The 144179-nt window shown below is 26.8% G+C and overlaps 2 protein-coding genes across 4 annotated transcripts; one reads left to right on the top strand and one right to left on the bottom strand.

Annotated features, from left to right (window-relative positions):
* Window positions 1-53336: 53336 nt before the first annotated feature.
* LOC113558497 (ARL-6-interacting protein 1 homolog) lies at window positions 53337-127589 on the top strand. Of its 3 annotated transcripts, none has more exons than XM_026963967.2 (5): window positions 53337-53511; window positions 112155-112288; window positions 115408-115645; window positions 124071-124155; window positions 127081-127589. In XM_026963967.2, the coding sequence occupies exons 1-5, from the start codon at window positions 53362-53364 to the stop codon at window positions 127194-127196; spliced, it is 723 nt and encodes a 240-aa protein (XP_026819768.1). In that variant the 5' UTR covers window positions 53337-53361; the 3' UTR covers window positions 127197-127589. The 3 variants fall into 3 exon arrangements, with proteins under 3 accessions (XP_026819768.1, XP_026819769.1, XP_026819770.1); XM_026963968.2 differs by lacking the exon at window positions 53337-53511 and adding an exon at window positions 100002-100486 and having other exon boundaries at window positions 127081-127586; XM_026963969.2 differs by lacking the exon at window positions 53337-53511 and adding an exon at window positions 103713-103792 and having other exon boundaries at window positions 127081-127587.
* A 1925-nt stretch (window positions 127590-129514) lies between these two features.
* LOC113556752 lies at window positions 129515-139797 on the bottom strand. The gene is made up of 17 exons (XM_026961880.1): window positions 139523-139797; window positions 139201-139304; window positions 138519-138605; window positions 138368-138454; window positions 137519-137641; window positions 137245-137440; window positions 136138-136280; window positions 135602-135711; window positions 135037-135134; window positions 134538-134615; window positions 133051-133130; window positions 132792-132902; window positions 132560-132727; window positions 132425-132487; window positions 130524-130670; window positions 130164-130400; window positions 129515-129670 (listed from the first exon to the last, which is right to left on the bottom strand). Exons 2-17 carry the CDS (start codon window positions 139285-139287, stop codon window positions 129647-129649), a joined length of 1839 nt encoding a protein of 612 aa, XP_026817681.1. The 5' UTR covers window positions 139288-139304; window positions 139523-139797; the 3' UTR covers window positions 129515-129646.
* Window positions 139798-144179: the final 4382 nt, after the last annotated feature.

The following is a 144179-nucleotide window of genomic DNA, read 5'->3' as shown; positions in this document are numbered from 1 at the left end:
GAGTTATACATAGAATGTATGTAAGTTTAGATCATTTTAACGCAAATATATTATTAAAAATCCATGTACATAATGTCATAATCGAGTTTTGGTGAATTGGGTTAAAATCGCTTGCCAATTATAACTATGAATAATTCTATTCAAAATTGTGACTCATATTTTCGTTGGTCATATAAATTACTTTAAAATTTATCTAACAAATTATAATATTATTGTTTCCATTTAAAAATAACAACTATGCAAACAAAAATAGTTATGAGGCTTATAATTAAAAAACAGCACGTTATACAATACATCACATTCAAATATTTTTTATGATCATTGATATTTAAAAAAAAAATACAATTCCTATATAAAACTTGGATATATACTAATTTAAATAATCATAGTACAAATATAATAGACAATAAAATATCCATATAGAAATACTATTACACTATTATAAAAATACCAGACTAGCATATTCGACTTTATTTTATTATTATATATATTATTAATTTATAGAAAAAAAGATTAGATAAGTTTACACCGATATATTATAATATATCACAATATGGCATAATCAAACAAAACAATAAGATACGTTAAAAACGAATAAAATACAAATAAAACATTCTTAACCGATCTGTAGTACTTACAATGATGCAATATATACCACCATTAAAGCAATAAGAAAAATTAAGTTTAGAACAATATAGAATTATGAAATATTCCATAATAATATATAGTAAATTAATAGTTTTTAATTTGTACGTACCAATAAAAATCTGGGGCGCCAATCAGGAAGACATTTTTATTGCGAGATGTAACTATGAGTAGTACTTTTGTGTGCAGACGAGTCTCAAAAATGATTGACGTAAACAAATAGGTAAGTAATCCCGATGGTAATCTTGTAATATTTCAGTAGTGCTAGTGCACGATAAATACCAGTAGAAGTATAATTATTAAAATAGTCTATAGTTAACTACATTTAAAAAATAAATAAATAATATATGCTTTATTTTTTTTTTTTTAAATACGTTAAAAATACAAAACGAGAGATCGCTGCGAATAATATAGCTGATATAATATAATAATATGTCTATTGGCTACTTTACTATACCAAGAAACGTAATAACAAATGACTATTAATTGAGTATACTCAGAACTATTGTGTCATAAAACGATATTATGATACTAAGGCATGAAATAGTATGTATAATTTACTTTATTAAACTCACGGGACAAGACCAAATTATATAATATGTTTCACAATAATGATATGATAATTATAATGGCATCGAACAGAATGATAAATCGTTATTTGCGTATTCGATAAGATATTTTGAGATTTAATATTATTTCTACCTAATTACAATATTGTATTATAATATATAACATAATAGTATTATTTTTATTATTATTATAACAATATTCAGATCGAATTTGATGTGATATTTAATTAAATAATTACTTTAACTAAGTGACGACCAAGTCATCCAACATGTGTGAAAACTGGAAATATGATATTAAATTACAACGAGAAAAAAATTGGGAATTATATGATTTCATAGTCTGTAAGTTTAAACGAGCTGAATAAAAGTTATTATTGTGTCGATATATGCAATAGGGACAAAATAAATTTAATAAATGCCGTACTTAAATTATACCTAGTTGATCGATACTTGGATATATTGACAAAGGATGAATCGAATTTACTTAAATGGTGACAGAAATTTATAATAAAAATATTTTTCATTTACCTGAAATAATCATCAAGTTCTAAAGAAAATATGCAATTTAGTTCACATAGTATGAATACAGAAAAAGTAAACTTTTATCACATTTTTTTACTGATATTAAATTTAAATTTAAAATTGTCGAATAATTTAACGGGTCGCCGAATTCTTATAGTTTTTAACATCATAACCAACCCACGCACGTTTGACAAAACCTTATATATAAGCTAAATAATATCATTCAAATAGGAATATGGTATATTTTGCTCGTGATACAATATTTGATATAAAATTTTTTTATTATATTTTTTTATATTTATTCCTTACTGAAACTGGATTTTTTACGATTTGAGATTAAACATTCGATAAGATAAATCTTTTTTTCTTTTTTTTTTTTTTACAGGAGAATTATAGTTAATCTTCACATATTACTTTCAATAATAATATGGTGTATAAGTTGATAAATATAAATTAAATACAAGTAATGAGGAAATTTAATTTTGAACAACTATATGGCAATGAAAAAAAAAAACGATCACAGACATGAGACACCTTAGTTATGTTTTTTAAGTTGCACAAGGACAGACTGTTTTCCCTTCATATTTCTTGCTCTAGTACTACATCATTTACTGAACAGTGAACATAAATCAAAAACATTTACTTTAGAAATGTTAACACACATCAGTTATTTTATACTAGCTTAGCTAACATTTTTAAAATGGATAAAGGTTGGTACGTGCCCTCGCAGAAATAGTATATATCATTGGCTATCCCGTCTTCCTTTGCCACCAGACTTATTCGTCAGATCCCATTTGCCTCTCTATAAAATACATCAATCTCTCCGCCATCCTTTACTAGTAAAATGCAGGACTGGTAGCAAAAATGTCCGCTCGAGGCTTGCGTGATTTGCAGGTAGGCAAGTGGTAATTTGGAAAGAGTCAGCACGACCTATATCCTATAGCATCCTAAGTTCTGTTCTTTCCACGATACTAAACTGAGTATCTGTATAGAAATCAATGGATATTATAAGTGATTTTGTACATACTCGCACAAACTTATCAAATTACATAAATAGTGATTCATTTCTGCGGTTTATATGTAATTATGTGTATCGAGTTGTTTAGTATTTTCTCGCGAATTTTAATTTTAATTTTTTAATTTAAAATAACAATATAATACACATAAATATATATTATAAGAATGTAAATATATAAACTTATATAATAGGTACGTAATTTTCAAAACGGAGCGTGTACATTTTAAAAATGTTATCTGAAATTTTAGTTGTATCAATCGTTCTGATAGGGTGCGTAATAAAACTAGCTAATGAATAATGATACAGTATAATCTAATTGCGTAAAATGTACTTTGTTTGGAACACATTTGCATATATTTGACGATTAACAAAGGAATCCCATGATGACACATTTGTGTACTAAGCTAGCTCCAACTTTGTCAAATTTATAATTAGACAATTTCTCATTTACCTAAAACAATTAAATTAAATGTTCTTTTATTAGGTCACAAAATCCAACAATATTTTAAGGATAAAAATAAACACATTTTTATTTTACTCCATAATTAATTTCATAGTAATATAAGGTAAAAAATTATTATTAAAAAAAAATATATGTTAGTACGAAGAACAAAGGACCAGTGGGTCGTCACTGTAATTTTCTGGAAATTTTCTGAACCGTTTATTTTTCTATAGATTTATTTTATTTTGTAAACTGCAATTCATAAAATGTGTACAATTTGAGAGCTTTTCACAAAAATAAAATAAATTTAACGTACGAGTAATAGCGTTACGAAAAAGGTACCGTTGTTATAGTTCCTATTATGTTACCTAATGGTTAAACAGTAAACACGGAAACAAGAACATCCTCGGGACACCGAAACACTATTTCCTAATCCGGTAACGCCCTATATGTAAAATATCCCGAACGAATGGTCACCCAAGAGTATCCGAAGCGGAACATTACACGTACTTGGCACACGCACGCCCGCCATAATGTTGTCAATGGCTAAAAAACCAACCAACGATAATGCACTATCTCTATAATTGTATGTTATAGTTATTTTTACCATTCATTTTTAACATACGAATTATAAAATCTACTCATTTACTATGCAATTTACGTGTACGAGCGTATTACGAGAACTACTTATACCAGTGGTCCTTAATCTTTTTAGTCCCGTGACTAAATTTCTCCCGAAAAATCTTTCGCGAACTAAATGGTTTCACTTTTCAAAAAGTAGTTATAAAAAACAATATTTGTATTATATATTCATATTATATGTATAAACTTTTATTATGTATTTAGTATTTTATTGGTTTATAATCAATACATTTTTACAAATGTACTCTTAATAATGAGGTGTATGCGAAATGTGTGCATGTTTTCTGTAATGGTTAATACCACAGCTTTGACATTATAATTCAAAAAAATTGTTCGCGACCCACCAAAAATTGACTGACGACCTTCCACGCGACCCACACTTTGAGAAACGCTGACCTATACCATAAGGTTTTTCTCGAAGCGTCCAAATCTACAATCCATATTATAATCGCGTAATTACAATAAATTCTGATTTCTATACATTTTATTTTGGATATAAATATACCTATATACCTATGTATATATATATATATATATATATATATATTTAATTTTCGTTATTGCTCCAAAAAATTTGTGAATAATTAAGTTAAAACTTTGTGCACCCTTACACAGGTGGTCCACAGCAATCTACGGGAAATAACAGATAGCTCGTGTCATTAGGACTGGCAACGAGCAAGACTAGTTTCGCCACTGTAAAATAATGCATATATTATTACAATACACACCCACGAACAGCGCTACGAAAATTTCCAATTATATACCGAGAATTTTGGCTGCAATTTTATGACGTCGCACAACTACACTATTCATACGTACTGGTTAAAATAATCTGCGATTGTCTACCACAAACTATATATAGTGGACGGTCACCTCTGCCGTGATTCTTACGTGGTGGTCGGATGATCACAAGAGTTAAGAACCTCACCAAATTCAATATGTTCTGGCGGTAGCTATAATAAACTATTAACGATTCGCGTTTAATAGGTACAGTGATTCTATAAACAAGTAGTCTTCCGTGACCCAGCAACCGCGGTAAGTACAAAACTAAGCGATTGCCATCCGTACAACTGCGGGCTATAATATTATACACCCACTAGTCACCGCTTGTATCAACGATTAATTATGTGGGTCATCTATCACTGCTACCAGTCTTACAATCGTTTTAGTTTGTTCAACACCACGGGAATAATGATATTTTTCGATCGAACCGTTTTCAATCTCCATACTCGAGTGTTACACAAAGCAACTCACTAAGCATGCTCAACCCATGTTTTACATTAAAATATATTTATTTAATTTCTGATTTTAAACATACTCAAAGACCAAACTTTCAAACTCGTAATACTTTTTGCACTATTTAAAGAGTATTCTATAAGTAAATGAGAACCCTCCTTTTTTACAGTAAATTATTAGTATTTTTTTTTTAACCTTATTATGTACCTTAGCGGTTCCCAAAATATGCTCCACGGAGCCCTTGGTGCTCCGCAGTGGCTTATAAAGGGCTCCGTTTGTAATACCACAATAAATGTACACAGAACACAGATGAATAAAAATTAACGTTATATATTTCTTGGGGGCTTCACGACAAACTTCTACTTAAAAAAAGGCTCCGAGGCTAAGAAAGTTTGGGAACCGCTGATGTACCTAATTCAATATTTGAACGAGTAGTTACTCAGTTATTAAAAAGCTTATATTAAGGGTATAATGCCCGTTCATAATATTAACAGCACAACATTTACAGATACATACATCCGATTTGTTGGTAACTTATTGGGTATTTTTGGATTACTCCCAAACTTTGTTGAACTATATTTTCAACAAGAAAGTAATTATTAGTTTTTTGCTGCCAATATTACTCCAGTATTACTACTCTTTGTTAAGAAGAATTTTACTGGATTCAAAACATCGAGCTCATTTTGATAGATTCATCGTTGAAGTTCATTCCAAGATTTTAATTTTTATTTTATTTATTTATTTTTATTTTCATTTTTTTTTTTTACATAACGAAAACATCATTCGCTAACATAAAATTGTACTGATAACGGTACAAACTTAAAAATGACACTCTAACAGTGTTTATAATATTCAAAATATCATAAGGTTGTTTAATAGTGTCAAACTCATCATTTTTTAACTCAAGTAAAAGTTGTTTAACAAAAATTGGAGCCATTTATGGTATAAACTTAAAATACCTCTATACCTACCAGTGAAAATACAAAAAAATATTAAAACTACTAATTTTTTGAGGATGAATAACACTCCTTAAAAATGATTTAACAATAAGTTTTCTAGTACTTATTATACTTGGATTGTTTTAAAAAATGATATTCATTGATGAATCAAAATCAATAATTAATCGCCAAAGTCCACATATCTTCCAAATCCATTATGATATAGTATTCTTACTACATAAAGTTAAATAACTAAAATTAACTCATAAAATAATTATTTTGATTTTTGACATGTTAATACTTTCAGAAAAATTATTCTCTAAATAATTTACATTAGAAAAGTTAGGTTCTCATTTAAATACCAAAGTCTGTATCTCAACAATACACTTCTTTAGTCGTACTAAAATTGTCAAAAATTTGAAAACATAGTACTCTTTATTTGTATTTGAGAATTCCAAAAAACAGATTTTGAATAATTGAATTATTGAAGAATATATATTAAGCAAATTTTGTAAATCACCGTGTTTATTATACAATATTGTATACTGTTACGAAACTCTAAGGAAACGATTCTTCAGCGATCATCCTTTACTTCGTGTCACCTCCAACCAGATAAAAAACGATACAGGCCCTCGTACAACTGGGATGAATATCAGTCACCTATAACATTCACAGGTTAGAAATAGGTTACGATATTTATCTATAGAATGTATTGTAACTGCTCTCGTATATAAAATACATATTGAGTACATTGTACAGATTAGGAAAATCCAAGTAAAATATCAGTTAAGGATTATTAAACATTATAATGTAGGTAAACAATAGACCACCACTTGGTATTATTCATATACTTAGTCAGATATATTCAATACGGTAGAATTATACACAATTCAGTGTTATATTATTATTGTTGCCAACAATAGCATAATTGGGTAGAATATTAGTTCAAGGATTCGTAAATGCTTGAATGACTAAAACGTTCTGAACATAATATTATTCAGTCATAATCGGGCAAAGATATAATATAAGTACTTTGGTCTTTGATAGAGTAGAACCAGTACATGCAATGTATTATGCACGTGGCTTTTCTTTGGGAGTATTTATTTTATCTATTGTAAAAAAATTTAACTTTTGTTGTTAACCAAAACTCGTTGTAGGTAAATATTTGTTAATTACCTACAAGAATAAAAATGTATTGACATAGAATTAAATACTATGAATTAATAATTTGGGAGTATAAAAATTATATTTTTCCCGAATGAATTGTTGATCCACACGGCTTATAATTTTTTTGTATAATTTTTTACTAACTAGTCTTAACGTGCTTTGCTCAATAATAAACCATTATAAATAATTATATATGCATATTTTATTATATAGTAGGTGATACACCGAGCATCCATACACCCTCCCCACCCAACAAAGTAGTTATTCATAATCTGATTTTTGAAATTTTAAAATAAACTTAAACACCATATTATTTTCATATTCTTGACATATGCATACAAATATATAATTATTTTATTATAACTTAAACTAATATACATATAATATCAAACATTTTTTTTGGAGTATTACACGCGTCATATTGAACCGGAATTACCACTGTTTTCTATATCAAAATATCAACAAACTACTGTGTTAAATTTATTCGTGCTCTACATATAAATACTAACATACCTTATTATGGGATAAATTTGATATGCCGTACATAAATTAATAAACTAATCATTAACAGAAACCACAGCGTGCTGATGGTGTAGCCACTGCTGCGTTCTCTGAAATTCAAATGTTAAAAAGTAAAATAAAATGGATACCTACAAAAAATATTTGTGTTTCAATTAAAAAAAAAAAACCAATGAAAGATATTATAAATTATAAGGGATGCATTTCACAGGAACGATCACCTTTTGGGCTAGTGTCACTTTTTGACCAAAACGTACAGTTCCCTTTTTGGCCAATACAGTTGTTTTTTAAATTTACCATTATAATAACTGAACTTGAAAATTTTTATATTTAATTAATTAAATATTATTGTACCCATAAATGTGATTTTTAATTATCAAAATTATTACATACAACTGAGTGAAAAATATAATGTATTCATGAACAAAGAGCGTGTCAAAAATATAGAGTATGTTTTATTTTTTATGTGATTTTACGATATTTGTTTCACATATTGTTATGTGTGAAAAAAATAATAAAACAAAATAATTTATAATATACCTAATGTTTTTACATATTACCTTAGTCAAATTTAAAACTAATTTTTGTTTGATATTTTTTTTCTATTTTTATAGCCTTCAATAAAAGATTTAATTTCGTTTATATTTGATTTTTTGAAAATTGAGTTAAAACAAAGTTGTTACCAATTGTATATAGCAGGGTGGTCAAACCACGGCTTGCATCTTATCGTAAAAAAAATTTTTAATACACTATTTTTTTTTTTTTTTTTACATTTTGGCTCTTTTAATAAATATTAATATACCCTGGTATATGGTATTAATTTAGTTGTCAAATTCAAAAGAAAATTGGCCGAAAAGGGAAAATGGCTGCAAAAAATAACTGTAAATTTTTGCCAAAATGGATGACACCCATTTCGCAGTTATTGTCACGCGTATTTAGGTACCTACTTCAAAGAATAACACTTACGCAATTTCAATTAAATGATTGCTACGATATTTTTTGTGCATTACGTTCAGTATCATTAGTATTATTGTTTTCATGGTTGTAGAACCGTTTGTGTATGTGTATTTTATGTGCATTTTATCAATTAACGGCACGGAAACAAAAAATATAATTCACACGCGTTCATAAAATTAAAATAACTTTTACTACTCTAATGCTGCAGTAATAGAAATCCGCAAGAACCACTCGTCACGCGAAAATTAAAATACGACCAAAACTTAAATAAATATTAATCACAATAATAATAATACATGCGCAGCACAAATAATTTGTTTCAGTGATGCATAGTAATGTTCACAAAAAGATGTTTATTTTAATAATTGATTAATTATTCATCAACTGCGCTGAAGTTCATAAGTCACGACAATAGAAATAAAAGTTTTTTAATTTAAAACAACGCATTGTGACAAATTATTGTTGACATTTGACAGTAATTAAAATTTGTACTGTGAAATGTACAACAAATATCATTAAATAACAACTTACCTACATAATTTATAGTCGTATCATTATACGTTTGTTTCTTAGGATACGACATTTTTAGTCGGATATGTGTATTTGCAGATAGCGACTATAATACACAATGCATGTATCGTTTAGGACGTTTAGGTAGTAGTTTAAAAAAATCAATTCAAAGCAAAATAGCAGTATTATTTTTTATGTGAACGAATAGAGTTTTCTACTTAAAAACTCGCATTTAAATATTGCTCTAATGTGTTATATCTTCGAATGTAAATTTATCAAGACATACTCTAAAACCAATGACCACAATATGCTATAGACTCTAAAATATAGTTTTAATTCAGCAGTAGATTATAAAATCAAAAATTCTATAAGCTTTCAGTTCTTATCGTCTATCATTATCGGGGTCTCATCAAGTAGATACGTGTTGAATATAAATTAGAAAATGTACAAGTTATCAAAACATGTTAATTTATAATTTTACCATTTAATTCTAAGATGCAATTTTGATCGTTTGTCCAAAATATTGAAAATACCTTTATGTAAAAATAGAAAAATTTAACTTTAAGTCAATTAGAAATCAAATTAAATTTTAAAATCATAAAACTAAGTAAAATTAGTATAATATTATAGTCTTACTTCTCGAAATAAAAATCAAATCTGTAATAAATGTATGAAATATATTTTATATTTATAATGATGTGCAATGAATAATACTACTCTTAGATCATAATTAAAAAGTTTAAAATAATAACAATGTATATTATAATAGAAGAAAATGAGAGGATAGATTAGGCAGGTAGGCAAATTAAAGTGGTGTGGTTTTACTCAATTTTCAACAGCAAATTCAGAAAAACCAAAAGATCGTTATATAATGTGTTGTTGAGATGACATTTGTACTGTAGACAATTGAAAAACAATATAACACTAAATGACTAAATCATAAATACGTCATGATATACCACTATTACGTATTTAAAAATAACATCACACTGAAATTGAAAAAAATATATATTAGTTATAATTTTATAAATATGATTAAGTAGAAAGAATTCTTATTCTCTCTACTACCTAAAGTGATATTTACAATATGATTTGTATTTTATATTCCCTGTACTATATCGTAATTTATGTTCAGTGACGGTCACAGGATGTTTTTTAAAGACTGCAGTGGCGTAAACTGGGGGTCGCACTTGCAACCCCTGAAAATATCATAGGGTCGCAAGAGTATGTTTTTGCGACTCAAAAAATCACGATTTCAGTTTTCAAAAAATTAAAATGTTAATATAATAATAAATTAACCAATTTATGTTTTGAGAACCAATGTTTAATTTTGTTTTGAAACACTGGAATTATTATTATATTATATCCTTTTCAAATTTATTTATAGTTTCGTTATTAATCATTTTCTATTATTATACCAATATGTATATTTATTGTGATCGGCCGACTCGAGTCTAATATTATATTAATTATTAAGGTAATATTATATTATTGAGCAAATTAAATTTATTTTTATAAATATTTTTTTATTATTTCGGTATTAATTGTTGTACCTGATTATTAGAAAAATATTAATACAGATGTTGAGAAAAATGTTAGCCTTTTTGAAGAAAACCTCCATTCTACAAGAAAAAGATCAATATAGTTAATAATTAATTTCATATCATATCTTTAGTATTCATTTACAATTTATTGAAATTAAATGTATATTAATTTAATATTATTAAATACCTATTTCAGAGGATGTCAGCGCACCGTCTGTTTTCTCTCTCTAGCCCACGCGCAACATAGACAAAACGCATTTACGCAGTCTGAGTAGAACTCGCTCAATTTTGGTTTCTAGAGTAAATATGCCTATAATAAAATTACATTTTTACAATATTTCTGAGTACAAGACGATTAGTTTATAACATTCTATGATAATAGATTTAAAATATTTGGAGACTATGGCAATTTGCAAATTTTAGTAATTTTTGTAGATTTGTAAAAATGTTTTGAGTAGAATAATCACTAGATTAAATACATTGAGTATGATTATTTTATAGTTGTTATATAAAACTTCTGTCTATACTATACATATTATACATATCTTAATATCTATTGAATGCTTAATAAGTTATTTGAAAAACTACTTAGGTAATTTTCAATTTATACGTTGGATAGGTAAATTGACATTAATTAAATCTCCTTGACAATTATTCATAGTACAAGAGTGGTTTTTTTTTTTGGAAAAAAAAATAAATTTATGATTGCTTCACCGCAGTATCCTCCAGTATAAACAATTTAAATTTTAAGTATTTAGAAGTATTTAAATATAGTTTATACGCGTAAACATAAAGTTTCCAAAAATCAGAATTAGGTCATGTTTACTTAGCTTAATTATTGTTTATATACTTAAGCGTTGTTGTTACTTGTTACGTTAAAGAAATTATTATGTAAAAATATTTAAGTGAACATTTTGATATTTTGCATTTTAGTATACATCATATTTTATATTTTACTTTTAAGTGGTATGGTAAATATAATATAGAATTTTTGAAAGCGTCACCACTGATTATGTTATATATTTTCAAGTGTTTAAAAATTTAAATTGAGTATTTTCTTAATAAATTGTTATAATTCCGACTGAAATACGATTAAACGTTGATTGACAACTTATGATATTTCATTATAATACACTATAATAACTACTATACAGTTTAATTTTAATCTATTAAATTGTCCAGACTGTTCATACTTCAGTGCCTACTAAAATGACAATACGTATTAAGCTTTAACGATAAATATTGTTGTCGTTTTAATAATTCTGTACGTGCGTAATGTATGCGATGGGTCCAAAGACTAACCAACCAATTAATTTACTTTTTAATTAAACACGTTTATGTGAACACGTCAACGATTCTAATGTAAATAAATATGATATATAGTAGATACAACGTCATTATCGTCTCGTAGAATTAATCGTATAAAATAGAGAATTATGAGGTATTAACAGATTGCATTACTTTGTAAACACCTCGCGGGTGTACCGGGTCCGCAATTTTTCATCGCGTTTTCGTCTTTTTCAGTATATAATATTATTTTTTCTATTTTGCTGTTTGTGACCTGGAGACCTTAGTGTCCGGCAGGCAGCTCCACGAACCGTTTTCAATCAACGCGAAGCTCTCTTGCGAAGCTCCGACCAAACAAACGAATAGAATATAATATAATATCTGCTATAATAATAGTAGGTAGGTATACCTACATAAATAAAAACGCAAACGACACGTGAGCGTCTTTGTAAAAACCGATATTATGTTTTCCTAGTTCCGCTCTTGGTTCGCTATCGCATATCTGAATACGTCCAAAATCGTTCACCCGTAATAATCTGAGCTGTTTCCTGTATCATAATATATTGTGCCTAGTACATATATGATGGTCTGCATTATAATCCCGTATTGTTTATGTACACACCGAATTTGGATTTGCGAATTAATATCACGATGTCACCGTTATATTTTACGGGTTGGATCCATCGAAATTCTAAATACCACCACCAAATAATCGTTCGAATCAAATATTGTGGTCGTGATGAAAAAAGTGTTTTTTCTAGATAGTTGACAATTATTAATAAGTGTTGACGATAAAATATGTTTGCAAAAAAAAAATAATCTAATTTTATACATTTTTCGTCGTAATAGTTTATTTTAAATGTTTGTATCGATAGGCGATCTATCTATTTATATATTTTTAGCTAAATAATCAAAACCCGTTAACTTTAAAAGAAATGTCAATGAACAATTATTATTATTATCAAAATTTAAATTGTCTTATGTACTGAATAATTTTAATTTTTGTTTAACTATTTAAAATATTTTAGACTAACGGAGTAAGTTACTGTGTAACTCCACTTAAAAACGCTCAATAACAGTTGTATAATGGAAAACAATAAAAACTAGATTGGGTTTTTTTTTTTTTTAAATAGTGTTACAATTATACTATACCGAGGTAGGTCCTTCAAAACAACTAAAAATAGTTTGTTCAAAAATACAAAATTATTTATACTTAAATATGTGTATGTGGCCATTGACCGATGAAATGGTTCGTCCTATAATGTAACCTATAAGGTTAATACGATCTCAGAGTTTGGCGAGGATACGAAAAATAAAAAAATTAAATAACAAAATTAAAGTTATCCCATTATTACGATCTCTGCGGGGTTTTCCGAACCGTACATTTCAAATTTAAATTACAATAATTAATAACACTCAATAGTAGGTATCGCGTATTATGATAATATGATTACAACGATTCGTAGACATGCAGACATGCAGTAAACGTGCCTTTTTAACCACTTAATTTTATCTACTCGCTATTATAGTTATAACAATCGCCAAGAAAATCATTAACCGGTATTTTTCTCACTTTAATATTTTATTTGATAAATATATATGCATATATATGTATTATTACTTATTACATGTATCTGTCGTCTGTCAATCTAACCTTCAAACACAGTACAATATAATATACAATAACTTTATAATAACAGCTAGTACTGCGTCTAACGATCGCAGGCATTGCCAACAAAAATATTATAATAACCATTATATATTTATATTAGTGTTAACTAACGCGCAACGTACAACAATAAATAGGTACGCATTTTTGGAAGTATTAGAGATTAGGGATGTTGATTAATGTCAGAACTCAGCATGATAAATATATTAGTTATATTAAAACTTAATTTAAGTAAAACCCATATAGAGTACAATATTTTCATTTTCTGTATCGTAATTATATACGCATTAAACACCATTATTTTAACTGCAGCATGAACTCATGCAGTCATGCAAAGAACTATATTTTGAAAATAATATACATAAATATATGCATGTTTTTTTTAATAATCAATCCAGGGTTTATAAACAAATTTGTTTTTATGATCGAGAATTTAGACCAAATTGTGACGATTTTGATAATTGAATTTAACCTAACTCAACGACCACTTATTAGTATTATACAATTATCTCTAAAATATTGGTTTAAACAAAATAAAAATTAAATTATAATTGTTTACAATACATGCCTTAATATTTTTACATCATAAATAATTTGGTATAATAAGGGCATATTTACGCAGTTGTTTATAATTTTCAGGTCATGAATATAATTATAATTCGTAATATAATATAGTGTTATGGATAGTAATATATCCTTATAGTGTACAAATACATATCTTCTATAGGTTTAAGCCCGTATATCTTATAAAAATAAAAATAAAACAAATTATGACCTAGGAACGAGAATAATTATTAAAATTAAGATGAATTTTAATAAACAAACTCGCCAATCATGCTCGCCCTCGTTTTTCCCTTGTTAAAGTTATTTAAATTCTGATTCTATTGGAATATTCAATTATGCCTTAAACACTCGAGGACGAGCATCACTATTGGCGAATCGTGTACACGTTACTGCAGCATGTTGTTGTATCACAAATTGTCATGTTGAACATCCTCGCCGATATCATTCACCGACCACTGGAGGTGCTGTGACTGTGGGCCACTAGTTTTTAAATTGTTGTGTAAATATCACAGAAGCCCACATGCACATCACACCGGTAGTCGTGTATATTTGCGGATGATGGTCCTGGTCAAATTCTGTTGGTCGCGGACGTATTGAATACCAGAATCGAAGTTCTGTGGTAGTGGGCCACTCGAATACAAACAGTGGCTCACAAACACATCACATCATCAATGTATTTAAATTCTTGACGACGTTTCGTATTGTTTATTAATGTATAACAATGTTCACTGAGACTACAATTAGAAACGAGGAGAACAGATTATATAATTATATAAAATACATATTATAATATTTATTTACACATAAGCAGAAAAATTTTTCCCAAACAGAGGAGAGGGGGGCGTCTTAAATTCTGTAAAATTTTTATTATAATATTAATTTTTTTTGTTTCTATCTTAAATGATCACAATTTAGATGCATTAATCATTAATTTATATCAATAGATAATGAAAAATTTATTTTTATTAATTCTGTTAGTCCTTATATTGAATGGAAAAACGATTATCTAAAAGTAAAATCATAGCTAAAATACATTTTATTGTACACGTACTACGCATATATAAATATTTATCTACATATGATCGGCGTATAGCAACTGATCGTATGGCTTAAGCTATACATATAGCAGATCTAACAGAATACATAGATAATACGGAAGAAAATTTTTGGAAATGCGTTCAATAAAAACGTAGTTCTAAACAGATTTTTTTCATTATCAATTATTCATACTGTTAAAGAACAAAATAGATCAAAATTAATTATTGATGATAAATGTGATCAATGGAATTTAAAAATAAATATTGAGTCCTTTTCAGAAAAAAAGCAAACCAATTAGTTTAAAGTAATACCTACCAATAATACCTTTTATACATATATATTGAGAGTACGTGAGATTACTCTAAGAATATATTTATCAATATATCAATATGATAAACAATTATTCGCTAAAAATAATCAATTGTTTATTTCGTAAATTGTTTTTAAACACCTACTTGATGTTAAATCATCAAACATTTTGCCCCCTTTTAAATATTATCCTTTTTTTCTCATATGTATTTATATTTACTATACATAATATTATTATACTCGAGTACATAATATAATAAAACATATAGTTGGCGAAAAATAATTGTACATACAATGATGAACATAATAATAATATATACGCAGAACTAATTTCATAACAATTTTACGGAGTTAAGACTTTGAGAGCAAAATAATAAATCTTTTAATTTTTCGACAAAGCAAATGAGAGAATTTATTTGTGATATTCGTACCAATATTTTAGCTTACCATAAAATAAACCACGATCTACTGCTGCTGTTGTGGTTTCCTGAAAAAATAATGAGTATTTCTCAAAGTCGACTTGTATACAAGATAATATATAACTGCTCACAAGATAACCAATCATCGACCGATTGACCGACTTATTGTAATATAATATTACGCTGAAAAGTACACACCTGAACAATGAACAAATTAAAACCACGTATAGACTTTAACGAATAACCGGCAGGATCAATTATCAATACTTCATTAATGACGTTTTCAACGGAATATTTATCACATAAAATCAAATCGTCATTCGTCAAGTTCAAATTTGCATTTTAACTTTGTTTTCCAACACATATTTGATTTATTGACATTTTCAATACGCTACTGGTAAATTAAATTGCAGTACAATACATTATTTTTTTATGCCACGGCTACGATAAAAAATGTTACGTTAATCGTTTGGATTTCAACGAAAAAAATCTCTACAAAATAATTAATTTTAAACTTTGCCGACAACTTAGTTAGTTTGCAAGCAATCGATTATACAATTTAATATTTTGCTTTAATAATTATATGAGTTAAATCATAAAAAAAGTGTTACCTATATAATAATATTATATAAGCCACGTACACTAAGACTTCATATCCACCACAATAATGATAAGTATGCTGAGTATGCATCACATTAACCACCAGGAATTTGTCAATTCGTTTGTCCTGGACTTACCGTAGGCCGCCTATAGTGTGGCTGTGGTCCACCACCATCATCGTATTCATTATTACCGGAAGAAATAATAGTAATGAGGGAATTTTCGTTTAATTCAAATGCACGAACGTTTAGATATTCTTCGATATCGTCGTAATGGACAAAAGTTTACGTTCGGGAAAATTCCTTTAAAACGCCATCGAAACTTTTCTTTACTTAAAATATTATTGAACCGCAATTGTGGACGGTATATACGATGACATTGAATTAATGGTTCTCCGCGTGAGAATAGTATAATCGTTGCTTTGACGTATACGTAATTTTACGTTGTACCTACTTACATTCGGATAGGTCAAAGGACTATAATATATTCTCAGGTGTGGCACATACGCAGTGTTTGGTTAACCAAAATTTGTAAGTTTAGATAATGGTGCGGAGTACAGTAGTACACCGTACCTTGATAGTTATATCGTTATATATTGTACAAACAAGTTATTTTCCATATAATATTGACAATGGAAGAATATGGTAAATATAAATTATTTATTCGATATCTGTGGCTTAATTTTAAGCACTTATCGAACAAATACGGAGATAAAAATTCTGTATACATTGTTTACAATTGTATTATCTGCAAAAATATAATGATTGAAAGGTGAAGTATTTTCTATGGGCAGCCGACAACAATAAATACCTTAACAAACCATAATAATGTTGAGTTTTTACTCATTTCTAATTTTAGCTTCGAAATAATTTATATTATAATTTCATTAATTATTATAAATCGAGTTTGATTAAAATTAACTATACAGTTACAAAATATGTGTTTCAAATCCACAACTTTTTTAAGTACATACGTGTGCTTATCAACAATATACATGTTAATACTATTATAATAAATTTAAATAAATGTTATAGATTATGGTAAAGTAGGAATTCTTTAAGATTTAATTTTAATTAATATGAGTTGTAACAAAATTATTTAAATAAAATGTAATACAAATACAATTCTTAAATTTTATTTAGGAAGTTAATTAACTTATAAGTATAATAGATTTAAAAAAGTCAAGATCTTATGTTTTTATTTTTATAAGATATCTATTTGACATATTTTGTAATGTTAAATTATGATACAATTTATATCTAATACAATGTATATCTCACAAAAAAAGCACATTTGTCAGAAATACTTTTAAGTTTTGACTCAGTAAGCATATTATTTTGGCTACACAACAGGATATGAAAAAATATATATTTTTTTAATATTATAACTTCATTGACATCGTAATTTCTTATCTACCACACAAGCTCATTTTTTTTCAAAGCGATTTATTTAAGTATTTCTACTCACACATCATATTATATATAGTTCGACGTATTATTTTTTTTCACAACGTACATATTTTGTTTAAAAATAATTAAATAATAAATACAACTAATATTTTTATTTATTAATACGCTCGCAGAGCCAACGGATTTCATAACTCGTTTTTAAGTATAAATTGACTCCTAATCGCATATCATCCAATCATTCTATATAATTTTCGAAGTTAGCGTATCTGCTTCAAACAGTTATGTCACCACCGTTTTCACACATTTATCCTATCACGACGACGATCTACAAACTAATTTTCTACAAAACATATACCGATCGATATTTTGATCAAACGTTATATTATCATTTATTATAAGACATAAACGTATTATATATATGAACTGAAAAGCCGAACATTTAGGCGATATGCACGCGTGGGTTCGAACCAAAATAATACTTCAGTGAAATCGATTAGATAAACGCGTATATATATAGTAAGTAGATTGGCAAATAGTTAAAATATTTTAAAAAACCTTAAAAGTTAAATGGAAAATAATATAACATTATTATTCTTTCTGATTACCAAGCTGGTGAAAAAGTTACCTACTCGAAACAAATTATTATATACTCGACAAACGTATTTCATATTGTTATAATCATATACACATTAATATTTAGCAAATGAATATTTAAAAAGGAAAAATGTTTAAGCTTATCGTTGCAATTAAAATATATCACAAGTTAGAAAAAAAAAAAACAATGTCCATGACATTATTTTCTAAGAATTCGTTGATAATATTTATATTTAGAAGTAGCGCGTGAAAATTCTCAATACGGTCCTGCGGCGTATAATATTATATTATGATAAGTATAACAACTACGCACGTAAATAAATGGGTACTTACCGTCTCACCGATGTTCATACGGCTAAACCTGGTCGGGACTCGTGTCACGGGTAAGGCGAGTCATCCGAAAACGAACGCGACGAAAGCGGACCGAAAATTTAATAACATAATATTACGAACGATTGTCCGGAACCGCGAGGCGATAGCTCAGTAATATTATCGAACACCGCGGCGATTCGTCGCCGGTCGACCAAAATCTCGTCGTAAAATATCGGCGGTAAATAAAAAATTAAAAAAGAGCGACTGCGGTCCGAGTATAAAACGATATGCACCTATTACATATTAATGATAATAAATACGTTATTTACAATAATATCATTGCGTTATTCGTCTCGCGGCACCCTCTCCTCGATCTCGCGGGTCGTCGCCGAGTCGTAGGCATACTGCGTCGTCCAAATAACGGTATTGTTATTAATTAACAACATAACATAATATGCAATATAAGTCGACATCGAACGACGACGGCGATGACGATCTGTGTGTATAAAACACAAAAATAACAATAATAACAACAACGATAATCGTTGCGACCCGATCCCGGACGGCGGCGGCGGCAGAGTGGACACCCGTCGTGGATGTCTGATTAATACGATTATTACGAAACGCTCGCGCGCGAGTGCGTGTGTGTGTGTGTGTTGAGAACAAGCGACAATAGTGCTTTTCTGTGTGTGTGTGCGATTTTTTTTTTTTCCGTTAACGGCTACTCGTCGATACGCCGACGGATGCTATACGATATGACAAATGTATAATAATATATTTTATTATAATATGTCTCACAGCACGTTATACGCGCGTATAGAATATGTGGTGCGCGCGTCTGTGCGAGAGGAAGGGGAAATGGAAAAGAGGAAGAAAAAATTGTGTACACGTAAGCGTCTATACGTATTACAATTGTGTTTACTGTGCTTGACGAGTAAAACTTCTCGTGAGTATTTTTTTTTTTTCTTTTTTTTTTATCTCGTTATTTGTATTCTTTCTTCCCCCGCGCCACGGCGGTGGTTATATGACGTATATAATATTCAAACATTTTACTTCATATCTGTGTTGTTATTATTGTTATTATTATTATTATTATTATTATAAATATTTTACTCGCGGCTTTTTCGTGCAGCCGTATCGAACACAAAATATATCTAATACGAGTACATATTGTTATACATAATATATGCTAGCCGTATTACCAGGCGTCGCCCGCGGAGATAAATGTAACCGAGATTATCAACGATAGTAGGTAATACGTCAAGTAACTTTTCTTACGCGTTTGATTGCGAGCAGAAATAAACGGTCGTGTGGTGGTTACGATTTTAGTTTTAGTTTTATTGATAGCGAGTATAAGCCACCTTAAAATAACAACTGCATTTAATCCATATCAATATATCATTTAAACCTGTCCCGTCAAAATCGGTCGATTTATACATGTATATTTTTTTTTTTTTTTTATATATATACTCTTACAGCCGAAATCCCAAATCATATATATGAGTGCAGAATGTGGTGCCAATTGGTCTGCGAAAACTGTGGATTTACATAATGTGCGTCGTTTAGACATTCGTATTTAACCCAAATGATAATATCTGTTATTATAATCAATCATTTCCGTTTTGGTTCAGTCGAAATGTTCTCAATTGTTATTTTTTTATCAGAATCTGTCGAGTATTTTTTTAATATTATACGGCACTTTGACTGGTACCTATATAATATAACATAGCTGTCATAGACGGAACTACGATGTAGGCCAACTGGGCCTGGGTCCGGGCTAATCACGCCCTATATTAATGTACCTATATAGTAAAAATATGTAATGATAATACATAATAAATACATGACATGGCGTATTAATATATATATATTTGATAAAAATGCAGAGAAGTTTGAAATAAATATCATGGTTTATTTTTCGGTAAAACAGTAGTAATCATTATTATTTAGCCGAAATTATTATTAGAATGATTATTATAATATTATTATTATAACATTATTGTATTTATTTTTAGAAAAATAAATGTAATATAACAAAAAATAATATTATAGTGTTTATTATATTTTTTTATCACTTTCGTCCAATTTAAATGGTCTTGAATCAAGACTATTGATTAAAATAGTGTTGGCACTGAGTATCATCTAGTACTTATCTACTTCAGTATTTTAACAAACAATGTATTTTATATTGATTTAGACAATTCATTTTCTGAACGTCTTTGTAAACGAACACTTATGATCTTAAGAGGACGCCATACCCACATGTGTTGTCTCTGTCTTACTAACGTACATCATAACAAATTTTCGTTCAGCAGAAGACATTTTGTGACGTTAGCTTTAATATTAGAGTAAATTTACCTATTATCAAATTTAAAGGTAAGAATATTATCTAGACAATGACATATGCTTTTAATGATATTATTATTTTGAAGTGAGTTACAGCTATGTAATATATAACAACTTTAAAATGTTCATAACTCACTTTAAAATTATAATATCAATAAAATCATATGTCACTGTCTAGATAATATTCTTACCTTTAAATTTGATAATAGGTAAATTTACTCTAATATTAAAGCTAACGTCACAAAATGTATTCTGCTGAACGAAAATTCGTTATGATCTACTTTAGTAAGACAGAGACAACACATGCGGGTATGGCGTCCTCTTAAAAGATAATAATATAGAATGCTATGCAAATATAACAATACGTAAGTTATAATATATTGAATCGAAGAAGTTAAGATTTCAACTTTAAACAGTGAAAATTAATTGAATTGTTGGTACAAATATGTATAAAATTAATAAAAATATACAAAAGTGTATATAAATAGTATAAATACACAAATGATTTTAAAATAGAAACAATATCAAGAATTTTTTACCATTTATGTAAGTACGTGTCTGAATTGATCAAGAAAAGTGGTCCGGTCTAATTAAAATATCTAGTTCCACTTATGATAGCTGTTACTCGATTTTACATTTATTTAGAGTAGCTATTATTATTATATAACTATATCCAATTACAATAACTATTCTATTATAATATGTAGATAATCAATGGTGAAGAGGATACGTTACAATGGCGACTCTAATTGTATTCAAAAAATATTTGATTTTCGAAAAGCTGAAGAATGTGTTAGAATGTTAGCGCCACCCTAACATCCATAGATGTGAATAAGAATTGGTGGTTTCCGGTTCACCCAGAGCCTTACATAATATAAAATATTTTGTTGAACTCGATCTTTATTCTTATTTATAGTTATGATTATTTTATGAATGTATTTTTATTATACTTTTTTTATAGATTTTTATTTATTATTGTATATACAATATTAACATTATAGGTAGATCTAGTAATCTATATAATCGATATGATTGCTTTACAATATCGCAACATTGATAAAATTGAAGAGTGTGAAGACGATCACAAATAGACTTGTGCAAATTTTTTTTGGCAGGTTATGCAAAAAGTGTAAGTAGGTGTATTAAAAATCGGTCCTTCTATAAAATATTAAAATATATTTAGTTCTTTAAGAAAAAAAAATGCTTTTAAAGAGCTATTAATAGGCTCTTATTGTTTAAACTTGTATATACCCCGAGAAAGCATCCCTTTTACATTAGTTACATAACGTAAAATTTTACAATATTGCAGGTAATTCAATTGAATAATTATTGAGTAGTTGTGAGTTCAAATTTTTTGAAATGAACGGAGGTATCTATATGAATTTTTAACTATTTTCAGACCAAATCTTAACAAAAAAAAATATATTTATTTTTAAATTTACTGGCAGGGTTTATCATAGTTAACTATGTAGGTACATTATTACTTTGTATAGTAACATCTTGGCGTAAATCATGATGGATGATTGTAAATATGCTTACATTACTTATTAATTGATCATATATTTATTTATTATTATCGTTTTATCAGTCGACTTGATAACTTCAAATAAATTAAAAATTACATAAAAAAAAAAATTTGAACAGAAATTCTTATTTCAACAAAAAAAAAAAGGCAAAGAGAGAGAAATATGACACCTTTATCCTCCCTCGTGAGCATACCTCTGTCGACAAATAGAAGTAAGCGTGAAGCTGCACTCCAGCATTCGACTGTTATATTGCTTATATAAGGAATGAAACTATCGGTAACACAGATTCGACCCATAGCAATTGTGTAGAATACGATAATTCATAAAATGATTAATTGTCATTTATGTATTGTAAATATTATAAAATACAATCAGACTGTTTATATTTTATATCGATTTCGACATTTTATAACAAGATAGAAGTGTGTGACTTTATTCATTCATGATACATATGCCAGCATCAGCTATCTATATTTTTTATTCCATCATATTTTATACTGTTCAAGTTTGAATTTTATTTACCGCCTCAATTCAATAATTAATAATATACGTCGTTTATTATATTATATTATGTGTTGTGTGTATATAGGTAAGTCGAAATTTTAAGTTTGAAAAAAAAACCATTAAACATTTGTCTGAAGTAAATCAATCAAATAATATATCATTCGTAAATTCGCGTGGTTATAAATTATAATATAATACAATATGACATATTGCAATAATTAACAGAAAACGATTATTTCATAATCCAAACTATTTATTTACAATAGTTACATTTTATAACTATAACATTCATAACATATATAGGTGCGTATACCCCGTTTGGTCGATGGGCTTATTAATATATTATTATAAATATGTATTATATCTATTAAATATATAATGACATTATATTGTAAATATGACATGTATTTTAGACTTAATACTCAAAGATATTTTAAATATGAACCAACACAATACTATATAGTATTAGAAATTAGAATATATATTATTATATTATACTATATAGTTGGGGCAGTAGAAAAACGACTTATCACAAAGTAAACCTGGTATTCGGTTTAACTTGACAATATAGGTGTATTGTTAGTTAGCAAACATATTTAATTAGTTACAAATGGCAACGAGAGAAATTCATTGAAATCACAAACGCGTGTTATCATTCGGTACATTATAATATTTAATATATAGTTTCAAAGTATTATAAGTATTTCAATAAAATAAACGTGCTACGCGTCGTCGATCGAAATGCTGTTTTTTTTTTTTTTTTACTTTAATAATACGCTCGTATAATATTAGTTTTGACAGATTACAGCAAATAGTATATAATATTATCTCCGCGAACTTTATATTGTATGCTCTATGATATTATTATCATTATTTATTATTATTATTGCATCGTAATAATACCGCTTATTCTACAATCCCTAGTCAAACGAATTGACCATCCACGTATAAGTAAAATCAAATTGCTGTGGATTAACCCGTTATTAATATTATGTTTAGAAAGCTTTTGAAGTTTAGTTCGTTCCAGCGTAAACGAGTTTGATATAGATGCCTACGCAGGCTTATTAATAGTTTAATTGTCGGTGTTTTGTAGGCAACGTATTATATTAATGAATTTCGTTCGTCCAAAGCGACGAACGACGTTGGATTTTTATCGTTCTCTGTTATGTTGACGAATCGTGCACTTAACATTATTATAATATATTCCTGTAAAATAAATTAAATTCACATGCGATTGAGCGTGTTAAAAGACGTTGTATTATATTCGTATAACCTTTAATCAAAGTCTAAAATAAGACTTTTGAAAAAATATTATTTTTCAATGGAATATAATTATTTATAACGTACACATGTGTATGTACTCGTTTTTGTTTATGGTATCAAAAATTAAATCGTAAAAAAAATGTTGCGCCACTGTGTTACGCTCACACACAAATATTTTTTTTTTTAGAACACATAATATCCATCCTCCAGACTTAAATGGTAGGACTATGGGATGCTATTAAAGTGTTAATACAATATTATCGATTTTTTATAATTATAAAATATATTAACGTCATATGTTCTGCTGTTCCTGATTTTAATGTTAAGACCAGTATAATTATATTGTCGGAAATAAAATATACGTACCTTCGATTAGTGACATTATTATTATTTTGATAAGTGATGTTTATTTAACTTTAACTATTACAATATACTAAAAGATTATAATATTATAATATTTAAAATTATATTGTGATATGATTACAATTTATTATTTACATATTATAATTATTGTTTGTTGAGAATAATTTAAATAGAAGTAAATCAAATAAATTTAAGAGGAAAAACAGGAAATGACGTAGTTTTCCTTATTTATTTGGATTCCCGATTTCTCAATAATGCACATGTATAATATAATATAGGTAATATCAAATGGCACGCGATTTTGGAATTATTGCACGGGAACGTGATTTTTGCCAGTACTGCACATAAATACCATAAAATCGACGTGAAGAAATCTCAACATTTAATATAACTTATTATTCTTTTATCAACTCCCGTAATCGTATTATGTATGTCGGCCTTGATTAAACAGATAACTATAATATTGTGTACCTATAGCGCCTGCAGCACTCTCTACAACAGTGGCAACACAAATTTTCCATTGTGCGCCAAACGTGATTTATTCTTTTTCCTGATGGTTTATAGACATATTATAGTTCTTGCATAACACCCGAAATCACAGCTTTATAAACGTTGCATATCTTAAGAATAAAAAAAACATAAATGTGCGTTACTGTCTCGATATTATAATATATCCAACCGCATAAAATATGTTATAGGTATAATAATACTATAATATGGTAACATAATAGTTTAATTGACTTAAATTGGCTCAAACCTAAAAAATAAAAATAACATACTAATATTGCTGGATGAGTTTTTGTTAAATATCACTATCCAACAATCTATTTTTTATGAAACATACAAATAAAGATTCATTACTCGTTGTTTTCTAAAGTTTAACAATAATAATATTATTATATTTATTAACGCTGTCCTTATTATTTTTTCATCTTTGTGTTTTTATTATCACCTTATGACTTTATGAGCTATATAACTGTTATGAGTTATCCTACGTTTTATATTGCATATAATGTTCTGAATATTCTCAAGGTAAAAAATAATATAGTAATATGTAGAAAATATTATACCAAATATTGTGCAATAATAATTTTTATAACATTAATATACGCATTTCATATATTTACACTACCTCGTACCTGGCAATTTTTCCGTTCGATTTATACAGATATGCGATTTGCAAACTACTTTCAGTGCGGTGATAACATCACGCGTGGTTTGCCCAAAATACATTTTATTTACCATCTAAGTGTAAACACATTGTGCCTACATAAAATAATGTACACTCAGTGGTTTTCTCATATTTCCAGTATACGTACGCCGAATCATACTCATCACAGTCGTAGTGTTAAAAAGGATAATACATTGATAAACATAATAATATAATGTCATCTCGACGTTGGAAAAAAAAATTAATAATAACATTAATGCAATGTCAATAATCATAATATTGTGACTTAAATAATATAATGTTTCATATGATATACAGAGTGGATTAAGAGGGTTAAAAAAATAATAATTAGAAGTCATTTTAAAAAATTCTATCAATATCGTTTTATTTTTAATTTATTGTACTTAATTAACTATTTTATTATTAATTAACCCTATAAATATTATTAAATATCATCATGAAAAAAAAAAATACTAAAAAAATAAAACGTGAACGATTTAATTATTTCTAAAGACCGGATTATACATACAATGCATGTTCATATTTATATAAGCAATTACATGCAGTAAATGGATTTACATCATTCATACTTAAATAAATAATATTATAAATTTTCATTTTGTATATTTTTGCATATTTTGAGTACAAGTGTATATTTTTCAAAAACATCGCATGTTTTCCATATTAAATATACATTTAAATGTTTTAATTTAGTTTTTTAATTTAATATACAATTATTATCTATAAATTTGGTCCACAACACAAAAATTAAAAATATCTTTAAAAATATGATAGGTATTACGTATCTGTAAATCGTTATAACTATTATTAGTTGGTAAGTAGGTACCTAATTTATTGAATATTGATTTTAATATCGAATATATCTATCTTATCTATTTCGTCTAACATTATCGACATGTTGTCATTTGTCAATACTACAAAACTGGGACTGACGACTGTAGTTCAAAGTGTACCTATTATACATTAGGCTATAGTCAACGTATTATAAAAACGTGTTCATTTTGTATAGCATTGTTTGTGTTAGTTACTTTACAATGCTTATTTCAAAATAACAATCACTTAGAAAATGGATTGACATGTTATTGTTACTTATTGTTTTTCCAATAACGAATAAATTGTCTATTTTTTCACCACAATCATAAAATATATTATATATAATATAATAGTGTAGTTTATTATTTCCATCATTTGAAATAATTTCAGATGTTATATTCAACCATAATTGTTGTTAAAAGACTAACTCTGTTTATAATATCTGTATTAGACAAAAAAAAATTAAATAATTTAATAAATAAATGCCTAGAATTGAAAATCTAAAATGTTTTTTTTTTTTATTAATTTTTAAAAATTACAATATTCTCCCAAACAAATTACGCGAGAGTCTGACGTTTCGATGTTTCAAAATATAGAAAATATATTATGAATTATTCTACATATTATTCAGTGTAACTTTTTTTCGCCATACCAAAATAAAGATGATAATATAAATAAAAACTTGCAAATGAGTGGTCGGAAAATTCCGACTTTATTTTTATGTGTGCGATTTTGATCGCTATCTACTCCAGTCTCAGGAGTTACGAAATCAATTTATTTTATCGATTTAGGGTTTTGAACTAATAGTATCTACATTTATCATATAGACAGTAATGACAGTATGAAAAACGGACGAAATGGTATACTATAAAGAAACGGTCAAAGTCGATTAATTTTTCGTATAAAATATGGTATATTGATGATTTGGTCTGGAAAGATGTGAAATGTTTAAATTGCTAAGAAATGAGTTTTCGTTAAATAAATAATAACGGTAAATGGATCCAAAGTCTATGATAATAATTTGTCATACATATAATGTTGATAGAAGTCGCATTACACTGTGAGAGTTAGGTGAGTGGATATAGACGGTATATAATTTATAAAAGCTGTGGTTATGTTTCCGAAAATAATAATTTAAAAACTTGTTTGTGTGTGTGTGTATTTTTGATGGAAAAAATGTGTACAAGTAGGTATCTTTCAACTGTCGAGTGGGTCACTATTATGAGCATGTTAAATTTGAATTCAATGATATATCATAATTGTACACGAAAAACGACCGTGAGCGGAAACGGTCTGTCAGCCTATATTACCAAATACATTATTATAAAATATCTATCTATATATAAATATATTAAAGTCATTTGTTTTACTTAACTTAGTATAACGTGAGTTGATATATTTTTTTCCGAAAATATTGCATTTATTATATTATTAATATTTAATGATTATAGGTAATAGTATATATTTATACCTTCAACTTATACCTATATAGAGAGTGATTCTTTTATTATTATACACTCATTATTTCGTCAAGTATTGACATTTTTTTTTTTTATATCAAAATATTTGTATTATGCTTTTCTCAATCTTGATGAAATTTTTATTTTTTTCATACCTTTTTTTTTAATAGTGAAACCACTATCAACTTTTGATTTTCAAATGGTAACTCATATTTAAAATGTCATTAAATAGTAGGGCTATTTTTTTTATGAATTTTAACGTTAAAATTATTATTTTTCATTTAACCGTTAATGAATTATAGGTACTCAAAGTTGGATAGTTTGAGGTTTTTATTAGTTGTTCATCCTACAGGTTATTCTACAGGCTGTGAGGCGTTAGTATAATTACAGCCTACAGGTAAAAAGTTCATCACTGCGTCGATAGTCGATAACGAGTTTATTATACATGAAAATATGTACCTTTTATTATTTATTACCCTGCGGCCATGTGGCTACTGGTCTTCTTAAACAAAAAGTATTATAAAAACCAAAAACTACCCAACTTTGAAAAAACTAAATCAAAAAAAGTATTACCTTTGCCCTAGAATAAAATCCATTATAACGATATGATATACCTACCTAAGTAAAATTTATAAATTCTATCGAATGATGTTTTTAAATTATAACAAAGTATTAATTAACATCGTTATCGAGTAATTTTGTCCAAATTTAAATTTAAATGTATAATAAAATAATTGTCATTATCCATTTTTTAGATCTTATAATTTCAGTAAAAACTACTTCTGACGAATCTTATATTTCATTTTTAAAATTTATAAATTATATAAAATGAAAGTTTTTATGAATTTTAATTTTTAACTACAAAATAGTTTTGTTACTTTGTTAGTAACAACTATCAATAGTAACCACAAACGAATTTGGCCCAAATTCTATCTTCAAATGCTTTAAAAAAAATGATTTGGTTTTCAAGTAGGATTTTTTTTTTTTACACTGGTTGAAAAACTTATAGTAGTTATAAAGAACTGTGTATTTATATATTTGGTTTTTAACTAAGAAATTAACAACTTATGAGGAACTTTATATTACATTTTCAAGTATTCTTACCAATAAATAATTTTTAACTTCTATGCCTATAAATAGCTTATAAATAGTCAAAATAATTTGAAAATTTTATTGAAAGTAATTTTTGTATTCGAGTTACACAAAAAAAAACCAAAATCGATTTTGTTGAAAATTGGATTTGCGAAAAAATTTCCGTTTTTCCTTATTTTTTTTTGTTTTTCGGATTATAAAATTTAGTATTAAGAAATTGTTTTCTCTTGACCCACCAAAGTATACTGAATAATTCCAATTTTCTACCAGAAACCGCCCCTTTTTTAACTACCCCAAAAGGTGATGACAGAGAAAAAACTATATTATAATTATTGTAGTACAAATACATTTTAAATCTAAAAATATTTTTCCTATATTAATTATTTCTCTCAGATTTAATACTAGAACGCTGTCCTGTGCTGATATGAGAAAACGAGAATGTATCCCCAAACATCGTCGTTCGTGTCTATATAGTCTCTACATCCCATTTGTTTTTTTTTACTTAAAACTACGCATATTATTATTACTTGAAAATATGTAGTTTAGAACTAAATGGTCTTTAAAAACGTTTACAAATTGTACAAGACACTGAATGCACTGTGAATAAAATTGTATTCGAAAATAATGTTGACGACAAATTGACTATTTATATATTAGGCATGTTTCAAATTATTTTCGAATCGAAGTAAATTTCTCATAATCTACTACGTGTAATAGAAAAAAAAACAAATTTCATGGAAATCTGCAGGCCACCAAGGCACCAACACGATAATAATATACGAAGGTCACTGCTGCGCTTACTGACTACAAGGTTAATATTTACAATATAGATGGTGCATATTCTGAAAAAAGTTTTTTGAGGTATCGCGCGTTAAATTTTTAATCGAAACCAATGATAATTCTAATAAGTGCATAAAATGGCGATCTATCACCACAGGAAACTCCTCAACTATTACAAAAAAAATCTCAAGAATTTTAAAATAGTCTTTAAGTATATTTAAACATTAAAAAAAAAAAAAATCAGAATTTGAATAAATTGATTGATAAGCGGCAATCACTTCTTGCAATATATATATGTATAATTACTAATAACCTACAAGGTGATACTCAAATACCAATTTACAACAACGTTTTGATTACGATTCATTATATAGGTACCTAGTTAAATCCGATATTATTAATGTTAGATGACCTATTTGTTATTTTTTCCACCCGTAGAGGTATTATAAATACGAATTTGTACATGTAATGATAATAATTACGAAAACATCACAAATTGTACAGTCAATATTTAATACACCTACGCCCGGTGGCGTCAGTATTAAAATATATAGTATTATTATTATTTATTAGGTATTATTACACCGCGTGTAATATATTAGCGGACGATTAAAGAAATTGTTTTTGGAATTAAATCGAATTCGATCAGTTATCGTGATTGGGCCCCTACCAACTGCACGCGGACTGTTGTACCGTATACCTGTATAATATGTATTGTACCATTTAAAACTGATGTGTATATATATATATTTTTAATATTATTCATACTCGTCGAACGGTTATAATTTTGTACGATGGACAGGGCGGGGTATATTATTATTTAGCTCGTGTCACTTTGGAGTTTGGATGTGATCATTTATCAGGTGGGGAAACGTCATTATAATAATACAATGGCATGTGCGCATATCAGTCAAGCTTTTAGAATTTAGCAATCACTGTCATTTCGTACCACGGTAATCAATGCATTTTCCCAATACCTATATACATTTATATATATTTTATATAGTATGTATTATCGATTACTGTTTTAGTAGTCGAGTACAATTATTGCGCGAAGCTTCGCAAATCGACTAGTATATAAATTGTTATACTAAATACATTTATATACACAATAATTCAATAACTCTACCCACATTATAGGTACCGACGATAATAACATATAAATATATATGTATATGAACATGTTGTTTCGGTGCGATGGTCGGCGATCGTTTTATTTTCAGAGATGAGCAAAACAGATACCAAAATGGGTTGGAGATAAAAATAAAATTGAAAAAAGATTTCAAGTTACATTAAAAAAAGATCAAGTGGAGTGACTAAACCGACGAAAAAAATACATAAGTATATAAAAAGGTATATTGCGATTCGTGAAGGATAATTAGTATAATAATATTATTCATTTATTTTTGTTGTTGTCGTCGTCGTCGTCGATTTAATTATAATAAAAATATTTATAGTATATACAATTCAAAAAAATTTAAATATAAATTATGTGTATGCTGCATGGAAAATACAATATCTAATAGCAATACACTATAGTACCTCACAGTGGCGGATACGAGGGGGGGGGGGTGATGGGGCAATCGCTCCCCCCCCCCTTGGGCCGTATTATTTACGTTATTTTTATATTATAAAATTAGGCTGAAAACTGATACAGTAAAACTCCGATTATCCGGACTAATTAATGTCAAGGGTGGTCCGGACAGATAAGCAAATATCCGGATGGATGATTGGTATATGATATATAAAAATTATATAATTATATAATTGTATGAATATATTGTATGGATGTATTTATTATAATTAATATGTATGTACTATAATTTAAAATTTGTAACGGTAAACAAATAATTTTACTATAATATTTAATTGAAAAAAAATAAGCTATAAATACAATAACATATTTTAAAAGACATTTTTAAGTCGTTAAATCTTTTTTCTCGTCCGGTTAATTGGACGTTCGGTTGATAGGCGTTCGGATAATCGGAGTTCTACTGCATTTTAATTTTTTGATACTACTAATAATTAGACATAAAACCAAGGTGGATTCACCTCACATAAAGCATTAGTTATGACTTACGATGGGCCTGCGTAAAACTATTTCCCATTTTTTTTTTACATATTCACAGGGATATACAACTAAATATGGAAGACATTATTGATAGATTTTCCAAGGTGAAAAAAAATGTATCGATATGATTTTGTAGAGATTTTGTAATATTATTGTATTGATTGTATAATAAAATCATGATAAGTGATAAAAGTATATTATTTATAGTTTTGTAAAGTAATAAATAGTAAAAATAAATTACTATTATTTATTTATTTATTGTTTATTAAGTTTATTAATTTCATGTTTATTTAGTTTTATAGGTGAAATAATGCAAATAATTGTAGCCTCCAAAAAATTACTGGTTATATAAAAAAGGTCATTTAATTTTTGAAAATTCGCCCCTCCCCCTCCTTGGGTGACCTCTGGATCCACTATTGGTACGTAATAACTATTATTATATAGTCACCAATAGCAGTGTGGATGTCGGAGTACAACATTGAGATAGGACTCCGACCAGAGTAGAAAACAGACAGGAAATACGCGGAACAGATTATTGCTCATAATAATATTGCATTAATTCGTCATAGTTATTTCGTTTGCTATGGTTCGAGTAGTTATTTTGATCCTTTTTTACGTATATTTGACGGCCATAATGCGGATGAAGAATCATTCCGGCGCAGGGAAAAAAAAAACCAATTACGAATCGCAAAAGAGATGATTTGCGTGTGAAACCGCGGGCCGCGGTACGTATTTAAAACCCGTTAATCCCTGTTCATATAACATATTTATATTGACACCGTAACGTCGGCGAGGGGACCGGGAGTTGGTTATAGCGACCCGGAAAAACAAACGAAACAAAATGAAAATAAGGGGGTGATCGATAATAACACACCGCGAAAGTGTTAGACGACGGCGAAAGATGTATGTTATTGTCATAGATGAGGCGCGCGCGCATAATATGACGTAAAGGCGACATGGGACGATGATAATAATAATAATAATAATAATAATGTTGTTCTGTACTTATACGCGTGTTGCGATAAACCGACTGCGTTGTAAAGCGATGAGAACGTATTATGATGCGATATAATATCGTATATTATTACGATACGGAAAACGACGCGTAGACGTCCACTCGCGTTATTACTATGTCGGCGCAGACGATGTTGTTCGCGTACCCTCGAACGAGAAAAAACGCGCACGCACGCACACGAACGCGAATTTATTTTTTTATGGAAAATGTTAATCAAAAACAAAAAAAAAAAGTGTATATTTTTCAAAACATAAAATATTATAACATTATAATATCATAATAATATGTTACTCGGCGCAAACGTCGTCGTCGTCGTCGTCGTCGTCGCCGCCGCCGCGTCAAAGAATTCTGCGGTGTGCCGTATCGGTTCGGCTGCTTACGCGGGTGAAAAAAATCGACCGACAGCCATTCGATGCTATTTTAAAATAATAATAATTATGTGCGCGCGTTTTTATCAAAACCGTATCGCATTTCAACGCGTATACAAAAAACAATATTTTTTAAATACTGTGCGGTTTTATATGTTTTATCGCGGTCGATAACAACGAAATATCATAATATATTTATATATTATTATTATATCGCGCGCGTCTCGAATGTCATATTAATATATTGTTATGCAGCAGGAGTTAGCGGCCCGTTCGTCGCACTGCTTGCGAATGACTATAATATTTCTGCGCGTTTTAAACGGCTTTTTTTTTTTCATGTTTTAACCGACTTTGTGTTTACACATCGTACCGCCAAATGCTCATTTGTCTAAACCGTCAAACAGCGACCCGCTCGGTACACCCACCTACGGAATAACCGTGTCGTTATAATAATAATATCCGTATAGGGTTCTTTATGATACGCAGTGCGTTAACGTTCAGCCCAATAATATACTCAATCGAATAATATAATAAAATATACAACGTGACCGAGTTAGCGTCAGTACGCGAAAACACGTTTACACGTTGCAGTTTTAATAACGATTTGTGCACACGTTTAATTTAAAAATTATATTTACTTTGTTTTTTTTTTATCATTTAACTTTAGTCACTTTATACTGCACGGGGTGATTCGCCTGACACACTCGTCCGCAGTGGCGTAATTGTGGAGGGGGTGGCAAGGGGAAGTGCCCCCTGAACATTTTTTGAGGGATTATGGTATATATTTTAACCGGGAGGGAGATGTGTCAGGGTTTTGATAATAATAAATATATTATATTGCCCACGCCACTGTTTGTCCGATTTTTTTCTCCGATAACGGATTTACTCAAAAACTGATTCTTGGAATCTTTTGATATACGTTTTGAAGATTGCATTTTAAAATTCTTGAGACTTTTTTTACTACTTATGTAGTGTCCCGTCAAGATACAAACTACATTTTTTTTTCAAATGAGAATCCCATTATCTATTTGAAAATAATTTAAAAGTACGATTTTTCTGAAAATATTAACGTATCAAAATTCAAACGAGTAGTTTTTGAGCTATTTAACCTTGCATACAAATAGAATAAAAAGTCCGAGTTAATAGATCACCTATGGTGGTGATTTGTTAATGTTAGTAATTAATATTAATCAATTGACATTTATATCTAATATTAAATTTACTTTATACTTTTGTTAAATCATTTTTAAGGACTATCATACTTTTTATAAACCGAATTGTAATAACTGAAAATCTAGTTCGTGTAATGATTAAGATATGTTGGAATAATATTTAAAAAAAATTATCAGCTAAATAATTTACAGTATAAACGGAGGGGTGTCATTTGAAAAACAAAAGTTTATGTATCCACGGGGCACTCGTTAAGTCCTCGAGCAGTTATCAAACAAAAAAGTCAAGTACCTATGTTTGTACTTGTATTTTAGTAAATTAAGATTTATTAAAAATTCGAAAAAATCACCATTTGAATAAATCATTGTTTAAGGAAAAATTGACACGCCTTGGGAGCGTACTTTCTGTACATGATATAAATGTATAACAACAACCTTATATCGTGTATTTATTATTGAAATTTAAGCGTATATATAGGTACCTACTTGTTTTTCATTAAAAGATTACACGCTTATAATAGTTTGTATTGGATAAAACAAAAATGATATTCTTTTATTAACTTTTATATCAAATGACTTTTGTGTATAAATCATAAATAATATACGCTACACATAATATTTATAATAATATAGTTTCACTACTTTTTTTTTTTGATCTTAATGTTTTTCTACACCAAGATAATGAATGTTTTTCAATAACAATAACAACAACAAAACCATCAAGCTATTATTTGATATATTAATTTATTGTTGTTATTATATATACGACATAATATTACTTAAATTTAAATGATTTTCGCACGAACAATCTATATTGTTATCTACAACTGTACCGAATCTGCAATAAAATATCATGATATTTTAAAACATAATATATTATGTTGGGTTTTGAATTTTAACTTTAAAATTATGGAAACATATTATTTGCTGCGTAAGTGATAAAATATTAAATTTATTATTTTCAATGTAAACTATAATTTTGTGTTACGTACACAGACGCACAGTTTTAAATCATATATTCTGTATAATAATAAAGACACGATTCACAAAAACTTTTCTAGGCGTTTGATTTGACGTAGTGTAATCAGTTGCAGACATCGTCTGCGTGTATGGTGCGTACTACACTTAACTTTTTATGTTTTATACTTTCAAAATCCAAATTTTAAACCCAACTTCATATTTTTTTTTTGCATAGATTAATAAAATTCATTTAATATTATTGCGCTCACAACAATTATACACACTACCCATTTTAGTCGGTTAGATTTTGTATAATATTACGAGATTACGAATTTTGCAAAACAACAGAATATAATACATTCACGACTGCACGCATAAGCGCAATTTGAGAGGGGCTTGGGGCTGAGTTGGGGGAGCTAAGCTCCCTCAAAATCAATTATAGCCTCCCCCAAATGGTTTTCATATATCCCCTTCCACCTTTATATATCTCAGGGAGCATACACAGTACATGCATACAAATTATAATAGCCCCCCCAAAATTTAAAACTCAAATTACACCTATGACTGCACGGAAATCATGATTGGTGTGCTTGTAAATATTTCTATACGTTGGTATAAACAATAAATAGTGTTGTAAAATTGTAATTTTTGTGCGTTATCGCTTGATCGTTTGTATGGGTCAAACTTTACATGTTTTAATTATTTTGAAACGAATAATTTGAATAATTCGGCTACAGAACAAACACATTCGACATAATAATATGGTGTGAAGTGGAAATTAAATGAAAACCTACAAAACGTATTAAACTTTATAGTAGTTGTATTCATATTTTGATAACATAAAGGTACACTTTTATATGCTGCCTAAGATTCGAAATAAGATGCGCCGAACCGCGATTGCGTTAGACGTTATATCTACACCGCATTTAACGTGCGCGTAGGTAAATGTTAAAACGAGAAATCGATAATACTCGTTTTATTCGTCCACTCAACATTATAGTGTTTGTGACTATTCGGTATAAATTCCGAGGTCGTGAAATCGGTTCAACGCAAAACGAATGAATCCACAAAATGGTGCTTACAACAATGTTATATGTGTATGGCAAGGCAGAGTGGTCGATTTTTTTGTAATTTTAATTTTTTTTTTACAAACGTGGTATATTCATGGTTTTCTTCAGTTGCTGCGTCGTCATTTTCGTTGAACTCTGTTGCATGACTTCGTCCATTGACCGATGACCGTTGTTATTATAACTCAATATAATAATATTGAGTATGACAACATACGTACAATTTTTTTTTTTTTTTATTAGCAATTATATATTATAAGGACGAAAAAATTAAACATATGAATTAAAATAAACGTTTTTGTTTTTCGGTCTATCGAACTACGCTTTAAACTTTAAAGCGTCAATGCAAACAAACAACTGATAAAAAAAAAAACTATCAAAAAATAAATTTGAATGTTCTTCATTAGGAAATGCGTATAAAATATATTAAAATAATAATATTTGAAGCCTATGAGATACCATAATATGTATACTTATATTGCACTTGCATAAGTCTAATGCTTTCAGTTATTGCCTAAACTATATAAATTATGCTACACCTAAAGATATTATATATTGACTATATTATATGTATATATAAAGTGTGCAAAAAACAGGATTTATTTTCAATCAATTTTTCCACTCGACATTTACGTTTAGCAGAACCATGTTATCTTGTTAACCTTAATAATATTAGAGTGAAATTTAGTTATAATAAAACTTAAAGTTAAGAACATTATTCGTGTTTTTACTTTAGATTTTTTACGATATTTCAATTTTTCTCTGATGTACAATTATTTTAAATTTTAATATCCACTATTATACATCAGTACCTTCTAATAAATTGCAGCAATATAATTAAAGTACTGTACAAATTATAAATAATATTCTTTCTTTAAAATGTGTTAATAGATCAATATTATCTTTAAGAATAAAGCTTGCAACACTGCAATAGATTGGTTAATCTGTAAATTCATTACAATATGCGTGGGCCAGAGGAAAATAGTAAAGTGTGCTGAAATATACTATTGATTTTGATTATTATGTTATATATTTTAATTAAGTATTTATATAAATATTCATTGACGTGTTTAGGAGGACAGAGAGGGATGGGCGTGTGCCCGAGTGGCGTTTTCTTTTTCCTTTTTGGTGCTATATTTTAAGTTTATGTTATTGTATAATCGAGTTTGTACCGTAAAGCTGTGATGTTCAATATGGGCGACAGCAAACGCATGCGCCTTCGTGCATTATATAATTGATAATAATAGTAAGTTGATAATTTGTATTAAATACATTTAGAACAATTAAAATAAAATCCTTAGAATAACGAAAATGTGCTGTGCAAAAATAATAATTTAGTACTGTGAAGCAATATCATGCATGTTCGATTTACAGGCCTATAGGTATGAATTATAAGTATTTAAGTTTAGGCGAGCGGAATAGTAGACCAACATTTTTCGGAATATACCTGTCCCGCTTACCTATACTTTAAAAACTAGTCGTCCTAGTTTCGATTTGTTTATACATCGAAATTCGAAATATTCTGAAAAATATTTTGCTTCAGAATATGAAATTAAAAACGAATATTATAATTCAAAAAAAAAAAAATATAAAAAATATAATTGTTTAAAAAAAAAAAAATGTTTTATTTCAACTTGAATTTATGTTTTTAAAAACGTTAATAGATTTTTAAATAATAGGTAAATGCTGTTTGAGTATCCGATAAAATAATCATCCTGTATATTATATATAATTATATAAACCATCTATATTTTACAGCTAGAATGTTATGTATGTATTATGTTTTTATGTTTTATATGATGACATAATATCATCGCGTAGTATACTAATTTACTTATTCTGCGAAATCACATCATCAAGTGTTTAGGCGTAACCAACGTCAGCTGTAGCTAGACAATAAAGCAATTTTTAATTTATTTTTTTTCTATGGATTTTGATAAAAATAATTTAATACTCAGTCAAAAACCACGAACATTAAAATTTAAAATAATATTCCTCATAAATTTTACTTAAAATAATTGAAAGAAATCGAAAATACATAGATTTAATTTATTTTTTCCACAAAACGTTGTCCAACCTACCGCATTATAAAAAATAGAAAAACAAATTACTAATATAAATAAATACGTATAAATATAATTAATTTACTCGTTCTAACATATTCTTAGAAATATAAGTAGGTATATCGTTTTTCGTTTGCAATGATTTATCATTCGATTTCATTTTAACATATCTATTACAGTGACCTCAATGAAGATGTAGATCGTAAGTACATTCGACGCTCTTATAACTATAATACAACAGAATAACTTCCTCGATTTCTTCAAAATGTCGATATTAAAAGTCCTCAAAGTCACAATTTACCATCCCCTCGGTCGTATACTTATCAAACAACCCTCCAAAAAAAAATAAAATTTACTGTCACCGCTGCTAAGAATTTTTAATTATGATTCAGATCTTATAAGAGATATTTTTAGATGTAAATATTTTTTTAAATAGATTGGTTTCATTTATATCGTAACTCTCAGATTCGAAAATTTATGAGGAAAATTTTATCTAAACGCACGTTTCCATTTTATTCCATTGTTGACGTCGTCGTCGCTGTCGCCGTTCAATACAGTCAACACAATATGATCTTTAGCTATGAACGTTATGCTTTGCTGTATATTATATATATGTAATAACTCTAACAATAACATTTTCCAGGATTGTAGAGTAAGAAAAAGTCTAAAACATAATGTACGAACATTATAAAATCTGATCTGTTAGTCCGGACGATTTCCTTTCTCAGAAATCACACTCACATTTTCGTAGTTAAGATAAATAATACGAACGAATTTAATGTTATTTCGTGATCGTTTAAGAGAGACGAGAATACGTCTATTACATACAAATGAGTAAAATATAGAGAATAAGATATTTTTTTTTTCAAATAATTTTCTGATATTTTTATATAATCGTACTATACAACCGTGGAATGACTGGAATGTATTTGCTTGTGTTTTGCTCATCCATTTGTATACACACGTATCCAAAAAGAAATGGTTGTAGGTATGCTTCGTAGGATGATGGGCAAACTTTTTCGTAAATCGTATTACATCTATATGCCAAATAATAATACATCTCGTCGGGCCTGCAGTAGTGGAGTATTTCAACTATTTGTGTATTTATGCATCACCTATTGAATATGTTATCGGGTATACGATACATAATATACGTCCAGTGCACGGCTACTCGGTTGCGCATTTTTTTTTTCATATATCGTCGAAAAAATACCTATCATTCCAGTTGTATAATACAATAAGCAGGTTGTGTTAAGCTTGAACTTAAAAATGATATATATTATTAATTATTATATATATACATTAGACACTACGCAAATTCATTTCGCCCATGGTATATAAGCTAACTAGAGTGGAGCTATTATTCATAAACAAAGATGATACATTACAAACATTACGATGATGTTTTTTGACTATGATACGTCGACATTTTTAGAAAAAAATATCTTCTAAATAATTTACAATAAAAAGAAGAGGTTTTCGTTTGGAAAACCTAAATTGGTTTTTCCCTAGATTTTTTTAAGTAGTACAAAAAATATCGAGAATTTTAAAATATTATGGTTTTCGAATACATTTAAAAATTCCAAAAGTCAAATTTTGAATAATTGTGTTATTTTAAAGAAGAAAACGCGGTGAACATTATTGGTAAATAATTTCCCTGTATATATTTTTTTAAATAAATGAGTAATGTGAATAGTCAATTTTATTATTCGTTTAATCATTTGACGGCTAATCAAGTATTCGTTTATTTATACTCGTCAAATACATGATTCGTGGGAATCCGACTTTAAAAAGGTCAATTTTCCATGTGTTTATTTATTTATTGTTACACACTATAAATTTATAATATGTTTATTTTGTAACTATTAATTTGTATTGCTTTATATAAATTTCTGTTTTTATTGTTTATACATTAATTATTTCCTAATTTATGCCTAACTAGTAGGTAACCAGTATCTATACTCAATATATTTTACAAAATCGTGGTTTCGTAAGTATTGATTTTAACGTAGGAAAATTATTATTACTATTATAAAATATTACGATAATGTGTAATCTCATCAAATCTCGGGGTGTTTGACATTCTTGAGAGATCTAAATCCTCATATTATAATATATTGTAATTATTTATGGGATTGGTGTGCTAAAGCACGTTCGGAACGGAAAATGTTGATTGATTGTATTATACTACACTGTATGTATATATTAGTGGCAGTTAGTGTTCGGAAAAATTATGTATATAAATAGCTAGGTAGTAGAATTAAAAATAAAAGAACATTTTTAATTGCTACTTGAAATGACCCGCGTGGGAAGAATTTCAACGTGCCGTCATTATATAATATTATACTCGTAATGCCTTTATATCTTTCTAGAACACGGAGATGCGAATTTTCATTTAAATTTTAATTCGAATGAACTTAATTGAGTTTAACGATAAATCGTCATACTGTGCATTGATTTAATGCTGTATAAACAGATACTAACCTACAAATCGTGAAAAAAAAATAATACGTAATCTCTTAATCACTAAAGAATATGTGTTTAATAAAGAATTATTCAAATATCATAATTTAAAATACGAAATAATTGTGATTTCAAAATATTTAAAATAAATAATTCCTAATAATTTTTTTTTTTTTTAGAAACAAATAATATGCAAATCTGTAGCACTTACATACTGCTTAATTGTTATTAAATATTGATTTGGTGTAATCAATTAATATTTATAAAAATACACGAATAAATAGTGAATCATACTCTATACAATGTATATTAACTTCTAATGAAATTAAAAGAAATATTTTTGTTTATTTAAATATTGATAATCATAATAATATTTATTTATATAACACCTCGTAACGTTTTAGTAATTAAATAAATTTTTAATTCATTTTTAATACGATTGTGGCACCTAACCTTTTAAATACCATTTTTTTTTTTTTTTATTAGCACCTATAGTAAAGTTATAACTAAATATACTGTTTATTTACTATCATCAAAAAATTGACTAAAAAGGTTACCTATTTCATTCTTATCGATGTACATTTCAAACGTATTATTTTAAATAGAATATTAATATTATATAGATAAACATAATAATATATAGTGTGATTCACTAGACTCATTACTTAACTCTTTTATCCAAATTCTGATTTTTAGAATATATATCTTATTTTAAGAATACTTAAATTCTTAAAGATCACACTTTTAAATATCTTCATGTTTTCTACAATTAAAAAAAAAAAAAAACACTTATTCTTTTAGAAAAAATTGATGTAAATACCTAAATAAATTTAATTCATATAATTTACTTCAGATTTATTAAATTATATGTGCCCACCAAGAATAACAAAAACGAAAAAAACGAGGCTATGATAATTTGCGAGAATTATTATATTAATATAGTATAAATAAGTATCTTATTATATGTAAAAACTATTTAACTATATACGTTCATATATTAGGTGTAATAGACTAAAAACTATATCATAGATCATCTATTTTAAAAATATCATTGCATATAGTAAAATCTTTGATATACGTAAAAGTGTATGTAAGATGCTCACAGGAAATGTACTTGAATTATAATAAATTCTATGGTTAAATCTATGGTTATTTTTATTTTGAATAACATAAAAAAATGCATGGACATTTTGTCGAATACTGGTTTCACAAAAAAACTTCAATTTTTCCTTTGTTAGTTTTTTGTATTTCCCGATTATTTTGAAAAGTACTGAAAATAGTTTACTTTTTACCTCTCAAAGTACCAATTAAATTAGATTTGCTACCAAAATCCACCCTAAAGCTGAAAATTGCAGCATATTTACTGTCCCAAAAAGTGATGACGGACACAAAAACAAAAAATTAAAATACACGCCATTTTACAATCAATATATATATATATATATATATATGTAATATAACTTCGCAGTTCGCTCATAGCCTAAGTATGTATCTGAAAATATAATCTTTAACATATTATAGTTATAATGAAAAATTATTCCAAAAATCAGAATTTGAGAAACTGCATTATTGAAGGATAAAAACGCGTGACTATGATGACACCATTTTTGTTAAATATCCTTTATACAACATAAATTATGGTCGTATAATATTAAAATATTTTAGTATAACCAATAACCATAAATGTCGTTAGAAATGGAATTATTTCGTTTTTCAGCGTTGAGTTCCGCTGTTTTCAGACATTTTAACGAACGCTATTTCTCCCTTTTTTCCTTGAACAAAAAATAAGTTTGCAAACCAATTTTTTCATGGATATTTAAACATTTTTAACTGTAAATTAAATATTATATTAAAATGTTTTTATAATTTCTCAACTAGTTTTTTATTGACTCTTTCTAGAACAAATTCGTCTACAAAAAGAATATTTAAAATAATAAATATTTATGCGGATTATAATATAATCGATAATCATTGTTAAATAACACTTTAAGTCTTTAAACATTATTATAGTGCTATAACTATAATAGTTGTTCATTTGACAAATAATTTTTCGCTTAAGATTTTTAAAACAAGTTTATTAGTTTTTCTTCGCTATCACAAATTGTTTTATCTAAAAGACTACCTACCTTTTTCTAAACATTTTTAAATATTTATTTCGTGTTTTAAGGTAATAATAATTCTAAAATATTCAAAGAGTGTAATATAATGAAATAGTGGAAATAATGAAAATTGTCCCTTTTTTTATTTACTCAGTACCCAACTATAGTATATTTATTACTGCAATTTAAAAAATCACTTTAAACAAACTGTATATCATCTATTTGTATATAGGTCAGATTTTCATGGAGGTTAAAATAATATAATTAAAGTATTACTAAGTGATAATAATATCCTATTATGAATAGATTCAAGTTACATAAAATAACACATAGCTATTCGTTGTCGTTACGATTTTTAGTTTCAGATAATATGAACAGTCACAGTCTGCATAGAAATGTGAAGTGCTTTGTAAGACATTTTTACTGTATGATCTTTTATATTATTTTATACAGGTATTATGCTAGGCAATATGAATTCATAATTATGAATACTTTGTGTGTATATATGTGTGTTTTTTTACCGACAAATATTACAGCCCATTGAAAACCATTTAATACAATATCGTTGTTAAATTTCCCATTTTCACGATATATTATATATGAATACACGGAGTCGGATTTATAAGGGAACCCGTGAGGCAAAACCTCAGGCCTAAAAAAAAAATATGAATATTTTTTCTTTGTCATAGACAAATTTGAATATTTAAAAATAATTAACCTGTGTCAGCTTCATTAAACAATCAAAAATAGGTAATTAAATTTATTTTTATTAGATACATCCATATTGTCAGGTAACAGCTAGCGATAAAAATTACTAATATTATCACGCTAATTTCAGTATTTATATATGTTCATAGTACACCTATGTGAATGTGTTTTCAATAATCGACTTTAACTAAGTACCGTGAATTTATTTTATTTTTATATCTGCTTTATATCGCTTTAATTTTCGTAAATAGTATACGTTGGAATTTATTACCGAAGATAAGCGAAAAATGTATTCAGTTTTACAATAAATGTATTATAATATATTTTACTTTGAATTTTCATTGTGTAGACGCTCCAATTTTAATCTTTTATTCGTTATTTAACTATATCTACTTGCAATCGTTTATTTTTCGTCGACAGTTACAATACTGCAACTGTGTAGTTTTAAAATTGGGCTGAATTTAATATTCTTAAACAAATATTGTCGTATACGATACCGCACCGGACACGGAACTTCAAGCACATAAATAAAAGTCAGCTAGTGTTCCAATCGAGGGGACGACGACGGGTTGTTGGTAACCGCGTGGTTTTCAGTGAAAAAAATGCGACTTACAGAGCGGCTGGTATGTGTAGTCTGTGTAGTCTGTCGGCGGTCGGGTAATAATGCACCGAGCCACCGCTGGTTGTGGTAGCCGTAGGCTCGGAGACGGGTTCTAGGTCATTTTGTCCGGCTGAACATTAAAATAAATGCGAAACGCGGACACTTTGTGTTATATATATTATAGTGTAAACTATAAAGTGTACAATTTAATAACATAAACAAATTTGAAGTCATGACATATTAACAATGTTATTAAGTTTTATATAATTTCGACTATACATTTAGACCTGTAACTTGTCAAAGGCGATTTTAACTATATTACAATATTATATTGACCATACTATATATTATTTATCGTAAAGATTTTTGTGTTGTGAACACTGTACCTTACATATTTAATCACGTATTAATTATAATAAATGTATATTGTTATTTTTTATTAATTGTAAATTAATGTTTGAATACCATCGAGCTTTATATCATTATTTTGATGTTATATTTGTCATGACTTGATTATAATATTACATATACTTGATAGGCACTTTCATACTGTGTATGTTTATGGGTATAATGGTACAAAGTATTTGCAATTTCACCTTATTTCAACGTTGTCATGTCGTGTGTCGCGTAAGAGGGAGAAACCCTAAACTCCATGACGTTATAACGAATTGTTTAATTATGTATCAAAAAAATTTTTAAAACATTTGTCAGTGACAGTTACATAAATAGTTTAAGACGATTAAAATATATTAAATTAAGAACAACAAAATCCAGATGAATATTGAGTTTAGAAAATTTTTTTTTAGTTCTCTCATCGTATGAAAATAATTTTCTATCAAACATAAATAACTAAAATATTCAATTTTTCGTGATAATGCTAGGTCGGGTGATATATTTTTTATCACGATCTAGCAATTTTTTAATATATAGACTCTATATAAATACTTTCAGCATAGTCATTGATTTTGGGTTTTTCAGTCATTATAATAGAATAATTTAATGAACTTTTTATCAAAACGGTACTCTTATTCCGTATACTTACCACAAATATAATATCACAACATGCTATATAGACTACAGTACTCCGTTTATATAATTATATCTTACAAAAAAAAAAAATGTGTGCAAGGAGACAACTACTCTGCTATACTACTATATATAATGACAATAATGTGCCTATTGGTCACTGCAATGGGTGTGTTAAATTTAGATTTAATTATATACATATATACGGTAATGCCATATGGTATATGTACCATGATATATGAAGAACTATTCTGAGTGGAGATGGTCTAACTTATTAATAACCATTTTCCGAACAATTATTTTGATAACAATATCGAAACTTTTAGAAAAATTCGTATTTTTTTCCCCCAATTGTTTTAAGAAATGCTGAAAATGTTTTGCTTTTGATTCACTATAGTATGAACTAGAACCAGAATTTTCTACTAGAAATCTTTCTTAAAGTTGATGTCCAGTGCATTTTTTTTATTAGAAAAAGTGTTTTCAGACTTCAAACACGCAAAAAAACACACAGTATTGTAAAATCAATACATTCATCGCTCTTCTTAGAATCTAAAATCTAATATAAGTACATACCAGTAAAGCATTTTAGGTCGTAAATATATGTAATATACTAATATATATATATTGCATATTTTTATTTTTTAAGATACACAACGTTTAGGAAATAATTATTAATGTATAAATAGTAATTTAAATATATTTAGTTTTATATATAATTATGTATTTATTGAAATAACTGATATTAATAATAATAATAATAATAATAATTTATAATACTTCTAACCAAAAAGAATAAATTATACATTTAGTATAAAACTCAAATAACTTATTATTTTCAGAATGGTTTGACAAATAGTGTTTATTTTATCATACAAATAAAAACTATAGTTTTAGCTTAAGTATTTTAATATAGAATATGAAAACCCATTCATCTCAATTAATCGTTGCGTGTAATTCGATGATAAACAATTGTTTTCACTGTTTTCAGTAAGAAAAATATTAAAATATGTCTCTATCGAATAATATGGGTCCAGTGTAATCTCTATATAGCCTGCAAAATTGGCCCTGGTTATTAGTAGAGGATTTAGAAGAAGGACATTTTAAAATATTATGAAGCTTTAAATATGTTCAACACAAAATTTTATGTAAATAAGAGGATGGTAATCTGTATTTATTGCTTAATTCGACAATATTTATAATTTTGACAATAATTAAATATTTACCTATTAATATGTAGTCTTGTGAAGTATTTGAATACAAGTATTGGGATTCTAATATTTAAATACATTTTGAAGTATTTTTATGGTATTCCAAATACAATTTTTTTTAAAGTATTTTTTAAGTAGCCTGAATTCATTTTAGAAGTATTTTTAACAAAATATAAATACTTGTATTTAAAAAAATCAGTTTTAACAATTTATTATAAAAATAAATAGTAACATTTTAAATATTAAAAAAAAGCAGATAAAAATTTCGAAATAATTGACTTTATAAAAGAAAATATTTTAATTGATTTGGGCCAACATGTTATTAGCTCTAAAAATCTTCAGATAATTTATTGTAAAATTTTTTTAATTTACAGTATTAGATACGATTAAGGTATAGATTTGTAAAAATTTTAAAAAAATACTTATATTTATATTCAAATATTTTATAAGTATTCGTAAAATACATCATTTATAAGTATTTTTTTCATGCGAATACTAGTATTAGCATTTTAATACTTTTTAAAAAGTATTTTTTACAAGATTATTAATATATATTGGTATACCTAGTAGGTATCATAATAAATTCTAAGATTGTTATAATATATGGTGTATAATTAGTTTGGAAAAATACTTAATTTAAAAACTAAAACATTATAAATCAATACTTTTACTCTACAAAGAAATATTTTTCATTGGAATCAAACCACCTTGTTTCTGCCAATGACGCTTATACAATTATATACCTCTTTTTCATCAGTCTCTTAAGGAATAATTTTTAAGCTTTAACTAAATACGCCTAAAATATATTATTTTACCGCAAATTTATGTCAGTTTTGGAATGGTAATAAATGACGTATTTACGTTTGTATAGTCAATAAATCAACATAATGTATAGGTTCGGTTATCTTAGGTAACTACACAAATAATTATTATATTTAAAGTACAATGAACATTAATACTAGCAACAATTTATTAGAAAAATTTGTTTTGTCGCATATTTAAAGTGTTTTTATATCAACCGTGAAATACAAAAAAAGTATTTGACGTATTATTTAAGATGATTCGCTTTGAACGCGGCGCATAACTTGTACACAAAACTGATTTCGACGAGTTAGAAAAGACGACGCACGGAATATACTATATATACCTGATAACGTGTAACTGCAGCAGTTACTGTACACACATATACCTACCTAACCAAAACGTTTTTGGACTTCCTGCAATCCGGGATCCACGACTGATGTAACTATAATAACAACTAGACCGACTATACGCGTATACAAACAAACATAATTTATTCCTAAGTACTGCCGTATGATAATGTAATATATCGTCGACCGACGGCACCGTATGGTGTTGAGTTCTACGAAAAGCGCGCATAAATTATGACTAGATCGTAGAACGACGAAACGATATCGGCGGCATACATAGAAAAATACATCCCGATACGATCTGGAATTTCGTATAACGCTATAGTTTTATTTATGTCACGAATTGTTCAGTTTTTACTGTGTAGAAAAAAGACTTAAACACATCACAATATATTATTATTTTCGTGGTTTTGTATAATATGAAAATGCCAGTTATTCAATTTGAGTACGGTTTTAATTCAAAATAAATGGATTCTATACTTATTTAAAAATGTGTCAATACAAATAGTATAAATTAATAATCTACTTCCTCGGCGATCGTCATAAACGTTCCAAAAAGGTCGTCGTTAAAATCCGCAAAAATTTTCCCGAAATCAAACCGTTCAATACCACATACACGCACATACTGTTATGATTCAATAACGCACATATTTATTTAAAATCGCATAATTGTTTGTATCAGTTATTCATAATATTTAATATCACGAAATCATGAAATTTATTTAATAGGATGTTTGAAAACACTAGGATGTAAAAATGTATTATTTACTATGCTCACTTAATTTCCTCTTATTGTATATTTAATTATCTAGAGAAAGGAGTAGTAGTATGCTAGACACAATCTACCTCTCCTAAGTAATAAGATATTATAGAGTCGTTTAAGTAAAAAAAAAAAAAAAAAATGAAAAAATATATTGAATTAGGTATTATAAATTTATCTTCATATTTTAAGATCTCGTTTATTGAATTATATTTACAACAACTTGTTTAATAATCATTAATTTTTACTTCAATCAAGTATGTGTAGTTTTAAATTATCGATCTTCCATACTTCCCTTTTTAACAATATAAAAAAATGTGTGCAGAATTAATAGTCTACAATATAACTTTTTTCCCGATTATATATATATTATTATTATTCTATAAAATAACCCAATCTATTAAACTTCAGAAAATTTATATTATAGTTTTTAATTCAACTACAAAGTTTGCCGCTTATTATTTTATTAGATAGGTAATTAGTTATTTGCTTTTTAAATAGAGAAAAAATAATTTATAGATATATTTTTTAAACCTTTTAAATAATTTTAAAGCTTAGTCAAGTTTGACCTCTATATACATAACTATAATTTATGTTTACGTGTGTTTTATTAGTTGGTAATAATATTTTATTATAGCAATAATTTGTATTGACCTACATATTCAATCAGCACAAAAAAAAATTCACGATACCGCTACCGGTCTTACGACACCGTGAATGTGACTCGCTTGAATACAATTTATTACACTTAATATGAGTCACATATTATACAAAAACGGCTTAACCAACAAAAAATCAAATTTCGTTTCAGTTTATACATTTAGTTTACTAGTTTAACACATGGCTTATTTTGAAACTGACTTTAACTAATAAACTTCAACACCAAAGTAGAAAAAAAAATGCATGAAATAATTGTATGGTTATTGTAAACTAGTACGTCAAATATCTATCGTATTGGTGTTTAAATCACACAATCATGAAACATTTAAGTTTTTTTTTAAATTTGATTCGCCTTTTTAGGGATATAATTAGGCAATATTATTGTGATAGGAGTGATAAGTTATTATGAGCTTCTAGAATTCTTTTCGCCTGGTAAATTTTTACCTGCTGGTAGAAGATATCCATTCACTGCAGAGTAAACAAAAAAAAAACAACTAACGAACAAAATATTTTATTTTATTTATTGTTGAATAATAAATGTATACTGATGTATTGCATTTAGTAAATAAATGTATAATAAAATAAGAGACACGGTGGAGTATTACATAATAAATTATTGTTAGTTACTAAACGTACAATTTATACTGCAAGTTCATAAAAAAAAATATTAATTTAATTTAAAAACGCTTAACGCCTACAGTAGGACCGTATTTGACATTTTTGCATCCCGTCACTCTTATATAATGACATCACGTTTACAGGCAGAGAATATATTGCAGTGTTAAACATAAAAAAATTATAAATATTTAAAAGCATAAAACTTTACTACTTGTATTTTATATAATATTAATAAAATAATTATGGTCACTTTTTTATTGCTTGATCAAAAAAATAGCTAATTTATACCAAAAAAAATCGATTCACAGCCTGACGATTATGTATATGAAATTTTAATTTGCATATTTTGGGATATTGCAGTTTTGAGCATATTTTGAGATTACTTATATCTTTAAGGCATATTTTAGATTTTTTTAATGTTCGTATTATAGTAGGCACTAAAGGGCTTTTTTAATACTGAATTATGATAAACACAAAACAACTGTTCAGTATTTTGTAATTTATAAATATGAGCATTGAACAACTGAATTAATAACTTATATAGCTCATGTTCAACCAGGAAAAAGAATCAAAGACCATTTCGAAAATATATGAATTTTGTTATAAATATTGTTTTTTTTTTTTTTTTGAAAGCACTGTGTAATATTTATTTTTTAAAACAAGGGTATTTGCCACATACTATACTATATTTAAACAAAAAAAATCTCACACAAATGTACCACAAAGATTTAACAGGAGAGTAAATTTCCCACCCTGGTTACAACCTAAGTACAGGCTTATCTATATTGCAATAACCAGGGTTTAAGATCGAGATAAAAATAGATTGATTTTAAATATCGATAAATATCATTAAAAATCTTCTAAAAAATCAAAATGAATACCAAAAACAAAATTATTTGTAACTTTACTCAAAATAATTTATATTGAAATTTATTAAGTTAAAATTGGTAATTTGTATCAAAATAATAATCGTATTATAATTTTTAAATACAGATTAATTTTAAAATTAAAAAAAAAAAAAAAAAATAGTATAAATTTAAAAGTTTATAATATTATTCATCAGTTGGTTCCAGCTCGTAATCATTAACTATAACTTATTTCGTTTTCTTAAACTCGTTTCACAGCCACACGTAACGATGCGTATGGAACTAGTGAACTATAATCTTTCACATATGACTCGTAGATAGAATTAATCAAAATTATAATCATTAACGAGTAAAATTAATAATTTAAATCGGAGAAAAGAAAGAAAATATTTGAATCTAATTAAAAATCAGATACAAATTAAATCGATATTGTACAACTATTTATAAATCATGTAATTATTATAAAATCTGCAATATCAGAAAAAGCTTGTACCGATAAGCAAAATTAAAATTAAATTAGAAAAATGTAATTTTAATTTCAAATTCTACGTGTAATAACATAATAATATTAGTTATTTCATTCTCTTTTAAGCGATTTCAACAAAATTACATTATCATCGGCTTCACATCATAATATATAATATCAACTTGACGTAAACAACGAGAAGATAATTTTATTCGCAAATTCTTGGTATTGATTAGTTTTACAGATAGAAAATAATATGACGTGGACCAGACTGCAGGCGACGCACTCGTCTTGATGTGTAGGATCGCAACGCATTTAATAAAATATCGTCGTTAAAAAATTATCATGGTCTATAACTGCACTGCAATATTCAGAAAAATAAAAAAATGTTAAAAATAATAAATTTAAAATGTCATTCGAACTATCCAACGTTGACTTAACAACGAAATAATATCTGTTTTCAAAATCATTAACGGTGTATAACTTAAGTCAATATTTTGGAAATAGTTTAGGTCAATTTACAACATATTTTTGAAGTGAAATTATTTCGATTTTAGGCGTTTTTTGATGTTTTGCACACATGTGCAAATGCAACACGAATGCATAACGTTTACCACACGCACGGCTGAAGGATTCAAAATAGACTTCACAATAAATTCAAATATGTTTTCAAAATTATTATCGAAATAAAACTCTACTTAGTACATTGGTCTCTATTCATCTGCTCCAAGAGACGGTGCCTAGTGTAAAAACACTTAAATACGTCTTCTAGAATATCATACTAATACTATAAAAGTATATTTTTGCTTTTGGTTAATTATTTTTAATATTATAACTTATAAATTATAAGTAACTTGTAATTATTTATTATTGTTGAGCTATTATAATAAATTATACTATAATCTTGTATAGAGTACTGTAAATATAATTATAAATTATCCACGATTCTAAGTACCTAACTGTTATTTAAAATACTAAGCGTATAATATCTCATTCTTTTAATTTGGACATAGCTCGTTTATAATATAATAAATAGTTAATACGCCAGCGTTATAAACTTATAAGACATTTGGATTTTTCATGAGCTTCGTTTTATTTTTCCTTCTTAAAATAATAAATTAAATAAAACTGTAATATCATCGACAACTTATCACCTATTAACATAAAGCGTTGATTTAATTTTACTCAAATAATGACAGTAAATCATTAGGAATTAATAGATTTGAAAAAATAATAATCGTGTACATTATCCTATCAATATCGCTACTAACATTAATAGTCTTTCGAAAACTTTTTTTACTTACACGAAACGTGTAAAAAATGCGTTTGTTTTATCAAAAATAGTGTAATATATAGTACATTTTTTCATTTATCTTTTTTTTTATTAATAGATTACAATATTTGTCTCACTTCAGTTAGATATTAATTGATATCTATAGTATAGTTTTATCGGTAAAAAAAAACTACTATCATAAAATATGTCTGAATAAAATAGTAAATAAGTAAGCTCATAATAATAATTAGTATAGTTGGTGTGTGTACACGTACACGTAAAGAAAAAAATAATAACAGTCGCAGACACGCGTACGGAATACATTTCGTAGGAGAATTTCCGTGTTTCGCATTGCTCCGCGGCCGTCCTGTAAAAACAACACAATGCTATGTAATTGTATTATTTGGCGCCGGGCGAAAATAAAAAAAAATTGTACCCACCATAAAAAGTAATAATTATATTATGTGACCTACAACAGAGCGAAAGTTTTCCGCGCGAGTATGTGTCCCAGAGATAATGGACATGAAATACATTTTGTCCATTTCGGTCATTCGTTTCGCAGAGATAATGATGGCGTATATGATACACACATGCACCAACACGCATTTCAAGCCAAGAGGAAAATAATATATCGATTTTATATACTGCAGGTTTGTATATAATATGATTATTTTAAAGAACAGTGATTCGTTAAATCTGTTAAACGATTAACACTCGTGTTTTCGAAAAGTTTTTGGAGATTTTTTTTTTACTAAATTTAAAGTCGTAACAAAACAACATTTTCGGAGAGAAAAAATGTTTTTTACCACTTTTAATTGTTATGATATTTTAAGTTTTTATTTTTAAGCACATTATTATTATGACAGCATAACATATTTTTTATTTAATTTTCCAAAGTTGAATGTTTTTCTGAGAATTTCAGTTAGCTTATAAAAATTTAATTTCGTTCCTGTAGTTTAAAGTTAATTACTCATAAGTATTTAGAGTTTGTGGGATGAGCTAGGTTAAGTTTCACAAGTGCGGAGGGACTCGGTTCATCTAAAAATAGTTTCAACAACGTTAAAATACTTTTCCAGAAAACGAATGTTTACTTTAAAAAGAATCACCTCGCATATTTTAATATCATTTCGGGTGTATTCCGTACAAACTTTGAGAAAGCTTACATAGGTAAAATAGATAAGTGACTAGTGAGCGGAATCGAAAACAAATTTATGAATTGCGAAAACGGGATTTTCGAGGGCGCCCACGGGCCACGGTAGCTGTTTCATTTAATTTCAAACATAATAATATTGTAAAACCGGACACACCACCGCGATAAATCGTATATATTTAACTAAAACCACTAAGCCCGTCATCAGAAAATCTACGAACATTTCGTGGCATAATATCATATTAAATTGTAGGTTGAAAGACGTACAGAGAAATCCATGTCGCATTAAAATGACAATCATCAAACGAGTGATTAAAGTTATACATACCATCCCGAGTGTCCTTATGAATCACATATTAGCAAAATGAAAATTAGGTTCTTCATCGACATCGATCCCACGCAGATGTTACTAATCATATCTCAAAGTTTTTAAGGAAACCAAGAAACGCCTCGTATATTACATTGTGAAACCCAGTATCGGTCTGGCTCATGAATGAACTCCCGGCCCATTCATTTTTAGTCAATCTCAACGCCCAAAAATAACTTGAATTGCCTTTTAATGCGCGAATGCGTCGCTATAAAATAAAAATAAAATTATTTTATTTTTAATTAAAAATAATTTATCATTTCAAATTTATTTTTTATCATGACCAGTAAAAATGAAAATAAATTTTAAAAAAAACGATAATCAATACAATGTCTTATTTAATATATTTTATTTTACAATTTGTACACATACGATAGAAAAAAAACATACCTTATTGGGAAAAATCAAAAAAAAATCTATTAACATAAAATATAACGTTAGTTAAGTAATGTATATTAACAAATCTGAAATCATTTTAAAATTAGTAAGAATTATGTTATTATGTTTTAAAATGTTTGCCAGAGTATTTTAACCTAATATTAACAATTTAATTTTGTTAATAAATTCAATTTCCTACTCAACAGACAGACAAGGATCCAGATATTGTTGGCGTATATAGAAGATCTGTGTATAGTTTTTAAAATATTCGTTTATACTTAACTTGTGTACATCGAATTAATGTAATAACATAATATTTCAAACGCTATGCACATCGCACGGTGTGTTGAATTAAAATGATTTAAAATTCCGTCCCATAAGCAATTTGAATTGTGCATTATTTCATTCGGCTATCGGCTCCCGATATTAAAAAATAACCAAGATCGCACGGCGACCACCGAGTAGTTAAGTGATCTAAAAAAGGATGTCCAAAACCAAAACTTTTACTGTGTTGTGACTTACAGTTTTGTTTGAAATAATTTGCAGACAAGTAGGTATTTACTGAACAGTATTTTTTTTTCAGACACAAAAAACCCACACACTTTTAATAAATACAAAAATGTACTTACGGTTTTCTACATTATCTACGTATTATACGGATTCGATTTACCACATGGCTTTTGTAGACCTCGTAATTTTATCTGTAGACGTATATCTCGAGATATAAACGATAAAAACTTGACCTTATAATAGGTCTTGGAAGTAGAAAATATAATATCAGTTCGTTTCAGTAATTCTGCAGTTATCAGTTAGATTTTTGTGTCGTGCCACTTGTGTTTTTTCTCGCAGCTTACCTACGAATTTCACCTATCGTATTATTACAACTTTGTTTATTTTTTCAATTAAAATTATGGTAAGCGGTCACATTGTACGGTCCATTGTTTAAACTGCATAAGGCGGACACTTAGTACTATTATAATAGTAATATAATATAATAGTATATATTTATGTTCATAAAGTATATACTAATGTATATAATTATATACCTAAGTGCTAAGTGTGTATAATATAAATTATTAAAATTAAAAATTTAAATATAAACAAAAATAATATCAATAAAAAAAACTATGTCAAAAACGAGAAATAATGTTAAAATCAATATTATATGTGATACATGGAATTTAAAAATTCAAAATTAATTCTTTGCTTTGATGCTGGTTATATAAAGTTAATAGCTTATTATTTTCACTAGTATTAGATTTTTGCTTCTTATGTAGCCTATTGTCACATTCGTCCAATTGTATTGCTCGCAAAATGATACGGGTCGTCCCCCCCCCCGGACGGTCCGAGTCGTTAATAAATATTAACTCTGGTTTTTTTTTGAGTAATCAAGTGTATCTATTTCTATGTAATATATATATATATATATGTATTTACAAAATATGGGTCGAGTAAAGCGTCGATTTGTGCCGACCAGGCTTAAATAAGTGAGTCGACACAATCAGGGGGCGCTTGTGGATAGTCGGGTGAATACCGGACCCTATATATAATGGGGCGTTATAGTCGGCCTATAATTAGTACAAATATCGGGGTGGAGAACCGGCCGTCGTCGGTACAAGCTTAATTAAGCGGTACTCCGACGGCGAACCTGGACCGGGAAGCCTAACTTATAAATGAGTGCCTTGTCGGGTTGTGGGTGGCTTGTTAGGTGGTGGGTTCTGAAAAGGACCGTTTTCAAACCGTACGGGTGGTACGGGAATCGCCGTCCGATGTTGGCGTCAATCACACGTCGAGGATTTTCGCTAAGAGTGTGAACACAACCATGTAATCCCTGAGCGGTGTGATTTACGATAGCGCCGTGTAAATTTGCAATTTAGGCAACTTCAATGCGTATCTAGTCGCCGCGAGTCGTCGGCCACGTCGGTCGTGGTTATGGGATCGCTGGCGGACGTTCGTCGTCGACGACAGCGCTTGTAGTTGCCTGTATGTTCGCGGAGTAGCAAGTCTCGATGTTCTGGTCCGCGGACCGGTCGTTGACGGTGGCTTGTAAGATCGTCGTATTCGTTCAATCCAAATAAATTTACTGGTCTTCCTGGCTTCTTGATGTTATATTGAGTTTTGAAGTCTTGAGACTGGTTAAGTGGAAATTGGAAATTGGAGTGTCGATCAGTCGCAACGTGCGCGTATATAAATTGTTTGCTGTACCGACTAGTAAACCACTCAGTCTCGTTGGCCTTCACAGTGCTCGGCCGTGTTTCGTTTTTTGACTTTTGTGCTTTTGTTGTTTTTATCCAATTGTTTTGTGAATGGTATCAACGGATAGGTCTTGTCATCCCCTATCCGTTGATACCATCCCTAATGTTATTTGATCATATCTTCGTTGTCTATTTGTCCGTTATTACTGCCTGTATTTGTTCGTTTCACTCATCATTCCCCAGCCTCTGTATCATGTGTTCTATACATTTATTATTGGGTATGATGGTACCCAAGAATAGGTGTTTTCCTCCTCTATTCATTGGTGCTACCCTTGTTCTTATGTGATGATTTCGCTTTTTATAATCTTGCGCCAAGTATTTTGTCCGAATGGCGGCCTCTGATTGGTTGTTTACACCGTATGTTATAATATGATTTAATAACTCGTGTGTTGGTCCTGAAAAGGACCGTTTTCGTATAAGTGTCGTAAATTATTCCGTAGCAAAAACTGTCCAAAAACTTGGAAAATATATAAGATACATAAGATACTTAGATTTACCAAATAATATTCAAACTTAATAAAACTATGTTTATAGTAGTACAAAGTGTCCGTGTTCTGCAATGTACCTTTTTACCCGAACGTACACTTGTTTCCCATTTTAATGCTCGACCGTACAAAGTGACTTAGAACCTAAAATTATATAACTAATAGCAAAGACGTTAAAAGTATATAGAGGTAATCGCCCCGTTGAAAATATTTTAAATACAGATTTTTCTGTCTAATAAAACCATTGGCATAATTCGGTTAGGTTAGGTTAGGTTAGGTACTAAAACTGTTCCACAATATTCATAATTCATATATTATTTAAACTTAATCGACTGTTTAAACTTTAAGTTAAATTGTTTGTTTACTGTTGTATTAGGAAAATATTATAAGATTATTGACTAATTCAATATTATTAAGGTATTGACTTAATGAACCAATTGAAATTGTTTAAAACAAGTAGATGCTAAAATAATTTACATTAATTTACTCGTATTAATGTTTTGATCATAATTCAAAATTGTAAACACTGGCAAGGACACATAAAAAGTAACAATTCTTAAAAAAAAAAGTAAAAACACGGTTCTATATTGATTTAATAGTTTTCATTGTACCCACCGACTGCACAAGTCGATTTCACACAATATTATGACATGTTAAAATTGAAATATTTTATATTAATTATATAGTATTTTGCACTTTGTTTATATCGTATTCTTCAATTAAAACAAAAATCCGGATGGAGAGAATATTGTACATATCACGCAGCATAAAAGGATTTTATTTTTATTTTAAATTGAAAAAATCAGTTATTAATAAATAAATATTATAAATTACCTACCTGTAAATTTCAACGATTTTAATCTGTTGTATAGACCTAGATTATTTTACTGCATTATGCTTCAATTATTTTATTAATATTTAACATAAATTACAATAATGTAACCTACCGTATTTTAATACTTTTAGATGAATATGGATGATCATCTGCCTGCTCGAAAAAACATAAATTATGAATTTAATTATATTTTCATAAAATAATAATTGTATATTACAGTGTGGCGAGTACACACCGTACCATAAACGCATTAAAAAAAAATATGTTTTCTCGTATAATTATTTATTTTGAATTTTAAACATTTTCAAACACGTATTCTGAATATTATGGTTTTTTTCGTATTTCCATTTTACATTTTAATACTTACTTTTTTCGAAAAAAAAAATGCATTTGTGTTTAATGTTTATGAATTATAAAGCTAATGCGGTCATCAAAATCATACATGGTGCGAACACAAAAAACCCCATACCTAATAGTTTTTATTGTTATTACCAAAATGTAAATGTATAAAATCAATTTACTATATTTGTGTGTATGTAAAATATGATAAAAAGTAGGTATTAATAATTGATTCATGGCTGAAATAATTATTTTATATACAAACAATATTGTACATTAGGTAAAAAAAAAATTTAATAATAATATTGTTTAAGGAATTGAATGATTCAAACGTATTTGAATACAAAATAATAATATTCTTTACAAGACTGCATAATATCTTCGTATAATAAGTAATATTATGTCTACTTTTTTTGTATTGTGTTGACAATATTAGTATAAGTACCTATTTAATTTTAATTAAAATATTGGCTTGCGTGAGATTAAATCAAAACTAAATTAAAATTTATTTAAATTAATCTTCAATGATAATATATTCGACATAGTTATATTGTATAAAATCAATCAATAATTAAGTTAATATACCCGGCAGGTCACTTGTGGACGAGTTAAGATTATAAATCCTTTAAGGTATAAATTCCTGTAAGTACGTTATCAATTGTGGTAAGTCGATTTTTGAGTTTTTCTTACATCATTTTTGTTTTTTTTTTAATTTAAATAGATACTATTTTTCATAACACAACTTTTTTTTACCATGACTTTTCTATTTTTTTTTTTTAAATTGTGCAATAATTACTTCAATTCGTATAGAAACATTTTGATTTACAAAAACTCAAAAACTAACTTAAATAACAAGCTTAGTTGTGTAAATTGATCACTCTGTTATAAGGACAATGGGTTGGATACACATTGGAGTGGATATAAAAAAATAACATTTTTTTTTTTCAAAATAAAATCGACAATAACTGTAAACTTAGCAACGTAAACGGCGTGGCGGTGATCGGGCACAAACAGGCGGTAATAGTTATTGTCTAGCGGTAGTAGTATATTATATTACATGACACATACTTAACTGGCGATCATTCATTCGGTAAAGTCAATCAATCACAAATGTAAACATAAATAGTATTGTATATTATGGGCTACACATATATGTTTGTAATAATAATCAATGCGAAATGTTCGGCCGGCAAAAGAAAAAAAAAATAATAAAACAAAAAACAATACCCACTGGGTGTAATTATAATGGTATTGTGATCCACCAAATATAATTTACATAATGTATTATAAAGAATCACTTGTTTTCAGTGGCGCGAATCAGACCGAGTCAAATGTGTAGCACATTATAATATGCACCACCACATATCGGGACAAACTATGTGGTAGTGTAAAATTATTGTTCTGCACCACCAGAAAATCTAATATATCATGCACATTTCAGTGTCATGTCCGGGACTACTCCTGGGTTTATAAAGCGACCTCGAAGAAACTGGCACAGTCTGTGGCCCAATTGTTTATTATGCAGTTTCGGTTATTTTGATTAAATATAAAATTTGGCGCTACAGTAGTAAGCTAAAATTTGCTCGTAGTGGTTTTAAATTAAGGTTTTAACTTTAATATTTTGTGCGAACAAATTAATTTGCATTTTAAAACGTATACATAAATTTGTTTACTTTGTTCATACTAAATATGACACAAAATGTAAGCCCCGATTTGCTTCGGCCTAAGCGGTTGTTGTCGCATAGCCAATCTGACCAGTCCACCCTTCCGTTTTACTCACAAAGTTTACGGTCAATTAGCAAAATGTGTTTATATTTTATACCGCCAATGGTATATTTGTGATGTAATCTACCTGTTAACTTTTATTATAATAATGATCATTATACTGTTAATATTGTAACGAAACCACACAACATCACGAGGGGCATAATATAACGTATGATTTGTGGCAATTGTGATTTTTAGCATTGTAATCTTTCTATTATTATGTAAATAGATTATTTTAAAAATACTTTGTAAATTTGTACCATTTTGACAAAAATGAACATTAGACACATAAAAAAAATTATGTAAATACGATACGATATTTTTAAAGACTTATAAGAACTAATTGGATGGGATCTTATACGTTAAATTATCAAGCTTTTTGACAAAGCTTGAACATTTTTATTAAAACTTAAAAAAAAAATAATCTTGTATCAAATACCTACCTATAATACAAATACCTTAAAAGTAGTTTAACTATTTTGACGATTTTATTGAGTATAGAAAATAGTAATTTAAGTTACAGTAAAATGTTTCGAGTTTCTAAAGTTAATACTCTGTGAGTTGCAGTAAAAAAAACCTAAACAAAATAAAAACGTATTAGGAGATATCGTTTTTTACGCATGATTATCCAATTTCATCAAATTTAAACTTCAAATGCTCTAAAAATGCATTTGTGCAATTGTGCTCACTGTATTTATAACTCTTATAAGAAAGACTTATACGAAACCTTATATTAAACTTCAAAGTATATATATAAATATTTAAAATTTTATGAATCGTATACTATAAAAATTTACCAACTTTCGTGATTTTGATGAATTTTTTAGAAAAATTGTGAATGCTTAAAAAATTATCTACTGTGTATTTACGATATTCATTATGGTTTTTAAGAAAAACCTCGGATAAACCTTGTATTCAATTTCCAAGGTTTTTACTCGTAATCAAACATTATATCATATACCTAATACCTACATGTAGATAATATACATATTGTATAAATCTATTAAATAAAAAAAATATGAACATTTAAAATATCTATAAATATTACAAAAAGAGTAAATATTTTAAAAATTATGTTATATCCAATAAATACAGTAATAAATTAATAAATATTTATTTATTTTTAAAATTCAAGTCTCTAAGGTTTTATTTTTGAGTTATAACAATTTAAAAACAAGGTCTTTCTTCGAGAATAGGTTTTGCGTAAAAATATCTGTTTTTTTCCTAATTTTTATTTATTTTTTCTGATTATTTTGAAAAATACTTTTTTTTTTTTTTGATTCTCCAAAAGTAAAAATAAATCTACTAAATTCAATTTTCAAACATTAATCTAAATAATCACGCTCAAAGTTTAAAGCCTATTCATTTTTCTATTATCAACTTTCAATTTTGTTACTTATTCTAACTTACATAAAAATCTAGTAAGTATACATAATTTAAAAAGTTGTTAAAAAAAATATTAACACAATTATTGCAATCGTCATTTTTTGATTAAAGTCATTATTCATTAGTCATTAGTAACCAAATATTATTATTTACGTAACATAATATGCACTATATTATACCGTTTAATAAAAATGTAAAATAAATAATTATTTATCAATTCTAAAGCCAAACAATGTGTCTGATACATCTTATTAAATTATGTTTTAGCAGGTACCTACTAAATATTAGTAAAATAAAACACAAATTCGCATTTGTCAAGATATCACATTATGTTTAGGACAATATTACACACACACACACACACACACACACACACACACACACACACACACATATATATATATATATATATATATATATACACACCGAACCAAAACACATTTTTATATTAGATAACTATATACATAGTTATTGTTTTTTCAATCAACCAATAAAATTATGCAAAACCGTAAAAATATCGGCCTTAGTCATTGATCTTTTTTCTATTTTACCGCACAGCTGCCTTTGTCTATAGATGTACGCGTGTATAATAATAATAATATATAAATGGACATTTTTTTTCTAAAAAGAGTTATCACTCATGTGTTCGTTCAGTAAGGGTTGACAATGAAATGGAAAAGTCTTTACCACTACTCCACAAAACATTACACACCGTCGAAGTACACTTTTGGTCGCTTCATTTTTCTTATTTTTTTCCCCCCATAAGATTGCTTGAGGACGACAATATATTTCCCTTCCTCTCGCCAACCACAATACCATACCTATACTATACTATACGGTCTATGAACGATGAAAGTTCGATGGCAAAGTCACGGCGTGAATAATGTTTATAATTTCCGTTTTAAATGTAATTCGTATATATATACATAATGCCGTACAGATATATTACACCTGCTACAGTGCACACTTTTATGTTACGAAAATATTTGTATTGCAAACGAAACGTATATAATATCAATATGTATGTATAGGAAGTGTAAACTTTTCGCAGAACGAACAGCACAACGTATGTTGTAGTATAGTTAAAGGTCAATTCGGTTACCATAAAATATGATAAATGTTTGTTCGATAGGTCTTAGCGATAAAATTACTTGTTCAAAAAAAAAAAAAATAATAATAAAATACTGTAACATTACAAAGATACCTCATCCGTGAGCGGCTTATGCGCGAATTCGGTTTTCAATAAAACTATAATCTCATATACTATTAAAATAACTTCTCTTCTGAAAGTCTTTCGACACGAGTGCAAGTAAATGGAAGTACGGTAGTAGTAGGCCGATATAGCTTATTATTGCAGTATTCAAGGGCGTGCCTAGGGAGGATTTTGGTGTTCACCCCCCCCCCCGCTTAAATAAAATAATTTTTAATAAAAGTTGTACATAATATAATATATATGCGGAAAAATATTGAACCCCTCCCCCCGAAAAAATTTCTAAGCATGCCCCTGGCAGTATTATTGTTATAGCTATTATTAGTATATTTATTACATTATTGCGTCCATTGTACGCTGCTATTATAGTAAAATTATTTATATAATAATTATATCAAAACGGTCTGTAAACAATACGGGATAATATTTTAACAGCTTGCTGCGTCGTAATAAATATAAAAGTATATAGCGATAAAGTTTTAACGTCCCGATAAATACGTATTCCCGGGGAGAGGTAAATAATTGAGTGTAATAACTATTAAAATGTAAATTTTTTCGAAATAAAGTGTTTATATAATAGCCGATGAGCTGCAGACCGGCGTTTAGAATGTTATTGTTATTTAGCATACTAAAAAACAATTTTCGGAAACGTATAGAAACAAATTTTTTATAATTTGAACACATAGCGCAACACCGTTACGCGGAATACTACATACCGTAAAAAATGAAAAAGTATATAAGTAACGCGTGTAAAGCAGATTATAATATTCTGTACACGCGCACACGGCAGTCAATTTATCAGCTATTAATCAACATTTTTGGCATACAAAGTATAAAAACGCGATCATATAGCGATTTTACACTCAAAACACGGTTCTCGGAAGCAGAAGATAAAATGTCCATTGTACAATACGTAGTATGTAGGTAAAACTGGTGCGCTGCACATGTTTTAGAGTCTTAAAATATTTTAAAGTTGAGCTATATTAAGATTGAAAAATTTAAAAAATTTCTCTACGCTGTGTTTGTATACTGTTTTCGGCATAAACAATATATAATAACAATAAAGAAATAATGAAATTTGTTATAGTGTTTGCACACGAATAAAGTTGGTTGTTTTTCTTTGACGCTTCCAAATAAAACAAATATTTTCCGATTAAGAAATATTATTTGTAAATATTAAAAATAAGATGTTTAATTATGGAAATTTGGGTTTTTTCACAATCCTGCTAAAAAGTTGCGATACTATTGAGTGTTTACTTTGGTTTTGTTTGACTGTGACGATTGTTTTTTATTATTATTATTATTATTATTTATCAACAGAAGAAGTGCGTTGGAAGCTTCGAGTAGCCGTTCTACATAAATTCATTTAAAACGTTTTATGGGCAACGGCGCAACGCTACATATAGAAGAAATATCTTTTTTCGATTGTCTCGTATTGCCAGAATTTCCGAAGTCGCGAGGTACGCATTAGTATAAAATCGTTGATTAAAATTTAAAAAGTTATAGCAAGATCAATAATATTATATGCCTCCATTTTCTCTTCTCAGCCGCTTCGATTAAAATATTTTGGCATTAATTTTTTTTTTGTTTTTTGTTTTTATTTCATCTCGATACTGCAAGCCGTTACCTAATAATATTATCAACAATACCGCAAACTGAAGCAGTGATTTTTCGAATAATACAACTAATCGACAGTTAAAAATAATGAACATAATTTGTTTCGTTTTACGAGTATTATACGAGTGTAGTATGTACTGCTGGTAAAAATACCAAAACAAAAAAAAGCTGAGTACAAACCGATAATAATAGTATTAAGATGACGTGTGTCGGCCCACCCACATAATATGGTATACCCATATTATAGTATAATATCGCTTTAGATTGATTACATACAACGTAGACGTTTAATAGTTTTTTTTTAAATATTAATTGTTACATTTTTACGTAGGTACCTCTGATTATACATTTTAATTGCATTAAAAAATGTAAATTTTGATTTGTCGATGTTTTTAATTTTGTATTTGTTGCCTGACGTATGACATGCTATAGTAATATTATGCGTAATAAAACATTTGTCATTTTTACTTTTATTTGAATAACGAACACGCGTCAGCATAAGTAAATATTAAATTATGATATTAAACGTGTAGATGGTTCTGCCATAGTTATAATGTTATATACATACTTATATATTCATATATTTATACACAACCTTATATTTGATCTTCAATAATTTAATATTTTTCATAATCTTCTCGAATAATTCCTTCCGCCAGTTGCAATACTCGTGGTATTTGTTAATGCGAAATTCTTGGATGATTTTAATTCCCCTTTATAATATGTTCTAGTTATCGTTGTAAACATAATAATTCACTACAGTATTATACAATAAACGTATTCTATCATATTGTTATACAGTACATGATATATATTATTATGTATTTGTCTGCGATGATAAGTATTTAACTATAAACACGGCAGTGATTAAAATTTAGTGGCGCGGGCATAGTACATGTTAAAAAGACACATGCAAAATAGTTTTTTTTTTGCCCCTATAAAAGGAATTTTCCTATTTACACTTAAAAAGGACCTAGATGCCCTTTATGTTTATATTGATAGCTTATAATATCACTTACTATACTTTCATGTTATATTTTTTATATAAAATATAATTATATATACGTACAAGTTTTAAGTTTATTGATTTTATGGTTTCAGTATAAATTACTTATAAGTAACTTCATATTATATCGTCAAGCGTTAGCTATGAAAATTGTCCTTTTTTTAAAAAAAATTTTCAATTGCAAAACAGTTTGCAAATTTTCGTGGTTTTAACAAAATTTGAGCTTCAAATAGATGGATTTTAATATTTGTATACACCTAAATTTATGTGAGATTTTGTATTATAAATTTTCAAGACAAATGCATATCTTAAAAATCAAACTAAAGTTTATACTAATAAACACTAAAAATTATCAAAACATGTTCTTAACAAGAATATATGAATTCTATATAATACGGTAATATGAAATTTGTAAAACTAAAATTCAATACAAAATTATGTTTTTGAACAGATTTATCGTTAGGTAATTAAAAATATTTACTCAGATAGTGTCATGTGTTACCTTTTTTCTATCCGAAATCCAATAAGGCCTTAGCTATACGTATAAATATTATGATAATTATAAGCATAATAATTGTTGTCATCTACTTGTAAATCACATAATTTTCTTCAGAAAATTCTCAACTTGGAAATTATTTATCACAAGTAATTACGTTTTATACGTAATACGCGTGTAATACAATTTATTAATTTATTTAAACTTAATGCTTCGCCCCATGTTAGCCCATTTAAATACGTTGTAAACATTTATTTATTCGTCGGTGTGTGTTAATGTAATAGATCGCGACAAAAGTTCCATTTAAGTATTCTTGGAGAATTACTTGGGTTTGCTAACCAAGAGAGATTTTGGATTAAGGGATTACAGTGGTAAACTTGTTAAGAGATATTTTGTAAAATGTTTTGGCTTCTTCAAGCACGGGTTGGAGTTTAAAATCAGTATGGAAATAAGCATTTACAAAATAAGAAGATACGTTAGAAATTCTGCGCAAGACTATGTCTAGAAAGTTTGAATCTTATTTAGATTCCATTTTTCACATTATTCCACAATTGGAGCTAGTAAGTAAAATTAGGCTCAAACATTGATTTGAAATCAGAAATTTTTTTTTAACGTTAAGATAATTATTTTTTACAGACTGTTATTGTAGGTACTTATTATGCTAGCCACAGTGAAACATTGGATTTTATTATCAGTTTCAGTTTCGACACCACATAGAATAATTTGGGTTAATGATATATTTGTTGTAAAAATTTTGATGGGCTTAAAATAAAGAATCAATTTTTATCTCAAAAAATCCATACTTCGATATGTCACTTATTTTGATAATATTTTAAACGCCAAAAAAAAAAAAAAATATGACATAATATCAAAATAGAGATTTTCAGGGATCACAATTATATTATAATGTGAATGTTGTGTATATTTAATATAGGCTTAATATTGATAGGTACAGCCAATTATGATTTTTGTAACTCGGCCGGTTGGGTTAGGTTACCTTTCTATACCTAAATATCTATCCCCGATTTTTAATTATATTTTAAAACCGAAACACAACTTGATAGAATTTGATTTCTAAAAATCTAAACTATGTCAAACACTGTTTTACATACCTAAACGCAAATAGTACAGGATCGGGAAACGTAGTGACGCGAGCTCAAATAAAAATACGAAAACCGTGTATATTACACGCATCTGCCCTAGTATGATGAGTCTATTACAATTTAAAGTGCCGTCGTGTCGATTACGAATTGATTATCGCGAACAGTCGTCGGGCGTTTATACGCGTCCGCGACTGCAGCGGGACATACAGGCGGACAGAACAACGTAGGTACCTATATATATTATAGTTGTAGATATTGAATAATATTCGCATACTCTGAACATTACATAATATATGGGGTGGAGAAACGGATGTGTTTGATATTAACTTAATGCATTTACCCGTTATCGCGTCGACGTGTTCGCAAACATAAATTTATTTTATCTCTCAGCGTATATTAAAATAAACATGCAATTTTTTTTTTTTTCAAATAGTAATTTTATAGAAACCGTACGCAGCTAGTCCGAAAACTTTTACGAAAACGGCAATCTACAAACAAACGTATAATTAAGTGTGGGTTTCGGAGTGAATACCGTAATATAATATTTACTGTATACGTCGTATCTATACGAATCTCTATATATAACTAAAATGATTTTACTTTGTACTATATAATATAATATTAAATCGACTTGTGTACAATAAATGCTCAACGAAGGTAAAACCTGTGCAAGTCAAATGGTTCAAAAGTGTTTGGCCGACCGGCGTACTTACCAATAATAACTTACTATCGTTTGTACGTAAAAATCATCGAAAATGAGTATATACAAAACGAGCACGTTTTAAATTAAAACAAACGTCGCGAAAACAATAACATTTTTTGCTCTGTCGGTGATGTTTAGAAAGTGTGCAGAAGCCATTGTTACAATTTCTAATAAAGACGGATTAAACGAAAAACACAATTGACGCGGACTGCAATCGTAAGCTCAAGTAAAATCGTCTTTCTACACAAAACGAAAAATATAAAAGCTAACTAGAAAACAATTCTGATTTTAAACCGTACGATAAGTGACGCTAATATCTATAATATATAGCTTACATACCGTTACAGAGTTGCAATTATTGGTATAATCGATAAATCATCACGTTCGAAAAATAATTCTTGGATAAGCGTAATTTATTACGATAATTATTAACTATTGTTATGTATGCTGTACCAAGGTATACGGTTTCAAAGTTTTAAGTGCTTTCCTACAAAATTGCAAGCTAAGATATCAGACACTAGTATTAACTATGTGCAGTACGAATATTGTACAAACGGCAGAAACATAATATGGTTAATGAATATTAATATTGCGTTAATCGGGAACGGGCAGTAATCAATTACATGTATACACGTGCGATTCTTGGACAAATTTAGGTAATTTGTTACAATTGATCAGTCACGTCATTTTTAAGTAACTTCATAACGTAACTAATTGCTATTTGGGTAGTAGTTTTTAATAAAAGTTATCTGCTACTTGGATTGGACGTAAAGAAATATTGTCGTCGTGTATTATACTTTTAAGATACTTTCAGTTATACTAACATTTATTTGACAACATCTAATATACTTGGTACGGTGTATTGTGTTTAATATTAAACTAGCTAGATCGACTGTAATACAACATAATATTATTCTATGAATATTCAACAATAGTTTTTTAGAAAATATAGTCGTGTAATAAGTAGTGATACTGAAATGTGTATCATGAGTAAGGAAGCGGATGTTTATGCTCTAAATAATTTAAAAATATGCATGCAATTATGTACTATTAAGTATAAAAATATGCTTAAAATGTATTAAATATATGCATTAATAACATTTATTAATAATTTAAAAAATTAAATAAAATTTATTATTGTTAAAATTAAAAACTAAAAAAGATGTTTGCAAACTGCTGTTGAATTTTTTGTTAATCTGAAAATAATATATATAGCTATACATTAGAAACCAAGTACCGATATGAGCGGAAACTGGCTATTCTCAATTGGCGCGAATATTGCACATACGCCTACAGCCGCGGGAAATTTTGATCTATTAATATTAGTAGTGTCGAGTCCGTTAATATAATACGAAAAACCTCAAATATTCACTAAAAGCATGATGAGTATAGAAATATGATCAAACAAGTAAAAATCGAACAAATATGCAAAACTATGCAAAATTAAATTGATAAATTTGAATTATTTGAGTGATGAAACAGATGTTATTAAAAAGTATGATAAATGCATAAATATCCGCTCCTTGATCATAAGTACAGTGGAGCGTCGATTATCCGCACTAATTGGGACCGAAGGGGTTGCGAATAATCTATTTGTGCGAATAATCAAACAACCATTGAAAGTTTTAATATAAAGTTAAAAACTAATTTACTAAATATAATATTAAATATATTATTCATACACAATATAAAAAATACAATAAAAATATAATGTATTTATTTGAAATAACAATCAATTTTTCGTCGCCAAACCATTTCATAATGTAACATTAAATATATACATATATATTTATGTATAATATAACATTATAGTACACGATAAAACATAACGAATGATAAAACTAAATTAAATTAAACTAAAAATAAATTTTTACTCAACAATTTTGTAGTGCGGATAATCGACGCTCCGCTGTATTTAAATCATTTGAAATATTTTATAAACAATTGATTTTCTAAAATTAATTCTTAAATTTAATAAGTTTAATAGTATTTGAGAAAGACACTATTAAAATTATTTCAATAATATGTTAAATAAAATACTACACGACATTGCTAAATATTACAAAAAACATAATTAATTTGGTAACCGGTTTGCTATAAAATTTAATATAATACTCTAGCTGATACTTATTTTTATTTTTTATTTATTTATTGTTTTTAACTATGATTTTGTTATAGGTTATGCCATATTATATTTATATTGTTTTTTATTAAATTAATATGTTGTCTTGATTGTTTAAGATAAATAAAAAATTTAATACACTTTTTCTTTTTTATCTTGTAATAAGATTCTTAAAAATAGAGTAACTTGTAACTTAAGTATTAGATTGCACTAGAAGTTTAATTTTTAGTAAAACTAAATCATATTCAGTGATATGAAAAATAGTTACTTAAAATTTCGTTGCTCTTAATAAAGTGTAACGTAAAAACACCTACTAATTTAAAGTATTTTAATATTTAAGTATTATCTACAATAATTATCGAGACCACGAATTGTAGACAACTTATCGTAAACCCGAAATAATATTAAAATACGAAAAATATATACATTTGTATATTTTAATTAAACTTCTAAAAATACGACCGGAATCATATCAATATTTTATGAAACTTCCTTTATTAAAAAAAACATTATGCAAATTTCGAAAAAAAATTGCGTTACGGCACCTGCATGTATGCAATTTGTTTATTTACTATGGTAGTAAAATAAAAGAAGTCCAGGAGTATACCTATATTGTTTTACTTTTTTATCAACGTTGATCTTGGTGAATATGTGTACAAAAAATATATATTTACCTACTGCATCTTTGTACTGTAATATGTATGCAGTAAGTTACACCAAAAAAGGAAAACATTAATAAAATATAATATAATACGTAAGTACCTATAGTACAATATATGTATAATTATAGATACATCTATAAAATAGGTATAATATATACTCATTGACAATTAATACATCGCGTCGTTGACGTAGGTAAGAAATATTTTAAATTATTCTCTAAAAACGTTCAGTCGTAATGGAAGGAGTTTAAAAAATAATGACATTTAAGAAACGTCTATGAATATCAAAAATATATTGAGAACAATTCGAGAAATCCTCAACTTTCATTCGTCTCGCGCGCGCACAAGTCATTACCATCATCTGACGCGAAACGAATATTATTTTAAAACACGTTTGCTCAAATCATTAAAAAATGATTTTCATATTCTAACACTAAAGAGAGATGTTATTATCGTAAGCGTCAAAAAGGTATTTTCGTATTCATTCGCGAATACGCGTGTTCACGCTAATTTTTATTATTATTATTATACATCAGCGTCGGAGTTAAATTATATTTTCACGTTCAAATTGGAATAGTAAAAACTGGGAATATGTTTTCACGGGTACATATAACATAATATTGTATAATCAACATATTATAGATAGCAATGAATTTAATTGTATTGATGTTTATTATTAACATTTTTTCCTGCTGTCGTTATATGTTTTTAAACGTGAATATTAAAATACCATCACGTTAATATACTTTCATTCATGATATTATATTCATAAGAAAAATGTTGTTGACTGTGCATTTTTTGCATTCGTTGTAAGATACGGAATAATCTTTACAAAGTCCTCGACCATTGAACTACGATAATCGTATAGTTTATGATTTCGAAACTTTTAGTTTGGTTAATTTTTTCGTCTTGTTCACCGTAGGTAGTTATTATACACATTTCTTCATTTTTTAAAATACTATTCCAAAAAAATGATAATCCACTGAACGAATTGTTACAGATGATTTTATATATAATGATTAATGATTTATGTCAGAAAACTATAAAAAATTGTTTTCTTTTTTTTTTCAACTAAAAATTCTTTCTTAAATTGATATATATATATATTTTTTTTATGTAAATAAAATATTTTAAACCGTTGACTTGAAGTTGTTTTCAAACGTGCGCCTACTTCGCTCTTATTCTTAGTGCATTTACAATGCAAAACAGTTTCCTAAAATTCGATGATTTATGAAATACGTTTCTGTTTCAAACGTAGTAGGTAGGTATTCGTAATTGTTTGTGATGTAAAACGCATTCGATAATAATATTGTTAATCGTTGTTTTACAACCGATAAATACCCGCAGCTGTGTACCCATATTATTATACAATAGGTTTCATTATAATATTCCATCGCTTCATCGGACGAAAAATTACGACGAGATTTTGAATTTTGATTAATGATAGTATAATAATGAACTGTTTGTTATTTATACGTGTCTTGTGCGATATAGCTTTGATGCGATAATCCGGGTGGCGGCAAACATTTTAACATTACGGTAATGACATTACAGAAAATGTAATCCTTAATATTATATCGATTAGAGTGTAGGGTCGCCATTCGTCCGGGGCACTATAACTGCTTTCAGCACATGGTCCTGGTATCTGTTAAATCCCGGTCTAGATCTGAAAAAGTACTGGTTTTTAAAAATGTGTCCGGTGTATTAATTTGTATACTGGACCGTGGCGTACTTAGACCTAATTAATTTTATGGAGAGGTCGAATATAAAAACCGGGTGACCTTAACTGACAAAGAAAAAAAAATGGCATGTTCAGTGTATTTTTACAGCTCGTTGTAAAACGTTTACAGAATATTAAAATAATTACGTAAGTAATAACAAATTCAAAACATTTTTATTTTTAAATTTTGTAAATTTTTGAATTCTTAGGTATTTTTTCTTGTTATTATTGCATTTTAAACTCACAGCCTTGCCTATAAGCATTTTATAATTTTCAAATTAAATTTATGACAGTGCCCGGTGTGCTCACACGAATCTTGTACTCGGTGCCAAATCACCTTATATTATAAAAAATATAGTTTCTATTCCCTTTTATACACAATATGGCTAGATTCGTGTACACGAAATACGTAATCTACGCTCCCAACATCAGTGCTTATATATTTTTATATCTTGTCGCATCGTGTCAACACATCAAAAATATATTATGCAGGTTTTTTTTAAATGTACATGTTATGTTATAAAAAACGGTGTTTTGTACAATTCAAAATGATATCGCAATTCACAATCAATGAAAATAAGGCTAGCAAAATGAAATAATAAAAAAATGTGTAATTTATAATTTCAATAAATCAACCTAGTTTTGAAAACAGTTAAAACGTAATAATTTATAATGGTTAGTAAATTTAATTAGAGTTAACTAGTTTTTTGGTAATTTTTATTTTAAAATGCTATTTTTACACGGCATTTTCTGACAAAAAAATATATCGTTCCATATATATATATATATATATACATATTTATGTATAGGTTAACATTAAGTAATAAATTAATTTAAATTAAAAATAACATAAATGATAAATAAAATAAAATGATACGTGTGATAATTCTATACAAAAAAAAAAAAACAATATTTCAAATTCATAATTTTTTGGGAAAAAAAACATTTTTTTAGATCAAAGAAATGTGTGATGGAAAACGTAAGGTACCTTTCTTTCTCTTAGGAAAATATACAGTGGAAGAAAACGATGTGGCATTTTTAAGGAAAAACTGTCCTGACACTTGGGTGAAAAACTTGTACGTATTTACAGCAATGCCCTGACGTACGAATTTAAATAATGAACTCGACTAATTTTTCTAATTTTCCCTATGTAGTGTGAAAACGAATTTCATATGGGATTTCACGCACTCATATCGATAGTGCTTTACCGGTACCTATAGTGAGACCTACCTGCAGGCAGACACGTGGCGGTCAAACGAGGGGGGGGGGTGAGGGGGATATATCCCCCCATGACTTTTTTTCTCTAATATTTACAACAATTACATTTATGTATAATGTATTATATTTTGTTTTAATTTTTTCTCAAAATAACGCTTATGAGCATATATTATTATTATTATCATCTAGATTCTAGACTCATTCTAGGATCAACGCTGTTTTTATTATTAATATTTAGTAATTAGTTACTTATACAAAATATACGGGAATTACCTACCCAGCTCGGCGATTGTGAATATTCAATTACAACACACTCCTCCCTTGACCGGTACATTTGCTATGATCTACATCAATAAGACAGATACAACACATGCGGGTAGAACGTCCTCTTATACAATAATACGTAGCTATGTCATTATAGTTGGCCAATTCATTGATTATTATTACATTTGTCATAATATTTTGTTACACAGACCACAGTGTTTTGGCTTTCGTACTCGTCACTCGTGTCTCGTACAGTCGTATACTGTGTCGCGTACTATACATATTTAAACTGTCTGCTGTAAATTGTAATGTAGTCTATTTTATAAATGTATAATGTCTAATAAAAGAAAAATTACCACCTATTTTACTTGCTCTACCACTAAACACTCGGACTCGGATGAAAAAAATAGTATAATCCCTAAGATCATTACAGAAAATGAAGTTGTGGACTTGCCGATAATATTTGTTTAACTAATTAGTGTAAAATGTTTTATTTATGTCGTCTCAATGGTTTGCCACTATGACTGTTCATCGTGGGGTTATAAATATAACCTCAAATGAAGTACTGGATACAAATATTGTTAATATTACATTGTTATAAATAAAGTATCAATTTACCTTAATTTAAAAAAATTGATATTAGGCATAACCATAAATTATACCTATTTTAATGATTAATAGTAGTGCATTAAAAAATCAGCCATACCCCCCCCCCCCTATGACAAAATCATTTGACCGTCACTGAGGCAGACATGTGGGTGATGTTTTTCTTCTCATTTTTTAAACGTTCCGATTCGTTTACACTTTATAGTTTTATGTTCTTGAGTAATATTAAATCAGCCGTTAAAATTAAACACTTTTTCATTTTGTTTTCCATCAGTGCTATTCGAAAATCTCAACTCTAATACTACATTACCGACCAATCAATAGAACCCCATTATTGCTCTACTGATAAATATTGTAATAACGTTGAATAAATTCTATCTAGCACTAGTTATTTGCCTTTTTAAATTATATTCTTATACAATGACAATATCGAACGAATTAATTTTAAAAATATTTCGTCTTAAAATATCATTTCGATTACAAAATATTGATTCTACTGCACATATTACTGCAACTTTAAATATACTACTTCCGTTCACATTACAAAAGAAAAATGTCAAGTGTGTTTCCAATCGCAATTTTTAACAACTATTTCAATTTGTACGGTAGGTTATTCTGATGGGATTAAAAATATTCTCTCAACAATTCGACGGTATGCAAACAAGATTTTTTTTATTACCTTGCAAAAAAACTTATCGGTATTGAAGTATTTCAAGACGTTTCCCTTTCGGTTGATTGGATTCGGTTTTAAGATCTTCTATGTACAAAATCAAACAAATTATCTCGTCCTACATAATAATATACATTTTTAATATAATATGTCTATTATAATATAATAGTATGTAAATTCATAGGCCTCGTTTAATATTTCATAATTTATTTATCATTTTAAAAATAAAAATATATTTTTTTATAAAACTGTTGTAAGCTGCTTTGGGTTTGTTTTTAAATTGAATTCAAGATGGGCAGTGAAACCTCATAACCTCTAGTAGTAAAGTTAATAAGCTGGTCGGAAAGTTGTAGGTAGGTATATATCTTAATTATTTTTTAGTGGTGCGATAGAACACTATAATCGTTATAAGGTTTTGAAAAATTAATTAAAAAGTTAAGAACGACGATATTCCGAGAATTTTAATTACTTATAGCTAACAATTTTAAGGGCTGGATGTAAACACCCATGAATAATAATAATAGTATACACACAATTATACCGAAATAATTAAGATGTAACATAAATATTTCATTAAATTATTAGATAACCTTTTATAAAAAGAGATACTTTGCTTGCAAATATATTTCATATTTCCGGACGGGACTTTTTTCACCCAAGAATATTATAGCACTTTTTAACCATATTTTGGTTAAATACACTTTGGGAATCACTTACATAATTATTTATTTGCGCACATTAGTTTTATAAAACCATTTAGCATTACCCAAAGAGTACCACGAGGAGGGGGCTTTTATTACTCTTCAAAAATATATTGTGTATTTGTACATTTGCAAGTATTTGTCATTTATTAGTTTATTAAAACATATTGTTAAGAATAAAAAAGAGTATAGATTTGTGTTAAAAATATTAAATTTAAAAAAAATAATAATAAAAATAATATAAAAAATATGAAAAGTACTATAATATTCTTGGACTAAAAGGTAAAGAAGTTTTAATATATTTTGGCAAAATAGACGTGGGCGAAAAGCGAAAAGTCATTTTTGGACGAACAAAATCTTGCTCCATATTTTCTATATCTACTTAATATTTATACAGAAAATATTCGAAATTTTGAACAGTACAAAATTCTTCAGGTGCGGGACACATACAATAAAATAATGCTCACATTATGGTAACTTGTCGGTTAATATTTATAAATATTTAATTAACAACAAAACACATTCTCGAGAAATGCAGACAACATAATGTACTCAAATTAAGCCATTTAATTTCAGAAAGTTTGGGACTATAAATCCAATAAATAAAAACATCACTATACATTTATTTTTCGTGCAAAAATCCAAATAATTGATTTACTAAAGCCAATGCGATATATTAAATAAAATTGTTACTATTCTATTATTATTATTATTAAAATTATATCATACAAGTTATCAAATTCCTACGATTAATACATATTTTTTAATTAAAACAAAAAGACAAATCAAATTTTCAAAACTTTAAATTTATTTTTGATTTTTCCGGATTATTAAAAAATTACTGTAAAATGTCTACTTTTTATCATCTAAATTTATTAACAATTTCATGTCAACATATAAATTCTATAAGCCATCTTGAATAATGATCTTCTCACAGAATCTACAACTATTCATTGGTAACTATTAGTAATAACACATGGCTTATAGAAATTTAGATAGTTATATTGAACAAATTACAATATTATAGAACATTCTATTGTATGAACGAAATATGCTAATTACATAATTAAAAATTGAACTTAATATGTATTTTGTATTTCAGTAAAAAAAAAGTAGGCAAGTGGGTACCGCTCTGCTGTATATTAAATGTCGAGTGGCCGAGTGGATCAAAAATAATTGTCTTTACATTTTTATAAATTGTATGGTTTCAGTCTGATCTACTTACAAGAAATTTCGTATTTCATTTTTAAAACTTAGATATAAAAAGAAAAGATTTTATGAATTTCTTATTATAAAATAAATATTACTATTTATACAATTGTACTAGATGTAGTTTTAATATTTTTAAATAACTTGTGTAGTTATGTGGAATCTTGTATTAAATTTTCAAAAATGTTGACCGAGTAAATACATTTTTATCAACAATAGAACCAAATCTATTTTTGAATATTGATTTTGCTTAGGACGCTTTAATTTAGTGGAGATTACGAACTAATATTGTTTCGAATCAAAATGGGTTTTAATTTTTGGATTAAGTACTCAATTCGTTTGTGAGTAAATATACGGAACAATTATTTTCGACTGCAAAACCGGTACACACGGATAAGCCGGTCATGGGATGAATTAATTTAGTGATGAAAATCATGAGCAGTAGAATAATAAAATAACTAATAAATACATGCATTTTGTCAAGAAATCACTTTTATATGTTATATGTGAGTATACGTATTATTGTTTAATATATTATGTGTGTGTGTGTGTGTATTGTGTAGTATATTCATATATTATGATATTGCAAATATATGACTTTTGTTACCAGATTAGTCAAAATACTATACCTTAAAATACAAAATATACACATTTTTCATTTGAGATATACACTACGAAAAGATTATTAAAAAATGTACAATCTACAAAATATAAAATATATTATGAAAAAAATATTCTGTGCTAACAATTAAAAAAATAAAGTTATTATAGTAAAATAGAGATACAAAAAGCATCATCATTCTAATATAAATTTAAAAATATACTTTACAGTATACATAATACATATTATAAGTAGAATATAAAATATTAATCAGGAAACTAATTAAAATTAAGTTTAGTCACAGTTTATGCCAATAACCAATAGGTAAATTAATCATAATTATTTATTAATTTAAAATATTGAGAGCAGCAAAAACCACACGGCCACTTTTTGAGGAAATTGATATTTTAAATTTTTAATAAAATACATCGCACACCCATAAACTACATGTGTAAATAGTTTTGCGTGTAAAAGAAAAACTCGAGCTACACTTTTTATTATTATTAAGTCTTTGACAGCTATGGCAATTGGCAGTGCCGTATCCAGGATTTGTTTTCAGGGGGAGGGGGTTAAGCCCAAAAGCCCCCCCCCCCCCGGATACGGCACTGGCAATTAGTGTAATATTAACTTAAAAATCATACAAATATAATAGATTATGATACATAAGATTTTTTTTAGATAATAAAAGTATATTATATTATATTATATACGTATTTACATTTAGGATAATATTGAATTGTAATAGGTTTATAAGATTAATGGAGTTATACAAATAAAAAATTAAAAAACGGTGTCTACATTAATCTCCCTATTAATGCTTCCTTCATATTGGTAGTGTGACTTAAGACTTTTCATTCTTCGTTGTATACGAGGCAGTTGAGTGTGAAATGTTCGATTGACGGAGGTTCATCACATTGCAGGTAGCAGATTGGCTGTCATCCGTGTAGGTTGAATAAATAAGAGTGGGTGAGACGTGTTGGCCACACTTTTAGTTGAGTAATTTTTTAGATATCATAAGAAATAAAAATCACCAAAAAAATCGTCTTTCTTGCAATAGGTTCGAGCGCATCTCGTTACTAATTAGCATTTCATTGAAATGTATATTAGGTACATAAAATGTAATTGTTACAACACAATAAATAGTGTCTTGCTTATAGTATATATAAATGTTGTTAGGTTGTTGCTAATAAGTAGTTCTTTAATTTGTGTGAAACCGTCTTTATATATATAATAATCTTGCAAAATAACCAATACAATGGTACTGAATAAATGGGATTGCATTGCTTGCCAGTAACTTTGAATTATCGTTTAAGATTTAATGTATTAAATTTTTCTCAAAATTGCACTAAAATTTTCTAGATCAAATACCTTGAAATGATGTAATAAGCGTGTGACAATAAAATAAAATAAAATGTCACGATCTGCTATCTCAATAAAAATGTATTTCATCATATTTCATTTAAAAAATATACCTTTGCTTAAAACGTTTTAAATTAAACATACTGACTATTGACAGCATTTTTATTAAAAATACATATAATATAATTTTAAAATACAAAAATGTATATTTCAGATAAATATATTTCAAATGTATATAGTTATTTTGCACAACTCAATTCGCTACTATGTGGCGACATAAAAAAATATAGCATTTAAGTGAAAACATACCGACATGGATGTAGGTACGCGGACGGTGTGCCACCATAAATTTTGTCGCGCATACGCAAAATAAATACACATTGTTATTTTGTTATTATTCCTTAACAGTTACAAAAGAATTTTTGATTTACGATTGATGACTTGAACGAATATTATTTTTATAAGCGTATAATAAAACCATATAGGTAGACGTATAATATAATAATATATTGTATGTATATTTTTTTTAGTGCCATCGCGTAGTTTCTAGTGGTCTAAATCTAAAAATCGGTAATCTACATAAATGCAATATTTTACCTGAACGGTATATCTTGTAATAAATAAAAATATAATAATAAACACTCGTAAGTCTTGCGTGACGTGATTATAGTGTGGCATATTTTAAACATCGGAAGTGGTTTAGAACCGTGTTTACGTTCATAAATTAAGAATTTAAAAATGATTGACAATATTCTTTTAATAAAACGTCAAGTCCTCGGAATCCTTTCATTATGCTTGCAAAGCGTAAGAAAATAACTCGAGGTGTGTGGAACGGAGATTATCCGTGGTTCTAACGATTATCGCACACAGTGAAAAATAATATGTATTATAACAAAATGTATCAGTTCAAATTCTGCCATAAACAACTAACAAGTGCACTAACAAAGTGAACGAAAAATAAATAATTTTACGAAAAAGATAAAATTTTGACACTGTAATTGCAACACCTAATTATTATTGATTTATTTAACGAGGCCTTGTGGTTTGTCATTAAAACAAAATATTTACTAAAAAAATTATAAAGAAGTGCTTTTTTTAATATTCATTGTATATCGTCTAAATATTTTAAACTAAATGATAAATCGAAGTATAATTTTATATAGTATTTGATATGATTGTTTTATTTTAGAATCAAACTCTTAACATTTTATTATTTAAATGCGTTTTAGTTCTAAATCGTTTTTAAACAATAGAAATGATTCGAACAAGTTATTGTAAAATGTATGTAAAAGAAAAATCTCAAAACTTTTTTTATCATAACTATTTATTATAATCGATATAAATCAAAGAGGTTTTTCTCTTTTATTCTACCTTTTTTTAATATATTATTATTTATATATGCATGGCGATTACTTAGAAAAATTTTAAATTTCAATTTCATGAAACCCTCAATTAAATTGTTTAGCTAATTTATAGATACATCAATGGTACATGTCCTAGCCATTTACTATGTAACCAACAGTTGTACTAAAACCGGCAAGGTGTTAATGTCAGCAGTCTGATTGACTAAAAGATAATATTCAATATAATATGCAGTGTTTGTGTGTCACTGTAAAAGAAAAATGGTTTAAGTAAGAATATTATATAAAGTTTTTTAAGTATTTTATATTGGCAATTTCATGACATTTTTAGAAAATGTAAAAAAACATATTACTTGCATATGTTGTCTTACAAACATTTTACGTACAACTAAGCAAATTGGCATTCAGAAAAACCGATTTTAGAATTTTAAGCAGTTATAGCTATAATATTACAGTGAATTGTCTTATATCAAACTTAAAAGGATTCAATCCTATCTATGTTTTCTACCAAAATAGATTTATTTTATGCCAACCGTTCCCACTATTCTAGTCGTTGAATAAAACTTATGAAAATATATTTGAGTTCATCATAAAGTTTACTTGAAAACTATTTAACTACTTTCCATTTATTTGAAACTGAACTCCTAAACTCTTCTTATAATATTCGATTTTTATTTTAATATTATCAAAATTAAAAAATGTTATAAATACTATTAAAAAAATATTGATACTTTTGACCAAAATAATTAATATTGGTGTAATACATTACTTTACTGTCATGCGCGTAAATATGATTAAAATTTGGGAAGCTAACTATAAATACCAATTAATACGTATTCTGGTAAGTTTAAGTTAGGACAAATTTGGGGTAGAGATTGTTAAAGAATTTTATGTGGAGGACAGTGTCACCGTTTCACCGGTTTCCGCCAGATTAGATATTTTAATTATCTATTAACAATATATTTTTAAATTGTATTTTTTACAATAAACAATCTTTAAGATTGATAAAAATTCAGTTAACTCTATCATTAAATCTTAAAATACGAAATCTACCAAACATAAACTTACTACGTTGTATATTTGTTAGACGTTTGTTAATATTTTGGTTTGGATTTTAAATTTGCATTTAGAAATGTGTTTTAATAATTATATTTACTCTCTTTAAAATATATAATAAACATGTATAAAACAAATTTACGTTATAAAATTAAAGACTTAGTTTTATTTAAAATACCTATATTAATTGTTAATAATTTTTAATGAAACGAGCGTGAAGTATTTGGGACTTAGCAGAATATATGGGAAAATTCCACCTCGGGTCTAGTATGGATATTGTGTAATATAAATTATTTTAGCATCTTCAAACTTTACATCTAATGTGCTCCTATATTATAAGTATCCAATATTCTAATAAAAGAAATTGTTTTATGATCAACAGAAATATGTTTTTTAATTGTTTATCCATAATAGTATACACATAACTAGGTGTGATATTAATATTATTTCTAAAGCAAAATTTCAAGATCGTGATGTGGTCAGTATAAAAGTGGTTATCATAAAATTAAAAATAATGGACAAATTACAAATTTTAAAAATAATATTAATTTTAGGTAACGAAAAAACGCGATGTCTTACAAACGTTTGATGTAGCAGATTTACGTTTAGCCGAACCTATCTTGTGCTAATAGATTAAAATTTAAAATTCCGAATTGAATCAATAATCTATTATCGAACTTGAAGATCTGTGTTTGTACGTTGGTTTGTTCCAATTTCAATTTTGACGAGAATTTTTTTATCATAATATTTCACACACTAATAACTCATTTAAAAGTCGATCAATCTTTAAAAAAAAAAACCAACGTACACAAACACAGATAATATTCTTGCAACTTGAATTCAAGTTCGATAATTAATACGAGGTCGATTGAATCCAACATTAAAGTTGTAGGAAATTATAAAATTAGTTACATTAAATTTTCTACGTTGCGCCATTAGTACTATGACTAGCGTCTACAGTATAATACGAGTATTATACAGTGTTTATAAAATCAATGGTTTTACGATAGTGGAGCGGAAACAACACATGAAGCTGTGGGTGTATGCAGACATCCTTAAAAAATAAGACGTTTACACATGCAGATTGGCAATTACTACTCCTTGGGTGATTATAATATAACGACGAAAGTCGAAAATAGTTATAAAACCGTAAGAAGATTACATTTTGGAGAAAACGTCACATTTTTAATTTTTTTCTATTTATTCTACTTAATATTTTAGGTAAAAAATCTTTATTTTTTTACTTTTTTAAACACTTTTGACTTTCTTGTTATATTATAGTCTGTTACTAAAAACGTAAGTAATGTCATTATCTACACAAAACACCGTTAACTTTAAATTTCTTATATAACCACTAATGTACAGCTACAGTTAACAATCTGTTGGTATGATATTATAAACTATTAAAGCTTTTAAATTGCATTACGTTCTCATAGCAATTCCATAGTGTAATATTATACGATGTCGCAGCAACGGAAAATAGATCAAAATAATCATTACTTATTGATCTTAAAAAAAATATCACTACTAACCATTCGCCACACACACACCAGAGTACTTGACATGGGCATATTCTCTCTTCGAGTAATGTGGTCGATTATTTTAATCCTATTAGAGTATAGCCAATGGGCAGTAGTCTCGGATGCTGAAAGTATTGTTAAAAACTACCTACGGCCGTTCGTGTCCTGTTGTGTTGGTCTTCGACGACCTGCAAACTTTAATTGAATCCAATTCGTTTTTGAAAAAATAAAAAAAAGCTACAAGTTTAGACGCGTGAGTGATTTCTTTACCAACACATCACCATAGCTATTTTTTATGTCAAGCGTAAGGGTCTGAGATAGTATAACAAATAAACATTACGTACGCTGACGAGTGACAATTTCATAAAGGAATCAGTCGCTTATAGAGTTTAAGGGTTTTTCGGAGATGAATAACTATAATAGAGGTTAACAAATATGTACCTATACTAAAAATATATCCTGCCACTATCTCTCAAAAAAAATCCCAACTATGCTACTGAAGCAGCAAATACCTGAGCCAACGTGTGTTTATATTATTAATATAATAATATGAGGTATGGTCTGCGGCCACTGGACTCCTGCAGGCTCTTTCCAAAAGTTGAAGGAACCCATAAAAGAACACCTCTACGACTCTATGATAGTTTGGAGGATATTCAACGTGCTGTGGTGTCAGCGTTGAAGCGTCTAATACTGAATATTTCTACGGAACATGATTTGGTGTATTCACATACCTACTGTGTAAAACACATAATCACGATTAACACCTGTGAATGATAATGATTTTCGATTTCCCGTTTACGATTCACGATAACTTGTATTTTTTCGCCGAACGAATAGCGAAATTAAAAACGATTTAACAGATCTAAAATTACTACGGTCCGACGCCATAGAAATCCACAGACAATGTTATTGATACCTACATTAGGAGCACCTTTATTCGTTTGTCATTAAATTAGTAGTAATTTTATTTTATACAGCACAATATTATGAGCACACTTAAAAAAGTCAGTTTTTTTCTGTCACGTTCATTATTATTTAATATAAAATAATTAAAACTATATTTTCGTCGTGAATCGTATGCATACACTACGACTACACAATTGACCGTGTACACAATAACACCAGTACCGTCACCGTCGTCACCGGGTCGTTATATTTAAATCATAAAAATTGTTTTAATAAAAATGAATTAATTAACCTAAAACGAAACCGGGAACTTTTCGTAAACACCTACTTTGGCTGGCTTACGATGGCCGACGCCCTGCACAACCCAGGTAGTAGATACCTGCAAGTACCTATTATGAATAAAATTTGTCAACAGATTTCATTTCAACAAGACGCTGCAATTAACCTTAACGTTAAAGTATCCGCTCATAAATATTTTTTTGTAATATTATTATTATTATTATTATTATGACGTCTGTTCGTAATGAAAATATAAATGATCTCATTAAGACAACGGTTGAAAATTTATTTTTAGGTTTTTGTATAAGCAACAGCCCCAACTCTGCAGACTAATTTATTCAACAAATTTAATTCGATAAGCTTACTTCAACAGCCTCGCACTGACTTTATTAAGAGGATGTTGTTTCGCCAGCGTCTTTAACAAAATTTAATATATAATTTTAATGAAATTTAAACAAAAAAATAAATAAAATATAGTATTGAAATTTCATTATCATTTTCAGAGATTTTTACAAATGGTCCATGTCATTTCAGTAGCTTATTGCATAATGCATTAAATACGCCCTTATATAATTTGACTTAAACCTAACGATTTATGGGTGATGTTAGTGATAGAGTGAAACGCCAATAAAACGAGCAACTATAACGATAAATTATTGTTTAACGTTTTTCTTTAAAAATATACAATAATTATCATTATCGTTGATTATTATAAGGTATTACAAGTTATAATAATTATTATTATTTATCACTAACATAAATTAAATTATTTCATACATTTTGCAGATTTAGCTTCATATGGGTAATATAAGAATACTTTAGACAATATATTTTACATATTGTACAACCAATGAACCAACTACCAAGGTTATAATCACATTTTTAAGCAATTTAAATAACTATTAAAAACATTATTGAATGATATTACAACAATATACATTACCCGTACTCGTACGACGTGCATATAAATAAATTACGATGTTAAGTTGTGTAGAGATTTAAAAATGTATTAAAACTACATTTCTTGTTTGATTTCCTACTTTAACTTATTATTTTTAAGTTATGTTATGGTAAGTAATGCATATATCGATAGGTATAACAGTCAGTAGTCGACTGTTTTTAATTCACTATCAGCTATAAAGGTAATAACAATTGTAAATGCACCCGGTAATAATTAATTTAATCACCATCTCTCTCTCTCTTTCTCTTTCTTCTTTATTTGTATGATCTTTTTATTTCCAAATTTTCATTCTTTTAATTTTGTTTTTTTCATTATTCTATTTGTATTAAAAGTATATTTACGAACTAAACTTCAACTTTAAGGCGTAATAAGTAAAATATGTACATATTTACACAACAAGAAAGAATATAACAATGATAAATATGAGGCGGGAGACCATCCATTGATAGAACCCAACGTTCTCGTTATTATTTATACGTCCTATACACTAAGAGGAATATTTTATAGTTATTATCCGCATAAAAACGTGTACAATTTTTAAAAAAATTCACAAAGTTATCAATCGCATATTACTGAAGGTACTATCATTAAAATATATTATATGTATAATGAAGCATTTGCATAATATATTTGTTTATTATAAACGAAGTTCAAAGCTGTGACGAATGACTTTGTATATTAAAATGCCCATGGAAATTACTATAAAGTAAAAAAAAATGTTTAAGAAAATTTAGCAGCTGTCGGTGCGTTATCTCTAGTAAGAAAAAAATTCAAAAATAGCCGTCGTATTGACTAAAATTAGCACGAATTACAACAAATGTATGTTTGCATTGATCCTTAGATATAATATACGGCCTTGGCTGTAAAGCAAATCGTCGTGTGAAAATGCGCAGTTGTTATGGCTATATTATACAGACATCGCGAAGACATTTCTTTTCTTTTATATGTCATCGGGTAACTACAACATAAAACAAACGAGAAATGATTTGGCGTTCTATATGAATACCTGTTGATGATTTCTATCGCGGTCATAATAAATAATAATATTTCCACTTATTTACACGCTGCACGGTGGTGACCTACAAAGACATTTAAAAACATTTTAATATTATCATAATAATAAATTGTTGTAGACACCCTAAAACGTTCTAATTTTTAATCTCAATCGACGAGTTAAATTCTGGATAAATGTAGTACACAGTGAGAGTTAATTTAACCATCGAATTTCTTGGAGTGTATAGAAAAAATTCAAAATAATTGGATCGTTCTTGCCATTTATGGAGGCCATAAAACTTATTCCGCACGTACATAATACATTCGCGTTAACGACACAGAAGCACCGCCTAGAATGCGTACCTTACAACCAATAAACACTATTTGAAACGTTCCGAATTGACTTTTGGGATTTTCTTCAGACAGCGAATTTACAACAAGCCGTACGTGTTTTATTTCTTCCGGCTCACTGTCCAAAATAAAGAATTGATCCTAACATGTTCAATCAAATAAAAACATAATTTTTTTAGATTCTAAGCAGAGTGATGAATGTATTGGTTTTACAATGTAGTGTGTTTTTTCTGTGTACGTCTGACGACACTTTTTAGAACAGTAAAATTGCTTCAATCTTCAACTTTGTGGTAAATTTCTAATAGTTAATTTTATGTAGTTTGTATAGGTATTTCGAGGTCTCAAAAGTCTAAATAATCTAGAAAAAAAATAAAAATTAATTACTGAAACAATAGAATATTTTCACAAATCTAGTTTTTGACAAAATTAATTTTGTTTTTTTTTTTATTATTAAAAATATTATCGCGAAACTTGAAAATTTTACAAAATGTTTATATACCTACATTTCTAAATAAAAGAAAAATATAAAAAAATGAACAATATCAAAATACAAAAAAATATGATACACACATAATATGTGTATGTAATATATGTATTTATATTATTTTATACATGTGTATGAATATACTCATATGTATTATTATTTAAAATAAAATTATTTACCGAATGAAACGGTCATTTCTAAATTTCTTATAACAGATATTAGTAGCGTTTCCAGGGGGAGGGTTGAGGGGACGGCAGGATTCAATCAATAATAATATTCTAATTTAAACTATTATTTTCTATACAAAATATTTAAACTCATTTTATGCTAATTATATTCTGACGTATTTACTCGATTATATATTGCGTGCGTCAAATTATATTGGCTTATTATACGTTATAGCAACAATAGTATATCGGCATATCGCACTACTTTGAAAATAGTGACAACTCAACATTTTCAATTTTCGTATTTTGATTGATTATAGCAGATGAATGTCTAGTTTTTGTTTACGTTTATACGACAAAATTATACGTGACTTCGCTTAAACTAATCTAAAACCTCTACTATGTCGTGTTTTTTTGAGGTTTCGAATTATTTTCAAACACAAATATAGTGTCACAGCTCAAAACTATTTTTATATTTTGACTTGTTACATTATGTTCTTGATTGATTGAATCGATAATATTACACGTAAAAAAACCGATATTAAATGCATAAATTGTGCTGTGTTTATTCTAATTGTATACTATTTCATCAGCTTATACAAACTTGTATGATGGTTATTTATTTAGAGTATAATACTAAATACATATTGCATTATTGCATAATATTATTGATTGGTTAAAAATTTCAAAAACGAATACTCAGATAGTTATATAATATATATAATTTGCAGATATAGATATTAATTTATAGTCAGTCGTCATTAATTATTATTTAAATATAAATATGGATATTGTATCACTATTGTTTTTAGGTCTATGGACTTATTAATTTACAATTTTAAAATTTGTGATTTGGCACAAACATTTTATTATATTTGGAACGAAAACGAAGCAAATAGAGGACGACGTGATCCAATAAACGATCGTGATATTTTTATCAGAATGTATATAGTACTCGAAAAAATAAAGTCATTATTTATTCAGACGTGCTCGAAACAAAATAAATTTAACACTTCATTATAATTGTATGCTACAGGGCTACTACAAGTTTGAATATTGATGCTACCACTCACTGGTTTTTATACTCAAAATGTTAACGACATACTGAACACTCAGTTATTAAAAAACAAATTAAGAAATCACTAAGACCTGGCCTAATTTGTTTAACAATACAGAATCTACCTGACATTAATTTAAGTCGGTTCTAACAGTAAACTGAAAACCCATTTAAAGTGAACGGAACGGAATATTCAGATTTTTATGATGTATTAAAACCGTAGTAGATTGTTTTGAGAAACATTTTTCTATAAACATTGTTCCTAAAAAAATATTCTAGGATTAAAAGTAGACATCGAAAGTTGGAAAAAAAACTAATTTGGTAAAATACTGGATAAGAAATTTTTTTCTGAATAACAATTTATAGACATAAATATTAACACAAAAAGTCTCGTGGAAGAAAACTGGCATTATCTAATTACACACTTAAAATAAGCATATTATGAATATAAAAACAAGTTAACGCAATGTTGTATCACTTTTTTTCATCCAATTTCTTTGATCGTGCAGTGTAGTAATGAATAATTACATTCTCTGTACGTCATATGCTACAATTTTTCTATAGCAACTAAATTTGTAAATTCTATTTTCAAAACGCTATTAAGAAATTTTTTTTATTTGTTTACCTATTTATTACATTACAATAATATTATGATTTAAAAATCGTTTTTATTTAGATTTATACAATTTAAAGCATATTTCATTTGTTACAGCATTATCTTACCTGTATTATGGTAGAATGAATAATGTATAGTTTTTATATTCATGGATTATTGATTAAGGACCTGGTTTTTAATAAAAAATTTAATTAATGAGAAAATGTGATATTTATTATTATTTTTTTTTTTATTTATTATTCTATCATAAATTCATTTAGATATTTAAGCAAGAATTTTAATTGAATAGTACTATTTAAACATTTCATTTGAAATAATAATAATAATGGGAATTTAAGTTAAAAATTACGATTATAAATTATAATATTATAATATTATATATTTTAGATAGGAGTGGATAGACACGTGATAAAAAAACATGTCTATTTTAATCACAATAATTCACAAATAATGTTATAACTCATAAGTCATTATATTTACCATCGATTTCAATAAAAAAATTTTCTTGGTATTTTCATCTGAAATATTTGACAATGATTTTTATATTTTTATACTGCAATAAAATTAAAATTGAATAGAAATTAAATTTATAGGATTCCAACAAATCCTTGAATCGTTGATTACTAAAAATAGAATTTTGCGAGTTGTATCATTGTTCTTAAAACAGTGCAGTGTCTTATAAATTATAATATTATAATAACAATAATATATGGAATGTTTGAGAATTATTTCAACACACCAACATACAGTATAAATAGCTAATAAAAAAAATTGAATTACTAAAAGTAATATAAATTGTAAAATATTCTTGTAGAAATAAAGGCTGATATACCGCTATGAATCATTGTTTGTATTGAGTGATTTATTATTAAAGTTTTATTTAAAGTTATGCGTATAGTTATGAAGTTGGCCCACCGGCCACCAACATTATGCGACAAGTTCCAAGACGGAATAACGTATACATTTTGGAAATTTTATCTGATATTTGATAAATCGTTCGAATAGGATTAGGTTTATGTCTCCATAAACAGTTACCTAATTATTTTCGAAGTATACTCGACACCTAGGTACTATCCAATACAGCGAGTTATCCTGTTTTTTTTTTTTAATTCAATTACAACTGACTACTGCAGAATATAGTTTAACGTTAAAATGTATGAATATATGTGATTGAGGTACTAGGATTGAATGGTATTTAAAGGTAAGTAATTTAACTGATAATTGATTTCATCCAGCGAATAATTAAAATTAGTTCAGATAAATCAATATATAATTCCATTTACGTCAAGAAAATCCGTAACCCCTCACCGCACCAATTACATGAAATCTAAAAGAAAAATGCTTAATATTATACAAGTATATATATTGACTTTGTTATTAAATCATAGTTTTAAATAGAAATCTATTTAAAATAAAAATATAAAAATACTCATCAAGATCTATTTGGGTCAATGTAATTCAAATTTGGTATGCTAAGCCATTTCAAATGCTTAGACTACAAGTCTTCCAATCAATCACTCTCTGCATAATACTATAATTTCATCTGCAACATATCCATATGGTATGTTTATAATTTCAAAACTATTGTGTCTAAATATTTATAATATATATAATGTTTAAAAGACTGCATAAATACCAAATTAATTTAACTAAAAATATAAAAATAACATTAATTTGATTTATTTTAAATAAGCATATATTGGTAGATAAGTATATTTGATGATATACCTAATAAGTGAATTAGTACCTCCTATACAATCGTCTAAATAGATAAAGTTATGTTCAATTAATAGCAAACATATAATAGGTATTAGGTAAGTAGGTGTTTTTATTAAAAACTAATTATTAATTTTATCCCCTTTTCAATATAAATATCACAAAGCACATTAAATCTATTTAAAGCCATTGAATTCCTAAATCACATTTGTATTCGTTGCATAGCAGCAACACTTCTTTTAGATGTTGATGAACTTCAGCTATACATTTTCAGTTGTTATATTGATCGTCTATACCAATGATTCTCAAACTGTGTCCCGCGAGGAGTCACATGTGGTCCGCCAAGTCCTTGGAAATGGCCCATGGCCAATTTTTAAGTTTAAACCTAGTACAAAATACTATTATTTCTAAGGTATTTAAAATAACTTTTTTTTTAATTATCGGTGTCCCAAACAAATGCAATATAATTTTATAATTATGGCTCACCGAATAAAAAAAACTTGAGCATCACTGTTTTTAATTACCTTACACAATACCTAATATATATGTATACGTCACATCTACTTAGTGTAATCGTATTTTTCATGAAATGGATATCCATTTCATGAACTACGATCATATCGTGTAAGTCAAATTTTAGTTCATGAAATGGACATATATTTTATCCATTTCATGAAATGGAAACTCTTATTTTACACTTTGTGTAATATTTTAAATTGATTACATCAATAGGTAACTTTTTGTGAAATCGAAATAATAACATTGATACTATAACACGAATCTAGTACCTTTAAATTGTAGGCATTAAGATACTAAATAGGTATTATAGAATTTACTGTAGTACTGTACTACATAGGTGTGCGCACGGAGGGTTCCTGGTGTGGCTGGGCACCCCCCGACATGTAATTGGGGCCCTAAAATTTAAATCCAATAGCATATATTATATGGGTCCGTATTTTAGTTAATGTTACTAGAATAAAAATGGTATTTTTTCTAAAATATGTTCTAAAAAAATGATGTTTCGGGATAAAAAAAATAATACAACATAAACTATTTTAAATTTGCGTGGTAAAACTTATTATGATTATAACAGCTAGATGTTATTGACTATAATAGTAAAAATAATAAATAAATATTGCAATTATCTTGAAAATAGATTTTAGATCCAACTACGTAATAAAATATATTATATTTCTTGGTACTAGTAATACTACTTATTAATAGTGATATAATGTAAGTAATGTTTATTCGTGCACTATAGTTTATTAATATATGCTCGTGTCTTTTTAAGAGAGGGCCCAAATTAAAAAAAGGGCCCGAAAAAATTGTAGGCACCCCCCGAAATTTAGGTCTGCGCGCGCCTATGCTGTTCTACTAATATGTTATCGATAAATAATCGGATCAATTGTATGAGAGTAATATGACTATGGAACATTCTGGAAAAGTTTTATATTATATCATTTTTATATTATGCCAGTACGTTCTCTGACTTGATGCGAACCGTATATTACCGTTTATTACAAAATAATTATTTTATATAAAATGGAATTTGGTTCATTTTCTGAATTTTCTGAAAAATTAAATGCTCACTACGTAGACAAACCTGGGAAAAAACCACCTACTAAAAATGAGGTTCAATTAATAATTTAAGAGATCTTAGCAACCAAAATAAAAATGTAATTAATTGTTAAAATATTTCATATTTCTGGGGGGACAAGGTTTTTTAAGTTGTATTTGTAAACGCCAATGTTAATCAAAATGATGTGCTTGTTTTAAAGCTTCTGTAAAGTGTAACAGTCGTTGTCATAATTCTAATATTTCTAAAAATAAATAATATTCTTATAATTATTCATTACCATTATAAATAATTATAATAATCATGAATAAATGTAATAGATTAAAAATTAAACTTAATTTAAACTGATTGTATTTTTTCATAACACGAAAAGTTATTATTCCGATTTCACAAAAAGTTACCTATTGATGTAATTATTATTATTGTGTAAAATATTACACAAAGTGTAAAATAAGAGTTTCCATTTTATGAAATGGATATCCATTTAAATCAAAAATACGACTACATTAAGTGTATGCGACATATATATATTTTAATAAAAGTTCTTGTAATTTAACATAAATGTACGCAGAACTATAATATTATCAGAAAATAATCAAAGTTCTTCGTCGTTCTATTTTCTGTGATCTATAAATATTACGCAAAATAATTTTAGATATTATAATAAGTATAGGTATTTTATAGGATGAAAAAAGTATTATATAAGGAAAAATCGACAAAAGCTCATACTCAGGTCTCCCTCCCCGATCTCCTCTTACGACATAAATATATTTTATTATGCATTACATTTCATAATATTATCGAAAACAAATCATTTTAGGCTTTGGTGAAGATTTCATATTTATGTACTTACCTATCATTTTTTTTTTTAGTTCATGAAAAAACTCCTACCTAATACAACAGTGACTTATTCAAAACTCACTTATTAATATGAGTAATTTTCATCTATTCTAAGGATTAAGAAAATGTGTACAGTTATAAAACAGTACATTTTATTCTATGCGGCTTTCACTATTTTTTAATTTTTTAATATTATTCTAAATTGAATATTTTTAGATTTTATTTTACATGTCTAAACAAAATACGAGTGAAAAATGTTCATACTTAATCTTGTTGTTAAAATTTATTTAACTAAAAGTTTAAATTTAGAAAAAAATAAAATGCTGTTTTAGCTGTTGGCTAAAACAACTCGCAATCATAAAAATTAAATTAAACCCTTAAGTATATTTTTATTTTTTTACAACATTTCGTAACCTAAATTTCTTATTCTTTCCATTTTATAATAATATTTTCTTATAGACGCATTATAATAAAGCTGTTGCACTAGTTGTAGTTCTCTTGGTTGCCAAATAATTTTCCTTTTTCAATCATAAATATATAATAAACTAATAAAGGTATATAGGTATCCTATATATACCCTGATACATGTTTAATCTGATTTGAACATTGATTCTCTATTAATTTTATTACCACCATAATTTTTATGATTATCAATTTTTAATCAGAAAGAGTTGGTGCGGAATTAATCGAAAACTAAACCGAAATAATATTATAATTATCGTTGTCGTTGCGCAGTTATTGAATTCATTTATTTCGATACTAATATAGATAAAACAGATTTGGAACTATAAACATCATAAATACATCTGACGCCGAAATTAATGTTTTAGGTATGCGTGTAAATAATGACATGACCGTAGAAATGTGACGTGTAAAATGTTCATAACAAAATATGAGATATTTATGAGCGTGGCACTAACTTATTCTTTTGTTTAGATTATGTAATTATCAACACAGAGCAGCCCTTTAGACACACGCCAAAAACACAATAATACGCAAATCAAATATTGTGTGGTATAGACTATACTAAGCTTTTTTCTCGAATTATAAACAATTATTGGTATTATTATAATTATTTTACATTACAAATTACGAATATATTATATAATTAAATATAGAAATATTTGAGTACTGAGTTGTACACAATGTCCATATTAATACGACTATAAAATATGACATAGTAAAATTGGGCAATAAGTTTAAGCTTAGGAATTTAAAGCTCTAATATAAGCAGTGCTTATTAAGCACATATAAATATTCATCAAAAAATTACTAAATATGTTAAAAAACAAAAAAGTGTTGACCAAATTATCGAAATTTTTAATTTATTATTATTCGTATTATTAATTTTTCTCTTTTTATATAGTTATATCGCTTCCATATCAATGTCATCCAATCCTTAAACATAAACAAAATCATAAGTCAGTATTAAGATTGCCATCGGCGGCGAAAAGCACAAAGCTATTATATCGTAAAGAAAGTACACAATATTTACATAAGTTGGTAAAATATATGGTATATTTTAAATTTTAAATTATATTTTTTTGAACAATATAATATATATATACATTTTTTTTTTTTGCAGAATATTCAAAGAAAAAGCACTAAAAATGTATATGATATATAAATATGTTTAAATAAGCAAAAACCTTAAAATATGCTAAATATAATTTTATATTTAAATTCTTTATATTCCAAATGGGATTTATATTTGACCTCTCTGTTTGCTCTGTTCATTGTACTATCAAAACTAAACATACAAATGCTAAATAGCCCCTAAGCGGACTAAGCCTATTTAATAACAATAAACTAATAATTGAATGTAAAATATATTCTATATATATTTATACACACCATTTTCAATAATGTATTCATAATAACTTTTTAGAATATTTTTTTTTTAAATGAATTCTTAAATGTGTATTTCAAGTGTCAAACTTTGTAAATTTAAAATTGTATGTCCAAAAAACAGGTTTCAATATCTAAAATGTAATAATATTTCGATATTTCAAATACATAAATGAATATTATGTGTTTATACATAAACCACAGAAAATATTGATTTTTCTATGCCATAATGTTTGAAACTCATTAGGGCTGAATTATAGTAGCATAAATAGGTAGTTACTTAAAAAAGCCGTGACTGAAAACAAATGTGGCCTATTTTTTTATGTTCCAACATAAGTATTTCTACTTTATAAATAATTTCAGAGGATCCGGACCACTGAACACTCCCACTACCCCACAAGTCAGTCACAGCCTTAAGTGCCTACCTGTATAATTCAAGAATTCGTTACACCCAAATATTAAGGGATAAAAGTTTTGAATAGTAAAGTATGTCCATTAATTCCCTTTCGAGGTTAAGATTCTCAGTTTATCACTTATTTTGTATGTATATAATACGAGTATAATAACATTGTTATTCTTATTATACTGTTTTTACCATTGCTATAATTAAAATTTATTATATTTATGTACTTTGTGTAAAACGGAACAAATTAAAAATGTTAATAAGTACCTAAATAATAATTATTTTACGTTTTTAGCCCACTACACCGATTATTATTACATAAAACAAGAAACTGCAATATTTATTATTTAGTAATACGCATAGTATTGTAGTTAATTTATTAAAGTCTATTAATAAACCTGGGATAATATAGGTAAAAAATGGTATTATTTTGTTAGTTATCAATAAACACAAACATTCATCATTTCAATGTTTATAGATAATAATTATAATATTGTCAACTAATAATCTTGTAAGTATTATATTGAGAAGTTATAGACTTATAATGGAATAATTATTATCATGGTATAAACTATAAACTAGTTATACTATAACATTATACTAAAGATGTTGTACACATAATATTATTTAAAACCGATACTTGATATCGTTTAGATAATTAAAAGATATGAAAATATTACATTTAGTAACATTTAATAAATTAAATTATTAGTTAGACTATGTCAATTCAGTTCAAGTAACAATTAAAAAAAAAAAGTCCAATGGAAGAGATCCAGAGGAGAATCACCCCCGGTTCTACAAATCCAACATGTAAACTCGATTAGTACAAATAACTCATAACATTGAAATTAAATAATAATGATCATTGATCAACAATAAGATTTAAGTAGCTATAATATTATATATAATAATATCGAAACTCAAAAAAAATGTATTAAAGAGCAAAAATAACACCTACGGGTATTACAGAAAATATTATAAATTCAAATATTTTTCTGGTATTAAATTAATAATTTAATATTTAAAAAAAAATGTTACTCTTCTATAATCTATAAATTAAAAGCGATCTCAAAATAGGTATTTACATTATTATAATTTTATCTTCATATTAAATTTATGACCGTGCATAACATCTTAAAGTGATATGACGTAAGTTCTATATAGAAAAAATGTGAGTAGGTAAGTGGATACCATTCTGCTGTACATTAGGTGATTAGTGCAGAGTGGGCCACTGTTATGAATATGTTAAATTTGAATTTAATAATATACCATTGAATACGAAAAACGACTGAGAACTAGGTCTATTCGCCTATATAACCAATGACCATTGATCAAATACAATGCGCATGATGTAATTTTTGATATACATATTAAAGTCATTTATTTTACTATTAATATTATGGTAGATATTTTTTTTCATAAAATATTTCATTTATTGTATAATTAGTATTTAATTATTATAATGATGTACATTCATAGTTCATACTACATTATATCAACTAATATAACTCAACATTTAATAAAATATATCTGTTAACACCGTAACAAAATATAACTGAAGTATAAGAAGATTCATAGTATTAATAGATAATATCTTAATAAATCAAAAATGTCATTGTTGCGTTTAGTAAAATTCATAAAAATATAATATGCATAAAAGTTTTAAGTTCCCGCGATTTTTTTTAAATAAAAACAAAATAATAATTAACATTGTTATTTATCTTTAAATAAGTAATTTTGTCAACATTTAAATTTAAAATGTCTGTAAAAAATATCGCATTTTTATATTTTTTAGATTTTATGGTTTCAATATGAACTACTTATCAAGAACCTTGTATTACATTTTCAAGCATTTCTACTCAACAAATAATTTTTAAACAACGTTTATTAAAAAAAAATTGAAAGAAATTGAAAATTTCTCATGCTTATAAAAAGTTCAAGAGTCGAAATATTTTTAAAAAATGTTCGTAAATAGAAAATGATAATAATTGATTTTGTCGAAATTTGGTTTTGTATTTTCTTTAATCTTTTTTTTTTTTGATTTTTCCGATCAATAAAAATTATCAGACATCTAATATCTTAATTTATAAATGATTGTTAAAAAGTACGCATATCAAAATTTAATAATTTAATATCGAAATATTAATTTTTCTATTTTAAAAAAAAAAATTAATATAAAATGAATACAATACAATTTGTAATTTAATTTAATACTTTGTCGAGTTGAATTTTTTTTTAAAGTTTGAATTTAAAATAAAGAATTATTTAACTTCTAAAATGATTTTAATATTATTTCTAACTACAACTTTAAATCACTTAAACCAGTAAACTATATATTTTTGTTTCTATATTTAATAAATTATAATATTTTATCGAGAAACTTATAAAAATAATAATATTATCTTCTATTGTTATAGAATTGAATTGTTTTTATTTAAAACGGTATATACCTAGTAATAGTATTAAAATAACCTTATATTATAAGACAGTTAAAACTAAAAAATTAAATAACATTTTTTTTTTGATAGGCTTTATTAAAAATCAACTGATAACAACTGAGTTATTTTAACGGTAAATTAAACTAGTTAAGTTCTTAAGATTTAATAAATGCCCGCCGTTGTATAAAAATGTACATGCTATACATAAAAGATCACGTATCAGTGACGTACCTCTTCAGGGAAGAACCTGATAAGAGTCTTGCAATATTAGTTTTATTTTTGTTATTACCTAATGTGTACTATGTAGACAGTGTTATCTATAATCTATACACTCTAAGCTGGATCCAGAGATTATATCTCAATATTACTGATTGGCTATTGTACTGACAAAGAAAGTTTTTAATTGAAAACGGTTTATAATGATGACGAAATAAAATTGTGCAATTGTGCTTATGCAAATATCGATATTTACAAACCATATTACTTGCTGAATTGTCAAAACAAACCGTATTAATAAATTGTTAATATCGCTACAAAAGTATTTTACTTAGTACTGTAACATGTACATAGATTATTTTTTCACTTAAAAAAATAGTCTACAGAAAAATTATAGTGAGGTACACATAACACATTACATAATATACATTTATTTTTACAATATTATATCAAATACAAGACGTATGAATTGCATATTACTCGAATATAGTTAACATTTTAATATATTCTTTATTTATCCTGCGAACTTGAAACTTTCTACAAATATTTAGAATGGTATATTTATATAGGTGTAATACAACTTTTGCTCCTGTTGAGTTATTTATAGTAGTTTTTAAATATTGACTTTTTAAACTTTTTATGTGAAAAAAAGCTTGAAAATTGAATAAAAGATTTTCATAAGTAGTCTTAGAACGTTAGAGCAATTAAAAAACGTCTTAAATAAGAAGATAAGATTTTCAATATTTTGAAAAGATTCATCAAAATGAAAAATAAATATACAAGTTATTTGTTAATACTTAGGCTTATCAATTTAATAAAAGATTCATTATACCTAGTTATTCCTACTGAAATTAAAATAAAGAAAAGAAAAATAAGCGTAAATCATATGGTTATTTTTTTATGAGCATTAAAAGTTCAAATATTGACAAGATATTCAATTGTAAAAAGGTAGATAAGGTGCTGTAGTAGGTCATAACTTTATAAGTGCCAAATATTTCACTGTGATGGGTGAGTTAAATTTGAATTCATTGATATACCATTGTAAACGAAATAAATTCTGAGTTAAGACGATCTATCAACCTTTATCACTAAATATATTTTTTCTTAATGCTATATTAGGTAAAGCAATTTATTTAACTATAAGTAATACGATGGAACCGTATAACCTATATAAATAATATTCTTATCTTTAAGTTTAATAATAGGTAAATTTACTCTAATATTAAAATTAACAGTATAAAATAGAATTTTTAAAGTTAAAAATGCATTATAATTATATTTTATCACCCGAGATTTGAAAATCGTGTATAAAGTTCTAATAAGTTTATTTACAAAAAATAAAAAGTGTACCGTAGATATGCTATATGAGTTATGCGATCCATGCGTATTAATTAAAAAAAAAATGTAGGTAATTCAAACCGAGTTGAGTATTTTTTCTATATCAATTTTAAACTTGGAAAGTTAAAATGTATTAATTGTAAACTATTAACTTCAAACTTAACGGTATTGTGTTCACTTAATTTAATTTGAGTTAATTATTTTCATTAACTTGCCCCGTACCTTTGTTACATTATACTACCCATGTCTAATTATTAATGTCTTAATAAATACCATAGAAAAATGTCGTGGATTGACCAAACCCCATTCGAACATAAATACATAATATTATTACCATTGTATCATATCATATTTTCCGACGCGAATTCTGTTTATAAAGTGGAAAAGGTTGTCGAAAAATTATTATAAACGGTCGGCAAACCAATATACGCGTTATGAAAACATAAATGCATTGTATAAAATAGACGGGTAACAGTATTACATAATAATAATAATAATAATAATAATGATATAGAAATCGCGTCTATCACGTTATCTACACAGATTACGGCGATATTATATCGCTCGTCTCCCCGAGCACGGAAAACCACCACTGTTATTATTTAATATATTATTGTTAAAATAATATTATTAATAGCAGCCGCCGCGACCGTCGTCGCACTTCCCGTGGTTGCCCGTCGTCGTCGTCGTCGTTCCTCTCACATGTCTTTCGGCGATTTGCGCATTCTTTACACGTATATAGATAAGACAGCAGTGTATCGCCGCCGTCGGCGTTTCGATCAGTTTCTGTCATTTCCGCTCGTCGATCCACCGCCGCACCGTCGATCCACGGGTCTTCACCGTCATAATATTATAACGATATCGCCAATATTCGATCGTCAATATCGTACAATTGCCGTACGTCGTCACTCGTTCCGAACGTTGTTAGGTACAGTACTTCCTGTCTAGCTATCGCACACTGACCTCAAAAACGATATTTTTTCCACGTTTTTCGGCCGACGATAAAATAATATAATACCTATTCATCGTGATATTATACGTTTAAATTATATTATTAATAGCAAAAATATCGCATATTATTAATTGTGAATCTACTCAGTAAACGGCGACAATCGTTAACGTCACCAATCCCCGTGGTTACCTGCCCGCCTGACTGCCAAAATTTCGGCGAGGACAATAATATTATAATAATTTTTTATTCTTATTATTTGCGACACTACAATTTCGAACGAACATGGCCGGTGATGGATGCATCGATTTCCTGGAAAAGGTACGTGTAATTGTAACTCATATATTACTATTATGTTTGTTTGTTAAAACGAATTAGTTGGTTAGTCAGTACCTACCAAGGCCGGCGAGAAATTTTGCGGGTCCAGGGCTGATCGATTCCAGGCCTCCTTTACTTACACTTATTAGTTGTCTGACATGATATAAATTCATCTTGTACATACCTACTTGTAAAAAATTTAGTACGATACAAAAATTCAAGTTTTATAATATGTAAATATCAAAAACATAATAATTTGATTTAGTTAAAATTGTTTTGAGAAAAAAATAAATACCTACACCAAAGACAGTGGCATATTTATGGGGGGCAATCCCCCTCTCCCAAAATGAAAAATGAAAAATACAACTATTTAAAATAGTGTCTCTTCCCTCTTTTCCCAAAAAAAATCCAAATATATATAATCGACCCCCTCCAAAATGAAAATCCATATACGCCACTGACTAAAGATAAATAAAAATAAAAATCAATTATATCCTTAACTTACTGATTCAGTACTGGTTGTTTGTCTTTTTTTTGTATTCGCACAATTTTTATCAAGATGCACGAGTGAGGCTTCGTGATTTTTATTAAAAAAAAAAAAAAACATTTCTTAAATTAGTCAGCATTTATTCTATGCTCGCTTAATAATTTCGTAGGTATTACACCACACAACTAGCCATAATTAATTTGCATTGTACACAGTGCAGTGGTACTCAAAAATCAGCCACAGTGCAATCCACTAAATCGATATGGATTTAACAACGACCAATTATTATGTTGCCCAACTGCATATAATTATAATATCATATCTATCACATTATGGTAAAGATTCATAAAATAAAGCTCATAATTATTATTTTTGTATTTTCATTTTTCACCTCTTGGTCCGACCTTCTACGGAAATTATTTGCTTCAAAGCATTGTCTTGGTTTAGGCAATATACCTAAGTACGTAAATAAAACGACGTACAAACTGGAAGCATAGGTAACAGCATATTCAGCATAAGCATTTGTAATAATCAGTAATCACCAATCAGTTATATCAATGAAAAGATTGAAATTAAACTTCTGTCAACCCAAAGCCGTTTGGAAATTTGAACTTATTTTTGGCTTTTATTTTATTACCTGCGGTCTGACACCGACAGATAAATACGGTCTATGTCTATGCGACCGTCAACCGCTCATGGCTTGCACACGCACAGTGTACGACGAGCTCAAGCACGCGATTATTTTAGCGGCATTTAGCCCACTCTTTGCACTTGTCAGTTGTCAGAGACTCAGAGTTGAAGGTTAATAGTACAATTTTGTAAACGATTCTGTGGACTTTTTTTAAATATTACTTTTACCCATCACCGCGTAACGTTTTCACACAAATGTCATGGGCTGTGATAAGATAAGCCAGACATCGTGTAGGAATTAATAAAAAATAAAACACCCTTGCAAATTTAAAAAAAAAAAAGGATAAAATAGGTAACCACTCTGTTGCACAATACGTAATAGGTGTCTAGTTTACCTAGAAATTGAGGAAAAATTATTGTATTTTATGTGTTATATTAGAATTCAGTGATAAAAAATTATGGTTTTGAGCGAAAAGAACTTTTGAGAGCATATATTACTAAGCATAATTTATGATATATTTATAATGCTATTAAAGTAATTTATTTTACTATTTGTTGGTTGAAAATTGAAATTATTTTTCCCTCAAACCAATATACTTATTTTAAAATCTTATTAAGTCTTAGACCTCCCCACAATCAAGTATGTATCAATTAAATAATAAATAAACATAATTTTATTCTGCACTTTGAAATCGAACCCAATAATTAATATTATATATTTATATTTAAATTAAAAAAAATTATCTAAAAAGTAGGTGGTAAGTACTAATTAATAATTTACTCTTATAGTGATATAAACATAGACGATACAAACTTATTATCGTTTTTCCGTAAAAAATGTGAGTTGTGAATAATAAAATATAATATGTTATAACTTATAACCATATTGTAAAAAGTTATGAACAGACCCTTAGTATATTATTACATATACTTATTATATTAGTATAATGTGTGTTTACTAGTTATTGAAAGTAAGTGCAATATATTAGATAAAAATAATAATTCGTATTTGTTGATAAATTACTATAGTCTATAGCTGGGCTGGGGTCTACGTCGCACTTTATTTTTAAAATCAATATTACGGTTGACTATTGAGTACCCACAAAAAAATTGGCAACGTATGGTACGTTAAAAGCATGATATTTTAAAAATATATTAATTTTTTTAATCATCTTGATCTTAATTTCTTACTATTTATAAATGTTACAGTCTATAAACGAACCTTCTATATAACATCGTAAGAAAAAGGAAATTATATGCCTAGAGTCTAGACTTACTTTATATATTGTATAACTGCCGTACAATAGGTATTTACTATACTAACTACTAATGTATTATTATATTTACCCGAAATCAGCTTTGCCTCCGTCTACAAAAAATCGGATTTGACGGCGGCGCGTAAGCTTTTACCATTTTTGCGTCAATCCTTCCTGTTCGTAATTTAATTTTTTGTTAAATCCACTATATAATGTGTCGCAATTTATTTTGTGATCCAAAAATAATATTATTACCATAACTCTAAAGTCTATAGGTACTTTCCTATAATAGTCACGTTTCGATTCACGATGAGGATGACACACACATAAATTGTTTGTAAAATCCGTTTAACACCCTAAAAATTGCGACTCAGTCTACGCAGTCATAGTTAAAAGAACTAAATTTATACACAAATCAGAAGACAATATTTGCCGTGTCGTAATGGTTTTTAATTAATTTTCTTACATCTTTAATAGGCTATAAAAAATATTTTATGTTTTTCGTTATTTTTATATATTTTAAAACTAAAAAAATTTAAACCGTTTGTTTTTAAGAATTTTAATATAGGCATTGTGTAAATGTGTATGGAGTATAGTTTGAAATATTAAATTTTTTTTTAATAAACTTTAAAATAATTTGTATGCAAATTTGTCATTTTTAATTGTTTTCCTTAATAAGTACTTATTATAAAAATATTTATACACTAAATCTTAAATATAGTTTTACTTTTATATAAATATATCATCAATATTTGTATTAAAAAATTCAATGTTTTGCGTTTTTGTGAAATATTTCAGGTTTCAAGTACTAATGCAGAAAAATTATCATTAATGTATGTGACAGTGTTGTAAAAAACAAATATAACTATGAAGCACAGGCACATTTCATGTCAATAACGTGTTAAACAAATATTTTGTTGTTTTTTTTTCCAATAGGTAATATAAACCTTTTGCTAACTGTATTACCTAACCTATTACCCAATAAAATTGATGAAAACATAATTGAATTGGTCGTGAAGTTAATTTATTTAAAAACGACTTTCTTACTATATATTTTAAGCTTCAATTTTCACAGAATTTATCAATATTCAAATTATTTTGTAGTTAAAAATGTATAAAATGTTAAATTTGTATAGGTTATCTTATAAAAATTAAATTCACGGTTCGTTATAATTAATATTTACTTATTGAAATCTACAAATCTGAGAAATATTGACTTTTATAACTTTTACGTATGTTAATACTTAATATATTTTATATTTTGTATACAAATATAATGATATTTTCAAAAAATTAATTAATTTTAAGCTTTTATACTATGAACAATTCACACAGTTTTACGATAAATCAGCATTAACTCAAAAGTAACAATATTATAATATTATGATATGAATACACACAATTGAAATGTAGGGATTTTTGTAAATGCTTATGTTTTGAGGTATTATATTGCGCTCTTGTAAGCCCTATTTTGGAGTAGGTATCATTGTTTGGACTCCGCACACAATTAGTGATACTATGAAATCGGAAAGGGTTCAGCGGATGATATTGAGGTTTGCAAGCCTTAAGTTGAATATCCCGTGTAAACCCTATAACTACGAATTTGATTTGGCTTCCTTGGCGGAGCATAGACGTATTTCAGACAATAAGTTCTTGGACGGTTTGGATTGTTACGAGGTATTATTGAATTGCTCGAATCGCTTTATTTAATACATTTTGAAATACTTCGCTCTATAACTTTTTAGTTTTTTTTTATTCTTTTTGCCACCACTAACAAACTTAAAAACAAACCTATGAGCTGTATGATAATGATCAATGATAATGTTATGGACTGTATGCTTTTCAATTTTTTCGTCTAATACTGTTTAGCTATTAATAAATAATAAGTTTATATTATATATCTTTAATATTCTTGTACATAATATATTATGTATTTATGTCCAAAAGGGTTTATCATGTATATCTTACGAAAATAAAAATAAAATAATACACTATTATAATAATGAAAAATTAATAATATGATAAATGCAATATGTTCATAAAAATCAATCGACCTATCTTATTAGTATAACAGTAAAATATTTTTTTATAACAACAATATAAAATATAAATATATCATAAAGTATACTTTGCGATAAAGGCTAACAAACACGTCTTTGCTCAAAATCGTTTTTTATATGCAATGATTTATTATTAAATTAAAATTTAACACATATACAATACATTACAGTAATTTATTTAATAACGATACACACTCGACACCTACTGTATAACAGTTTGGTTAGTTACTTTCCTCATTTTTCCTTACTAAGGTACGTACTGATACGGACTACTTACAAATCAATTTGAATTGATACTAACAATATTTAAAATATATAATTCTTGATCCATTTGAGGATTAATAATCCTCATCACAATATATGATAGTTTTGAGGCTAATACCTCTTTCCTTTCCTCTAGGTAGAGGCGCGTATAGATTTCTGATTTACCTAGCAGCGCTCGAATCGAAAAAAAACCGGCTGCTTTCCGAGACAATAATTTGTACAATGAGACGGAATGTTACGATATTCAAAAAAATGTATGATACAATAATTAATAATTATTTAAAAAACAATAATAAATAAAAATAATGGAAATCTAAAAATCTTGCGCTGTGCCTTTATGTTTTGTTATATCAATCGACATATTTCATTATATACTCCGTGAAACACTGAAAACAATATCCCCATACCTACCAATTATCCTCATTTTTTTCCTTTTACTGGTTAAATACATCGGCATTTTTGTGTCGCAAACACTGCCTTTTACACGATAGTGTTCAAAAATTATGTAATTTTTTTATCATTTTTGGAATTTTTATTATTTCCTATTACACATTATGTTTGAAATCAATCGACTTACATCGATATATACTTCAAAACTGTACGTTTAAAAAAATAGTTATAAAATAACGTTAGATATACATTTTTAAACATTTTTGTTTTTCTGCTGTTAAAACTTTTTGATAAGTTGTTTTTGTAGTTTTTATTGAACATACAAAAAGTTGTTAATTTTTCGTTATCAAGTATATATATTATACAATTTATTATATATTTATACATATAAATTCTGTGTGTGTGCGCGCTTTATTTTTACTTCGCGGTAAATATTTTTAAAAATGCATTTTGTGTGTTGGTTTTTTTTTAATCACTTATGGCTTTTTATTGTATATTTATATTTTTATGTAATCTCTACTTGAAATGCGTGTCAAAAACATACACATATAAAAAAAAGCTGGAAATTCACCGTACTGTAATATCTGTAGGTGTCGAGTGTAGAATGGGAATGTTTCAATGAGAAAGGGTCACCATTACATATTACGATAAACGCTCATGAGCGGACTGTATAGTGTCTCTAAATAACTGCTATCAGTACGATATACTTTTCCATTAGTTGTTGTACAGAATTTTAAAACAATTTCTGCCAAAAATATAACGTATATAATTATTATAATATATTATAATTTATATATTGTTATAACTAACTTATAAATCCAAGTATCATAAAACAATGTGAAGTTCGTGGTATATATTTTTTTTTAAATAAATTAGTCTGAATCTTTTGAAAATAATGTCGTTATGTATAGAAAATAGAAATTAATAATATATGGTGAAAAGTTTCAAGTTTTTACGATTAATATATTTCCAATTATAACAAAAATAGTTTAAAGCAGGAAAAACTTAACGTTTAAAAGTCCGATTTTGTCAAATTAGAACTTCAAACGTTGATACAAAATAATCACTGCAGCTTTACACTACAAACATTTTTTTTTTTGATTCCGTTAAGAAAAATGTATGAAGAATTTCGTATTACATTTTCAAACAATAGAAGTACCAATTAGAATTTAATCAATTTTTCATTACATATAATAATTTGAAAATTGTAGTGATAATGAACATTTTGAGATTGAATTTTCTGCATTTTACCCTTAAACCTAAAATACAAATTACATATATTTCGCTACCCACAAAAACAACCACTCTTAGTATTAATAAAAATTAAAGTATTTTTTTATTTTCGCTAAAAGAAGTCCTCAGACATAAATAAAACCTCCTTTCATTACTGTACCATAAATTTATATATTTATCTTTCCGTTCTGAATCTAAAAGTATAAAATATAGTTTAAAATATAATTGTTTTGACCTATAATGTTTGACCAAACGATAAAATCGACCGGGTTAATTATTTCCAATAGTTAATTTTGGTGAAATTGAATTGAGTCTTAAATCAATTATAATAACGAAAATACAAAAAACAATTTTGTTCGTCTCACTCTTGACGTTTCCGCTTGTTAAAATTTTATTGGACACCATCAGTGTATATACATTTTCTTCTAAAGATAGGAAAATTATGAATGCACAATGTACTAATGATTTTGTAATGAATAGAACTCCGTGACCATTACTGTTTTAAAATATAAAAAAGACTTTATGGTATAAATTTTTCGTAAAAAAAAACTAGCAATAATATTAATAAAAGGTACACGAAATTAAAATATTATAAATCGTAATACGCATAGTGTACGTTTATAATAAATTATTAACAAAGTTTAGTACTTTTAATTTATAATTTCTTCGTAGACATTTGATTTACTACTCAAAACATGATCAAGAGATTTATAAGGCAACTTTTTATAAGTTGAAAACAAAAATGTGATTCAATTACAATAAATTAATACTATTTAAATCTATTATTATTATACGTTTTGTATAGTTTGTAGATTTGCGGTAACTCGGTTGGTAATTTTATCAAATGGTTATCTTAACAAATTTGAAACTGCTGCAAAAGTTTAAATGTTATACATCTAATAGGTACTTATGTAAAATACAAAGTTGTTTAAATATAACTTGTCAAGTTGAAAATTTTGTTTGAATACGTTCTGATTTTTTTTACGTAATTTAGTAACCATAAAAGTACGTTAATATAGTGAATAAGTGAATAATTGTATATTTAATTGCCTCTATATTTGCTTAAAAGCACAGATATATAGACATATTTAGGAGAGTTTGGTAAGCATAACCTCCCTTCCCTCAGAATTTTAGGCTATCTAAATTCTATACAAACATTATATAATAACAATATTTCCGCTATAAAGTTAATTGATAAAAATAATCGTTTATTTTATTAGTGCCCCTAGTGGCGTAAACTGGGTGGTACGAATTCAGCACCGCATCTAAAATGTGGTGGTGCAAAGGTATGTTTTTGCACCACCAGAAAATCATTAAAATATGTAACATAATATATAAACAGGTACAAAATTATAATTTTCGTGCATGTATTAGGCATTATCAATTAAATTATTATTCTATCTATATTCTAAAATAATAAATTCAAAAATATGGTAATAATTCAGTACCTGACAAATTAGAATCAAAAATAGAATACATAAAACAAAATAACATTCAAAAAGGTTTCCATTAATTACAAAGACGTTAAAAATATTCTGAACAATACCTACTAATACAGCAGGTTGCGAAAGATATTTTTCTTGTCTAAAGAAGTTAAAAACTTATCTTAGAACGACTATGGGATAAGAAAGGTTTAGTGGTTTAACAGTTTAGCTACTTTGCAGCTCGAAAAATAGAATAATATTAATTTGGACCAAGTAATTGATGAATTCGATTTGGGATCTATGGAAAGAGGACGTCGTCTCAATTTAAAATAAATAAAAACATTTTTGACTGTTTTTTTTTATTAATATTAAAATAATAAAGATTTTACTGCTAAAATAATTCAAAATATATATATTATTTAAAGAAATATATTATTTGGAAAATATATTATAGTTTAACCTAATTTAGGGAAGGATTTTACTTAGGAAGTTGGATTATTGGTGTGTTGGAAATAATTATAAGTTGAGAATATGCCACTTCACCACCAGAAATTAGACTTAATTTACACCACTAAGTGCCCCAACTGTATGCTTTTTCTATTTTGATTTTTAATTTTTAAACTCATTAATACATCAACACATTCCCTCTGTTGATGGATTATAATTTATGTCGTTCGCGTCAAATAGTGCAATATAAACTGATTAGTAAATGCAGTAGAACGCGTGGTATAAATAAATTAAAATTTATGAATATTTCATTGTAAACATAATATTTAATATTTATAGAACATAATAATAGCCGTAACGTAATGGCAAAAGTTTCGAGTCTCTGCAATTAGTATTTCTTAAATTACATAAAAACAATAAAAAATAATTTTTCTTCTGAATATCCAATTATAAAAATTGTTCATAAAAAATAATATGGCCAACGCTAATTTTTTTTTTTAATATCATTAAGAAAAACGTATGAGCAACTTTTTAAAACTGAGTTTCATATAATCATATTTAAATAAAAATAAATTGTATATAATTTTAAATTGTGATGACCTTAGAAAAAATCTAGAATAATATTTTACGCCTAAACTATTTAAGTGGAAAATTGTATAAATTCTTAAATAAATTGAAAATTTACAAATTTTCATGATTTTGTCAATATTTAATTTAAAAGCTAAAAAAAAATAAGTGACTTTGATATTTTTATATATCTATAACTAAGTTCTGAGAAATTTTTATTTTATTTTCATATAAGCAGCTTGTTGAATAACAAAAAAACTTTGGTAATTATTTTATTGTTTTTATCAATTATTTTTAAAAGAGCTATAGGATTATAGAAATTTCTTTACCGTTCATAATAAAAACTTATAAAGTTCAATTTGTTTCTAGAAACAATTTTAAATATTGCAAATTGAAGCATTTTTTTACTATATTATTATTTTTAAATACAAAAAAAATCACAGTTTGTTTTAAAATATTACATCGTTTCGCTCAGAATCTAAAATCTTATGCAATTTGTAAAGTTTGCACTATACGAAAAAAAAGTTACATCATATTATATTTATATTTATTTATTTTTAACTTGTGAATAAAAACGCTTGGAAGAAAACGCTTGGAGATCGGCATGTAAACTTTCTTGATTTTCAATTTTCAGAAATTTATTAATTGTATGCATATGTATGTATAATATATTTTATTTTCATTTTCATTTATTGAGATAGATCTCTGAAACCGGAGAACGGATTTTGTTGTTTAGGATCTTGTTAGATTTACATTGGCTAGGAGAAGTTCAGTGAAGATTTTCAAAACTTTATCTTTTATAGTTGATTCACTACAGAGTTTCAAAAAATATAAAAACACATTTCATTGAGAGTTTTTTTTATGTTTTCAGCTTTATAGCTTTGTAATGAGTTAACGATTAAAGATAAAGATCTGAAAATCTTCACAGCACTTCTCCTAGAAAATGTGAATCTAAAAAGACCCCAAATAACAAAATCAGTTCTTCAGTTTCGGTAATCTACCGCTCTAAATAAAAATCTAGCAAAAATAACTATTTTTTTAACTGTGAAAAATTAAATAATTTTTTTTGAAAATTTTTAATCCCACATTTTGTATCTACTTGATAATCCCTTTTTAATGAGCTATCAACCAACTTTTTAGCTACCTATAATAGTTTTGGAGAAAAGTTAAAAAATAGAAATGTTGGGACTGTTCACGGCGACGTTTTTGTGGATTCAAATCAATCGTTATACCGCTTGGGTGTGATTTCGGATCTCTCCCATTAATATATTATGTTAAAGCTAGCTTAATTATCCACCTACTCATTACAACTGAGATACATTTTTATCGTTTTCCTATTTAACAAAAATTCTTGAAGTTTTAAAAATTCAGACTTTTTTCATTTCAATTACCATACTTACTTTATTTTTAGTCAAAAAAGTAAAAAAAACCCATTACTCTTTTAAGAATATAAAAAATTGAATTAAATAAGTTATATATCAATAATAGATTTTATATATTTTTATATATAAATAGATAATTAATAACTAACAGCAGCAAGCACTTTAAGCTGTGATTCATATTTAGATTTGAATACATTCATGATAATTTGTACTTTCATATAATATTATTTATTATATTTCAGCTAATTGTCATATAATAAACTAAACAAAAATTAAATGTCACAATTATTCATTTATATGTCAATTTAATTTAATTTTATTTGTTTTTCATTTTAAAGAAAATCTGTAATGAGTGTTATATTCGACTGTTGAACACTAATTAACCTATATAAAAACCAAATTATATATTTCTTAGTTCTTCAGCTTAAGTAATTTTAGCTAAAAATCACTTTAATAGCTTCAATATGGTAATATGTATAATATAAAATAGTTTAAACAAAAGTTGTAAATATGTATTGACTTCAAGAAGTAGGATTTAAATTATAATCCTTTTCAATTATTATACCGTCTAATACTCTAATCAATAACTGCATGTATCACAAAAATATGTTTCAAGTAGTAGCTGTTAATTGCTATGATATAATATGTTTTTTTTTCTTTAATTCGAGTGGCTATGATTTGTTATTGCACTAATTTATTGATATTTCGGTCCCCTCTCTAAATTGGACTACCAGGATTTACCCAGTCCACTCCTATGCCGTTCCTGCAGATCAATAGAAATACAAGTATTATAATTTATAATAAATATTATTATGAAATTTAGGAAATCGTTCTGCTGTATAGTGAATTACTAGTGTACTTAACTAGTCATCGAGTTGGTCACTGTAACGGATGTGACTCATTTTAGAATTTCAAGGGGAGCGAAGAATGTATTGATTTTACAACTACGTATGTGTTTTTTATTTATTTCACATTTTCTAGCTGAAGAAATGCTCCAATCATCAATCTGGAGGAAGATTTTATGTTAGAAAATGTAATCTATAATTGGTATACATTAGGATGGTTTAAATAGAAAACTCTATGTACTTTTCGTCGAAAATTTATCACGATTATTTAAAAAAATTTTCGAAATAATCGCGATAAATAAAAAAAATAAGAAACTTTTTTTTTAAATTATAACATTATTGTTAAAATAATTGTTTGGTAACCAAGGTCACCGTAAAGTTTATCCGTCTTTCATCGTGTACAATGATTTATTATCGAATTCAAATTTAACACATCCGTTATTTCAAAAGAGTGACCTACTCAATGACGAAGTACAATCAACACCTACGCCGTAGGTGCTTGTCGGCTCTCCGTGTACCTATACACGTTTTAATGTTACGTGTACATTTTAAGTTTAGGAAATTATTCTGAATAACATAAAAAAATATGAACATTTGTACTAGTGTAATGTTGAACTTATTAATATAATATAACGAAATATGGTTTTATTTTTTTAATATATTATTTATCGGTTATTCTGTTGCAGGAAAGGATTTCAAAAGAACTTAGAGTTCGCATGAACGAATGGAAAGAAATTATCGTGTTGTTAAACGCAATAATGTCTTGGCAAAAAAATTGGTTTCCCGCGATTACGGTTACATGTGTAACGAGTTTATATTTGTAAGTATATAAATATAATATTATAATATTATACTCACGTTTACCCAACAACTCGCTAGTGTGAACAATTTGTGCGAGCAACCCTTTGCCTTTTCGAAAAACTAAAACCAAATAAAATCCCGTTTGATGCGTGTGTACGTTCTTCGAAACACAAACAGTTGACAGCGCATGTTATACGATATACTGCTGTATGGGTAAATAATTGTTGCGTATAATAAAGAGAAGTTGCGGACGAGATACCGCACGATGTAAATACTGTGCCATTTTAGGTATTAGATGTTAGATCCAAAATTAATATTACCTACGCGCACCACGCACACGGACACTCGCGCACACACACACACGCGAGTTTGGTTTGACTTGACTCGTCGTAACCGCCGCGGAATAACCGGAATAATCCGTCTTAATTGTGGGTAGGATATTCATTTCTGCTAATTTCGTTTGATGTATGTAACATAATACCAATGTTTGACAAAAATAGCTAAATAATTTGTACTTATTCAAAGTCCCGCCGAATTACGACTGCACCGATGGCACTGTGTATTACCACGAAACTTTGATGCGCGGCTGAGAGACATTATTAATATTCTGGAAACTCATATATTTCTCGCAGCATGATTAAAACGTCGTATTAATGTCCATTTATCTTGCACGGAACGTGGACGGATTTTAAATAATAAATTATAATGTCCGTGGTCTGCTGTGCGTATAAATTTACCCCGATCAGTTATTATGCGCATTTACATATTTATAAGTACCTACATTGTTATTTTTTGTTATCGGTTTACCGCATAATAAAATTTAAGTTTTCGATTGTCCGCCAACACTCTCGGTCGACCAAAGTTCGCGTATTCCGTTTTCATACGCACGTCGATACATAATAAATAAATAAGTAACGGAACATTGGTAAGTGAGACGAGGAAATTAATTGTAAAATTTACCAAGCCGGTGCACGTGACAAAAACACTATATAAGTACAAATTTCTGACTTTCAGGAGACGATTAAGACGTCTCAATTTTATATTTTTTTTCCTTTTTTTAGTAGGTATTATACATTTTAATATATATTAAATGTTACCAAGCGTTTTTTCCATTAAATCTATTTAAGTTTTAATTTCATAGGTACTAATAATCAAATTGAAAAAGAAATTCTTAAAACATACAGATTAATTTTAAGATATAATTTATTTATACTATATCAGCTGAAACATTATTTATTTAGTAGCTATTTCAAAAAACATATCATTGAATTAAAATTTAATACACCCATTATAGTGAACTACTTGACATCTAATATACAGCAGAGCGGTACCCACTTGCCTACTTTTTTTTTAATTGAATTAATTCTATCTATTGGTTTTTATAACCCTACGAATATTACAGAGAATACATTAGACTCTTTCATCATACACCAATTTACTCATGCCTGTGTGCAAACTGCTAGAATAGGCTATCGAGTAAAATTAGGAAGCGATTAATATGTACTACATTTATTTTTTGTGTAAAGCCAACCATATAGATAGTATAATGTAATGTTAATATTTTTATGCAAATTATATTGTATTGTCATACATATTTATAGGTGGAAATTTAAAATTTGTAATAACTGAAGTGTATTCATCATGATTCATGGCTTCGTGATATATTCTAAAAATACGAATGATTCTTCGGAAAACTGCCTGTGACATTACGTGGGATGAAGTTCACAGCTAATGACGAAGTTGTTTACAAATTATAATAAAACACGATCATAATATTATATTTAATGTAGTTTTTATTTTAAATTAAACAATCTATACATATTTTGTACAATAAGCTTAATTGATTGCAAACAATTTTTTAACGAAGACTTAATAAGAGAATAAGCCGCCCACTGACGGCACTCTTGTAATATATACTGTAGTAAAATATACTTTTACCATTTTATTTAACTATTACGTAATAATGCTGTTATTCTGTAGTTTAAATTCAAATTTTGATTCTTGAAATTTTTAAATTTAGTTCAATATTTTTAATTATTTAGATTTCTTATACAATTTAGGAGTATTCAGTAGGGTGTACAAACTTCTTTTGTTAAAATGAGTACTAATGTTTTTTTCTGTAAATTGTTAAATCAATAATTTTTGATGATACAATGTTGAAAGAATAATATTAATTACTAAAGTAGTAAGGTATTCAAATAATCAGCCAAAATAAATAGTACCATGCTTTTCAAATACATTATCATAAAATTATTATCCTTAGTACGCATGATTAAATAATTTAATAACTACACACTCGTATTCTAACACATGAAAATTTACAATTAACCTCTGAATCCATATTTAATGATATAAAAAAATGTTAATATTTAAAAATAAAACCATTAAGTAAACTTAAAAAACCAGCATTTTAATTAATACATTTAATAATAAATGAAAAAAGGGGCGTGAGCGTACTTGATGAATCGCCCTTTATACAATTATTTTAACTTTTATATATTTATATTTGTGTTTGTTAACACTGGAGAAAGCCCTAATAAGAGAGTGGAATTTTACAATTGCTCCTAGGCGCCGAATTCTAAGTACAGCTCTATTTTCACCATACCTTGTTACTACATTCTAAACACATCACTATATATAAAATATTATACTTTGGTATTGGTAATCAATTATTGATTGTTCATTTATCTTATTATTGCTTATTAATAAGGTATTAGTTAAACTATAACCACATACTATAGTAAACCTGAAATAATAGCATTCGCACAGATTGTTTTACATCATAAAACTTTACTACACAGATACACTATTCAAATTGTTTTTATGGGTACCATTCTGATACATTAAATGGATTTCTATAAAAATATACTATGCATTTAGACTAAAATTAGAAACTTATTCGTTTAAAATTAAATTTTTATATCATATATGTTTATTAAATTATTTTGACTTGATATTGAATTCTTGCAGTTTTTTAATCATATTGTGACAGATTCAAATCAAATAATTTTTCTGGTGTGTGTTAATAAAAATATTTATTTTTTTGGTAGGCTCTTTTCTTTGTTTTTGATCCATCGATTCAAGCAAATACATTATAATACATATTTAATTATATTGCTGTTATCACTCGGATTTTAGATATATGTGGCTGGTCAACTGTTCAATACTAAACATGATATGGACGGCAGGCTTATGCGCTGCCTTGTTAGATTGCATCGTTTGTGGTCCATTCCAAAGGATTCTGCCGCCTAGCAGTTGGGACAAAGATAAGGAGCGCACGTTCACGGAAATCTCTGAGTGGGTGGCCGATTGCTGGGTGACGACAAAGTTGTACATGGGCCGATTTTTCAACCTCAGGAAAACACACACTAAACTGGTAAACGTTTCATGTATCATGAATATATATTTTTAAGTTGATCAGGCCCATGCCAAAAAGCAGAGGGTTTAACCCTCCCTGATACCGTTTTTTTACATCTAAGTCATTAAAATCTATTGGTTTTATCGAATTAAATTAAAGTTTACTTCAGAAAGACTCCTGATGTATATAATGTTAATGTATAATCAAAAAACTACCGATAGTTATTAAATACTTTTTATGTACTTAAAAAATTTATATAAAAATAATACTTTTTTCATAATCCCCTCCACGAAGAAACCCTGCACACGAGCCTGAAAACTATTTAAAGTAGTATTATGTCACGCATCAATAACACCGTATTTGAGTTGAGGTGATTGTCCTTTACACCATCCTTCTGGAAGTGGGTTTTAGGATTTGTTGTACCTCATCTATATAAATAATTAAATTAATTCATTTTTAAAAATAAACGGGAAATTTGCTATGCTCTATTGAAGGTTTCGAGTATATTTCCGCAATCTCGTCGGTTACTGCAATGCGAGTGTTAAATTTGAATTCAATGATAAATCATTGTATACGAAAAACCTATTCTGACCTTAAAAAATGATCAACATCTATAATTTATGTTATACTTATTATAACTATTATTATTGTTATTAATTTATTAACTCGTTAGATCGAAATATTTTTTTTAAGTCATTATACCGATATATACTCGCGTAGAATGACATAAAAACATTCGTAATCTAAATAGCTTAAAATAAGTCTAAATATTTTGAAAATTTTATTGTGTGTAAAAAAAATAACAATATACGTAATCTTAAAAAGTTCCCTAACAATGTAAATTATCTGGATTACTATAAAGCAACTAAAATCAATAGAGGAAAATTCGTTATTTTCAGTTAGAAATTACTTTTTACTAAATGCATATATAAAAAAAAATATAAATGTTAATGTAATTTAAATGTATTCAATTTTTAAGCCTTATATTCTTATACGTAGGTATTAAAAATTGAAAATTCTATACATTTTTAACTACAAAATAATTTGATAATGTTCATGAATTTTGTTAAAATGTGAACTTAAAATCATAATATTAAAAAAAAAATCGTTATTTTTTTTAATTTATTGCTATTACAACAAATCATATGATGATATGAATCTTGTATTACATTACAAATATTTTTAGTGATAAACATAAATCAAAAACAACTATAAAAAAGGTAGTTAAGTGCACTTACCATGGGTAGTGCTCTGCGTTAATGCTAATCACTAAGCATCTTTACCTAAAAAGTATTTACAGACACAAAAAAACAAATCATTGTAAAATCAATACATCCATTGCTATTGGCTTCGCTTAGAAATTAAAATCAAACATTTTAAATATCTCTAAAATAACTAAAAAATTAACATGGTATTTTAAAAATTATATAATATCTAGAATATGATAGTAAAAATATTTCAAGAAAATGTCAACTTTCTACAATTATTCCTTACTAAGAACAACAAAAAACCTAAATTCGATTTTGTTAAAAACTAATGTTGCGAAAAAATTCCGATTTTTTCATTGTTATTTATTAATTGTTCCCGATTATTAAGATAAGTCGGTATAGTAGCAATTTTCTACTTTGAAATTTTCAAAGTATCCAAATTGGAGTGTTGCTCAAAACGTTATGACTAGGTCTCGGATATAAATGCCCTTAAAAATACCAAAAAATACATTATTTATTGAATAAATTAAAATTTTTATATAAAAAAAAAATATAACATAAAAAATGAGTAAAAAATTATTACATTTACATTACACTGTACAATATATAAGAGCTTGTAAATTTCAGTGTTGTCTAATTTAAAGATTACCTGATGTCAAGTTCAAAATTAAAATAATTTATATTACGAAGTAGGTACCTACTATGTAGTACTTATATTTCAATGAAATCAATTATTTTATCACAATACGAGAAATATAGATCAAAAATGTTCTTAAAAATTAAAAAATGCCTTAAAAAGTATAAAATCCGCTAAAATGCAAAAAATGGCCCATGAAAATTTTGTAGTTAGAACACAGAGTACTTAAAATACGATCCTTAGTTATGACAAACGCAAACAAAAATTTTATAACATAATTTTTATATTAAAGCATACACTTGCGAGTAATATACCCAAACTGGACATTTTTCTGAGAATTTCAATGCATGAAAGTATAATACCAAACCGTATAGTTAACACAGACATACATCATGTAACACTAGCTGTACAATTTATGTTTAGTGTTGTTTACGCAACTGCCTAGTAATACGTGTGATAAAAGTAAAAATAATAATCAAAACGCTCATAACCAACTATAAAATTAGTTTGCTCAATAAAGTATCTTCCTTCTGCTATTATCATATATGATTGAACTTTTGAATTTTTAGAACAGTTCGTCAGTACACCCTTAAATCAACATTTTTTTCTAGCCTCTGACGTTCAAAACGAAAAATTCGATCTCGTTTATATTACTCTCTTGTGGTAAACGATGATAACCTATATAAAACTTCGGTTATATTTTGTAATTCTCTTAAAAATGTTAAATATCTTGTTTTTATTTACGATAATTCGTTTGTATTTGTAATATATTTAAATTTTTTACCTACCTGCTAATATATAATTACAATTTTTATGTGCATAATTCTTAGATTATATAATATTACACAGTAACAATTATAATAAAAATTTTGAAATTAATTCCTTTATTCCCTTAGTACAATTGTTTTAATTTATTATCAATAAATTGTTATAAACGTTAATATAAAAAAAAACTGTACATAAACCTACCTCAAGTAACACTATGACAGTAGGTATAGTGTACACCGTACGTATTAAACCGTTTGCCATGATTTTGTGACTTCCGTTTTCTTTGAAAATTCTTCAAATTATAATTGTAATTTGATAAAAATTTATTTAGAATTTACTATTTAGTACTTGCCAGCCCTAATGCTCATTTTACGCGCATGCGAAAGTATTTGTCTTTTATAGTGTTTTTTGCGATGACACAGTACGTAATATTGCAAGTACATTATATATGAGCACTGTGCCACTGACAACGATCCGTCAATGATGATTTATAATTATACTTTCCTAAATTTACTAAATGTATCTCATCCTCCGTATAGGTATTGATCTATATCAATCCTTAGTTTTGCTTGCAGATAAAAATACGTCTCAACAAGCATTTCTAGTATACTGTATATATAATATATATATATAATATATAACAGTATATATAATATATATAATACCTATTATATACACTATGTACAATTGTTCGATTAAGATTTTCGTACAAAGCATTATAAACAAATACATTTTTAAATAATTTGTTATAATTTATAATAAAAGTTGGGTATTTATGTAATGAAATGATACTGTGTATATAAAATATAATAATATACGCAAAAGTTTTATATCCCCACGAAGAATATTTTTGGATTATAATAAAATAACTCGAATCATTATTCTCTGTTTAAATATCTAATTTAAATGATATTTAATACTATTCCAGCCACTAGGTCAGGGTTCGGCAATACGCGGCCGCGGGCCATATCCGGCCCGCGGAAGGAAAATAACTGGACCACCAAAAATTTTCTTAATTTTCCGTTCATTAAAGTAGTGGCGGTTTTGGTTGTATTTTTTTAGTGAGGCAACTTATGTATCACTTCCCCTCCCTTCATAACAAATATTAAACTAATATTGAAATCGATTTCATTAGGCGCTGAGACAATAATAACGGTTTATGATTTTCGGTGTTGTTATTGGACATGCCGCTGTCAAGGCTGCAAGCCGAGTCGAGCGATCTATTTTTATGATTTATTTGAAAATTACGATAGCATCCATCGCATACCGCTGTTTATTAGCTCAAGAAAATAAATGTAATTTTTCTCATTAAACTTAAGTACATAATTTCGTTATTATTAGTATGAATGTATGATTACTTTATAAATAATTAAATATTAAATACTTTGTCTTAAAATGTGTTTTTAATACAAAAATAAATACATTGATGATAAAATTAAATTTAAGTTATTTTGGCCCTCGACATTTTTTTTTTTTTTAAATATCTGGACCGCCATATTAATTAATTGCCGACCCTGCACTAGGTACTGCTTCTGCTGAAAGGTTATTTTCAAAACTAAAATTAATAAAAAAAATATCCACGTAATACCTTGTCGCAGAATAACATAAAAATAGCTCAAAATCATTTGATTATTATTTCATACATTAAATAGTATGTTTTATATTTTATAAAAAATTAAAGCTTTAAACAATAATAAAAAAAAATTACTTGACGATTTATCTAGATAAAATAGTTTTTTTTTCATCTTTATTTAGATATTATTATAATAATATATCTATAACTTTAAATAAAATTGTATTTATCTGGACTAATAACACTAACACATTCTGTTAATAATATAAGAGTAACCTAACCGCGGTAATTTGTTTTCGTCCAATTCGGTCAATCATATCTCGAAATAAATCGGTTTTCATCAACTTATGTTTCTAACAATCTGCCACGGTAAAAAAATGTCTTAACCGTGTTCATTATAGACAAATGCAAATTTGATGGTTATGGAATAAGGTCAGTATTATTATGTACAAGTCAACCAATTGCAAAATCTAGTCATTTTCACAAAATCAGTATTTTACAATATTTTCATCGTAAATTCATCACTATTTATATAGTAAAAATCTAAATCTATATCCTAGTAAATCGATAATAAAAAATGTGGTTTATTTGCAAAACGACTTCTGCCCAATGTTATGTAACTAGTCGACTGTATATTTATAAATAAACAATGTAGAATTTACAAAGACCTCAACTAATAGTTATATAACAAATAACATGTAAATAATATTTTCACTTATATATTTACCATTTAATATTTGAACACCATCTACAGAATGCAAACTTTCGTAAAAACGTTCAACTTCCAACATTTGAGACAAATAATTATTTAACGTATTTTCATTTTATTCGTCAAACACCGTACCAGAACAGTCAAATAAAGAAACACCCAAACATGATTTTAATTAATTATATTAATAATAATTTTTTTTTCTATTCGTCCAAATTCTATCTTTAAACGCTTATAAAAAAAATGTTGTGACTTTGAATGCAATTTTGATATTTTTAGGTAAAATTGTTATGAACATTAATGAGGAACGTTATATTAAATTTATTAATATTTAACTTTTCAACCAATAAAAAAATAAATTTAAAAAATCTCAAAAATAGTCGAAATATCTTTAAATATTTTACGATGAATAAAAAATGATAATATAAATATTTGGTGAACATTTTAAGTATCTAAAGATATTCGTTTTTAAGTTGCACCTAAAAAAAAAATCGATTTCGTCAAAAACTGGTTTGATTTGAAAATTCTCATTTTACCTTATTTTTTTTTCTTCTCAATTATGTATTTTGAAAAATTATATCCAATTTATTACAAAAACTACCTTCAAATAAGGTAAAAATCTTTTTACTACTTATCGTGTCACATCTTTGTAAAATCAATACCTTCATGTATTGTTGGCTTGTGTTAAACGGAGATAACCTTAAACCTACTATAGAACTTCTAGCTGTTATATATTTTGTAATTCTCTTAAAAATGTTAAATTTCACGTTCTTATATTATCGTTTGTAATTACAATATATACTAGTATATAATTTGTATATTCTGTCTCAAAGTAGAATACACCAGGCGGCAATCAGTTTCCCTTTCGCTGGTGTGCATCTCACATAAAATGGCATAGGTGGAAGAGGAAAAATTGCGCAGAACTGGTGTATAATTCTACTTTGAGTCAGAGTATAGATTATTGTGTTAAATAGTCCAGAATCTAAAAATTTATTATATAATTAAATAATAATAATTATTATTAATCACATAATATATGTATAGAAATATCGCTTTCAAAAAATAGGTAATTTACTATAACAAACATCTTATTAACTTTTTCCTACATTTTTTTTATGCCGATTTTCACTGCATTGTTTTATAGTTGTATCAATAAGTTTTAGTTGCGCGTTTAATTATTTTTGTACAATATTTTTGCATAATTAACAACTATTTATATATTTTATCGAAATTATATTAAAATAAAATGTAATAATAATTCCAAATTGAACAAGAAGAGTTTATTTTCATGATTATTTACTTGTCGCACAAAAAAAACCAATTTTTCTTCATGTACCTTTTAAATTTTTAAGTCCCGAATAAACAGTATAGATAGATACCTACCCAATACGTAGAATGTATAAACTTTGCGTTTATGTAACCCAGTATTATCTTCTTATACTACAAATGCGTAGAAATCTAGACACTAACTCGAAAAGTTTAAGTATAATTAGAAGTTATAGTTATTGCAATAAACTTACGAGTATAACAAACTTATTTTATATATTACGCTTACCTAAATTATTTTAAAAATTAATTTAAATTTTGTCTTATACCTAATATTATATTATATTCTTCTGCATTAAATTGAAGATTTGGGTTATATCATATCTATATAAATATGTATAATCAAACGTTCTTCGTGTAAAAAACCTATAGTGAGTAGTGACATTCTTAAAGAGAAACAGAAAAAAGTATCCGGAAATAAAATATCGTGGATAAAAGGTAAGTAAAACTAATGGTCTGCAGCGAAACATTTAAAAATATTAACTGAAATAGGTAAATGCATATAGTTACTACCATTGTGTATAAATGTATAATACATACAATTAGATAATATTTTACATTACTAAATCGGATATAACATGCGAACCACGCAAAATTATCTTTGTACAAACTAGGTGAACCAGCAATAAAAATTAAAGAAAAGAAATAATGAAAACGCAAACTAGATTAATGTTTTGTGTTTATGCACACGTTTTGGAAAAACAACTGTTGAAATCTAAAGTTAATTAATTTGATTTCTACAAACATTTAATATGTAAAAAAAAACATTTGAAATTCAACATTTTATCTATATAAATATAGAATATATTTTTTTTTTTTATTATTATTATTTTTCACCGCATATTGTATTAGTCATTAGTGTATTTAAATGAATATTTTTAATACCATTACTGAATTACAGTAATTATTAAGTTTGTAAAAATAGCTGTAATGTGGTGGTTATAGTCATTTACTAATTGTGTTGGTAAAGATACAATACTTTTATTTTCTGGCCGTTTTATTGCTAAGACTTATTTATTACCAGATCTATTTTTCTATGACTTTTTTGCCTCAAAACGTATTCTCTTCAGTCCCTTTAAACTAATTTATAGAACCTCTATATATTATATCATTAGGCTCAATATCACTTTTTATCTACCTATACTTACAATTTTAAATCCGTTTATATTTAATTTAATGGATGTTGACCAGTTGCCCTCGACCAAATGTACCAGTTGCCCTCACATGTTAATAAATACACGATTACAATATATAGCCCGTAAAATAGGGGAGGTAAATATACAAACAATAAATAAAATTATTTATAAAAATAATGTAAAATAGTATAAAATGAAAGAAAAAAATTCATATGCTTGGAATTATGTATATATCTGCCGAATATAGTAGGTATTTTGTAATAATTACAAACAAAATAAAATGAAAAAGTCAATGAAATAATAAATATTATAATTATGTGGCAATCAATGTTATAATTTATCAAAAAAAAAAAATAATTAGATATAATAATTATGTATTATGTTTTGTTATAATAATTACTAACAGATTTTACAAAATCTAATCTACTAATATTCTTATTTTTATATTTATTTATAAAATCTTCAATACGGGCTTTTTTGTTTAAGTATGTGCGATTTGTTATAGTTTTAATTTCGTTTACACTGCTTATAGCAAATGTATGTATTTGTTTGTACTTCTTTTATAACATTTACAAAAATAAAAATATTTGGATGTGAACTACTAAAGTTCTTTGAAAATGACGAATGAAATGATTCACATGCATTGGTAGTCCTTTCTGAATCAATTGAATTCATAGCCCACAGTGAAGGTGGAAAAGTCGAACTTGAGGAAATATATGTATCAACTAAATAGTCAGAAAATTACAAAAGACAGAGAATATCAAAATTTGATTCTATTATTTTATACTATTTTACATTATTTTTATAAATAATTTTATTTATTGTTTGTTTATTTACCTCCCCTATTTTACAGGCTATATATTGTAATCGTGTATATATTAACATATAAGGGCAACTAGTACAACCCCAATTTAATTTCTCTGTCCACAGTGCATTACACACTTACACACACGAATACACAATATAAGCGTCAAAAAGAAAATCTGCCAAATACCCGATGTGTCATCTTCAATAATTAAAACTAATATTATATGTAATATGCGCAGTTATACATTACCTAATAATATAATTTATTTATTTTTTCAGTTTCATTCTGTCTTGTCAGTATCGTTCTTCAGTCTTTTGTACATCGGAACCACATTCAACAATTTATTCATATCATATATTACAAGTATGTCATCCAACAACCGTCCAGGAGCGTAATTTTAATATGTGGTAGACGTGCTTATCGCATTTCTATAATTTAAATTATTCAATTTAAAAATAAATATAACATATATCGTGCAGGTTAGATTTTTAGTGGTCAGTACTCAGTATATAGTAGTACCTTTCGAAAATTAATTTTCGGGGGTCCTAAAATATTTATACTGTTTATAAAATTTTAAATTACTTGTCATTCATTAACTAATTTCATAGTTAAATATACCTATGTTCGAAATAAATTACAACAAATAATGGCAGCAAGCCAGCAATCAAAATTAACACAAAATAAAAAATGACGTAAAAAGTAAAAGGTTAATCGGTATTACAATATGAATAAATGTTTATAATTTTTGAACAATAGCTATTTTATATATTTTTTCTATACTATTTCAAAATTGGTGTATTGTCACTAACTTTGTTGTTTTTCAGTAACTGAAAAACACAAAAAATTACCTTTCTTATTTCTAAATTGTAAAAAAAAAATATGTATTTTAAAATAATTGTAAGAATAAATAATTTTAATTTTCTTATCATTAATTTTGTATAAATTATTTGATAGTTAAAACTTTAAATTGGTTGGTTTTTTCCCACGAATATTTTAAATTTGTATTTTGTGCTAATTTCTCTCTATAGTAATAAATAATATTTCTAAAGTTATTTTTTCATTACTTCTAAAATCCGGAAAGAATAGTTACTATATATTATAAACTTACTGCTTCCTTATTGACTTTCAAAAATGTCTATTAAACGTATTACAAGTATTCGTTAAAGTTTTATATAAGTGGGAAATAGAGTGCGGTGTATACTAGCTATTGCTGATGAGATTGATAAATAGGGTCTCGAAAGATCTTTTCTCGGTTAATTGGGTTCCGGAAAAAAAAAAGGTTGAAGATAAATTGAATACCGGAAAAAACTAATTATGTATTTCTTAATATCGAATAATCTTTATTAGAAGTAAAATAAATAATAGGTTTTTTTTATACGTTATATAAATTATATACATGGTATTATACACCGTATACATTATTCATTAAAAAATCTATTATTATTACAGTTAAATAAAAATATATGTGTTATTCTAATATATAAATCTATTATAAATTATGTTCCCAGTATAAACCTAAATTTATACAAAATTTAAATCGAGTTATCATATAGGTATACCATATACAGTTAAGGTACTTCGCTCCATTAACTTTTTTTTTATGCAGCGTACTTTTCTTTTTTTTGCGATGTGCTTCGTAATTTTATATGCATCCCGGATCGTACTTCTTATTCTAATAATTCGTCAACAAAGTTAAAAATATTGAGATTTGTGCTGTAAAAGCATCGGTTTAATCGCGAATGATATGATTATAATGATTATATAAAATAATCAAAAATAGGAAACCGAGACTCAATTTACCACTTTCAAAATGTACACAAATTGTAGACCAATTTTACCTAGCCCCATTGCAATACCATATCAGGATTCCACGTAGGTACTAACTAGTTTTCCGTAATCGTACTATTACACAACATTCTAACATTTCTAACGTGTAATTTTCAAAAAAAGAATGATCCTAAACCTAATAAATGTACGATGAATTGATAATAATTATAATAATTTAACTAAAACTAATTATTGGACATAACGATTTAGAATTTCAACAATACTACGTAGGTATATGCATACCAACCTATTCGATAATATTTTTTATTTATATTCGAAGTGTCTTGATCGCTGTATAAAAAAAATAACAACACCGTAACTATACCTAGATAGATTTATATATATTATATATGTATATATATATATATATGTATTTGTTATATGATATTATATTTTATACGTCAATACGTCATAGTAATAAATTCAGTACCTACGTGTTATAAGGCGTAATTGTAGGTTGTAGGCGCCAATAATAAAAAATATTGTTTACTTATCTCTACAGACCGAACGTTTCTATAATAATATAAAGTCCAAAATTAATATCTACTATAATAAGGTAACAATGTCACGTTTAGAACGGTGACAATCAACGTTTAATATAGTGACAGCTATTTGTTGGTAAGAGTTGATAAGCTCACAATAGATTATTTATATTTTAATATTTATTATAAATAGTTAAGTTTAAAGATACTTAGATACACTACAGTCTACTTAATATAGAGTGTTGGGGCATTTTTTAGAAAGTTTTAAAATTGTGAGTTTTAGTAACGTCTGATTTAGAATACATAATATCATACATTCATACCAAACTTATACTCAAACATATTTATAATAATTCGAATACGAATACTATTTACAATACACTAATATAAAAATTAATTGTAGTTTGTCCCTTTTATGCATGATTAAAAAAGATATAATTAAATTTATAAATAATTATTTTTTTAATATTTAAAATTACTTGGTCATTGCTATCAAAAATACGTTCATAATGTAATTGAAATTTCAACTATTCATATTGATTTTTATTCGCTTTTTTATTACTGTAAGTATTTAATGTTAGCGATTCGCGATGGTAACTTCAATTTAATCTCGTATTGTTGTGTTTAATTTATGAACAATATATCATAAAATGTGATAACAACAACTGATAAATTTTGTTATGCAATCTGAAGTAATTTATGGTCCTTTCCTAGCGAGGACTGCTGTCGTCCCACAACGACTATATTAATTACATTTATTAAAACTTTTGTTTTCATACATTTTCATATGTCATCTTTGACTATCTAAGACAAATCCGTAAGTCACACGCTTATACCATACCTCGATATATACCCATGATAAATAAATAATAGTTTAAAGACAAAACACGACCGTGTAAATATAATAAATAATAATATATAATTGTACGTAGGCGTTGCAGTAATTATTAGTAACCGATTGTGTTTTATTGTTTTTAAGTTATGGGGATATTGCTGTTTCCCGGATTCAAAACCAAATCAGAATATATCGAGGACAGTCTGCAGAGGTACGCTCATCAAATGCTATCCGGCGACGACGACGATGCGTCTTCGTAAGTCAAACTCCTTGAATTCAACACGATCTATACCTAACCACCTAATACCTATTTAACTATTACGTTTTAGTGTTTTAAAGAGACGGTCGTATTGTAGTTAATTAAATCATTTTTCCGTCTTTGAAGTTTTCATAAATACATTTTTTTTTTTTTTTTTGGCATATGCCCTACCATTTACAGTAGATATCTGCAATAATGTGTGCGTGTTTATGTGTTTGTGTTATGTTAATTATTATTATAATCGTTAACCGCAGAACAATTTGTAAATCATAGAAATCGCGCTTTAAAGCGATTATGAAACTGTTGAAACCGATAAAACATTTCAATAGTTATAATAATATAATGTATCTAATTTATTATGATAATAATATAGTCTACACAGAGATTATAGTTTTTTTTCTATATAATTATTATATTGTTTTTCCTGCAGCGTTTTTCGCGTTTATATAATACAAATATATCAATAGGACGGTACGTTGTTAAATAAATGCAAACAAAATATAACTATACTTGGCCGTGTTTTTATTTTTATTTATTAAATAGATTCCATCCGAACTGTTTTCCATGTTAAAAATACCCATTAAGTTATGAAATATAGATTTTTTTGCATAAATGTGTATAGTACTTGTATACCACATAAATATTATTTAATATTATTTAATAAATATTAACATATAAGTAGTATATATTTTTTATTAAGCTTTTTCTATGCATATACAAAGTTACAAAGGCCAAAACATAATAAAAAACAAAAAAAAACTATTTTCGAAAATTCTTTAAAGAAAATACATGGCGAATTGTGTTTGATATTACCCCCCGTCGTGTTAATGGAGGCTATAGCGCATGAGAGTTATCCTGACTTCAATTGAAATATTTTATTTTTTAATAAGCGAGTTTTGTAAAAATATTAATTAGTTATAAAATGTATTATGTTTAAAAAACAACTAAATTAGAAGTTTAATTACTTCTGGTTATAAATTATTTTAACTTAACTTAGTTATTTTGATTTAAATTAATTTTACAAATTTTATAAATATACTTAGTACGTGGGAACAACATTATTGTCATAAAAAAGCATTTATGTGGTAAGCAAAAAAAGGTATATAGTGTTATAGCCATATAGGTGACCACAGCTTTAAAAAAAAAATTGTTAATTATAAGTTAAAATTTAATAAATAATTCTTGTAATATTTATCAAATTATTTTACATTTTTTTAATATAACATAACATTTTATTTAATTTGGTTTAAATTGTTTAAAACACATGGTAAGTATATGTTAACAATGTTCATTCATAAGCTACACCAATGGTGCCCAACCCGTGGCCCGCAAAGGTATTGTGTGTGGCCCCTCACAAATTTATAAAACATTTATTTTTCATTTTTTGATATACTGTTCATTGTATGTACCTACAATGTATACTTCAATCCGTGATCTTTTCAAGTCAATAAAAGATAAGATATATGCCATATATATTGTACACTTATTATGTATAACAAAATTATATTATTAGATTAAGATTTGGATTATTTGTACTTTTATATTTGGTAGCCCACTCAGAGATGATTGATAAACCCAAAGTGGCATGCCGAACAAAAAAGGTTGGGCATCACTGAGCTATACCATACCTCATTAAGTTTTTAGTTAGTTTAAAATATGAAGGCAAGTAATTTTTAAATAAGCTAAGAAAATATTTCAATAAAAATCAGTAACTTAATTCAATTAATAATTTCATTTATATTTTTAAATAACATTAAATTAATTTTTTTAGGGTAAGTTAACTTAATCTGGTTTAATAAAATATCTTTTTAGCAACTTGTCCAACTTTGAACATTATAGCAAGTCATACACATGTTGTGTTTTTAAGTTTGAACGGATAAGTAGTAAGTACTATAATATGATGAACAAATACAATAATAAAAAGTATATATTCATTATATATTTTCAATAGGTATTAAAGAATAATTAAAAAAAAATTGTATATAAATTCAAAAGGAGCTAAATAATGTTGATTTATAAATAACTATGGAAATATAAGTATGATTAACTGTAATAGGTATACTTAAATTTGTACGTATAGTATATGTTATAAACATGCTATTTAATAAAAATTTTATCTACACAATACACATGATACTTTATATAAATATGTTTACATTGTATATAATTTATATAATATAATAATTATAGTTAACAATAATAATTAAAAATGGAAATTATTCAATAAAGTACAATACTATTAAAGATGAGAAATAACTGAAATATCACAATATGTTAACAATGATAGGTAAGATTTTGATAAATATGATCAAAAAATTATTTATACAAAATACTATGATAAGAGAACAATTAAATAACATACAAAACTATCAATAAATTATAATAATATATTATGTTGTAAAATAAAATAGTTAATATATATTATATAAATGTACTTAATACTGATGATATTCATTTGGAAGACTTCTTTTTACTCTAGAAAACAAAATGATATAAAATTTGAATAAATATAAATAAAAAGGCGATTATAATCAATATTTTATACTATTTGTTATAAATAAAAATAAATTGAATAATAATTGTATAAAGCTAAGGAAATAATACACTAAAAATGTTTAAAATATTTAAGTAGCACCATTTATATTACATGTAGTGAACTATACAATAATTGTAAATTTAAAAATATGATTATATTTTTTTTTTTTTGCTCATGTTATTAATTAAAGTATACTATTAGTATGTAAATAGATATTAAGTAGACAGTATGCCTTATCATAAATCATTTTGTTAAAGTATCCAACTTTTAAATATTAAAGAAGTTATAAAATATGAAATAAGTATTTAAATTTGAAATTTAACAAATTAATATTAAAATCAGAGTTTTTAAATTGATTTTCAGAATAAATTAGCAAATTTGTATTAAGTTACAAACCTAAAAATTACACTAACAATTTTGAATTTAACTCACTGCTTTCATTTTTAATTGGCTATTAAGATCATCTATATGCCGCCGCTCTAATACAACCGTCTCATTTAAACTAGCCAAATGTTCGGTCATTGCTCTGAGTTGAGTCTCATAATTTGTAGATGTCAAGTGAAATTCCTCTTTAAGATCATCAATGTGTTCCGATGCCTCATGTAACTTTATTTCCAGATCATTACGAACGAATATACTATGGTCCAATCGTGTTTTTAATGCGGTGATCTATATTATTTTAAATATATCAAAAAACTCAATAGTTTTTAACTTTTAGTTTTAGTAACTTTTATCAAAAGTCAATAAAGACCAATTGGCATATAATTAATATAACAGTATCAGTGGACTAACCTCCATAGCATATGCATTGCTTTGACTGGATAATTCTTTATTTGTCGAAATTAAATTGTTAATTTTTTTTTCAAAATAACATTTGAGTTCATTTTCTCTAGCCATTACTTCGTCATTAAACTGTAAAACCGACTCACATTTGCCCAGCTACAAATAAACAATTTATAATTTATTTATAATGGAATTATTATACTATATTAATTTTTTTTTAACTAAAAATAAATGTTATTTTAATTTTTACAATATATGTGTTTGTTTAAATTTAAACGTTTGTTGTCATCTCTAGAAAACAAGAAGCTTGACTGTGCAGAGATTCCAAAAATAGTTTATAGGTGAATATAAGTACATAACTTTTATGATGAGTTTAAAAGAATGTCTGTAGTTTGTCATATAATCACACAACTGCGACCACCATTGCAATAACGATACATAATAAATAAATTATTATTTTGATAGGAATTGTTAATTTTACAAACTAGCAATAAAATGCTTTAACCCTAAATTACACGCATTAAAAATATTCACAAGATTCTATGCACACAGTCTTTTTGATCGTGTATTGAAATATATCAATTAAATAAAAATTGTCAAATGCTTTTATTGATACTTAATATAAACAAATTAAGCTTTCATATAAATGTTATTACATAATAATTATAACGTTATATCACAGTATACCACACACACAGTCTTTTAGACAGTTTTTTCAATAGATAATGAATTTTTAACCCTTCTATAGTACAGGCATAAAATTGTATACAATTAGGAGTTGTATTAAATTTTAGTTTATCACCTAATTAGAAGGTACCTAAGGTGGGTTAGATTAATATTTCATATTTTTGAAGCAATGAACAAAATTCTAAAAGCTCAGTATTTTTGACCATGAAATGTGTGCTCAAGAGTTAATTATTGTAAAAAAAAAAAAAGAAATGAGGAACTTTTTAGTTTTAGAATACAATAATTACAATAATTATATTAGATACTAACAATTAACATATTTAAACAAATATTAATGTGCATACATTAATACTTATCATTTACCACTTGTTCAAATAAGCATTGGAAAAGACTGAGCATTTATCAGTTAACTTAACAAGTTAACATTTATTCTATGATATATAGTTACTAATTAGTTAACCAAGTATAGTCACATTAAGTTAATTTTTTTCCTAATATGAATTTCATAAATTAAAAAAATATTTTTTACTGCACAAATAATTGTAAATATTAAACTGTAGACAAGTAGACTATTAAAGTTTCAAGTACTTTTATGCACTAGGTATACCTGCATTTCAATATGAATCAAAATAACTTATAAAAAGTTATTTTTTCACTTTAAAGCAGTGCTTCTCAAGCTTTTTTGTTTTAAGCTCCCTAAATTTAATGCCAAACTGTCAAGGCCTTCATATTTAGCTATCTTATTTCGGATGTAGATACGTATTATAAATTATAAAAAAGAAAATTACATTATAAAAACAAATAAATGTTTATTTATGTCATATACTCTTCTCTTATCTATCTAAAAACAGATATTTAAAAAGATCGAAAATATTATTTTAATTTTTGAGTGTGAGTTTACATACTTAAAATTTCTTCAAAAACAGATTGTAAATAATAAAAATTCAACAGACTATAACTTTGCCAATTTTATAATTAGAAAAAAATACTCTATCCAAATCTATGAAAAAAAAATTGAAGTTAGGTATATGCTTATTGAAAGGGTTAAAAATTTATCTGAAAATGTGCAGTTAAGTACTGTCTTTCATTTACCAAAAATCCCATTCCAATTCAAGATATCCAACTGAAATATTTTGTGGTGTCTCTTAGCGTGAACATAAAATTACTCTTTTTAATTATTTAATTATACAGATATATATTATGTGTGTATTGTTAATGCTTACATCATTTTCCACTACTATTGACTCCAAAGATGCTGGATTTTTATCTTTATAGGCAAATGGTATCTATCACAATATTTAGGAAATTAAACAAAAAAAAATTAGATGTAACTTTAATAAATTATCAAGTATACTTACATTTTCCTTTTTTTTACATAGAAGTTTATACTCATTTTCCCAATGGATTTTTTCTTGTTCAAAAGATAATGATCTGTTCATCTCTTCATTTAATTTTTCATTGTAAACCTGAATTATACTTTTGTAGCTATTTTGAGAAATTGATGGTGAATTTAATTCCTCTTTAGCCTAAAAATAGTTAAATAATTGCAAAAACAAAGACATAAAAACTGAAACTAATTGTAACTTTTACTTGTTTTGAATATTTTACGTGTAAAAGTGGATTTCTCATATGCCAATGCATATCCATTTGGCTAAATTTATACAAATATTCAAACTCCAATAAATTTATGGCACGTAACAGCTATAAAATGTATAAATGTATACAAACTAAATTTTAAATTCAATAATAGAAGTAATAATTGAATTGTACATTGAAGTAAACATATAATACAATGTAGAGAATATTTTTATTTAATTTATCTATATAAAAGTTATATTTTTTTACTTACAGTGTGTACTGTATCATAAGCACCATCTAATTTGTTGTTTATATTGGTTGAATTCAAATATTCACCTGAGTTAACTAACTCTGCAAATGAAATTAATTAAACGAAAATCACAAAAATATATAGTAATAACTTATAAAAACCTTAAAAACCAAATAAATATACAAAATTGTCATCAAAATAAAATTAAAAAATTAAACAGTATCTTATGACTTACAAGCTACCAAAAAAAAAACCCCTTTTCATTCTAATTTATGTAAAACAAATATAGCCACAAAGATTCTTTTAAATAAATTATCTAATTTGATCTTTCAACAATCTATTGAAACACATACAAAAATATCCAATTCAAGATCAATGTTAACAAAAGTTATAACTTACAAGTGGATGATTATTATATAAATAAAAAGACTATGAAATCATTCATTCTAAATTATTAACTAAAGAAATATGGGTTAGCATCAACAAAACAACTGATATTAAAAGATGGTTTATTAGTCAATTATTTTTACTTTATAGAGAAGAATTAGTAAAACCAATTTTTCTATTAACAGTCAACTATTTAACAAATCAATGAGCATATTGTGGCTGAATGGAGTACAACATGAACATGTTTTTTTATTTGTATCAGATACAGCACTAAACAAGTTAGATCTTATTAATGTATGGTAAATAACAACAATTGTTAAACAAATATTTTAAAAAAATCTCTAAATTAGATGCAATTATTAAAAATTAATTGCCTGGTGTAAATTTTCCATCAGAATCAAGTATAACACAGTAGAGACCCTGAAGTAAAGCATTGAAAATATTGAAGTTATTTGTCGTGTTATTGGATTACTCAATCTAATCAAGAAGATAGAATTAGTATTAAAAAACTTAAAAAATGTTTAGACAAACCCAATCTTAAAAATAATTTAGCTTACATAAAATTTAATTTTTTATTATATCTGTAACGGCTGTAACCATTGATAAATTGCAAATAAAAAAGTATTTGGCCACATAATTTAATTTTGTTAAAAGTATCAAAGAAACATTTAAAACAGTAAGTGGTGAATTCAGTAGAATAATATTTATATCTTAAATTAAAAACCTTTTTAAAAAAAAATAGTGAATTGTCTAAATTAAAACATATTATACTATGGATGGTGAAAAAAATACAAATATTGGTGATCTTACAAATAATGATATTGTGTACTTAAAATATGTACATATTAGTAAACATCAAACGTTGATTTTTTATGTTACAAAACTTTGCTAGTAGACAAACGCAGAAAGTTCAAGTTTGAAAATTTGACTAAGCATTTTAATGTAACATTTAAGAAAAAAACTTAAAATCACAATTTTATTTTATAATTTTGAAAGATTGTTAATTGGGTAATATTTTTTGTATATTTAAAGTTATTAATTTATAGCACATATTTATTCAATTTCAAGTGCTGTAAAATCCCAATCCTGGAAATAAGTTTATTTTATAATTTTTTATATACCTCCAATAGGAAATTTTAATGCCATGAATGATATTATGTTTTGACGCAAAGATGAGCAATCAATGTGAACAGTATTATCTATAAAAAAAAATATTTATAAAATTAATCATATGTATAATAGTAAAAATATTCTGAGCTGTGATTTATAACTCTAAATCAATAAGTATATTTTATCATTTATGTTATGTTTTCTTTTAATATTAATATTAGATATCATAATTTATTATACTATTAGTAGTACTAATATAGTAGGCTTAAATAATTTTTGCAAACATTTGAAAATATTGTATAAAATATAATAATATAATAACTATCATTTTTTTTCTTTTTAATATAGGTAGAAAATCTTGAGCCTTATATTTCTAACCTTAAGATTAAGAACCTTGTATTAAAATTTCAAATCTTAGATATTAAAAATATTCAAGATTCAACACTCTGCTCAGAATCTAAGATTATAATAATTGTAAAATTGAAATAACATACAAGTTATATACATTACCTGATTTTATGAAATCTTTAATTGAATTAACACAGTCAATACATTTCTCAGATATAAATTGCAAAATATTTTCCATAACAATGTGCTGAGTATCAAATCTAAAAAAACACAATATAATTAATTCATTACACATTGATTTATTATTTTAGTCTATTTTTTTATGTAATTTAGTATTTTTATTATTAATTTGTAAGTGAGTATATTGTTTTTTTTTACATTTAAATAACATTGTCATCTGAGACCATAAGTTTAAATTTTATTTATAATATATATGTAGCTTAAAGTTGTATAATGCAATTTCCTTTAGAAAATTATTGATATTAGAAGTTAATACAATGTTTTTATATCATTTATTATCTGTATATTATTTGTTGTAAGATATATGTTTTAAACTAATATTAATTTTGAACATTTGCCTTATTTGAACCTAAAAATATGGAAAAATATTCAACACATTGAGACATAATTTATTTTTTCTATAACACAATGTCGTTAGTCTTAATAATGACAAATAAAATATATTTTATTTAACACTAAAAGCAATATTGTAATTATTTATACTTACTTAAAGGTTTTTAAATCAGCACTATACGTTAGAATATTTTCTAATACCAAGGTATTACTATGTAATTTGTTTGTTAATGATTTTAAACTTCTTTGTAAAATAAGTGATGCCTGAAAATTGATTAAACAAAATATTTTTACATTGCAAATATAATGATTCAATATTATCTAATGTAGTATACTTAATATGACCATATGACCCACTTTGAGTAGGATAGTCCTGCTGTCCCCAAAGAACCCATAAAATGTACCGCTTTTAAAGTTGTTGTTTCAGATTTGTAGATCCAAAAGTTTTTTTTAAAAAACTAGCCTAATAGTTGAGTTTATTATAATATATGCGTATGCTTATGTTTTGTTACTTTTATATAAAAAATTGATATTTTATATAATAAAAACATACTGTGTTACTATATATCTAGTGATGTCATTTTAAACAAAAAATATTGTGATTTTCAGTGTCCTACCGAGTAAAAAAAATTATGGTCATATTAAGTGCACTATCATGTACAGCAATTAATAATAATTGTAAATACAAACATCCTTTAAATTAATATCTTTGAGCAAATCTTCTAAGACATCATTAAGATTTATAATGAAAGAAAGAAAAAAATGGAGAACCAATGTAACAAAAACTTTTTGTAATCTGTCTTCGTCAGATTTATAGTTATTGTCCAAACAATCTAGAAATAAAAATAAATACAAATTATAAAAACAGGAATTAGTTACTTTTTATTATTAAAAATAAATATATAAGTGTGAATAGCATTAAAATTGTCTATTCGATATTAATACTGTGGCAAAGCTTGGGTTTAAAATGAAGGTAAACAATCCAAATTTTTTTTTTAATAAGTGATAATATTTTTTTTATCTATTAAATATTAATAACAGTTTAGGTCGATACGATACAATTATACATAATATATAAAATATATCTTTATTCAAAATAAGTTCCTACTCTGCAACCGACTTGCTCCCTGGATAGGGATGTGGCTTCACTACACAGCCAGGTATTCAAATGGTAGATATAAAAATGATGGACAAACAACATTGCTCAATCATTGGCCACAAAAACTGGTTTCTTATTTTGAATAGAGTATTTATATAATATATATCATTTGCATTCTTATTTTTACCAAAAAGTAAGATTGCATATTACATTTTACTGGTCCCATGGAGAAAGCCAATCTTCTATAAATATAAACGTACTTTTTATCATAAAATTTTCATGAGTGTCATGTCTCTTTTACATCCTTGCACAAGTACCCCCATTTTCAGGTACCCGCCACACCGCATACCCTATAGTATGAGACTACATATGTTGTCAAAACTGGCAATATCTTTGTTGGTTTTAACTCGTCACACCACAATCAGACTAATAATCTGTTTATCCGTAGTATATATATAAATATTTTTTTTTTATTAATAATGTAACATTCATTTATATAATATAGATAAATAAATGTCTATGTATTGTACATTTGTACATAATAAATAAATAAAATAAACTTAAAAAATATTTTTGTCTCATAGGCAGCTTCACCACTGTATTAATATCATTTTATACAAAATAAAGAATATCAAAATACATACATTTTTTTTTTTTTTAATTTTAATTACAATACTCTTAACAGTAAATATACTTACAATGATGAGGATTAGTGAGGCGAGAATCTTCAGTGTTTATTTTAGTTCTAGATTCAAGTTTATTATATAATATGTTGTACAAGCAATCGGTAACGGAACACTTTAATGCTGTCAATTCATCATTGAGTACTTCACAACAATTATTCGGACTACTGTTTTGTATGCCTTTACAGTACTCAATTTCTGACATAATAAGCTAAATATAAAAATCAAAATAGGGTTATAGATATTACTAAAATAAAAATAGATTAGGTTAGGTTAATATTGCACAAACGTTATAATCAAGTTGACTTGAATTTGTGGAATCTAATACACGTCGTATATATTGGTGCATAGAGTTGATATCTTGTTTTAAGAACTGAACATCTTTAGATTTTAATTCGTCTGTTCCTTTTCCCTTTAAATCAAGTTATAAACATATATTACAAAAATAAATACATATATTATATATATTTAAAATGTATTTCAATATGAAACATATAGTAACAAAAAAATGATAAATGTTTAGAACTGATGTAACTTAAACTTTCTAAATGATTATCTATATGTTTGTATTAAAATTATACATTATATATCCTAAACATAAATATTATTATACCTTTATACATATTATATTATATAAATATATATCATTAATTCTAAACTAAATGAATTTTAATTAATATAAAACACTGGTATTGTTTTTTTTTTTTACTTTCCTTAACATAACAGATAATTTCTTTTAGAAATTGCTATTGTTAAAGATATTATTTAAAAATGTATACCACTGTAAAAACCAAAAATTGATCAATTAATCAATAGTTAAAGAGTTATTAAAATTAATCATTACTACATGATGGTTGTTTAATGTAAAATATTTTTAATACAAAACAATTGTGGATTTACTTATGAATAAAAAGTTTCACGGCAAACTGTGCCATATCATACTATGCTTTTAATAGGTAGATAAAATTTCATCTTAAAGTTGAATATATTGTAAAGTATAACATTATAACACAATATGCCCCTTCACTCAAAAAAATATAATCCATAATTAACGTCTAATAGTAATTTAGTCAATAAAAATATTTGATATGCCATAAATATTACAAAATGTATGATAAACACAAAACTAAAAACTTACTTTAGAATTTACTTGACTTGTTTTGTTAAAATTGTCTTGAATTTCCAAGCTACTTGTAGACATTGTATCATATTTACAGCTTTCAAACTAAATATATGAGGAAAAATTAATAAATTATCATATTAAAATGTATTTAACACAAATTACATACTTGGTCCAGAGACTCAATACTTCTATGATCCAATTTAGAAGTTTTTGCAGTATAAGCTTTTTTTAAGACATTCAATTGCATTCTCGCCTATAAATACATAATAATAAATAGATGCCTACATAAAATAATAATAATTTATTGATGGTAAATACATTATTTATTTAATACCTAATATTTTTACCATCAATTATTATAAACCAATTTTTATAAACAATAACTAATATTTCAGTATAGTCTATATATATTATGTATACATGTTTTAAAAAATTAATTGATATCATTACTAAGGCAAAGAAATTAAAGGATTAAAAACACATTGTTATCCATATATTATATCATTTACCTAAAGTTAATTTAAATATTATTTCTCTCTTGTATATATTTTTTTTAAAAGATCTGTAAAAATGAGTATTTAACATATCCTTATTGTTATTAAGTAAAACTCGATACCTAATATTTAATAGACAATAAGTACAATTTTGTTCTCACAAAAAAAGTTTTTATTTAAGCTTTCTACTTCTTACGATTTATAATTAAATATGTATTGTATATAAAATAACATATCACATGCAATTTTGCTATTAAATTCACTGATTGAAACAGGTAAATCCAAAGAAAAAACAGCTACATATCCATTCTAAATAATTTTTAGTTTTAATGTCAAACCCGTAAATATATTTACTTTGGCAAACTCCATAGCTAATTTATCATATTTTTGCTGCAAATCTGATTGTGATTTATCGGTTTTGATGGAATCCGTGTCCGACATAATGTGGCTTGAGGCTCCTAGATTAAAAATTATCATTAATGTATACCATATGTCGAATAAGACAGAAACAAACAAACTGGCATTATTAAAAGCATTTAATAGATTGATAGAGCGACACAGCAATGATTTACTTACGTGTGGACCCAGAAACGAGGTGTGAAATATAATTACAACTAACACGGGGCACCGGGAATTTCACAGTTTTTAGGACTACGTTCGAGAATTATTTTATTACCTGTGAGAGACGAGAGATCGTGAAAAGACGAAAAGCTGCTCCAGCAGCTACAGGCAGGCACCGACGGCGACCACTGGATACACTCGGGACAAACGAACAGATTTCATGAGTCTAACGCAGGTTACCTACGATTTATTGTGATGAACTCGATCAAACTTGACGTTTGTTAATTCGTGAGCTAGACGTACACAATACAATTTAAATAATAAATAATAATAATATCATCACTATTTAACTGACTAGTAACTAGGTACTTAGGCGCGTACGACATAACTAATTACTAAATAATACAAAGTCCGCAAGCCGCCACTTATCAGTGCAATTAATTGTCGTTATCAAAACGAAAAAGAAAAAAACATGGCAAAATTCTGATCGTATCGGCACTGTTATCTACGCGGTTGACGTTGCACGGTGGGCGTATTCGGTTAGGGAGCCGAAGAGCAGCCGCCTTTTCTTTAAAAACATACTCGACCGACCCGATTAATTTACATAAATAAATTGTTTTTTAAAACGTGCTAGTGACTGGCCAATCGCCGCTATCCAAATATAATTAATTACCTATCCATTGAAACCTACTAAATAGTGTTTTCATTAAAGCCAATTTTAAACATTTCTTTTTGTACAGGTAAACATTAATCGTTATAGAAACTGCAGGTGATAGTACCTACACTTGTAGGCTAATAGAATAAATAGGCTATAATAAGTTTGCTGACTCGAAAGGGATTCCGCCCAACAAATTGCCTTAAAACTATGTTATCCAACTTAACATTATAATAACCACAAAATTATATACAAGCTATTATTATATATATATATTCATTAAAAACTAGGTTGGTTGGACGCAAAATCTGACTTTCAAATTCTTTAGAATTTTCTCATATGCAATAACTTCATGTGGAATAATTTTGATATTCTGGCTACATATTTCGGTCAGTGATAGGAGCAAACAGTAAATATTAAACTGTTTTGACATAAAATTATCGCCAAAACGAGTTTTAAGTAAAACATTTACCCTCGGTACCTCCCCAAAAACACGTTTGATATTGTTCTAATAAACGATACAAATCTAGTTGATTACTTGATTAAACGATAAAATAAGCTTTAAACTTGGGTAGATATTTCCCCGGGTTGGCGCGATGACAATTGTTTACGAAATACGTTCATTGTTTTCCGATTCCTACACGATATTTTTGTAATCTTCTATAACTAATTGATTACTTATAATGTTATGGTTACCTAACCTAACTAACGAAAATGTCGAGCATTAAACTGGTGGTTAATAGTGGAGGAGTGGTAAGCTTTTTTCTACGAAAGTTATACAAAAACATTTTTTTGGTTTAAATAGAATAAAATATTACAACCCAATACTATAGTTATTTTAACTATACCTATATAGCTTATTATTTATTAAGATAGAAAGCTAGAGGAGTTTGCAGACACTAAGCCTATCCGAAAGTTTTAAGTACAGCCAGTACAGGTCTTAGTTCCACTGGCCTTTTACTCTCTATAGCCCTCTTTCTAATATAAATCGATGATATACCTATTGCACTGAAATAAGCCTATAGGTATTAATTATGCTAATATTTGGCTTTTCTTGTTTGAACATATTTTGAGGGAGAAGATAACCAACGCACTGTACAGTGTTTACTCAAGTCAAGTGATTTTAATTAAATTTTAAAGTCAAATTGACCATTTTACAAAAATTCTACAAATAATCTTTCGAATTTTCATGATTTTGACAAAATTCTAACTTCAAGAGCTTATAAAAAAATGTATAATCAACTTTTTTTATTTATTCCAGTATTAACTACCAATGAGGTACCCTGTTTATTACATTTTCAAGTGGTTTGACCTAAGAGAAATTTTTTATCAACATAATATTATAATTTTATTATAATAATAAAATGTTATCGTAATCGTATCCATGGTGAGTTTAATTAATATAGGTTTTCCTCCATAATCCAATAACATTGTGTTTTAACCGATGTGTATAAAATTATAAAATTTTAATGTGTACCTTTACTTGCTTAAATTAAAATAAATATTTTTACACGTTTAGTATATTAAAAATACATTTTTTTTTTTAATCCTGAAGTTTGTTTTTTCATCGAATGTGAAAAGTACGGTAAGTATACCTTTTTAAAATTTATACGTATTCTTGTAAATAAGTATATAGTCATATAGACATGCATTAGAACCTCCATACGAACCTTCCATTATCCAAACTATAACTTATTAGTAATTACGATCCATATACGTTATTGTAGAGCATTAATTAGTACTTAAACATGTAATTCCGTATAGGTACATAGGTACATCGTACATAATAAGTGAATGTATATAACATAATAATTCTTTATTAATAAAAAAAATATTATATATATTTGTACGTGATATGTATGAACATATTATATGTATATATTAGTATTATACAGGTATCATAAACGTGCCGCGTGCGCAGGAGTTAGTAGGTAGTAGGTGTTGCTGCAAATGATTCATTTATATGTGTAAAGTGTTTAACCTAAGCATTCACACTTTATAATAATAGCACTTTTTCTTAATTTATTTGATTGATACAAAAATGCATTGCAAAAATTATTATTTACATGACATTAGATTATCATTACCTATCACAACAAATAGGTATAAGCTGGTTTTTATATTTTTTATTTTTATATGGAGATACTTACCAATTTCATATAGTCAGTCATGTACTCATGTATCGATGTATCATTTTATTTATGTAGTCTGTGGAGCCGTGGAGGTACCAAGAGCAAACCATTTACGTTTTACAGCATAATTATTATCAACAACATGACTAAATAATTATTTACTGTTTCTTATTTTGTAAATTATAACTACCTACTAACAGTACCTACTAACTATAGTTAGTTAAAAAAAAAATAAAAATTATGAGTGAAAACACTGAAAACTGTAACTATTCAGTATTTGCTATTTGCAGCTCGCAGGTGTTGCTATAGAATACCCTGCAACACCCGTGCACACACCTATAATATGTATTGTAATTTGTAATATTAAAAAGCTTCCAAGTATCTGAACTTTCACTTTTCTTAGCAGTGGCATATTTACAGGGTAGGCCGACTAGCCCTGGGTCTGTCCAATTTTTATTTAACTGTTTGGTTTTTTTTATTACAAATAAAAATGTTATTATTAATATTTATTATTATACCTATGTCCCATGTGATAGGACAAATCTTCCCTTGGAAGACATACTTACACACTACAGAACAAAACGGGCCTATCCAGTTATTTTATGCTGAACACGCCACCGCTTTTCTGAACAAAGTTCAGTTCCAATTATTTCATTCCGAAGACAATCGAGGTTCTTTACTGTACCCGTTTCAATTAACTAATTTCACCTATAGTCCATACTAAAAAAACTACGTTTTAATCATTTAGAACTATAGGTTCTAACAGTCAACATTACATTTATAAATTTAATTATATTTAACCAGAGTTAAAAAATTTTCTGATATATAAATAATACAGATTAAACTAGGTAGAATTTTATTTTTCACTAAAAGAACATTTGTTTTGAAATTATAATCTTTAACCAAAACATTTCGTTAGTAATAAACTTATAACCAGAACTTATGAAATGGGGTTTTTTACAAAACGGCCAATCTCAAAAACTACTGAATCGATTTCAATAAAAGTTATATAAATATTTAATAAATTCCATGAGATTTGAAGAAGATTTTAACGTTCTTTATTTAACACATACAGGTTTCTAATACATAGAGTGACTCACGTTTCACAGCTTTGTACATGAATTTCATTTTGGCTCACAAAAATCGAATATTTTTTTTTGTTTTTATATAGATTGCCCATTGGTAGGTAATAGAAATAAAATCTAAAAAAAAAATTGTATACCTACATTAACTGTCCTGCCATGCGTTGCTGTGAGATTTTTTTAGATAAAATAAAATAATATATTTGATTCATTATTATTAATAATTCAAATGTACAACAAAACACAACATTCTTATATACGCAAAAACTACTCAACCAATTTTGACGAAAATTTCAGAGATTGTTCTTAGATATATCAAAAGAGTTTAGAGAGTATAATTTGAATTATGTTCAAAAATATACCAAGTGCTATATACAATCCACCACAGACGAATTTGCCTATCTCAATCGAATTAGTTCATGAAACGAGGAGCATTGATGCCGATTTGTCCGTAAACTGAAGTAGGTATACTAAAACCAAGATACACCAATATAGCCAAATTTTATGTTAATTTTGTCTTAGGAGAAGTCGACTTATACAACTGGTAGATAATTTAAGGGATGTCTTAATTCTTTTTTTTTTTACTATCTAATTACATCTATTAGTTATTACTACTAATTACTCAAATAAGGAAATGTTTTAGTTTACCTATAGGTTATTTTATGGATGATCTACCTTAGTATTTTTATTTATATATTATCCACAGTAGATGCCACACTTGTACAATACATTTTAATTTTAAATACTCAATAAAATCTAACCTACCATCAAAACTTTCTAATACTATATTTATAAGTAACATCATGTACGCTTATACAATAAATTACCCTGTGAAAAGTTATATGGTTTTTTAAACAAAAATGAATAACTCATCACAAAACATACCTAGAAGAAAAAAAACAA

Source organism: Rhopalosiphum maidis, chromosome 3 (assembly GCF_003676215.2).
Source record: "Rhopalosiphum maidis isolate BTI-1 chromosome 3, ASM367621v3, whole genome shotgun sequence".
NCBI lineage: Eukaryota > Metazoa > Arthropoda > Insecta > Hemiptera > Aphididae > Rhopalosiphum > Rhopalosiphum maidis.
Note: the sequence above shows the minus strand (reverse complement) of the source record. Positions and strands in the feature narration are given on the sequence as shown.

What these genes read in the sequence shown, in the direction of transcription:
- LOC113558497 (XM_026963967.2), top strand. Translation starts at nt 53,362, where the DNA reads ATGTGTCCCAGAGATAATGGACATGAAATACATTTTGTCCATTTCGGT. An exon ending in GGAAAACACACACTAAACTG is followed by an intron (nt 115,646 to 124,070) that starts GTAAACGTTTCA and finishes TTATTTTTTCAG; the next exon opens with TTTCATTCTGTCTTGTCAGT. An exon ending in ATTCATATCATATATTACAA is followed by an intron (nt 124,156 to 127,080) that starts GTATGTCATCCA and finishes ATTGTTTTTAAG; the next exon opens with TTATGGGGATATTGCTGTTT.
- LOC113556752 (XM_026961880.1), bottom strand. Translation starts at nt 139,287, where the DNA reads ATGTCGGACACGGATTCCATCAAAACCGATAAATCACAATCAGATTTG. An exon ending in CAAGTCAAGTAAATTCTAAA is followed by an intron (nt 137,642 to 138,367) that starts GTAAGTTTTTAG and finishes CTTGATTTAAAG; the next exon opens with GGAAAAGGAACAGACGAATT. An exon ending in ATTAAAATTTCCTATTGGAG is followed by an intron (nt 133,131 to 134,537) that starts GTATATAAAAAA and finishes TTTCATTTGCAG; the next exon opens with AGTTAGTTAACTCAGGTGAA.